General features: G+C 42.2%; 2 protein-coding genes and 1 non-coding gene across 4 annotated transcripts; 1 reads left to right on the top strand and 2 right to left on the bottom strand.

Moving 5' to 3' along the window:
* Positions 1–1,047: 1,047 nt before the first annotated feature.
* Ddx50 (DExD-box helicase 50) lies at positions 1,048–43,330 on the bottom strand. Of its 2 annotated transcripts, none has more exons than XM_090346455.1 (15): positions 43,131–43,330; positions 37,645–37,941; positions 34,359–34,434; positions 33,833–34,011; positions 31,792–31,909; positions 31,489–31,674; positions 30,910–31,055; positions 21,887–22,036; positions 14,401–14,562; positions 13,605–13,724; positions 12,322–12,395; positions 11,944–12,103; positions 6,928–7,062; positions 5,220–5,264; positions 1,048–1,547 (listed from the first exon to the last, which is right to left on the bottom strand). In XM_090346455.1, the coding sequence occupies exons 1-15, from the start codon at positions 43,215–43,217 to the stop codon at positions 1,269–1,271; spliced, it is 2,214 nt and encodes a 737-aa protein (XP_090202581.1). In that variant the 5' UTR covers positions 43,218–43,330; the 3' UTR covers positions 1,048–1,268. The 2 variants fall into 2 exon arrangements, with proteins under 2 accessions (XP_090202581.1, XP_090202582.1); XM_090346456.1 differs by lacking the exon at positions 43,131–43,330 and adding an exon at positions 42,685–42,782.
* An 8,914-nt stretch (positions 43,331–52,244) lies between these two features.
* Stox1 (storkhead box 1) lies at positions 52,245–108,927 on the bottom strand. Its single transcript, XM_090346454.1, has 4 exons — positions 108,618–108,927; positions 62,632–62,784; positions 58,091–60,389; positions 52,245–52,528 (listed from the first exon to the last, which is right to left on the bottom strand). Exons 1-4 carry the CDS (start codon positions 108,925–108,927, stop codon positions 52,381–52,383), a joined length of 2,910 nt encoding a protein of 969 aa, XP_090202580.1. The 3' UTR covers positions 52,245–52,380.
* LOC150054218 (U6 spliceosomal RNA) lies at positions 64,564–64,670 on the top strand. Its single transcript, XR_016537967.1, has one exon. It is a non-coding gene; the product is annotated as a U6 spliceosomal RNA (small nuclear RNA).
* Positions 108,928–121,653: the final 12,726 nt, after the last annotated feature.

Here is a 121,653-nt window from a genome sequence, read left to right as displayed (position 1 = left end):
TTTAGCTCAAGGCCCTATCCCTTGAGTCACAGCATCACTTCCGGTTTCCCAGTGGTTAACTGGAGATAAAGAGTCTCAGTCTCTAGTCTTTACAGGCATGAGCCACTGAACCCAGCTAAATCCTTCTCTTTCTTATTCCTGTCCTCTGCCTATCACATGCAAATTGTAATGACCTAACGGAGTCCTAACTTACTCAGTTCCTGAATAAGCTGCTCTGCCAGCAAGCATTCTAAATTCCTCCTACTATAAATATACACAAGAAAACCAATACTCACACTTTTCTTTCGGCTATGTATCATTTACTTGTTTACTTTAAAAAGCCTTCCGGTTGGGCTCCAGTAGCTCACACCTATAATCCTAGGTATTCAGGAAGTTGAGATCTAAGAATCACGGTTCAAAGTCAGCCTAAGTAGGAAAGTCTATAAGACTCTTATCTCCAATTAAACAGAAAACAGGAAGTAGTACTGTGGCTCAAGTGGTAGAGCACTAGCCTTAAACTGAAAAGCTAAGGGACTGCCCCCCTCAACCCCACCCAGAGTTCAAGCCCCACAGCCACCAAAACAACAAACCAAAAAAAGCCTTCCAATTTGTAAAACCTATGTGATATACACCAAGTAGGTCCTTAGCACTCCACCCCTACCTTTCTTTTAGCTTTTGGTAATCTCTTATCATTGCTGGTTGTACATTTCATGAAAATAGTGACTGTGCCTGTTCACAACTAAATTACTGTGATTAGCAAAGCAATGCACATATAGCAGACAGTATGCTAAATAAATTTAGGACTGTGCAATATTTATACAACTTTTTAACAAAATTTATTTAGAACTTAAAATGCTATATACCTAATTAGCCATGCTACCAGTTTATACAGCCATTTAACATAAAAAGGGTAGCTTATTCTGTCACATAACATATAGAAGGATCTGAATATAAAAATATAAATATACCATATTTTATAGAATGTAGGAAACCTTAAGATAAACTTGACTGCCAAGTCTTAGAACAAATTTTTAGAGTACAGTGAGAAAATTCTCAACACACAGTGAAGAGAGATAATAAAAGATTTTCTTTTTATTATTCAAAGGTATAACTGGATAAGTAGATTTGTTACAACCATTCTGGTGAAATACTTTTTAAAAAAATACGACCAACTTCTTCGTAAACTGCAGACACATACCTCAACTATGATGACCTAATTTTTGGTGGATAATGTACATGATTAGGCAGAAATAGGCAAGCTCACACTGGTAGATTAACTGTCAAAATGCTCAGTCAAAATTCCGTTTGTGGCCCCCACTTCTTGATCGATTTCTGTTCCCACTTCTTCTTCTACCATCTTGTCGACTTCCTGACCTGCTTCCCTGTCGACTCTGTCTACCAGACCGGCCACCAGATCGGCCCCCTGACCGGCCTGACCGGCCCGATCTGCCACTTGACCACCCACTCCTTTGTCTGGAATTAGATGATGTGTTTCCATCATAATATTCTTCAATTTCAGGTAATTTGGCTGGCACTGAGAGTATCCAGTCTGAATCATGCCAGTCTGCCTGTGAAGGGAATTAACAATATTAATATAAATACAAATAGAAACCATAAGCAAGCAGCTGGGCTCCAGTGGCTCATGCCTATAATCCTAGCTACTCAGGAGGCTGAGATATGAGGATCTCAGTTCAAAGCTAGACCAGGCAGGAAAGTCAGTAAGACTACAATATACAATTAACCACCAGAAAACAGGAAGTGGTGCTGTGGCTCAAAAAGTGATAGGACGGTAGCCTTGAGTTGAAGAGCTCAGGGATTATGCCCAGGCCCAGAGTTCAAACCCCACGACCAGCCACCCTCCCCTCCATGCAAGACAAGAAAAGGAAAGGAAAGGAAAGAAACAAACCATAAGCAAGCAGTGAGTAAAGAGGCCTTTTTGGGGGGGGGAGGGGGAAGAGTGGTGGTGAATAGAAGTGTACAGGGGCTTGAACTCAGGGAACTGGCACTGTCCCTGAGTTTTCTATTCAAGACTAGTGCTCTACCACTTGAGCCACAGCTCCACTTCCAGATTTTTGGTGGCTAATTGGCAATTAAGGATCTCATGGACTTTTCCCATGGATTGTGAACTTTGACCCCAGCTTCTATAGTAGCTAGGATTACAGGCATAAGCCACTGGCACCTGGAGATTTTATATCCTTTATCTATTAGCTAAAGAATCCCTTTATTTCTCAATGAAAATGCCTGCAACAAAATGAAAACTAGAAAATAAAACATGTTCAAATTTCATTCAATAAAATTTTACCCTCTAAAGAAGCTATTAGAATTGTTTCAAGATTCTAAATTCATACTCAGTTTGTACATTTCTGTTTGCTTTTTTGGTTTTTGAGACAAGGTCTCACTATGTATATCCTAGACTGGCCTCAAACTCAATCCTGCTTCAGCTTCTTGATTGCTAGAATTGCAGATGTATACTACCATGCCTATTTTATACATTCTAAAAGAGAGCATTTTTAACTTTGTCAGCATAGAGATATGCCACTAATAAGCAGTAATGTATTTTGAAGAAATATATTTTTATTTTTTGCCAATCCTAGGGTTTGAACTCAGGGTCTGTCCTTGACTTTCTCAAGACTAGAGCTCTACCACTTGAGCCACAGCACCACTTTTGGCTTTTTCTATGTATGTGGTACCAAGGAATTGAAGCCTAGTCTGCATGCTAGGCAAGCACTCTACCACTAGGCCAAACTCCTGGACCAGAGGAAGTATATTAAAGAATCAAAAAGTAAACTATGAATCAAAAAAATGCCTACAACAGCCAAGAACTGAAAAAGAGGTGGAAGTTATTTGGAACTGGTATAAATTCAAGAATAAATAATGATGGCTTAGTCTATAATCCTACTTATTCAGAAGACAGAAATCATTGGGTTATGATGTGAGGCCAGTTCAAACAAAAATATACCAAGATATCCTCTCAACGAAGAAACTGAGACTGACAGTGTGCACCTAAGTACTAGCTAAATGGGAGGGGGTATCATGCTGTGAGGCCAGATTTAGACAAAAACATAAGACATCATCTGAAATATAACTTAAAATCAAAACAGGAATGGACGGATAGCTCAAGTAGAGGCCTTGTGTTCAAAACACACACACACACACAAAAGAGAAAGAGAAAAACCATCTTAAAAATAACCATGGCAGAGCTGGGCGCAGTGGCTCACACCTGTAATCCTAGTTGCCTGTAATCCTAGCTACTAAGAGGTTGAGATCTGAGGATCTCGGCTCAAAAGTCAGCCTGGCCACTAAAGAACTTGAGACTCTTATATCCAATTAATCACTATAAATGGGAAGCAAGGCTGTGGTTCCAGATGTAGGGCATCCAGGCTCAGAGTTCAAGCCCCATGACCCACTAAAAAATAATAAACAAACAAACATGGCTGGGCCATGAGTTTGGCCTAATGGTAAAGTTCTTGCCGAGCATAGATAAAGCCCTGGGTTGGATTCCTCAGTACCACATATACAGAAATTTCCCAGGCAAAAAAAAAAAAAGACTAAAAATCATAAAATCCTTTTTTTTTTTCTAGGTGCTAGTCCCCAGGACCAGAGCTCAGGGCCTAATGTTTAAACAGCTTGCTATTCACAACTGGCATTCTACTGCTTGAGTGCCACACCTCCAGACTGGCTTTTTATTGGTTATTTCAGAGGTAAGAGTTTGAGCTGGCTTTGAGCTGATATGGTTGAGACAGCCACAGAGATTTCTCTAATCAGGCTGGCTCTGCTACCCTCTAGATACCAACCTCCTGAGTAGTGTGAGCCATTGGTACCCGACTATAATACTATGCTTATTTTAAAACAAGTCCACAAAAATAAATATGCAGGGGCTGTAAGTTTGGCCTAATGATAGTGCTTACTCAGCATGCACGAAGACTGGAGTTGATTCCTCAATACTACATACATAGAAAAAAGCCAGAAGTGGTACTGTGGCTCAAGTGGTAGAGCTCTAGCCTTGGGAAAGCCCAAGGACACTGCTGAAGCCCTGACCTCAAGCCCCAGGACTGGCAAAAAAAAATTCAATAAATAAATAAATACATATGTAAAGAGATATGTAGACAAATTATTCACTGTAGAAGTTATTGTCTAAAGGGCCGGGAGTTTGGCCTAGTGGTTAAAGTGCTTGCCTAGCACGCACGAAGACCTGGGTTCGATTCCTTGGTACCACATACATAGAAAAAAAAGCCGGAAGTGGTGCTGAGGCTCAAGTGGTAGAGATCTAGCCTTGAGAAAGTTCAAGGGCAGTGCTCAGGCCCTGAGCTCAAGCCCAGGACTGGCAAAAAAAAAAAAAAAGAAAGAAGGAAAGAAAGAAATTATTGTCTGAGTTGGGTGCCAGTGGCTCACATGTCTAATCCTACTCAGACCTCAGGGTCTGAGGATCATTGTTTGTAGCCAGCCCATGCAGAAAAATCCCTGAGACTCTTATCTGTAATTAACTACCAGAAAACTTTAAGTGGAGCAGTGGCTTCAAGTGGTAGAGCACATTAGCCTTGAACAAAATAACTCAGAGACAGGACCCATGCCAGACACTTCCCCCTCCCAATAAAATAAAATCAGGAAACTATGAAATATAAAAAAAAAATTTTCAGGGCTCCATGCATTGTAGGCATGCATGCTACCAATAAGCTACATTCCCAGCCAAATGGTATTTTTTTTTTTTTTTTTGCTAGTCCTCGGGCTTGAACTCAAAGCCTTCGTGCTGTCCCTTAGCTTCTTTGTGCTCAAGATTAGCACTCTATCACTTGATCCTCTGGTTTTAAGTGTAAGTCCATACATGATATTTCTTGTCTCTTTTTATCTATAGGACTGTTCCATTTTTACTTTCTGTGAGTAATTTCCTTCATTTATCTTTTAAAAACTGATGTCCACTGGGTTCAGTGAATAATTCTATGTACATCTTTAGCTGATCAAAAATGAAAATAAGCCGGGCACTGGTGGCTCATACCTGCAATCCTAGCTACTTAGGAAGTTGAGATCTGAGAATCACATTTCAAAGCCAGCCACAATAGGAAAGCCAGCCCCCTGTGTCCAATTAACCACAGAAAAATCCAGAAGTGGCACTATGGCTCAATTGGTAGAATGTTAGCCAAGAGAAAAAGGAGCTCAGGGCGCCCCTGAGCCCAGAGTTCAAGCCTCAGGACCAGCAAAAATAAACAAACAAACAAACAATAAATAAAATTTAATTAAAATACCTGTAATCTTTCTGATTCAGTTGTGGGAACATCAAAACAAACACCCTAAAAGTAAACAAAAATATTCTCATTTAGGTACATAGGTTAATTTTTACTAACAAATGAATATTTGTGATACTCTCATTTTTGCTCAAAGAAAGTTCCATGATTCCTTATATAATCAAGATAGGTAGATAATCCATAGCAGCATAGGGCCAACAGATTTACTAAATCTGAGAAGTAAATATCTTTTCTTATTTACTACGTTATAAAAGGAACCAAGAAGATTTTCTAGAATTTTCGTAGACACCAAAATTCCGTACCCCTTATAAAATGATCTTCTAAACAAATTGCTTAAAAAATTCAGTAAGTAGCTGGGCACAGTGGCTATAATCCTAGCTGCTAAGGAGGCTGAGATCTGACGATCAAGGTTCAAATCCAGTCTGGGATTAATGACCAGAAAACCGGAAGTGGCACTGTGGCTCAAGGTGTAAGGCGGTGGCACCCTTGAGCTGAACAGCTCAGGGACAGAATTCAAGTCCCATGACCAACAAAAAAAAGAAAAATTAGTGAGCAGACACAAATATAAGTCAAAGGTAGAGTGCTTCCCTAACATGTATAAGATAATGGATTCAATGTATAAGCACGACAAAGAATTATTTTAAATAATTAAAATTTACTGTAACAAAGTTTTTCACACAAAATGTGGCAATATTATTACATAATAAGACTAATATAACCTGAGACATTTCCTCTGAAGTTTTGGTCGACTGTAAGTTGAAAGCTAATTTAAGTGGATCTTTTTTTGGCCAGTCCTGGGCTTGAGCTCAGGGCATGAGCACTGTCCTTGGACTTTCTCAAGGCTAGAGCTCTACTACTTGAGCCTCAGCACTGCTTCCAGCTTTTTTTCTATGTTTGTGGAACCAAGGAATCGAACCCAGGTCTTTGTACATGCTAAGCAAGCACTCTACCACTAGGCCAAACTCCCAGCCCCAACCTGTGGATCTTTTTATTTAAGTTTCCCTCTAAATTATTTTGTGAATTATTTTTCTCATTTCACTCAAATCTTTAAATATTATACTTTGAGAGCGTTGATTATTTCCAACAATCTAGCTATTAAATTTTAGGTTAGAATAAACCTGTGTCATATAGCTAGATGAATAAATGAAACAAAACCATTAGAAAAAAATAAGTCACTAAGATGACAACTTTAATTATACCGTATGAAAATGACTGACTTCATTCATGATTGTAACCAACAGTAGTTAAAAATACTGTCAGACTGGGGCATCATGGCTCAGGTGGGAGAGTGGCTGCCTAGCAAGCTGGAGAGGTTAAGTGAGACCTTACTATCCCCAAATAAATGGGGGAGGAAAAAAAAACAGTAACCCAGCAAAAACCAAAATTGCATCTTCTTTAAATTAACAAGTTGTTTAACTATAAAAAGCATAAATCACTAAGATCTAGAAAATAAAGATCCATGACATGTCTACCATAGCAGAAACTTAGATAACTAAAATATTGATTAAACCAGAAGCAGAATAACTGACTACTCTGAATAAAGTATCCTGTAATAATTCTCCAAAAATGTAAATGGATATGAACCAATACTAAGGAAAAAAAAGTATTGTTCATTACCTCAGTCTTCATTAAAAAAAAACTTTGGCAGTCTTTATAAACATTTTTGATATTTAATTAAAAATCTTTATAAGCATTTAGAAAAACTTACCATATTTCCTTTTAGGAGGCACATTCTGGTAATTTGGGATACAGCATTATTACTCAGCTTTCTGTTAAGTTCTTTCCAAGCACAATTGATATCCTGTATTTCTTCTGGGCTTTCTAGAGTCATGGTCACAAACCCCTTAAAGAACAGAAGTCACATTACATTTGCAAAAACAATCAGACGTGGTACTATGGCTCAAGTGGTAGAGTGCTAACCTTGAGAAAGCCCAAGGACAGTGCTCAGGCCCTAAGTTAAAGCTCTAGGACGAGCAAATTAAAAAAAAAAAAAAAAAAGAATTAAGTTTGGCACCAATGGTGAACACCTATAATCCTAGTTACTCAAGAGACTAAGATCTGGAGCCAGCCTAGACTCCATCTTCAAAATAAGCAAAAGCAAAAAAAAGCAAAGCCCTAGGTTCAAACCCTAGTTCTGGGGAAGGTGGGGAGTTATTAAACCACAGTATTTTATTAGATACTAAATTATTATTGAAAAATGGACCATTAACTTTTTATTTTTTGGTCAGTCATGGGGCCTGAACTCGGGACCTGGGCTCTTTTTGCTCAAGGATATTGCTTAGCCACAGTTCCACTTCTTGTTTTATAGTAGTTAATTGGAGATAAGTCTCATGGACTTTCCTGTCTGAGTTGGCTTTCAACTGCAATCCTCAGACCTCAGTGTCCTGAGTAGCTAGGATTACAAGTATGAGCTACCAGCACTCGTGGATGGATCATCATCTTTTCATGTGGGTTGACCTTGAACCTCTCAATGTCAGTATCGCAACTAATGAAGGTAAAGCTACCATGCTGGATTTGTGAATTAAGTTCCATTATCTGATACCAATCTGGAGTTATATGCATACTCTCAGAAACATAGTATCTTCTCCAATATCTACTAGTCCTTATACTATACACTATTGTGTTTTACTACACAGACTCTATTGCTCAGCTGCATGGTTCCATGGCAACTAGAAATTGAAGAGTTCTTTGTTGGTACTTACTAGCCACTACGTTAAAAATGAACTACCCAACTTGTGGATGGGATGGGAGGGAAAACTGAGAGTAAGAGAAGGGTGACATTGTCCAAAAAGAAATGTATTCATTACTTGACTTACTTAACTGAACTGTAATACTTCTGTACATCACTGGGTGTGGTGGCTCATGCCTGTAATCCTAGCTACTCAGGAGGCTGAGATCTGAAGATTGAGGTTCAAAGCCAGCCCCAGCAATACAAAGCCAATAGACTCTTATCTCCAATTAATCACTAGAAAATGGGAAGTGGGGCTGTGGCTCAAGGATAGGACAGTAGCCTTGAGCTGAAGAGTTCAAGGACAGCAACCAGGTTCAGGGGTAGGTTGTAGCCTTAAGTGGAAGAGCTCAGGGACCTCGCCCATGTCAGAGTTCAAACCCCATGACCCCCTTCGAAAAAATAAATAAAAATTAAAAAATAAAAGTTTTGCTGGGTGTGGTAGATCACACACCTGTAATCCTAGCTACTCAAGAGGCTGAGATCTAAAGATTGAGGTTCAAAGCCAGCCCGGGTACTAAAGTCCATGAGACTCTTATCTCCAATTAACCACTAGAAAAGAGCTCAGGGACAACTCCCAGGCCCAGAGTTCAAGCTCCACAACTGATGAAAGAAAGAGAAAGAGAAAGAGAAAGAGAAAGAGAGAGAGAGAGAGAGAGAGAGAGAGAGAGAGAGAGAGAGAGAGAGAGAGAGAGAGAGAAAGGGAGGGAGGGAGGGAGGGAGGGAGGGAGAGGGAGAGAGAGAGAGAGAGAGAGAGAGAGAGAGAGAAGAGAGAGAGAGAGAGAGAGAGGGAGGGAGGGAGGGAGGGAGGGAGGGAGGGAGGGAGGGAGGGAGGGAGGGAGGGAGGGAGGGAGGGAGGGAGAGAGAGAGTGAGAGAGAGAGAGAGAGAGAGAGGGAGGGAGGGAGGGAGGGAGGGAGGGAGAGAGAGAGAGAGAGAAAGGGAGGGAGGGAGAGAGAGAGAGAGAGAGAGAGAGAGAGAGAGAGAGAGAGAGAGAGAGAGAAGAGAGAGAGAGAGAGAGAGATAGGCAGGGAAGGAGGGAGGGAGGGAGGGAAGGATGAATTTACTTGATACTATATTGAAAATGAACTTTACAACTTTTAGGTAGGGATGAGAGGGAGGAACTGGTAAAGAGCGAGGAAAGGGGTGACAGTGCACAAAAGGAAATGTACTCTTTATCTGACCAATATAACTGTAACCCCTCTGTACATGTCCTCTCTAATAGTAATAAAAATTAAATGAATAATTTTTGTGTGGGGGTGTTTTGGGGCTTGAACTCTGGGCCTGGTCGCTGTCCCTGACCTATTCAACTCAAGGCTACCACTGTACTCCTTGAGCCACAGCACCACTTCTGGCTTTCTAGTGGATAATTTGAGATAAGGGTCTCACAGACTTTAGTACCTGGGCTGGCTTTGAATCACGATCCTCAGATCTCAGCCTCCCGAATAGCTAGGATTACAGGCGTGAGCCACCGCGCCCGGCTGAAATATATATATATTTTTAAGAATACTTTGTGGTATGTAATAATCAGCACAGTACTATGCAAGATAAGGGTTTCTTTTATTTTCCTGGAGATAAACAGATAGATGTTTTTAGTAGAATAATTCAAATCTGAACATAGGCTAGATATTAAATGACTTGTATAGAATTCTGTGTGTACATGCTATAACTGGAGTTCAAACTCTCATTCCCTATTTCTCTCTGTGTCTCTCGCAGCTTTTTCACTCACAGCCAGTGTACTACCAGTTAAGTTATACTCTCTCTTTTCACTTTATGTTAGTTAAGTGAAGACAGACTCTTCAAGATTTGTCTGCACATAATGGCTTCAAACAGATTCTCAGACCTCAGCCACCCGAGTAGCGAGGACTACAGGTGTGAGCCAGTGCCTGGCTTGTTTCTTATTCTTATCCTTTTTTATTTTGCATCATACTAGGGAATGAACTCAGGGCCCCGTGCTCTCATTTGGATTTTGGCTCCAAGCTTCTAGGTTAGCACTTGAGCCACACCCCCACTTCCAGCTTTATGCTGGCTAACTGGAAATAAGTCTCTAAGATTTGTCTGACCAGGCTGGCTTCAATCCATGATCCTCAGATCTCAGCCTTCTGAGTAGCTCCAATTTTAAGCATGAACCACTGGTGCCTTGCTTGAATATTCTTTTCTTCCTTGTGTATGCCAGTCCTGGGGCTTGAACTCAAGTCCTGGGATCTGTCCCTGCTTTCTTTTGCCAAATCTAGGACTTGAACTCATGGCATGGGCACTATCCTTGAGCTTTCTCAAGGCTAGCACTGCACCCCTTGAAGCCTTTTCTATATATGTGGTACTGAGGAATCAAACCTAGGGCTTCATGCATGCTAGACAACCACTATTCTACTAGAATACACTTTCAGCCCTGATCCTGAGCTTTTGTGTTCAAGGCTAGCTAGTTTCCTACCACTTGAATTACAGTTTGACTTCTGGCTTTTTAGTGGTTAACTGGAGATAAGAGTCTCATGGACTTTTCCACCTAGGGTTGGATTTAAACCATGATCCTCAAATCTCAGCCTCCTGAGTAGCTAGGACTACAGGCAGGAGCCACTGACATGTGGCCTGAAAATTCTTATTCTTAGAAGATGAAGCTGGGCATTGGTTTCCTCTTTTTTCCTTCACTCCTTTCCTGTCTTCCTTATTTATCCCTCTGTACAGGAAAACAACAAAATGGCAGGAACACATTAAACATAAACAGGCTCAACTCCCCATCTAAAACATGCAGAGCAACAGATTGGATCAAAAAACAAAATCCAGCTATATTTATTGTGTCCAGGAAATAAGTTTCCTAAGTTTCCTGGACACAAATTCTGAGTAAATGTATGAAAAAAGATCTTTCACTTTAATTTATCTTGGCATACTTATATCTGGGTAATATGGACTTCTCATTAAAATTAGCATGAAGGGGCCGGGAGTTTGGCCTAGTGGTTAAAGTGCTTGCCTAGCATGCACGAAGACCCGGGTTCGATTCCTTGGTACCACGTACATAGAAAAAAGAGCCAGAAGTGGTGCTGAGGCTCAAGTGGTAGAGCTCTAGCCTTGAGAAAGTCCAAAGACAATGCTCAGGCCTTGAGCTAAAGCCCAGGACTGGCAAAATAAACAAACAAACAAACAAATAAATAAAATTAGCATGGTGCTCAGGCCCTGAGCTAAAGCCCAGGACTGGCTAAATAAATAAAATAAAATTAGCGTGAAGAGGTAGGGAGTTTGGCCTAGTGGTAGAGTGCTTGCTTAGCATGCACGAAGATCCAGGTTGGGTTCCTCAGTACCACATACATAGGAAAGTCAAAAGTGGTGCTGTGACTCAAATGGTACAGCGCTAATCTTGAGGAAAGCCCAAGGACAGTGCTCAGGCCCTGAGTTCAATAAAATAATTAATTAATTAATTACAATTAGCAGGAAGAGACAAACAAGATCATTACATGTTAATAAAGGGAATGACCCACAAAGAGGAAATCACGTGGTTAATATTTATGCACCAACCAACGGAATACGTAAACACATTAAAAAAACACTCTTAGACTCTCAAAACATTACAAAACTAACTAAACACAATTATAGTGGGAGAGTTTATTTGTTTCTCTGTATTAGTTTTTTGAAACAGGGTCTTAGTATGTACTTCAGCTTAGACTCAAACTTGAGATAGATGAGAAAGCCCATTTCTAACAAATTGTATGTGTGTGTGGGGGGGGGTGTTTCTATGTCTGTGTATGGATGTGTGTGTATTGGTGGTCTTGGAGCTTGAACTTGGGGCCTGGGAGTCCCTGAACTTTTCTGCATGACTAGCACTCTACCAGCTCCACTTCCAAGAAATAGGTTGGTGGGACTTTTTTCCATACTGTTATTTTTTTACTAAACAGGGAAAATAATGTATGGAAGAATTAAATGCAATATTCAGTCATTTGTTACACAATAATTGCTCTAGGCCAGTTTTGACTTTCTACCGACATACTCAAGTTTCTCACTCATTTTACCTTATCAGAGGTGATCAAAGATCGTGGTTCAAAGCTTGATGCTCCAGAAATATGTGCTAATGCTGCTGCCAATGCATCCACTGCCCCTTTCTCTTCAATCAGTCGTTGGGCTGATGGTCGGAAAAAATCAACAGCAGCATAAGAAACAGATGCCAGAGACCTATGGTTTAAAAATGATAAATGTTATTGATCAAGACATAGGGGAAAAAGGAAAGATAAAGAGAATGAAGAGGAAGAATAATATTTTTTTATTTTATTATAACTTAAATGTCTGCTGGGAAAACTGGTGACTAAAATTTTCTGACATTTGACTAGGAGCTTAAAGATGAACAGCCTAATACAAAAGAAAAAATTATTCAGCAAGGTCAGAAAGCATACCTGATGGCATCCATGCTTTTAGATTTAACTAAATCCATTGTAGAAGGAACACCTACACGTTTAAAAGTAATCCCCTGAAAATGAAAGAATTACATTAAAGAAAAATGGAAGTTGTTACACTTTAATTCCTAAATCGATATAATCTGTTGAATTTTCATTGCTTGGAATTAAAGATTTCCAAGCCATAATTGAAAAGATCTGTTTTTTTTTCCTCAAAATATAAACTCCAAAATGAGGGGGAAAAAATTGAATTATTCCCAAGATGTAATCATAGGCATTCATTTTCAAATCAAAGCTGATTGACAAAATAGAAAGACATTGATTAAACCTATTATTTTTCTTGAATAAGAAGTACCATATAAAAATACACATCATAAAGCAGGAGAAGCCAGGTATCAGTGGCTTATACCTATAATCTTAGCTGTTCAGGGGGCTGAGATCTGAGGATTGTGGTTCGAAGTCAGTTTGGGCAGGAAAATCTGCGAGGCTCTTATCTCCACCTAACCAAAAGGCTAGGCATGGAGCTGTGGTTCAAATGATAAAGCACAAGCCTTGAGCACAAAACCTCACTGTACCTAGGCTCTGAGGTTCAAGCCTCAGGAGCAGTACAAAAAGTAAGATAAAAGATTAGTCAATGGGTGGTGGATCACGCCTATAATCCTAGCTACTCAGGAGGCTGAGATCTGAGAATCCGGTTCAAAGCCAGCCTGGACACAAAAGGACCTGAGAATCTTATTACCAATTAACCTGTAGAAAAACAAAAACAGAAAGGGGGCTTGGCTCAAGGGTAGGGCGGTAACCTTGAGCTGAAGAAATCAGGGAGAGCGCTCAGGGCAGCTCAAGACCCATGACCCACCAAAAAATAATAGTAATAATAATTAAAGGAGAGAAAAACGTGAAATGCTACAAAAAAAATCTAAAAGTGTTTTTAAAAAATGGCTGTTGTGCCATTAACAATACCATTTCTTTTTTTAACTACTACACCAAAACAATGTCACAATCACCCATCTACAATGCTGGACTGAGCTAATGAAATCATAATATTCTTCTGGTTTTAGTAATGAGAAAAATTCAAAGGAAAAATTAGAAAGTCAGCTCTTCTGTCTTCACAATAAAAGCTGTATAAAACAAATCCTGCAACTGACATAAATTTAGCTCTCTACATGCTTCACATTGAATTTCAGTTTAAAGTGAGTTAGGTATTTGTGAGAACAAATGTAAAAATAGTAGTCATCTAAGGCATCATTTAGATGATAAGGCTGAGATTATTTAACTTTACTTACTGCCTTCTGTTCCACATATCTTAGTTGACCTCTTTCTCTTGGCTGATAAAAACATACACAAATCCCAGTACGGCCAGCTCTTCCGGTGCGTCCAGAGCGATGAATATAGGATTCAACATCCTAAAAATAAGATGTTTTTTAAAACATCAAGTTCCATAGTCATTATAGCACCCAAATAATAATTATAGTAATTATTCATCCCATTGTACTTTTCTTTCTTTCTTTTTTTGGTGCAAGTTCTGAGACATGAACTCAAGACGTTGCCCTAAGCTTTTTTGCTCAAGACTAGTACTCTACCGCTTGAGCCAAAGCTTCACTTCTGGCCTTTTGTGGGTAGTTTATTGGAGATGAGTTTCATGGACTTTTTTATTACCCAGCTTACTTAGAACCATGATCCTCAGATCTCAGTCTCCTGAGTAACCAGAATTACAGGCATGAGCCACTGATACCCAGGTCCTTTGTACTTACCAATCTTAAATTATGTGCTAGAATTTGAGGTAAAAAATTAAAAACCTTTGAGTTATATTTAACCTATTCCAGAGTTCTTCATCATCAGCTTTTAAAAACTCCTTTGTATGATTTTGTTGGGCCAAACTTTAGATACAAACAGAGAAGTTAGTCATTTATGGGAGGGGTATCATATTCTGGTGCACTTAACACCAGTGTTACAAAAACATAGCTAAAAGCAGGAACAAATGGCCTGTCTTTTTTCACACTCTAAACACTACCACTTTGTCAATAAAACATGAATGTATGAAATCGTCCTTATTTTCCCAGAATCATTCCCATTTCCTACCTGTGGAGGAGAACTTTGAATCACCAGATCAACCTCAGGTATGTCCAAACCACGAGCAGCCACATTAGTTGCAACCAAAACTTTAAAACTACCTTCTCTGAAGCCTTTCAGTGTAATTTCTCTTTGTGATTGTGCAATATCTCCATGTAAACACTGGGCATTCTATTCAACAAAAGAGGGAAATGAAGAATACAGCTTATACTTACAAGTAATACCATAACACACTCAGGTCTAAACTCTTTTAAGTGTGTGTGTGGGTGTGGGTATGTTTATTGACAATAGGGCTAGAACTCAGGGTCGTGGGCTCTAGTTAGACATTTTCTTTCACTGCTGGTACTCAGACTGAGTCATGCCTCGGATGTATGTTCCTTTTAGTTTTGAGCTTTGGCTATTATTTTAGACACAGGGTCTTGAGGCTGCCTCAAATTCAACATTCATGTACCTCAGTTTCCCAAGAATTGCAATTGCTTTTTAATTGTTTTGTGTTAAACAATTGTAACAATGCGTGATTTTCTTAATAAAAACAAAAACAACAAAATCAGACAGAGCTAGAGATATGGCTCAGTGGTAGAGTTCTCACCTAGCATGCATGAAGCCCTAGGTTGGATTCTTCAGTACCCATGAACAGAAAAAGCCAGAAGTCTTGCTGAGACTCAAGTGGTAGAGCTCTAGCCTTGAGCACAGAACAGCTCAAGAACACAGCCTCTGAGTTCAAGGCCTAGGATGGCCCTCCACTCCCCCCCCCAAAAAAATTTAAACATTCCAATGGGCGCAGTGGCTCATGCCTATAATCCTTGCTACTTAGGAGGCTGAGATCTGAGGATCAAGGTTCAAAGCCAGCCTACAGAACTAAAGATGAGAGACTCATCTCCAATTAGCCACTAGAAAACAGGAAATAGGACTGTGGCTCAAGGGGTAGGGCAGGAGCTCAGGGAGAGTGCCCAGGCCCAGAGTCCAAGCCCCACAACCAACCATAAAAACAAAACAACAACAACAACAACAAAAAACATTAAAGAAGCCAGGGCGTGGCGGTTCAAGCCTATAATCCTAACTACTCACGAGGCTGAGATCTGAAGATCAAGGTTCAAAGCCAGCTCAGCATAAAAGGACTTGAGACACTTATCTCAAATTTATCATCTAAAAAACAACAAGTGGGGCTTGGCTCAAGGGTAGGATGGTAGCCCTGAGCTGAAGAGCTCAGAGACAACACAGAGGGGTAGGGTGGTAGCCTTGAGCTGAAGAGCTCAGGATCGTACCCAGGCTGAGTTCAAGCCCCATGACCCACAAAAAAAGAAAAAAATTAAACATTCCACCAAATGTTTGACACACTGTAAATAGAATTTACCACCAATGATTTAGTAGATACTCTGCTAGATTTTTTCTTTCTTACAGTTTTGAAGAACCAGAAATAAAGCTGGAGCCTCATTGGTAGTAGGCAAGCACTCTTCCACTGAGCTATATCACTAGCCTAGATTGTTTCTTACACACACATATATGTACATATTTATACATATATATATATACATATTTCAGTCCAAGAGCTTGAATTCAGAGCCTGGGTACTCTATCTGAGATTTGTTATTGTTGTTTGCTCAAGACTAGTATTCTACCACTAGAGACAGCTTATACCTTTCTGGTAGTTAATTATAGGTAAGAGTCTCATGGACTTTTCTGACTGGGCTGACTTCAAATCATGATCCTCAGATATTGACCACCTGCTTAACTAGGAGTGAAATTTGTTTTGTTATATTTTTAGATAAGGACTCATTTTATAGTCCAGGATGGCCTTGAATTTATGATCCTTCTGCTTCTACCTTATTGCTAGGAATACCGGTGTGTTCCACTATACTCATGAAACTTCTGTCACAAAATTTACATTTACCAACATAAATTATAATTTAAAGTATTTGTTTATAAAAATGAGATCATGCTGAGTGAAAGTGGCTCATGCCTTGTAATCCAGACTACTCAGGAAGCTGAAATCTGAGATCACAGTTCAAAGCCAGCCTGGGCAGCAATGTCCCCAAGATTCTTATCTCCAATTAATCACTCGAAAACCAGAAGTGGTACTGTGGCTTAAGTGGTACAGCACTAGCCTTGAGGCACAAAGAGGCTCAGGGAAAGCACCCGGGTTCTGAGTTCAAGCCCTGAACTGACCAAAACTAAACATTAGATCATACTTTTCAAGTATTATTTGGTAAGCTACCCTACAAATTTATTCCTGTGCTGTGATCATTTTTCATATCTATACTTAATTTTTTTACTGTATAAAATCACTTTTTTTCATTTTTTTATTGTAATTAATAAAAGGGTTACATGATATTTGCCATATAGAAGGTGCATTAATTCACATACATTGATACCCTTTCACATGTCTTGGTATCTTTTACCCCCCCCACACCCTATACTTAATTTTTAAAGTGTATTAATTTTTATTTTTTATTTTGCCAGTCCTGGGCTTAAGCTCAGGGCCGGAGGACTGTCCTTGGATTTTTCTCAAGGCTAGAACTCTACCACTTGAGCCTCAGCACCACTTCTGGCTTTTTCTAAGTATGTGGTACCAAGGAATTGAACCCGAGTCTTTGTGCATGCAAGGCAAGCACTCTACCACTAGGCCAAACTCCCAGCCCATAAAGTGTATTAATTTTTTTTCATATGGATACAGCTGTGCTTATTTGAGTAATGTCTTACTGATAAATATTTGAGTTGCTTTCAAACATTTTTTTGTGTGTGTGGGTCCTGGGATATGAACTCAGGGTCTGGGTGCTGTCCCTGAGCTTTTGTTTGTGCTCAAGGCTAGTGCTCTACTACTTGAGCTGTAGATCCATTTCTGGCTTTTTTTTTTTTCTTTTTTTTTTTTTTTGCAGTTACTTGGAGAGTTTCACAGACTTTCCTGCTCAAGCTAGCTTTAAACCTCAGTCCTACATCTCAGCCTCCTGAATAGCTAGGATTATACCCACTGATGCCTGGCCCAAATTTTTACTTTTAGAAACGATGCTTTGTGATCTCTTGCGAATTCAATTAGCTCATTAACACCATGCAAATATATAACTGCTGTTTTCCAGTTATGAGTCACTCATTTACAAAGGTATTCAATAAATCATTTGAGAAGTATATATGATATTGAAAGAAGTAACATTGATCAAGATGCACTGTATTCATAAACTGCTTTGCTGAATAGCAACTCCTTTGTACAACTATTCAACGATAATAAAAATACATTTTAAAAAAAAAAAAAAAAGGCTGGGCACTGGTGGCTCCCATCTGTAATCTTAACTATTCAGGAGGCTGAGAGCTGAGGATTCTTGTTCAAAGCCAGCCCAGGCAGAAAAGTCCCCATGTCACTCATCTCAAATTAACCACTCAAAAACCCAAAGTGGAGTTGTGCCTAAAAGTGGTAGAGTACTAGCCTTGAGCAAGAGCTCAGGGCCAGCAGTGCAGACCCTGAGTTCAAGCTCAACAGCTAACCAAAAAGAAACAACAAGAAATAATGCTGCAATGAGCAACCTCGTTTTTTTGTCTCTGGGTGCCTTGATAAATGCGTATTTCAATAGACTTACCTAGAAGTTAAATTTTTAGGTCCAAAATGTTAAGTATCCTATGAGTATCCTTTTGAACAACTAATTTACAGTTTAACAAAATGAACCCAGAAAGCTGGAGCATGTGTTGTCAGGAAAGGCATTGAGGAGGTTAAGGGAAAGGAATAGAGAAAGGGAAAGAGAATACAGCCATAATATTCAATATATGTATGTGAATATGAAACTAGGTAAATTGAGGTTGGGAGAGATAGGGAAAATAATGACAAGGATGACAATGATCAAGATGTACTATATTTGTAAACTGATATGTTGAATTAGAAACCCTTTGTACAACCTCTTATGGATAATAAAAAAAATGATAAATATCTGGTGCTAATATCTGGTAGCTGTGGCACTGTGCTTACCTAGTATCTACAAACCCTTGGGTTTAATCCTCAGCACAGAAACAAAATAAGCAAAGCAAAATATTATTAGCACTGTAATAGCCACTACCAACTATTATAAAAATGTTGTTTCCTTTTCAAGTATTTATTTCATCATACCAGGCCTGCCTTGTATATTATCAATCAAAAACATTGTTAATCTAATAAAAACACTTCCTGGGCCAGGAGCACGGCCTAGTGGTAAAGTGCTCGCCTACCATGCATGAAGCCCTCAGTTCCATTTATTGATATCATATCTAAAGAAAAAGCTGGAAGTGGCGCTGTGGCTCAATTGGTAGAATGCTAGCCTTGAGAAAGCCCAAGAACAGTGCCCAGGTTTAGAGGTCAAGCCCTAGGACTGGCACAAAAATAAAAATTAAAAAACTTCCCAATCATTAATTTTTACTTTCGGAATATTTAGGGAAATGTCCTATTTTTTTTTTTTAAGTATGGTGATTTTTTTTTTTTTTTTGCCAGTTCTGGGGCTTGAAGTCAGCGCCTGAGCACTGTTCCTGGGCTTTATTCTCAAGGCTAGTACTCTACCACTTGAGCCACAGCACCACTTCCAGCTTGTCTATGTATGTCGTACCAAGGAATCCAATCCAGGTCTTCTCTACCACTAGGCCAAACTCCTAACCCTATATAGGTATTTTTATACACCATTAACTAAAATAACCTAGGAAAGATGGTAACAATAGTCTTTGACTCTCTGATTTCCAAAAACAAGCAAGCAACTAGTGACCACAGTGCCACTCCTGATTTTCTATTAGTTGATTGGAAATAGGAGTCTCCAGGTCTTTAGCGCCCCGGCTGGCTTTGAACTGTGATCCTCAGATCTCAGCCTCCTAAGTAGCTAGGATTACAGGCATGAGCCACCACACCTGGAGCAGCTAGAATTTTTTTTAAAATCTACATACAACATTTATGACAAAACCCAACAAGATTTTCTAATGACTTCCTACATACAGCAGGCAAGAGCAGGACCTTGTATATGGGGGAATGTGCTAGACTTAAAACAGCTGCTTTTAAGAAAACATTCTCCAGCTGGGCACAGTGGCTCACGCCTGTAATCCTTGCTACCCAGGAAGCAGAGATCTGAGGATGGAGGTTCAAAGCCAGCCCCAAAGCCAGCCCTGGGCACTAATGTCTGTGAGATTCTTATCTGCAATTAACCACCAGAAAACTGTGGCTCAAGGGGTAGGGTGGTAGCCTTGAGTTGAAGAACTCAGGGATAATGCTCAGGCCGAGTTCAAGTCCCACGACTGCCAAAAAAAGAAAAACATTCTCAAGTCAATTTTTTAAAACTGCAGCTGAAGTGGGAAGGGTTCTTACCACTCAAAAAGACTGGGGGGGAGGGAGAAGAGTTTGGCTAGTGGTAGCTTGCCTAGCATGCATGAAGACCCAGGTTCAATTCCTCTGTACCACATACACAGAAAAAAGCCAGAAGTGGTACTGAGGCTCAAGTGGTGTAGAGAGTTCTAGCCTTGAGAAAGTCCAAGGACAGTGCTGAGGCCCTGAGCTCAAGCCCAGGACTGGCAAAAAAAAAAAAAAAAAAAAAAAAGACTGTGGGGTGTCAGAGATAACATCTTCAGGGGCTATAGCAACTCTGATGCTAACTAAGCCAAGTAAAAAAGCAATGCTTCCTTTCCAGAACAAAGCCCTACACTGGAGAGAAACTGCTGAACCTAGAATCCAAATGAAGGATGTCTAGGATAATAAAAGCTAAGAAAAACCAGATAAAGCGAAGGAAGGACCCAGCAGGAATTCATTTGGTGTAATACTTTTTCCCTTTTAAACACTTTTATTGAGATATAATTTGCAAACCATATTTTCAAGCACTAAGAAAGTATCAGAAGCAACCTATACCTGTGAAACTATAAAACTATTTGGCCCATTTCTTTCCGTTTGAAGTTGAGAAATACATACTTTTTCAAAAAAGATTTTATTAACATTGATTTTTACATCACATTTCAAATGTCATGTTTAACAAGTATTCAAGAAGGGAATCTCTGTTAAACTTTTAAAATCTATTCTGACTTCACAGATCCTCAGGGGCTAAATACAAGTTCTTTCTGAATTAGACTCAATTCTGAGAACAACTACCAACTTTGGTCCACAAAGAACAGTATTTTTTTTTGGGGGGGGGGGGCAGTCCTGGAGCTGGAACTCAGGGCCTGGGCACTTTCCATCTAAAATTGACCAAGAAATTGGTCAAACTTTACGTAATGAGGAAATAGTAATATTCCCAGAGATAAAGAGGTGAGCAGGAAAACAATGTTCGCAAAACAGCTGGAAGTATAACACATTGCTGAAAAAGAGAAACCTTAGATAGGTGCTGGTGGCTCCCATCCATAATCCTAGCTACTCAGTCAGGAGGCTGAGATCTGAGGATTGAGGTTCAAAACCAGCCCTCCACCCCGCAGGACTAAAGAACAGAGACTCTTATTTCCAATTAATCACTAGAAAATGGGAAGTGGTGCTGGCTCAAGGGTAGGGCAGTAGCCTTGAGCTGAAGAGCTCAGGGACAACACCCAGGCCCAGAGTTCAAGCCCCACGACAGACCAAAAAATAAAAAAACACCAACAGAATTCTCTTCTAACATCATGTTAAAAACCTCAAAAATACAAACTTTTTTAAAAAAGATTTTATTAACATTGATTTTTACATCACATTTCAAATGTCATGTTTAACAAGTATTCAAGAAGGGAATCTCTGTAAACTTTTAAAATCTATTCTGACTTCACAGATCCTCAGGGGCTGAATACAAGTTCTTTCTGAATTAGACTCAATTCTGAGAACGACTACCAACTTTGGTCCACGAAGAGCAGCATTTTTTTTTTGGGGGGGGGCGCAGTCTTGGGGCTGGAACTCAGGGCCTTTCTTTGGGGTTTCTCAAGGCTAGAATTCTACCACTTGAGCCACAGTACCACTTCTTGCTTTCTTGTCCTGTGTATGTGGTACCAAGGAATTGAACCCAGGGTTTAACACATGCTAGGCAACCATTCTACTACTAGGCCTCCCATCCCCTTATTTTTTTTTTTTTTTGGTCAGTCATGGGGCTTGTACTCAGGGCCTAGGCACTGTCCCTGAGCTTTTTCACACAAGGCTAGTGCTCTACCATTTTTTTTTTTTTTTTTTTTTTTTTTTGCCAGTCCTGGGCTTGAGCTCAGGGCCTGAGCACTGTCCTTGGACTTTCTCAAGGCTAGAGCTCTACCACTTGAGCCTCAGCACCACTTCTGGCATTTTTCTATGTATGTGGTACCGAGGAATCGAACCCGGGTCTTCATGCATGCTAGGCATAGTGCTCTACCATTTTAACCCATCACTTCACACTCCACTTTCAGTTTTTTGGATGTTTAATTGGGGATATGAATCTCACACAGACTTTCCTGACCAAGCTGGTTTTGAACCTCAATCCTCAGCTCTCCACCTCCTAAGTAGTCAGTCATAAGCCACCAGCAAGACTGTGTAATTTGCTTAATAACTGTCTCCAAAGCCTCAAAGAGAAAGCCTGGTAAGACTTACCTGTTTTATGTGCGGATTCATGGCCATTTCAGTTACATTCTTTTTGGTCTCACAGAAGATAATAGCCCTCCCTTCAGATCCACTGTACACTTGAAGGACATCTCCAATAACTGCTGGCCTTTGAGACCAATGGCATTGGATTGCCAAATGCTTGGAAGAAAGAAAAGGTGATATATATTTCATCAAAATTACTGAAAAACAACTTCTTTTGTTCATGTTTCCTATCTGTCAAGAACTGGCCTTCCTGAGAGAGCATAAGAAAAAAGACTATCTCACTGCCATCAAAACATAACAAATAAATCTGAAATGAATGAGACAGAGACATACTGGGACTACCAAAGGATATAACAAAGACTTTCTAGATTGACAGAAATACTCAAAATGTTAAAATATTTGGGTTACTTACATCTGTGAATTTGTCAAACCTGAACAACTACTCTTCAGTGCACATAAATCTTTTTTGTTTCTTCCAGTTTCAGGCATTCATCCCAGTATCAGAAAGCTAACATGCCATACTGACATATTTAAACAAACTGCACATAAATCTTATATTAAAAAACAAAACATGGGGTTCAAGCAACAGAGCACCTCTCTGGCAACCCTGAGGCCCTGTGCTGAAACCCTAGTACTGCTATTAAATAAATTTAAGTTCACAAATACAGAAAAATTAAGCAAAACGAGTTATATATGATATCAAGTTAACAATTAACAATATAAATTGCTTATATCTGTTTGTAGTAAGTGCAAAAACTACACAAGTTATGATTTTTTAAAATAGTAAATAGTTCTATCAGGCAGATATATACAAATATGTACCTTCAGACAGATTATGTGTTGTCAAAAAGTTAATTTTAAAAATTCTGTAAATATTCTATTGACAAAGCTTAAAATATGCTAAGAAAAAGATGCCAGAAGCAAAATTTCATATTGTATAATTTTGTCTTCTTTTTTGTGCCAGTACTAGAGTTGAACTCGGTGCCGAGGCCCTTCTCAAGGCTGAGCCACAACTCCACATCTGGCTTTTTGGTAGTTAATTGGAATTAAGAGTTTCACATAAAGCAGGTGACAGTGGTTCACACCTGTAATCCTAACTATTGTGGAGGCTGAGACCTGAGCCTTGCATGAGCAGGAAAGCTCACGAGACTAGAGTCAACAATTAAGCATTCAAAAAAATGGCAAAAGTAGAACTGTGGCTCAAATGGTAAAGGGCTAACCTTCAGCACAAAAGCTCAAGGACAGCATTCAGGATCAGAGTGCAAGCCCCACAACAGGCAAAATAAAAAAAAAAAAAAAGAGTCACAGACTTTTCCTGCCTGGGCTGGCTTTGAACTGAGTAGCCAAGATTACAAGGATATGCCACCAGTGCCCGGCTTTGCAAAATTACATTTAGATGAAATACCCAGAAAAGATATATATCCATAAGTTCAGAGGAAAACATGTATTTGCCAAGAGTTGAGGAAAGGAAGAAAAGGAGAATACCTCATAAATATTAGGGGGAATACTTTTAGGTGATGGAAAAGTTTAGAAATAAATAGAATTGTGGTTATATGTCATGAATGTGCTAGATAAATTTTTATAGTTTTAGCTATGTGAATTTTATCTCAATTTTAAAAATTGCAATACTATGCTCTAGTCAAAGCTATACATTCTCCTTATATTTATGGGGATGTATGACTTCTAAAAATTTAAATGAATCAAAAACGAGAGGGCTGCGAGTTTGGCCTAGTGGTAGAGTGCTTGGCTAACATGCATGAAGACCTGGGTTTGAGTCCTCAGTACCACACAAACAGAAAAAGCTGGAAGATGACAGGGCTCGGTGGCTCTGGTCTGTAATCCTAGCTACTCAGGAGGCTGAGATCTGAAGATCTCGAGTCAAAGCCAGCCTAGGCACTAAAGACCATGAGACTCTTATCTCCAATTAATCATTAATCACTAGAAAATGGGAAATGGGACTGCAGTTCAAGGGATACTGTGGTAGCCTTGAGCTGAAGAGATCAGGGACAGCGCCCAGACACAGAGTACAAGCCCTATGACTGACAAAAAAAAGGAAAGAAGGAAGGAAGGAAGGATGCATGGATGGAAGCAAGCAAGCAAGCTGGAAGTGGCTCAAATGGTAGAGTGCTAGCCTTGATCTGAAGAGCTCAGGGCCAGCACCCGAGCAGAGAATTCAAGCTCATAACCAACAACAAGTGGGTGGTGAGAGGGGCTGGAAGTACAATGGTAAGGCAAAAGCTTAAGATGTGCCAGGCATTGGGCTCATTCTCTAGCACTTAAATGAATCAAGTAAGAGACAGATAAACATGTGATAAGGGAAAATAAAATATTTAACTGGAGCCTAAGAAAGAAAGGTTACACAGTTCAAGGTCAGCTTAGGCTACACAATAAAAGCAGGGAACAACTATTCAAGAAATGAGGGCTGGGAGTTTGGGCAATGGAATTGGTTCTGAGGCTCAAGTGGTAGAGCTCTACCCTTGAGAAAGTCCAAGGACAGTGGTCAGGCACTGAGCTCAAGCCAGGACAAAAACAACAAAAACAAACTTTGGGCTAGGAGTTTAGCCTAGTGGAAGAGTCTTTCCTAGCATGCAGGATAACCTGGGTTCAATTCCGGGGTACCACATACATAGGAAAAAAAAAATAGAAATGGTGCTGTGGCTCAAGTGGTAGAGCTCTAGCCTTGAGAAAGCCCAAGGACAGTACCTAGGCCCTGAGTTCAGGGCCCAGGACTGGCAAAAAAAAAAAGAAAATGAGTTCAAGCACAAGCCCACCATCTCAACCAATAGTTGGACTCAGTCAAACATGCCTGTCTTCTGTTATGTAGAAGGTTAAGATTCAGAAGACTGTGGTTCTAGGTTAGCCTGGGGGGGAGGGGACTTCTAGAGACCCTATCTCAGCAGAAAAAGGAGTGCACCACAGGGTATGTGGCAATCACGTTAGACACAGCAAGAAGTACCAATAGGACTGAGGTCTAGGCTGGCCCCAGGGAAGAGCAGAGTCCTTAGCTCAAGAATAACCAAAGTAAAGGACTGGAAGCATCCCTCAAGTCTACTAAGCATCGAACCCTGGATTTCAGAACACAGTACGACCAAAACAAAGTATGAGTAGATTCTAGATGTTAGACATATTGATATTCGCTGCAAAATCACGTTTATAATTCTACGCAAGCAGCTGACATCTAGAGGATTGTCTACAGCCAACGTGGAAGGAAGTCTACAAGACTAAAAATATAAACACACCAAAAAGCTGGGCTGGAGATATGGTTCAAGTGGTAGAGTACCAATTAAATAACCAAGCCAAGCAGGTATGATATCCTAAGTTCAGACCTTACTACCATCAAAAACAAACAAACATACACAAACTTTCAACCTAGCTGTGTGCTGAAAAGCTTCACAATATGATGCTGAGAAAAGGTTTATACTTCACATTTTTAAATGGTATTTAAATAAAATTGTTTTAAGAATGTGATGTATTAATTACAGAGTACCTGCAAAAGCAAAGAAAAGCACAAAGCAAACTAAAAGTCATTTATGCCACCTTTGATAATCATGCTTCTCCAACTCAAAAAAAAAAAAAAAAAAGTTAGGCACTGGTAGTTCATGCCTATAACAGCTACTAAAGCTAAGGAAACTAAGATCTAAGGATATAGGCTCAAAGCCAGCCTACACAGGAAAGTCTGAGACTCCTATCTTCAATTAATCATGAAAAAACTAGAAGTAGAGCTGTGGCTCAAAGTGGTAGAGTGCTAGCCTTGAGCACAAAAGCCTAGGGACAGCCAGAAACAGTGGCTCATGCCTTTAATCCTAGCTACTCAGGAGGCTGAGATCTAAGAATCATGGTTCAAAGCCAGCCCAGGTATTAAAGACTCTTATCTCCAATTAACCACCAGAAAACTGGAAGTGGTGCTGTGTCACAAGGGATAGGGTGGTAGCCTTGAGCTGAAGAGCTCAGGAACAGCGCCATTGCCCAGGCCCAGAGTTCAAAGCCCCATGACTGACCAAAAAAAAAAAAAGCACAGGGGGCCAGGAGTTTGGCCTAGTGGTGGAGTGCTTGCCTAGCATGCACAAAGACCTGAGTTCAATTCCTTGGTACCACATATATAGAAAAAAGCCAGAAGTGGTGCTGAGGCTCAAGTGGTAGAGCTCTAGTCTTGACAAAGTCCAAGGACAGTGCCCAGGCCCTGAGCTCAAGCTCCAGGACCAACAAAAAAACAAATCTGCACCACATATAACCATCAACTCTCAGAAAAACGAAGGCAAAGAACATGCTATATGTTACAGACACAAATCAACAAAATTAAGACCGTAGAAATCTAAGACCAATGTTTTTCCCAATAAAAAATACAAAGAAAAGAGACAGAAACCTGTACATTACAAAAAAATTCAAGATCCATATCAGCTAATGACAATGAAAATATATTTGAAAATAGACTGAAACTATATTAAAATTAAGAAGAAAAGTATACTAATGTGAACTTGAAAGTATGAAAAAATTACTGTAGGGTTAAGGATGTAGCTCTTAAAGAGCACACATTTACATATGTGAGAGGCTCTAGGTTTGGTATCAACATCAACCCAACCCCCCACCAAAAAAAATCCAAAATCTATTTTCTTCTATTTTGAGGCCCTACTTATCCTTTAGAAATATATACAATTACCTGGAGGTGATGGTACACACCTATTATCCCAGGTAGTAGAGGCAAGAGGATAGAGTACCAGGCTGGCCCAAGCAAGAGATGCAGTAACAGCAGAAAGATCCTTGTTTTATTTTGTGTGTGTGTGTGTGTGTCGTGTGTGTGTTGATACTGGTGCTTGAACCCTGGATTACAGTGGTGACTTTGAGCTCTTTTGCTCAAGGCTAGTGCTCTACCACTTGAGCTATAGCTCCACTTCTACTTTTTTGGAGGTAAGCGTCACAAGGACTTTCCTATCTAGACTGGCCTCAAACTGTTATCCTTAGGCCTCAGTCTAAGGATCCTAAGTAGCTAGGATTACAGGTGTGAGCCACCAGTGCCCAGCAAAATCCTTGTTAAATAAAATAAAAGTAAAATGGGCCGGGGGATAGCTCAAGTGGTAGAGTATTTTCCTAGTATCTATAAGGTTCCAATACTGGACCTAAAAAAAAAAAAAAGGAAAGGTAGGCTAAGTGCTGGTGGCTCCTATCTGTAATTCTAGCTATTCAAGAGGAGGACTGTTATTCAAAGCTAGCCTGGGTAAGAAAGTCCATAAGACACTCTCTAACTCCCAAAAAGCCAGAGGCTGAACTATGGCTCAAATGGTAGAGCAAAAAAGCTGCTGGGTGTCAGTGGCTCATACCAGTAATCCTTGCTACTCAAGAGGCTGAAATCTAAGTGTCAGGGTTTGAAACTAGCATCCCTGACTGACTCTTAATCTCCAATTAACCACCAGAAAACTGGAAACAGAGCTGTGGCTCAAAGTGCTAGAGTACTAGCTTTGAGGGAAAGAGCTCAGGAACAGTGTCTAGGTCCTAAGTTCAAGTTCCATGACTACCACCACCACCAACAAAATATAATACAACTATTTATACACCATTTATATTGTTTAGCTGTAATTTGTGTATGTGTGTGCCAGTCTTGAGCCCTGAACTACTGGGCTTGCACACTGCCCCCGAGCTTTTGTGCTCCTATAGTCTCCTAGGCAGCCAAGTGTTGGGTTCACACCTGAAATCCTAGTTACTCGAGAGGCTGAGATCTAAGGGACATAGTTTGAAACCAACTCAGGCAGGAAAGAGACTTTTATCACCAATTAACCACCAGAAAACCAAAAGAGGATCTGTGGCCCAAAGTGGTAGAGCACAATAGCCTTAAGCAAAGGAGTTCGGGACAGCTCCCAGGCCTTGAGTTCAAGCCCCTGGACCAACACCAAAAAAAAAAAAAAAAAGAAAAAAGAAAAAGTGAAATGAATAAATGAGGTAGAGGGAGAAAAAGAAGAGAGAAAGGCTAAAACAGAAGAAAAAAGGCAAACAGGCAATTACATCAAGGTGAAATGCTTCAAATGAAGGGGCAAAGAATATATCCCAAGTATAGAAAACAACATTGTTTATTAATAGGTACATCAGGTTCCTTATGTATTCATTTTTTACATGCTTGAAATGTATTTAATAACTTTTTTTACTGGTGTATTTTATAATCTTTTCTTTTTTTCCTTAATGCTGGCAGAGAGGCTTGAAATAAGGGCTTCTAGCTCTTGCTTAACTTTTTCACTAAGGGTTTATGCTCTACAATTTGAACCACTGCTGCAGTTCTGGCTTTTCTTTTCTTTCTTTCTTTTAGCCAGTCCTGGGCTTGAGCTCAGGGCCTGAGCGCTGACCTTGGGCTTTATTAAGGCTAGAACTCTACCACTTGAGCCACAAAACCACTTTCAGCTTTTTTCCTTGTACATGGTACCGAGGAATTAAACCCAGGTCTTCATGCATGCTAGGTGAGTACTCTACCACTAGGTCAAACTCCAAGCCTTAGTTCTGGCTTTTTACTAGTTCACTTATGATCAGTGTCAAATTTTTCTCCCCACACTGGCTTCAAACCTTAGTCCTTAGATTTCTGCCAGGCTCAATAGCTCACACCTGTAATCTACCTACTTAGGAGGCCAAGATCTGAGGATCGCTGTTCAAAGCCAGCTCAGGCATTAAAGACCATGAGGCTCTTATCTCCAATTAGTCACTAGGAAAGGGGAAGTAGGGGAAGTAGGGCTGTGGCTCAAGGAGTAGGGCAGTAGCCTTGAGCTGAAGAGCTCAGGGACAGTTTCCAGGCCCACAGTTCAAGTCCAATGACTCACCAAAAAAAACCCACAAAACAAAAAACACCTTAGATTTCAACCTCCTGAATAGCTAGTATTATAGACACAAGTTACCAGTGCATGTCTATTTTGCTATTTTTATATTCCTATTATGAAACTTTTTTTTCCTTTTTCCCAGTCCTAGGGCTTGAACTCAGGGCCTGAGCACTGTCCTTGGGATTTCTCAAGGCTAGAGCTCTACCACTGAGCCACAGCACCACTTCTGGCTTTTTCTATGTATGTGGTACCAAGGAATCAAACCTGCGTCTCCATGCATGCTAGACAAGCACTCTACCAGTAAGCCAATCTCCCAGCCATTATGAAATTTTTAACCATTATAAAATATACAAAGCTTTGCCAGGCACCAAGTGGCTCACACCTATAATTCTAGCTACTCAGGAGGCTGAGATCTAAGATTCAAAACAAGCCTGGAGAACGCAAGTCCATGAGATTCTCAGCTCTAATTAACCACCAAAAAACCAGAAGTGGCACTGTGGCTCAAGTGGTAAAGTGCTAAACTTGAGCTGAAGAGCCGAGGGACAGTGCTTAGGCCCAGAGTTCAAGCCCCACAGCCAACCAAAAAAAAAAAAAAAAGAGAAAGAAAATATACAAAGCTTCTTGTGACAAACAGACACTGCAGCTATCCCTTTGTTCAGTTTCACATCATTATTTGATATTTAGCTTTCTTTCTTTTCTTTTTTGTCAGTCCTGGGGCTTTAACTCAGGGACTGAGCACTATCCTTGGGCTTTTTCCTCAAGGCTAGCATTCTGGCACTTGAGCTACAGCACCATTCCTGGCTTTTGCTATATATGTAGTATGTGTGTCTTCATGCATGCTAGTCAAGCACTCTACCACTAGGCCAAACTCCCAGCCCTGATATTTATCTTTCTTTGGATCCATTTTCTCCATTCACATACATATGAAGAACATATTTGGCATAAAATGTGTATTTTTGGTTTGTTGCAGTGCTAAGAAATATTTTTTTTCTTTTCTTTTTTTTTTTTGGGCCAGTACCTGGTTTGAGCTCAGGGCCTAAGCACTGTCCTTAGGCTTTCTCAAGGCTAGAGCTCTACCACTTGAGTCACAACACCACTTTCAGCTTTTTCTATGTATGTCGCATCAAGAAATCGAACCTGGGTCTTCATGCATGCTAGGCAAGCAAGCACTCACCACTAGGCCAAAAATTTTTTTTTTATTTTTTGGAGTCAGTCTTGGGGCTTTAAAACTCAAGGACCTAGGTGCTGTCCCTAAGCATATTTTTTGTTGATGTTATTTCACCTTGTTATCTGATATATTGTACATATGTTCATTTGGTTATTTGAAGTCAGATAGGGAAGGGGGGAAAACAAGATGAGCATCGGGGGTGGAAGGAGGGAAATGGGAACCAAGACATGAGAAAGGGTATCAATGTATGTGAAGTAATGCACCTTCTATCTGGTGAATATAATGTAACCCTTCTATTAATTACAATAAAAATATATGAAAAAAAAACTGTGATTCCACATAAATCATTCTGTACTTTTTTGTCATGATGCTAGCAATCAAACTCCTGTGATTTGATTTTTTTTATCCCATATTCAAATTCATTCTTTTTAACCACCACATGTAGATAATATAGATAATATATTATTTTTCATTTAGCCTCCTAGCTTTTCCTATGTAAAATAAATATACATCTATTAAATACTAAAAGAGACATACAACATACCCAGCAATCATAAACACTATAAATATTATCTCTAATTTAGCTTTTTTTAAAAAATAAAACATACTCTTGGCTTCACTGCATGGAGTCACATAATCAACCTGTTCCTTAATGGCTTCCTCTTCTGACTTTTGTATTTGAAAACACATTTCCTTTCCTGAGATCCAATAACCATTAAAATATTTTTTAAAAACAGTTCAAGATATGTTTTGGGATAGGCTGTAACATGAGGATTTACTTTTCAGCTAGGCTTTAACAAGTTATTTCAGCACTATTTTTCTAAATAATTTCTAAATAATGTCTAGGGCTGCTCACAGGTCCTTATCTTGGGACTTGCCTGTTTATATGCTACTTTTTTCTGTTTATTCTATTCCGCTCCTCAGTCTTTTTGTATCTTTCTGACTAAGGAAAAAAAAAAAGAGCTTAAGTCTGATTGGGTATCCAGAACTCAAGTTTAACTTCAAAAATGTCAAAAATAAATAAAATACCAACTAAAAACTAGTATCTATCATGCTGGGGAGCTACTTACTTCAACAGTAGTTGCAGCCTTTTGAGTCATTTTTCCAACAAGGTCAACCTGTTCATATCTGGATTTCATGTATTTTTTTGCAACTTTGTATACCCACTGTGGGCAAGTTGCAGAAAAAAGTAAAGTCTGAGGATTGTCTTCAGAATCTTAAATAAACAAAAAAAAATTCAAATGTTTTTTAAAATATCCCATGATATAATCAGCTCTTAAAAATTCACCCCCAGCTTCAAAGAAATGAAAAATTCCAAACATGGTGTCAATTTTTAACACATAAGACTTCGCAACTACTAAAACTTTCATGTTTCAGAACTAGGGCAAATGAATTCTAAAGAAAAAAGTGAGAATTTAAGGATGCACAAAAAAAAAAAACCCAGCAAAGTTAGTAAATCTCATAATCATAAAAGATATACAGAAAAAAGCATAAAAAGCTAAACAAAGTACCCAACTGTACTTTTTTAGGCAAAGAATAACTTTAGTTTGGTTAGAATACCAGAGAACAATGTAATTAAAAAAATAGGAAGTAAAAAATAAGCTTTTAAGATAATAAATGCTAATATGCTTATTGCAATTAGAATATACCAGTTTTGTAGGATTCGTGGATAATATCTTCAACTTGTTCAGCAAAACCTAAGTCTAACATTTGATCCACTTCATCAAGCACAACGTGGCGCAATTTAGAAAGATCCAAACGGCCGCTTTGCAGATGGTCTTTGATACGACCAGGGGTTCCAACCAAGATGTCAATGCCATTTCGAATATGATTAACTATGAGAGAGAAATGCCAGGAATATGTAAAAAAAAAAATCAACTACACACTTTTACATTATTTGCTTAGATTTAAATAAGAAACACATCTTTGTACCATCAGATATATGTACTTACTTTGGCTTTGATATGATGTCCCGCCATAAAAACACGCCACACTAAGTTTTCTAGTTATATCTTTGAAATCTTTGGCTACCTGGTTTGCCAGTTCCCTTGTTGGAGCCAAAACAAGTACCTAAGAGGTTTTAAAAACAAAAGATACTTTTCTAAAGACTTATGTAAAGTCAACCTAAGAGGATTTTTTTTCATTAAGGTACTTACAGATTACAGGGCTGGGAGTGCAGCTGAGTGTTAAAGCAACTGTCTAGAATACCTAAGACACTGGGATCAATCCCCAGCACTGCAAAAACAAAACAACAGCAGCAGCAACAACAAAAATAGCCATACCAAGAACAATAGCTTGTATTTATTATATCCCTCTTCTCAGACGCCTCATCCAAAATCAGTTTGTCAGTGAAATTCCCAGATCTCTTTTTATATACTCCCCACACTTGACTGCTTCTCCCCACACTTAGCCCATCTAAAATAAGTATTTATTCATTGACAAAGCGTAGTGGTGAGATACACAATATAAAGGCCAGGACTTGAGCCAAGTGGGACACTATTTCTTGCACTTCAAATGAGTCTGTACAGAACCAATACTTAAAAAGTATTTAAGTGAACCAAAACAGGTTCATTCTGCGTTAGACACTAGTACTTCATATGAAGTATTAAATTTGATTCTCACAGAAACAGTTTAAGATGGCATTATCCCAGTTTTAAAGATAAGTAACTTGAATCTTAGAGAATTTACAAGTCTAGGCCAAGATTAAATAGAAGTGTTAAAGATAGAATCTCTAGTTACATCTTTTCAACATAAAAGCTTTTAAAAATACTTTTGGAAGTGTTTCCTATTTCTGTTTCTTTCCTAATTCCACCCAAGAAACAGAAATATGCAAAAAATTTGTCCTGAATGCAAACATAGCCAGTGTCACGTGGGATAGCTGATCTAAGAGCATTATGATTTAATTTGACTGAGATTCATGTGAATGCACTTTTACACTATAATATCATTTAAGAGTTTTTCAAAAAACAAACATACCTGTTCAAATTATGATGCAGTAATTTTTCTTCATCACTTTAACAAACCTTAAAGTGCACACAGGTTCTAAAAAAGTCAAATTTTAGGCTAAAATACTACTAGTACCCTTTTGTTAGTTGATTTTACTATTTGTAAGTTAAGACATATCTCCACTATTCAAATATTATACAAGATAGCAATATCCTTTAACAATATTTTTCATAAAAAGTCAGCCAGTGAAAAAAGCAATGCTACATATTTACCAAACAAGTGAACAGCTTCTTAGAAAATTGTTTAAAACCAAAGGTCAAAATCAAGCACAGTGATTCATGCCTGTAATCCTAGCTTCTTGGAGGCCAAATTCAAGAGGATCCAGATTCAAGGACATTATGAGTAAAAACTTTCCAAATTGCCCATTCAGCCAAAAAAGCTGGGCATGGTAGCAGGTGCCTGTTAGTCCAATTACATGGCTAAGTAAATAGGGATAAAAAGGAAGATTACAATCCAAATCAGCCCAGGCAAAAAGTAAAACCTGGCTTAAAAAATAACTAGTAAATAAAAATTCTGGAGGCATGACTCATACAGTAGAGCACCTACATAGCAAGTTCAGGGCTGGGTGCAACACCAGCACCTTACCTGAAAAATAAAACCAAAAACTAAAACTAAGTGTAAATGCTACTATAAGAAGATATACTACTTTAAATATATATTTATCAAAGACATTTTTATAAACATATATAATACATTAGTATGCAATAACAATTACATTTAGCTTTGCTTGAAATTTCCTCACGTGAAATCAACAAATTCTTGCTTCATGACCCAAATTTTTACTTTAAGCCACAGATCTAACTTTTCTCTCTTGGGAGTACTTGAATTAAAGTCTAGTGTACTGTAGTATAGTCTTCCAGGGCATGAATATGTGTGAGACCCTGGGCTCTATCCCCAGCACCAAAAAAGAAAAAGAAAAAAGTGTAGTATACTCTCTCTGTCCTTTTCCATTAGAGTTTACAGCTTTTACTCCCTTAGAACCGTTACCTTTGGTGAGCGGCTTTTTTTAATTGTTTCTTGATTTCTTTGGAGCCTTTCAATCAAGGGTATGGCAAAAGAGAATGTCTTTCCTGTTCCTGTCCGTGCTTGAGCAATTAAATCTTTTCCTTCATATACAGGACCAAAGGTTTTAACTTGAATAGGAAAGAGATATGTTACCCCTCGACCTGTAAAATGAGATTTCATTAAAATATTTCTTTAGACTAGCATTAGGAAAAAATATATTCATTTGAAAATGACAATCTTGCTTCCTCCATACCTGCCTGAAGATGCACTACCTCATGACATTTAGTTATTCCTACCCCAAACACAAATTATAAAAAAAAAAATTAGTTTTAACTTTTGAGATATATATATAAAACAGAATACTGAGAAGGATGATGTAGAAACAACTGCAATTAAAGAGTTATTTCTTTTTCTCTCATATTTTCCTTTTGGTCAAAAAAGGCAGAAGAGTTTTATTAAAAAACCAACAGTAGATTTCCAATTGTATATCCATTAAAATTCACAGTACCTTTCAGAAGCTTTATAGTCTCTTCAGAAATAGAGAAATTAGAGAAGGCACCTTCTTTCTGTTCACGTGTTAGGGACTGGCAAAATGAAATAAAAACTTTATGTAGTATAGTTTATTTTCAATTTTATTCATTTACCATTTTTTATTTTACTAAACTTGCTAAATAACAACTTTACTCTTACAAAAAATGTATACATTAGCCAGATAATGGTGGCTTACACCTGTAATCCCACTCAGGACGCTGAGCTCTAAGGATCATGGTCCAAAGCCAGCCCAGGCAAAAAAGTCCACATGATATTCTTCCCAGAGTTAACCACTCAAAAACCAGAAGTGGAGCTGCTTTTTTGAGCTGTGACTCAAAAAAGTAGAGTGCTAGCCTTGAGCAAAAGACCTCAGGGACATCACCCAGGCTGTAAGTTCAAGCCTCACAACAAAAAACTAAAAAAATTAAATTTACATTTAAAAATAAGTTCTTTTTTTTTTGGCCTGGAGCATGGCTTAGTGGAGGAATGCTTGCTTAGCATGCAACAAGCCCTGGGTTCGATTCCTTGGTACCATATACACAGAAAAAAAAAGCTGGAAGTGGTGCTATGGCTCAGACGGATAGAGCTCTGGCCTTGAGAAAGACCAAAGAGAGTGGCCAGGCCAGGCTCTGAGTTCAAGTCCCAGGACTGACAAAAAAAAAAAGGAAAAAAAAAACAAAAAACAAAACCTACAAGCTATGGGATAACCCTAAGATACCACCTTACCCCAACAAGAATGGCCAAGATCTTGAACTCAGACAATGACAGTTGCTGGCAGGGTTGTGAAGAAAAAGGAACCCTACTACACTGCTGGTGGGAATGTAGACTAGTTCAGCCACTCTGGAAAACAGTGTGGAGGTTTCTTAAAGAACTGAAAATAGGGCCGGGAGTTTGGCCTAGTGGTTAAAGTGCTTGCCTAGCATGCATGAAGACCCGGGTTCGATTCCTTGGTACCACATACATAGAAAAAAGCTGGAAATGGTGCTGAGACTCAAGTGGTAGAGCTCTAGCCTTGAAAAAGTCCAAGGACATTGCTCAGGCCCTGAGCTCAAGCCCAGGACTGGCAAAAAAAAAAAAAAAAAAAAAAAAAAGAACTGAAAATAGACCTTCCCTATGATCCCGCCATACCACTTCTGGGCATCTATCCTGAACAGCATGACCCAGGATATTATAAAGACACCTGCTCAGCTATGTTCATCTCTGCACTATTCACAATAGCCAGGCGATGGAAACAATCCAGATGCCCTACTGCAGATGAACGGATACAGAAAATGTGGTATATATACACAATGGAATTCTACATAGCCAACAGACAAGATAAAATAATGACATTCGCAGGGAAGTGGATGAATCTAGAGTGAATCATGTTGAGTGAGACAAGTCAAGACCTAAGGAACAAAAGGTGCATGGTATCCTTAATATGTGGCTATTAAATCCAAAGAGTACAAGAGCGAGGACTCAATAACTGCATACCTAAAGCTACGGACATGGTAATGGAAATACAAACATAACTATATAGACATAAAAACCTATGACTTTGGGGCTGGGAGTTTGGCCTAATGGTTAAAGTGCTTGCCTAGCATGCATGAAGACCCGGGTTCGATTCCTTGGTACCACATACATAGAAAAAAGCCGGAAGTGGTGCTGAGGCTCAAGTGGTAGAGCTCTAGCCTTGAGAAAGTCCAAGGACATTGATCAGGCACTGAGCTCAAGCCCAGGACTGGCACAAAAAAAAAAAAAAAAACCTATGACTCTATAGACATGTTTTATTTTATAAATTGATATGTTTCTATGACATACAAACCCTTAGCCTAATTTTGATTATGTTCTAAATACTAAGTCCCAGAGATTGTAATTAGAGATTCCCTCTTTGAACATTCGTTTGTTAAACTTGTCATTTAAAATATGATGTAAACATAAGCCATATAATGAATGTTGTTCTTAAGGTACTATGTTATCTCTCATCACTTTGGCTGTCCCTTGGTTATCTCATATTGTTACACTATCTCACTTTGTTACCTGATATATCGGATATATTTGTATTTGGTTATCTGACATTGGATAGGGAACGGGGGAAAACAAGATGAGGGGTGGGGGTGGAGGGGTGAGGGAAATGGGGACCAAGACTTGTGAAAGGGTATCAATGTATGGGAATTAATGCACCATCTATGTGGCAAATATCATGTAACCCTTCTATTACAATAAAAAATATATGAAAAAAAATTTAGTTCATACACCTGAGTTCTACTCTAGACCATATTCGTGAAGTCAGAACATGTAATATATACGCATACACACATATACATGTACACACATAGATGCACACATAGCTACATATTTTACACGCACACATACAAACAAACAAACAAACAAACAAACAAACAAACAAAAAACAAAAACCTACAAGCTATGGGATAGTGAGTACTCAGGGTTCAAGTTCACGCCCCTGTACTGGCACATATGTACATATACAGATACATATATCCATGCATACATATTTAATGAGTACATAGATGACCATCAATAAATTAAAGAGCTGAGCCGAACTCGGTGGCTCACCCCTGTAATCCTAGCTACTCGGGAGCCTGAGATCTGAGGATCCCTGTTCAAAGACAGTCTGGGCTGGCTTTTAAAGTCTGTGAGTCTCATCTCCACTAGAAAACAGGAAAACAGGGTTGTGGCTCAAGGGGTAAGGCAGTATCCTTGAGCTGAAGAGCTCAGGGGACAGCATCCAGGCCCAGAGTTCAAGCCCCACGACCTATCCCGCCCCCCCCCCCCCCAAAAAAATTAAGAGCTGGGTGCCAGTGGCTCAAGCCTGTAACAATAGTTACTCAGGAAGCTGAGATCTGAGGATGGATTGAGGTTTGAAGGCAGGCTGGGCAGGAAAATCCATGAGACTCTTATCTCCAGTTAATCACAGAAAACGCTAGAAGTGGTGCTGTGGCTACTATTGTGCAGGGCTAGCCCTGAGCAAAAGGAGCTCAGGGAACAGCACACATGCCCCGAGTTCAAGCCCTAGGAGTATTGGGCAGGTGGGCAAAGGTACAAATAAGTCTCAGGCTGACTATATCTACACCAAGAGAAAAAGTCTTACGATGAAAGAAACAAGAGTCAAAACCAAAAGGCGCAGATTTCATTTGTGCTGACATGCTAGTCCAATTGAATATTGAACATTAAGCAGGAAATGCTAGGGAATCAATTCTAGTTTGCCTAAAATATCAAATCAGCCTATACGTCAAATATAATATAAAAAACATCCATACCTCCTCTAGTTTATTTTCACTTGTTTTATGAGTAGAACTTTCTAAAGAAGACACTCGCTTTGATTTTTTTTCATATTCATCAATATCTCCATTTGGTAAGTCTTTTCTTCTTGACTTACGGGAGGTAGAGAATTCATCTGAAAGTCTATTGCATCCTTCTTCAGTGTCTCCATTTAACTTCTCTTTCATTTTGGATTTTTTGGGCTTGGGAGCATCCAGGTCATCTGTAACACCATTTTCTCTTGTTTCTGTTTTCTCATCTGATTCATAATGATGCCTTGATTTCCTTCTATCACTCTGTGGACAAAGAAACAATGACAAGAGGGTCATAGATCTGCTCTTAAGACTTCAGAAGTCAGAGCAGACTCTACGACCAGTTAAACACAATCTAGGTAGGTTGAAAACCAATCTGGTAGAACCCAGATTATTGATAAGTTTTATGCTTTATATCTGTTATTGTCTTTGTTATCTCATTTCTTACATTAGGAAGAATCAGCCTCCTATCCACCTCTAATCCCATCACAGAACTTTTAGGGAAATTAAATATCTCCTCAGGAAGAGAATGTAAGTACAGAATTATAAATTAAAACAAAAAAAAAAATCATCTCCAAGAGAAATGTGTATGTGTGTGTGTGTGTATACATATAACATTTATTGAGTACCTAACCCAGTACTGTACAATGCGTTTTCAGTTTATCTTGTTTAAATCTTCATAACAACCCTATAAGGGAAGTACATGTCCATAATCCCTTGTCTAAAATTCTGATATCCATGAAGTTCTAGTAACTGAAAGTCTTTTTGTGACTTATTTGTAGGCAAAACCTTACCTGACCTGAACTCATTTGATGGCAAAATTAAACCCGAAATAATGTGAAGCTATTTTTAATTTCTATTTTTCCATTTAGTATGACTTATTAATATTGAGGTGTTTAACTGTAGGCTCTGGGTTCCTGATGGGATGTTGTAACCCTTCTATAAACCCCAAGAATTTTGAATTCAAACACATCTAATTCCAAGTATTTTGGATAAGGGATAGTGAACTTGTATTACTTTTGTTATATTACAGATGAGCAAACCAAATTTCCCAAAGGTTAAGTACTTGTCAGAGATACCCTTGTGGGATTTCCTGCAGGTCAAATGCTAGAAATTGAATCTAGCCCAATCTGACTTGAAAGTCTGTTCTCTTTTCATATCATGCTTTCTCTCTTAATTTTGATAATGAGCAGGTTAAAGAAAAATAGCTGGACCCTTGAGACCCATGCCTGTATTCCTAGCTACTCAGGAAGCTAACATCTGAAGATCACAGTTTTAAGTCAGCTCTGTCAAACCTTGGAGACTCTTAACTCCAATTAACCTGCCAAAGAACAGAAGTAGAGTTGTGGCTCAAGTGAGATACCATCCTTGAGTGAAAAAGCTAAGGAAGAGCACAAAGCCTTGAGTTCAAGCCCCAGAACTGCCCCCCCCACACAAAAAAAGAAGAAAGAAAGAAAAAGAAAAGAGAAAACTATGTAATTAATATAAAACCTCAGGGGGTAGGGGATAGGCCTGGTGGTAGAGTGCTTGCCTAGAAGACATGATTTCCTTGGTACCACATACACAGAAAAAGCCAATGTGGTGCTGTGGCTCACTCAAGTAGGAGAGCGATAGTCTTGAGAAAGCCCAAGGCAGTACCCAGGCCCTGTCTCTGAGCTCTTTCACTCAATGTAGTGCTATACTACTTTGAGCTCCACTCTTACCTCTGAAGAGTCTCACAGACTTTCTTGCCTGAGCTGGCTCTAAACCTTTCCTCAGCTATGAAGATTATAGGCATGAGCTACCAAAAGCACTGGCAAACCTTTTTCTTTTTCCATTGTAAGGCAGTAACCCTGGAAATCTTCTAAATTTGTATTTTAATTTAATCAACATAACTCTAAAAAGGCATATTCTGCAAGTTCAATTTTAAGTATCAGATTGGTGACAATTTTATTAACTACAAAAATGATTTGAATTTAGCATGAAAGAATTATTTGGCCAAATATGCAAAGTAAATCACATGGTAGCCATTAGTAATAGTAAAACATATATCAACACCAAAATTTTCACCATTACATGCAATATTTAGAGGGCTTCAGCCATAACACATAGGGAAATGCTCTGCAGTTACATTTGATTTTTAGTTAACTGGACTACCCTACATCTCCCCAAACCAGTAAATTCTACAGAAAGCCAAGATTATTTATAGAGTTAGCCCTGGGTTTGAACTGTTCCTAGGTTCAGCACTTCTGGGAGAAAATAGAGCAAGCCAAAGTGAGATCTCTAAATTTAAGCCCTGCAACATCCCAAAGTGATGAAATACATTATTCTATATCAGATCCACAGTACTTGAGATTCTGCATCTCCCAGGTTTTCATTACACTCTGCATGCCCTACTTATCCTCTATGTCTACCATATTTGAATAGTTCCTCTTTCCCTTCTGTGAATGCTCATTATAAGTTTCTGCTCTCCATCTACACTTTTATACCAGTTCCATATCTTTGATGCGCCCACTTTCTCACTGGGTATATATTTTAGTTACACATCTCAACATAATCAAACTGAAATTCTCCTCAAAAATTACGTCAATGGGGGCTGGGAGTTTGGCCTAGTGGTTAAAGTGCTTGCCTAGCATGCACGAAGACCCGGGTTCAATTCCTTGGTACCACATACATAGAAAAAAGTCGGAAGTGGTGCTGAGGCTCAAGTGGTAGAGCTCTAGCCTTGAGAAAGTCCAAGGACAGTGCTCAGGCCCTGAGCTCAAGCCCAGGACTGGCAAAAAAAAAAAAAAAAATTACGTCAATGTCAGAAATAGCCTGATGGTCTATTTCTATTAATTGGTGTTCCAATCCATTTCAAATCTCTGTCTTTCATAAAGAGCACTCAACAAATATTTATGGAGAATTTACAATGGGAAAGCTGCTAAGTTACAAAAATACAGTGAAAGCTAAAGGTACATGAAGTTGGGGTAATTTTTCTTAAGACCAGGGGCTTTGGGAGCCAGGGCTGGTGGCTAACACCTGTAAATCCTAGCTACTCTTGAAGCTGAGATCTGAAGATGGAGGTTCAAAGCCAGCTCAGGAAGACTCTTTTTTTTTTTTTTTTTTGCCAGTCCTGGGCTTGAGCTCAGGGCCTGAGCACTGTCCTTGGACTTTCTCAAGGCTAGAGCTCTACCACTTGAGCCTCAGCACCACTTCCGGCTTTTTTTCTATGTATGTGGTACCCAGGAATCCAACCCGGGTCTTCATGCATGCTAGGCAAGCACTTTAACTATTAGGCCAAACTCCCGGCCCTCAAGGAGACTCTTATCTCCCATTTATCACCAGAAAACCAGAAGTGGTGCTGAAGTGCTTTGAGCAAAAAAAGCTCAAGGACGTTGCCTAAGCCCTAAGTTCAAACCCCACAACTGGGGAAAAACAATGAATAAAGAATCCTTGGGAAAATATATAGGAAAGATACACAAAGCAAAAAAAAAACTTCACAAGAGAGCACATAATAAACATTAAACACATGATAAAGACAATACTGCAGCTCAGTGGCAAAGCACTGGCCTAGCAAGTGCAATGTCCTAGGTTTGATCTCCAGTACCAAAACAAAAAACCCTGCCAGGTGTCACTGGCTCATGCTTGTAAACCTAGCTACTCAGGAGGCTGAGATCTAAAGAACATGGTTCAAAGCCAGATCTGGCAGGAAAATCTGTGACACTCTTATCTCTATCACCAGAAAACCAGAAGTGGTGGTGTGGCTCAAAGTAGTAGAGCACTAAACTTGAACAAAAAAGATCAGGGACAATGCCCAAGGCCTCAGTTCAAGCCCCATGACCCATAAAAATAAAATAATAATAATGACAATACTGGGTACCTGTGAGCATAGGTTAGTTGTAGAGCAAAGAGGACTGAGATTATTGTATAAGGGAGTAATTCAAAAAAGTATAAACCAAAAATCAGTGTTAATGAATTCTTTAATTAAAAAAATATATATAAACCAGGCCTTGGCAACTTGACAATAGAGGATTTGGATGCACTAGGAAAAACAAGACTTTCAAAAGGAGCTAAAATTAACTGCTTGAGGATTCCATTTAGTTTACCATAGGTACTTGTGGCTGAATTCAGAGGGTCAGAAAGCAGAATAGTGGTTTCTGGGCTGAGAGGAAAGAAAAATAAAGGAATCAATGTTAAACAGGCACAGAGTTCCAGTTTGGGAAGATGAAGGTTTGGAGATGGATGGCAATGTGGCTGAAAATGTGCATAATGCAACAGAAATATATATTTAGAATGAAAGTGAAAATATAAATTTAAAGTTCTGTATATTCACCATAATAAAACCAACTGTAGGTTGGGGATATTGCTTTGTGAGAAAAGCACTTGCATGGCACACAGGTTAGTCCAAACATCAAAAAGGGGGGTAAAGCTGGGCGTGGTAGCTCATGCCTGTAAGCCTAGCTGAGATCTGAGGATCATGGTTCAAAGCTAGTCCAGGCACTAAAGTCCCTGTACTGGCATACATATCAAAAACAAAGGGGGAGAGGGGGACTGGGAGTATGGCTTAGTGGTAGAGTGCTTGTCTAGCATGCACAAAGCCCTGGGTTCGATTCACCAGTACCATATGACCAGGGGAAAAAAAAAAAAGCCAAAAATGGCTGTGGCTCAAGTGGTAGAGTGGTAACCGCCTTGAGCAAAAGCAGCTCAGGGAACAGTATTCAGGCACTGAGTTTAAGCCCCAGAAATGAAAGAAAAAAAAGGAAAAGAAAAAAAAAAACCTACTGGTGCATTTTTCAGCACTTTATCCTGTTTTCTTTGATTTGTACCTTTCCTTCCAGTCTTCTACTCCTCTACAGGCTTCTAGAGAGCAGAGACCATTTTACATATCTAAATCAACAGAGTCTGGAACAAATTAGGCTCATTAAATACTTGTGGACTGAAAACACTGTCAGTTAGGGCTATTAATAATACAGCCCACCATCGCAGCCAAATCCAGGCAACGCCGGCTGTGACACCCTATTCCTTGAGCCTGCATCAAGGACTTACCGAGGTTTGCAAGCCTAAGATCGCTTTCCTCAAGATTCTTACACACAGGGCAGGGTGACTGAGAAGCAACACACACTCAAGGCCATCAGTTTTCCTAATTATCTTCTAAGATGGCCCGGGAAAACCAAATGACAGGCCTCGCTGCTAAAGAAAGACAAGCCAATAAAACACACGATTCCGCGGAGGTGGGAGCTTGAGCCTACCCATCTCTTGAGGGAGATTCGGGCGCCAACGCGAAGGGCTGAAGGGCCACAGGACGCAGGGGCCCAAGGCCTAGAACCGCATTTCTCCAGGTCGGAACTGTGGCGACCTCCCGGGGGGCCGAGGGTGGTACCAGGAGAAACCAGCGGAGGCTCCCGCCCGGTCCTGACAGGCCTTCATCAGTTCCCCTCCCCGCCCAACTAGGCGCAGCCCAAAAAAGGAGGCGCGGCCCAGCGTGTGCGCACCTTTTGCCTCTCCTTCTTCAGGTTCTCGGACTCTTCCAGGGGTGCTTCCAGCTCCATAATGTCCCCCCACAGGAGTTTCCCAGGCATTACGGGGTGCCACCTGCCTCCCACCCGGCGCGGTGGGCACAACCACCCACCGGCGGCGACAGCGTGAAAGGAAGCGGGGGTAGGGCGGCCGCCCAGCGAGGGTCGTGCGTCACTTCCGGGAAACGCGCCGTAGGGCGGGAGAAAATAATCACGATACTTTCGGTTTACGCTCGACCCAGCGTCGCAACCTCCCAACCAATGAGTTGTGAGAGAACGCCAATGCCCCGCCCTCATTCTGAAGTGATTGGCTTCTAGAATAAAACGGTGGCCAATCGCCATAAAGGACGGGCTCACTGATTAGAATGAAGGATTCGGTTTCTCTCCCTTCTTTTCTCCTCCCCTCCCTCCCGCCCCCCACCACCACCCTGCACACCCTCCGAACAGTTTTCTTCGGCGTTCCGAGGGAACGCTCCGAGGTTTCCCAGCATGCACCGCACAGGCTGAGCAGCCATCTCCCCCTCCGCTCCCCCCAGTGGGGGGAGGGGGAGGGGCGACCCGGCGCCTGGCACGTGGGTCCTGAGGTGGGTGGAAACGCCACGCGCTACCTCGCCCTTCGCGGCCGGAAGCGGCAGCCTCCGCCCCGCCCACTTGCGAGGGGCGGGGGAGGAGGCGTTAACGCTCAACGGCTTGCGCGCGTGGCCGACGGCCTGGCGTTGAGGCTTGGTGGGGTTGGAAGCGGGTCCGGCGGGCGTGAGATGGCGGCGAGGAGCGCCCGGGCCACGGGTGGAGGATTTGGGCGTCGGAGTGAGATCCCTGCCTCTCATTTGACGTACCCGGAACCCCGGCCGAAGTGACACGGCCACCGACCGTCGGGACTGGACCTCAGCCGTGCTGGCCTGAAAGCTTTTTGAGTTTGCCCCGAGCGTTTGCAGGAAGGTGTTGTCACGGAACCATGGGTAGGAAAAGAGCCCAAGGCACCCAGAGAAAGACCGCGGAAGCCTCGAGTCTTTGGCACAATCTGTGATGGCAATGAGTTTGTCTTGGTTGTGTTTTTGTTTTTCCTGCAGACAGCTAGGCACTGCTGGACCACATGATGGGGATGAACTTGCCCCGGAACGGCACGAATCCAAAAGCGAGCAGCAGAAGGGATAACTTGCTTAGAATTTCCTTTTTCTTAGCACTTGCTTTTGCCGTGATAGCTCCTAGGATCTTCTAAGAAGCACTCTTCCTTCACTTCAAAAATATCTTGAGCGGGGCCCAGAGTTTGGCCTGGGGGTAGAGTGCCTGCCTAGCGTGCATGAGGACCCGGGTTCGATTCCTCGGTACCACATACCTAGAAAAAGCCGGAAGCGGCACTGTGGCCCAAGCGGTAGAGCTCTAGCCTTGAGAAAGTCCAAGGACAGTGCTCAGGCCCTGAGCTCAAGCCCAGGACTGGCAAAAAAAATAAATAAAAATATGCACAAAAGCCCTGGGTTCAATTCCTCGGTACTACATAGAAGTGGCGCTGTGGATCAAGTGGCAGAGTGCTAACGTTGAGCAAAATGTGTCCAAGGACAGTGCCCTGGCCCTGAGTTCAAACCTCAGGACTGGCAAAAATAAAAAAATAAAAGTCTTCCTCCCAGCTACTCTACTCCTGAGTAAAGAACGAGAACAGTGCCTGCCTCTCAAAACTTGCAAAATTACAGTTTCCAATGAATTCTGAGTGACTAAAACCACCTTATATTAAATATGTGAATACTTCAGGCTTTCTGCATAATTAAACTTTGACACTCTGAACAAAGGGAGTGTTCAGGTAATAACTTAAAAAAAACACAAAAAAAACTCCCAAGATTGAGAGTAGTGCTTCTCTACATGTCTGCTGTTCTTCTAAATCCTTTTGCCTCATTGCCCTTTCTGAGTCTAGCATGTTGTTGCCCTACGAGAAGATAGGATGCTGTCCACAGAAACATGGAATAAATGTGGCTGAGAATGCCACACACACAAATGGGATAAAAGAAACCTGCTTGCTTCTGTTAAAAGTGGATAGAGTTGAATTTTTGCTCCTTGGGACTCTTTTTGGTATCTACATGTATTCTAAAGCTAACAGCAAGTCTGAAAAAGGAAAGGACTGCCTTACAAGTGTAGTATCTCCTGAAAAAACACTGACTAGCTACACTGGAACAAATTCCTCCTATCTGAGCCCTTGGCCTCCATGCTAGGTAGAAAACCTATGCATGGAAACCTATGCAGGAAGGATTTGCCCAAGGGAGTGGCTTACTTGGAAAATACTTACTGCTATACTATGTTCTCAATAGATAACTTGACCAGTCATTTAGAAAATATAAAAACTGGGATTTAAAAACAAACAAAAAACTGCCTACAAGCAGGAAGTTGCCCAGAGCAGCTCAGGAAGAAACAAGGGAGGACCTGCACATGGGAATTTAAGAAGCAGAACACATTCACAGGAAGCAGCCCATAAAAACACAAGTCTAGAAGGAAGAATATGGCTCCAGTGTCCATGCCTAGACTCATAGCTAGTCACAAGACTGAAATCTGTGATGATCCAGATTCCAGGAAGGAGCTGGAAATGGAGCAGGTCTGTCTCGAATGGAAGAGTGCCAGACAAGTGGGAAAAAGCTAAGGGACAGGCCCCAGCCTGTCCAAGCTGAGTCCCAGCTCAAATTCGTCTCTCTCTCTCTCCCTGTCTTTCTCTCTTACACACACACACACACACACACACACATACAATGAGAATATTTGATAAAGGGCCTTGCGTATTTAAAAAAAAAAAAAAAGGTCTGGGAGTGTGGTCTAGTGGTAAAGTACTTGCCTAGCATGCATGAAGCCCTGTGTCTGATTCCTTGGTAACACACACACACACAAAAAGTGGTACTGTGGCTCAAATGGTAGAACACTAGCCTTGAGAAAGCCCAAGGACAGGACAGTGCTCAGGCCCTGAGCTCAAGCCCCAGGACTGGCAAAAAAAAAAAAAAAGGAAAAAAATGGGACAAAGGAAAAGAAATATCATGGTATTTAAAAAGACAAAGTATTAGCTTCCCGAGCATTCCATGCATGTACCACAGTGCCAAGCTCCAAATTATAACAGTTTTTGTTTTTTGGCTATCTTCAAAAAGCCACTGATGTAATTTCTTTGACCTATAATCCTATTTATTCAGGAGGTTGAAATCTGAGGATCATGGTTCAAAGCCAGCCTGGACAGGAAATTCGGAGACTCTTAAGTTCAATTAGCACACAAGTCAAAAGTGGAGCTGTGGTTCAGCTGGTAGAGCACTAGCCTTGAGCAAACAAAAGCATGCTCAGACAGCTCCCAGGCCTTGATGAGTTCAATTCCCAAGATCAGCACCAAAATAAAAACAGGTTTAAAAATAAGCCATTTTGTGATAAGGAACTGAACAAATTTGAAATGTTATGATAGGGAAATAATCCAAAGGGCAGCTATAAATTGAGACATTGGAAATAAGACTGAGAATTCAAGGGCTGGGAGCGACGCCTAGTGGTAGAGTGCTTGCCTTCGATGCATGAGGACAGTGTTCATGCCCTGAATTCAAGCCCTAGGACTGGCAAAAAAAAGAGAAATGAAGGGAAGGAGAGTTATCACTGCCACTGTTTGCTAGGTAACCTTGGCCAATTCCACTTTAAAATCTGTTAGGAGAGGAATAATGCCAATGGTACAGAAAATTAGGAAGATGATCTGATAGCACAGAATTACAGAAACGAGTATGGAGATGTTCCCACCAGCTGGAGACATTTTTAAAAATTTATCACGTATCCCTTTATGTATGCAGCTCCAAATTCAAAACATTTTTGGTGGTATAAGGTTTGAACTCAGGGCCTTGCTCTTGTTAGGTTTGTTCTCTATTCCTTCTGCTACATGTTCCACCCTGTTATTCCTTTAGTTAAGTCCTGTTTTGAATCCAGCTGTAGGAGTAAAAGCTTCAGTCACATCGGTCATCCCAGAAGAGGGCACTATTACCCAGGAAAGCTATGGAAACTGTGTCTGAAGGGAAAATGTCCAAAGCCTTCAAAAGGAAGAAAGCCATGTGAGAGGCTAGTGGGGTGTGAGTTGGAAACTCCCATTCTTGCTGTCTTTCTCTGCTATCCCAAGCATCCATCTATCTGGTTTCACGTAATTGTTCATACTTCGTGTTGTCAAAGCACAGTGCTTTACCGTCTTTTTCATAATTTTTGTTCCTTGTAGATGTGACATTTTGAAACATTTTGTCTGCTAAATTGCATTTAGTGATAAGTGTGTTATGATCATCCTCTATGAATAAAATACACATGGAGACATACAGTGATACATGAGCACAGGATTACTTTTTTGAATTGGTATATTTTCAGTGACTGGCAAAATATTTTAACCAGGAGTTGGGTAATTGCACAGTTGGTGAACTACTGTAGAGAGCACTGTTTTCTGAGGATTCCTACAGTATGAGATCACACATGACTGAGGGTGAAGGGTACCTTAACATGAATGATACAATGTCTAAGCCCACATTTGTCATACTGTATTGTTTTTATACAGAAAAAACAATTAGCTAAATAGCTGTTAGTTAAAGACAACACTTTTCCCAGACGTATCTGAATTTTTATGGAAAATACTTTCTTTAATCACACCTAAAGACTAAATCTGTAATAGAATGATTCCAGATAACATAACAAAAATTGGACTGGGGGGGCTGGAAGTTTGGTCTAGTGGTAGAGTGCTTGCACAGCATGCACAGAACCCTAGGTTCGATTCCTCAGTACCACATGCATACAAAAAAGCTGGAAGTGGTGCTGTGGCTCAAATGGTAGAGCTCTAACCTTGAGAAAGCCCAAGGAGAGTGTTCAGGCCCTGAGTTCAAGCCCCAGGACTGGCCATAACAAAACAAAAACAAGGGTGGGGGGAGACTGTGGATTTAGTTATATACCTATCAGGCAAGTTTTGTGACAATATATCAAAAAATATACATACAACTTTTGATAGATTATCCCTAAACTTTACACCATAGTCAAGCTGACATTACTATTTCCCTTTTACATGCGAGAATAAAAATCATAGAAGTTTGGTAACGTTTCATCATACAGCTACTAAAAGCAGAAATGAGATAGAAATTTGTCTCTGAAGCTCCCATCTACTGCCTTGAGATTACAGTTTGCATAAGAGAACAGACAATAGACCTAGATGATCAAAAGGCTGATATCTGAAAACTGTAAAAAAAAAAAAAAGTGTGATTAACAGGGCACTGTTGGCTTGCTCCTGTAATCCTAGCTACTCAGAAGGCTGAGATCTGAGGATTGTGGTTCAAAGCCTGCCTGAGCAGAAAAGTCCTCCTGAGACTTATCTCTAATAAACTACTCAAAAAGCCAGAAGTGGCCCTGTGGCTCAAGTGGTAGAGTGCTAGCCTTGAATATGCAGAGGCTCAGGGACAGCACCCAGGCCCTAAGTTCAAGCCCCAGGGCCAAGCAAAAAGCCAAAGCCAAAGTGGAGGTGTGGTTCAAGTGGCGAGAGTACAAGCCTTGAGAGAAAAAGTTTAAGCCCCAGTACCAGTAGAAATATAGAGACACAGAAAGGAAATAAAATAGGAAAAAAAAAATAGGCTGCAATGGAAAAGAGAAAAATTTGATGGGCCAGAGTTTGGCCTAGTGGTTAAAGTGCTTGCCTAGCATGCATGAAGACCCGGGTTCGATTCCTTGGTACCACATACATAGAAAAAAGCCGGAAGTGGTGCTGAGGCTCAAGTGGTAGAGCTCTAGCCTTGAGAAAGTCCAAGGACATTGCTCAGGCCCTGAGCTCAAGCCCAGGACTGTCAAAAAAGAAAAATTTGAGATTGGAGGCTTAGTTGTACCTAACCTTTGTTGTACACTTCTAGGGAGGTGGAGGGAAAAGAATGGAGAGTTCAAGCCCAGCCTAGCCTAAATAGCAGAACTAATATTCTATTAGCTGAGTTCTGGTGGCTCATGCCTGTAATCCTAGCTACTCAGGAGGCTGAGATCTGAGAATCTCAGTTTGAAGCCGGCCTGGACAGCAAAGTCCAAGAGACTCTTATCTCCAATTAACCACCAAAAAGCCAGAAGTGGAACTGTGGCTCAAGTGATTGATTGCTGACCTTGAGCACAACAGCAGCTCCCATGACCTAAGTTCAAACTCCAGGACTGGTACAAAAAAAAAAAAAAAAGCCAAGTGAGAACACAAGACTGAGTTTTAACCCAGTACTAAACACATACACACACGCGTGCGCACGCACGCACGCACACACACACACACACACACATACACAGAGTTCATACCAGACTTCGAACTCAGCACAGAAAAAAAGCATTGCTGGAGATATGGCTAAAGTAATAGAACACCAGTCTATGAAATTCAAGATCTTAAGTTCAAGTTTTAGTAAAACAAAAAGCATCAAGAACTAAGTTTCCTGGGAACACTAAGTGGCTGGGGTGGGGAAGGGGGAGGGAGTATAAACCACCTAGTTTATATGATAATCTCTGAAACAACTTAGTAGGATCTATATCCATTAATATATGTGATTATATGAATTTTTCAGGAGTCAAATCTGTTGATTTCATAATACGTTTCATTTAATACATCTAAATGCAGAGTGCCAAAATGCACTCAGTATGTTTCTTTAGTACCTAGATGTGGGTAGAGCCAGAAATAACTTTGGATTTCTTGCTTATGAAGAGACTTGTTCCAGTTCAAAATCTGAAGATGAAACACAGCTGTTGTTGCTTTCTTTTTCAAAGACATGATGGGTGAAGAACTGGAAAACTGGTAGTAAAAATTGGACTCTTACATGAGTTAAATACTCCACAAGAGGGCCAGGAGTGTTGCCTAGTGGTACCATGCTCACCTAGCATGCATGAGGCCCTAGGTTCGATTCCTCAGAACCACATACACAGAAGAAGCCTGAAGTGGCGCTGTGGCTCAAGTGGTAGAGTGCTAACCTTGTGAAAAAAGTGTCCAAAGACAGTGCCCAGACCCCAGAACTGGCAAATAAAACAAAAACAAAAACAAAAACAAACAAAAAAACTCCACAAAAGCCTCACTTAGAAACATAAAAGTTTAAGAACTTAGAGCTTGGGTACCTACAATCCTAGCTACTCAGGAAGGTGAGACCTGAGGATCTTTGTTTGAAACCAGCAGACAAATCTGAGATCTTACCTACAATTAACCAGCAAAAAGCTGGAAGCAGAGGTATGGCTCAAGTGGTAGAGCAGCAGCCTTAAGCACTAAAAAGGTAAGGGACAATGTCCAAACTGAGTTCAAACCCTAGTTCTGACACCAAACACACACACACACACACACACACACACACACACACACACACACACACACACAGAATTCTTCAAAATAATTAGCCATTCTGTTTATGTAGAAAAAAAAAACCTGTAAGATATAAAAGAATCACCAAACATCTGCTTGAGTGCCCTTAATAATGAGAAACTCATTTTACTAAACTGTTTCATCTTCAGATACTGTTCCATCAAACAGCAAGTTCGTCATACAGGGTTGAAATCTTTCTCCAAACATCCATTCACTGATGCTGATTCTGTAAGACCCTCTAAAATAATGTGTCTGCCTTTACCTTCCCACAAATTCTTTCTATGCCACACCACTCCTCTTGGTACCTTGAGTAGGGCTGCAATTGTTCTTATGACCATAAATTTAGAAGGCCATGATAGACTGATACAGGTACCATTGAAATCCAGTAGTGGAGAGAATGGTCTGACCAGTGCTAAACAGAAGGGCAAATCTGACTTGCCTTTGCCTTCTTATGTATACCCAGTGTTAGGCTTCACTGTGGCCTCCATTGTAATTAAGATGGGAAGAGTTGGAAAGACTCTTATTCAGTTATTCAATCATCCTTGAGATCTAAGACTTCAAAAGCCCATAGGAAAAAAAATCCCCTCAACCATAAGTGAGCACCACCAACCTGACATCCTGAAATCAGTGTTGGCTCCACATGCAATCAAATTTGGGAGAACTTACCATTCCGCTTGATCTGAAAAGGCTGCCAGGAAAGATTCTCAGAAAGCTCTATTATGTAGCTTTATGAGCAGAAATGAATGAAAATGTAAATGACTTGTTAAATATTTTTCTGCTGTCTTAAATCTTTTCTCTAAATCTCTTTAATTCTAAACTCCCTATCACAGGTCATCAGCAGCTATTCTGTTTTCCTTTTTTAAGTAGGTTTGTTTTTTTTTTTTGCCAGTCATGGGGCATGAACTCAGGGCCTGAGCACTGACCTTGGACTTTTCTCAAGTCTAGTGCTCTACCACTTGAGCCACAGCACCACTTCCAGCCTTTTTCTATGTATGTGGTACTGAGGAATTGAACCCGGGTCTTCAAGCATGCTAGGCAAGCACTCTACCACTAGGCCAAACTCCCAGCCCAAAACAATTTTTTTTTTTTTTTTGCCAGTCTTGGGCTTGGGCTCAGGGCCTGAGCGCTGTCCTTGGACTTTCTCAAGGCTAGAGCTCTACCACTTGAGCCTCAGCACCACTTCCAGCTTTTTTCTATGTATGTGGTACCGAGGAATCGAACCTGGGTCTTCGTGCATGCTAGGCAAGCACTCTACCACTAAGCCAAACTCCCGGCCCCTCTGCTGTCCTTTTGTCTCCATTATTTGATGTTTCACTGAAAGTCAGGCTATAGGAAGAACCTAAAATGGAGGAGGAACCAAACATCTATTGTAGCAGGTGTTGTTAACACTTCCCAATCTATCACATTTGTGGCCACTTGGTTCACTTTCAAGTTGGCTGAAGAGAAGATCTGGAAGCAATGATTGGAAAAAGTAGGCAACATATATATTCTTGTTGATGTTTAAGATAAAGTATCTGCTCAATCCATAAAACACAGTTTTTCAGAATTTTATGCTTGTATCTGGTAAAATTCCAATAACTTACAGATTCAGTATTAGGGTAGATAGTTACTTACTCCTGAGTAGTAAATTTACATACTATGCATTTGAGAAACGAATAAAAATTGAAGACATTTAATTGGGAAAAGACCAATGAATTCATTTTTTATTGCAAACAATCTATATGCTCCTGATAAATTCCTAGTAAATACAAAAAACTGCTTTAAAACATCATAAAGGAAAAAAGTCAATAATTAGAATGTAATAAGGTTAATAGACTATATGTGTGGCTTTAGAGAATTATTATGTAGTCTTTTAATCAAAAGGCCTCATAGTAACACTGTACATTTTTATAAAAAGTTTCCAAAATGTAATTAAACATTTATGACTGGAGTTAGTTGTAGTAAGGAATTAGATGTGCGTATCTGACTGTTCCTTGTGCCTTCAAATTTCTTCTGAAAATTCTGTCGTCTTTTAAATTCATCCAAACTGACTGAAATATTAGATGTCAGACTCTGTGTCCTATAGATATTAAAAATGAAAGAATTATCGTCTTCAAAAGGTATATGGGATACTATTCAAACTATGATAATTTTATTTACACTGTAGGTACTGGGAATTGAACTCATGAACACACACTTGCTAGGCAAGTACTCTACCACTTGAGGCAGGCACCAGTCCTCTTTCATTTACTCTGAAGGTTAATTTAAATGATAAATGTACTAACGTACATATGGAGGTCAAACTCCATTAACCTTAAGTGACATTTACCAATTGTACTAAGGTACAATTTATCAAATAAGTTAAAACTTTGGAAATGTAAAGTGCTCTTCACATTGTAAAGGCTACCCTATAGCATCTCAATATTTGACATCTTTCAAAGAAGTTTTCAGGGCCGGGAGTTTGGCCTAGTGGTTAAAGTGCTTGCCTAGCATGCATGAAGACCCGGGTTCGATTCCTCGGTACCACATACATAGAAAAAAAAAAAAAGCCTGAAGTGGTGCTGAGGCTCAAGTGGTAGAGCTCTAACCTTGAGGAAGTCCAAGGACAGTGCTCAGGCCCTGAGCTCAAGCCCATGATCGGCAAAAAAAAAAAAAAAAAAGTTTTCAGATTCAATATCAAGTATACTCTAGTCAGGAAAAGTGAATTCTCTGAAAAACTCTTCTATACATGCAAAGTGGCCATTAGGGATATCTTACTATTTTAACTTACTATTCTGAGAAGAGGAAAATGCAAACTATTGCATTTTTCACATTGATAATGTTCTTTTCACAGGAGCTGTAAACTCTGTTCCCTAGCTACCCACATAGGCCTTGCTTCAACCTCTTCACGAAGCACGCACTCCACCACTGAGTCACATCCCAACCCTGTTATTTATTTCATATAGTGGTACTAGGATTTGAACTCAGGGCTTTGAGCCCCACACCTACTCCCTTCTGCTTTGGTTGTTTTTCAAGGTAGCCTGGACTGAAATCCAGTTATATATTCACTTGATCAAAGGGCTCCATAGAAATGCTGTACATTTTTATTAAAAGTTTCCAAAACGTAATTAAACATTTAGGAGTCGAGTTAGTTGTAGTAGGGAATTACAAGTTGGAACCCCTGGGGCTAACTGGCTTGTTGAGAGAGTAGGGATGATGCTATTAGTAACGCTCAGACCGTCCTGAACTCTCTTGAACCCCACCTCCTAAGTAGTTGGAGCTACAAGCATGAGAATGTGCACAGCCTTTACCCATCGCACTTATTTCCACATATGTTTGACAGTTATAAAGAATTTACACTTTTTCTCAAGACTGGTACTTGAACTCTGTACCTTACACTTTGCTCCTTGGCTGGCACTCTACCAACAGAGCCCTGCCTCTAACCCCAATCCAAACAATTTTTAAAAAGGATTTTGCTAATTAAAATTTTCAATTGTCCATAAAGGAGTAATTTCCCTAATCTGTGGTTTGGTTTGCTTTTATAATACTGAAAGAATTACTGTATGCTGTCACTTTTACTTTAGAGCGATGTTTTAAAGGCCAGGCACTGGAGGCTCAGGCCTATAAACCTAGCTACTCAGGAGGCTGAGATCTGGGGATCAAGCCAGAAAAGTTCCCAGGAGATTCTTAAATTAACGACTTAAAATCCAGAAGTGGTGCTGTGACTCAAGGTAGAACAACACTAGCCTTCAGCAAAAGAGCTCAGAGATAGTGCCCAGGTTCTGAGTTCATGACCCATGATCAAAAAAGAAAAAAAAGTTTAGTATGAGCCAGGTACCAGTGGGTCACATCTGTAATCCTAGCTATGCAAGAGGCTGTGATCTGAAAATCCAGGCTTGAAGTGAAGGAAACATCTGTGAGACCCTGATCTCCAATTAACCAGTAAAAAGCTGGAAATGGAACTGTGTCTCACATGGTAGAGCATCGGCCTTGATTGAAAAAGCTAAGTGAGAGAGCCCAGGCCCTGAGTTCATCCCCCAGTACAGTACCATGCCCATCCCCATCACACACACACACACACACACACACACACACACACACACACACACACACTAAAGGGGGCAGAGGAAGTAAGGGAATAAGGTGTGGCTCAGTGGTAGAGTGCTTGCCTGAGATGTGCAAGGCCTTGGATTCCATCTCCTTTATTGTACACAACAATAATAACAAACAGGAGAAAGCAATGTATTGAAAAATACAGAGGGCCGGGAGTTTGGCCTAGTGGTAGAGTTGCTTGCCTAGCATGCAGGAAGATATGGGTTCGATTCCTCAGTACCACAAACATAGAAAACCACTGGAAGTGGTGCTGTGGCTCAAGTGGTAGAGCTCTAGCCTTGAGAAAGCTTAGGACAATGCTCAGGCCTTGAGTTCAAGGCCTAGAACTGGCAAAAAAAAAAATTAAAAAAATAAAAAATAGGGCCGGGAGTTTGGCCTAGTGGTTAAAGTGCTTGCCTAGCATGCATGAAGAGCAGGGTTCGATTCCTCGGTACCACATACATAGAAAAAAGCCGGAAGTGGTGCTGAGGCTCAAGTGGTAGAGCTCTAGCCTTGAGAAAGTCCAAGGACAGTGCTCAGGCCCTGAGCTCAAGCCCAGGACTGGCAAAAAAATAAATAAATAAAAAATAGAGTAACCGCAAGTTTGTCACATTTATATGCAAAAATAGTTGACTATAGTTGGTGGTGTCAGACTGGGCAGAAAAATACACAAGATTCTTACCTCCAATTCACCAGCAAAAAGCTGGACTGGAGACACAACTGATAAGAGTACCAGTTATAATGCCCTGAGTTCAAGTCGCAGTACTGGCACACACATAGACAAAAAACTCTAGGTTTATAATATCAAAAAATTAGAAATCTGGGGCCGGGAGTTTGGCCTAGTGGTAGAGTGCTTGCCTAGCATGCACGAAGACCCAGGTTCGATTCCTCAGTACCACATATATAGAAAAAAGCCGGGAGTGGTGCTGAGGCTCATGTGGTAGAGCTCTAGCCTTGAGAAAGCCCAAGGACAGCGCTCAGGCCCTGAGCTCAAGTCCAGGACTTGCAGAAAAAAAAAATCCGTAAATGTTAGACAGAAAACATAATAGATTCCAGGGGCCTGTCACTCAAACCTATAATCCTAGCTACTCAGGAAGCTGAAACCTGGAGAATCTGTGTTTGAAGCCAGCCTAGCAGAAAAGCCCAACACTATTACCTCCAATTAAACATAGAACGCTGGACTGGAGGCATGACTCAAGTGGTAGACAGCCATGAGCAAAAAAGAGCACAAGGCCCTGAGTTCAAACCCCGGTACCAGCACAAAAGTATATAAATCAATAAAACTGGAACCACAATAGCAAAATCCCAATTTTTCATAAAAGGAGAGAAACCAGGACATTCAGCATTTGTGAGGCCAAGACAGGCTGGTTTCACATGCTTGAGACCAGCGTGAGTTCCAGAGTAAATTCCTATCTCCGAAAAAGTTAACTAAGGACCGGGAGCATGTGGCTCAAGTGGTAGAGGGCTAGCCTTGAAAAAATCCAAGGGCAGTTCCTAGGCCCTGAGTTGAAGCCCCAGGACTGATTAAAAACAAAACAAGGGGGCTGGGAGTTTGGCCTAGTGGTAGCATGCTTGCCTAGCATGCACAAAGACCCGGGTTCGATTCCTTGGTACCACATACATAGAAAAAAGCCGGAAATGGTCCTGAGGCTCAAGTGGTAGAGCTCTAGCCTTGAGAAAGTCCAAGGACAGTGCTCAGACCCTGAGCTCAAGCCCAGGACTGGCAAAAAAAAAACAAAACAAAACAAGGGGCCAGGAGCTCAGCCTAGTTGTAGAGTGTTTGCCTAGCATACATGAAAGTCCTAGGTTCCATTCCTTGGTACCACATACACAGAGAAAGCCGAAAATGGCACTGTGGCTCAAGTGGCAGAGCGCTAGCTTTGAGCAAAAAGTGTCTGAAGGCAGTATCCAGGCCCTGAGTTCAAGCCCCAGGACTGGCAAAACAAATAACAAAAGTTAACCATGACAAGTCAAAAAAGCAAAAACAAGAAAGACAGGCATAGCTGTGAATGTGAGTGTGTGTGTGTGTGTGTGTATTTTTGTCATAAATGCATGGGAAAAAGTTATACAAGCTAACAGAATTTTCATTTGTCAATTCATTGAAAAGGGTTAGGGAATGTTGACTCTAGCCCTGGTTTTGCTTTTTTTGTTTCATATACAGTAATTTTATATAATAAAAAATTAATAAGCACCTACACCAAATCTTACCATGTCTATTTTTTAAAACTAATAACTAATTCCATGATGAACTATTAATTGGAAAAAATGCAAATTTGTAATAATGAGCCCAATAGACAAAATATGCATATTTATATATTTAGACTGAAGTGTTATAAATGAATCAAAGAAGAAAGGATTTTTTTACTTTTTGGTCAGTTGTGGGGCTTGAACTCTGGGCCTGGGCGCTATCTCTGAGCTCTTCAGCTCAAGGCTACCACCCTACCGCTGGGCCTGGGTGCTATCCCCTGGAGCCACAGTATGACTTCCTGTTTTGTAGTGATTAATTGGAGATGAGTCTCACAGACTTTAGTGCCCAGGCTGGCTTTGAACCAGGATCGTCGGATCTCAGCGGCCTGAACAGCTAGGATTACAGATGTGAGCCACAATGCCTGGCGAGAAAGGATTTTTTCAAGTAGCAGAATCCTTAAAGGCATTTTTTAAAAAAAATTTGGTAGAGCCTCATTCCTACTAAGCATGTACTCTACCACCGAGCTTATACCCTAGCCCTCAGTACTTCTTAAATGTCCTGTTATGAATATATTGCTCTTATAAATCTGAACAATGTTATTTAAGCAAATTGAAGGGGAAAACATTAGTGGAAAATAGTCATAACTCTTTTTCAGCCTGTATAGAGTCAGGAATGCAAGTAGAAAATTTCCAACCTTAATTCACAAAGTTCTTGGTAAATTTGTAATTTAGAAATAATTCAAGATTTGCCTATGGGGCGGGGAGTTTGGCCTAGTGGTTAAAGTGCTTGCCTAGCTTGCATGAAGACCCGGGTTCGATTCCTCAGTACCACATACATAGAAAAAAGCCGGAAGTGGTGCTGAGGTCAAGTGGTAGAGCTCTAGCCTTGAGAAAGTCCAAGGACAGTGCTCAGGCCCTGAGCTCAAGCCCAGGACTGGCAAAAAAAAAAAAAAAAGATTTGCCTAGCATGCACAAAGACAAAGACCTGGGTTCAATTCCTTGGTACCACATACATAGGAAAAAGGCTGGAAATGGTGCTGAGGCTCAAGTGGTAGAGTTCTAGCCTTGAGAAAGTCCAAGGGCAGGGTTCAGGCCCTGATCTCAAGCCCAGGACTGACAAAAAAAAAAAAAAAAAGAAAGAAAAGAAAAAGAAAGAATTCAAGATTTTGGACCAACAAAACTTGGTTAACATTAAAAACGAACTCTATCCTATTAGCTGCGATCTGATTGTAACTTTAAATTATTCAAAAAAGGATGGCTTTTTTTTTTTTAACCAGTATAGCAGTATATTCCCCAGTCTCTCACTAGGCAATTCACTATATACCCTTGAGTTTAACAGCTCCCTGGAGAAAGTGGCCAATTAGACACTTTTATGTGCACTTACCTTGGAGAATCTATTCCACTATCTCCTGCCATGCTGTGGTTTTCTGTGCCTTCCGAGTGATTAAGTTCCTGCTGGATATTCCGAGCCAGCACTGGCATATTGAAAAGTTCTAACTTTTGTGTGAAATGTTTTCTCAATTCCTGATTCCTCAGGCTCTGACTCCAGCTAACTGGTTTCTTTCCGGTGTCAGCAACAGAGTCCTGTAGTGTTTTAATGTCAGAACTAGTTTTCCTAGTGCTATAATAATCTAAGAAACTATCCGTAGGTGCTGAGGACTGTATACATTTAGCAATGTTAGATTCTTCTTCATAGTTAAAACTAATCTGCCTCCCTAAATTTAGGACACAACTTTCCTCAGAGAGATTAAGATCGGGGCTTTCACCTGGGTTTATAAACAGCCCTGTGGGTGTGTAACATTCATTTCTTTTAAGCACCTCATGCTCAATCCTACCCATTTTGATAGTATACTCAGTCAGAGGTCTCTCAGCCATTTTTGGCTTTCCTGAATGATTCCACTTGCTTCCACCTGCAAAGGTATACTGAGTATGTTCAGGCAGCATTTGATGCAAGTCGTCCTCAGAGAAGTCGTCGTCCTCTAGGTATAATGAACTGCAGGCCCCATCATCATCCTCCACTTTATCAGGATATAAGACATGACCAGCATCAGAAAGCCCTTCATTTTCTAGACTCACAGTCTCTGCCTCTGGGATAAATGCCTTTCTCATTAGCTCCTCCGAGTCTCTGCCCCGTCTCAAAGGGCTCTCACCAACTGGGTAGTCTAAAAAGCCAAGGTTTTGAAATTGATGTGTTGTTTTGTCAATTAATCTACAAGTGGAGGGTGTCAGGTCTAAAGAGGAACCTTGTGATGGGAGCATATGCTGTGTTTCTTTCACCTCTCCTAAGTTGTCCAAGTGGCTTTTCCTCAAGACTTCAGGCATTTCCTTGTTTCCTCCGCTAGAGATATCACATCTCAATATGCTCTCTCTAACAGAACAGCAATGACTGTCCTTTTGTGAAGCACCATCTTGAGGGTAATTTAACGGACCACCTCTGAAGTCATCCGCACCAGTCTGAACAGTAGAGTCAGTCATATAAATGGATTCTGCTTTCTGTTTATCATAGCATTGCTCAGCAGATGGCTGCTGGACTTCATGAGCAAAGATTCCTGAGGAATCCAAAGACCTGGTCCTTTGGAAAGGCTTTTCCTTTAGTCCAGTCTGAGTAGGTTTTAGATCACTCGTCTTGTGAATGTTGTGCCTGGTGGTTACTGGGCTCCCTCTGCGAGACAAGCCTTGGAAAGGATTACTGATTCGCTTTTTGTAAATCAAGTGGGATCCCAGCACCTCTGAGTTCTCAGCAGGCTGTTTCTGAACCTCTCCTTCATTGGGACTTTTAATCCTGGAGGGGGGCTGGGCAGCAGGATCCCTGGGGTGCTTCTCCAGTCTAATGCTTCCCTGGTTCAGGGCTTTGTGTCTGTCCCTACGAGAATGTCCCTGCCTACGAGGCTTTGCTGACCGACCATGCCTTCTTGTTACTCCCTCTTTCGAAGGACATTTAGGCCTGGCGGTCAGCCTATCCGTGGAAGTGCCCTGGCTATTATATTTTTTCTGCTCCTCATGTTTTTGCATTAGGAGGGTGTGTTTGATTAAGTTGTCAACAGTCAGCACAGGGTTAATTCTTTTGATTATCTCATGTTCAACATCTCGGGGAAGATTGTCCAAGTTATCTTCATCCCGGACAGGCCATTCCTTGGGAGGGAACTGTGCCGAGAAGCTGCTATGCTCTGTTTTGGGCTTCTCCTTTCGGGATATACTGCGCCATAAGACACTAAAGCCAAATTTTCTGCCTTTTTCTTTGTCTTTCGTGTGTGGTAAAGGTTTGGGGCTCTCACACATGTGAGTGTCTTCAGATGCTGAAACTGCCTGGTTCTGAACTAAAAGTACAGATTCCCCTAGACTTTTCTGGCCTTTGCTAGTCACTTCTGCAGCACTTGTTGGATTTTCGATAACTTGAAAGCACATGTCAGAAAAACACTGGCAAGAAGGACAATGGGAGATGGGGGCAGCCTGGGCCAACTCTACACAGTTCCCCATGTTTACCAGACAGGTCACAGAAGTAGGCACCAGGCAACCTTCTTCTGACAGAAGTGTTCTCTTATTTTCCTGGTAATTTGTATTTGTGATGAAATAAGTCTGAGGTGTAACTATGAAGTATCCTTCTCCGGTGTGGTAAATCTTCCTTTCTTGAATCAGAGATCCTAGAGTGGTGTATAGAATATCCTGGGATGGAAGTGCAATTCCTAAAACAGACAAGTATGTAACATCAGCAGATGTTTGAATAAGAAACATTTTAAGAAGTACCTGGTGTTAGCGAGGCACGGTGGCTCACGCCTGTAATCCTAGCTACTCAAGAGGCTGAGATCTGAAGATAGAGATTCAAAGTCAGATTGGGTACTAAAGTCAGTGAGACTCTTATTTCCAATTAACCACTAGAAAACAGGAAGTCACTCTTTGGCTCAAGGGGTAGAGCAATAGCCTTGAGCTAAAGAGCTCGGGACAATGCCTAGGCCCAGAGTTCAAGTCCTATGACCAAACCAAAAAAAAAAAAAAAAAAGGTACCTGGTGCTAAGGGCTCACGCCTGTAATCCTAGCTACTCAGGAGGATAAGATCTGAGGATAACAGTTTGAAGTGGAGGTGTGGCTCAAGTGGTAAAACACCATCCATGGACAAAAAAAAAAAAAAAAGCAGAGTGAGAAAGTTGAGATCAAGCCATTGGTTTGATTGCAACATAAAGTGCCAAAAAATAAGATTCGTAATTTACTTAAACAATAGCTATATAAGTTTTTCCTAAAAAGACATATGAAGGGATATCAATGTGTGAAAACTAATGCACCTATTACCTGACGAATGTAACTGTAACCCCTCTATACATTATCCCGAACAACAACAACAACAAAAAAGGCATATGATTAGGTTAGTGTTTAAAGAAAAAAAAAAATCACTCAACTACAAATCCATTTTGAACTTGAGGAATAAAGATGTGACCAATGTTAGAGTGCATGCCTCACAAGCATGAAGTCCGAGGTTCAAACCTTAGTACTCAAAAGTAAATTGTTGAAATGTTCTTTTTATCCCCAATACTGAGCTTTGAGCTCAGGGACTCATATTTGCTAACATAGTACTTAACTACTACAGCCATACACCCCTCCCCTTTTCACTTTAGTTATTTTTCAGGTAGGGTATTGTGTTTTTATCCAGGTCAGCCTGTATCTTACTTCTCCTATTCTTGTGTAGCTGAGATTATAAAGAAAACAAGTGTGAGCCACCTCTCTGGCTTTTCGTTTGTTGAGATGGATTTTATTAAACTCTAGTCAGGCTTCCTGCATTGCACCATGACCCTTCTGAGTAGGTGGGAATGCAGCTTAAGGAAGCATTGTTTGTTTATTCATCAGTGCTAGGATTTGAACTTAGGATTCTGAGGTTACAAATCAGGCACTACCCCAGCTTTCCTATGCCAGACCAGGTGCTTCAACTCAGGGCCTGGGGACTATCCTTGAGCTTCTTTTTATTCAAGGCTTCTACCACTTGAGCTCATACTCCACAGCTCCACTTCCAACTCTTGGGTAGTTTATTGGAGATGAATCTCAGCCTTTTCTGCCCAGATTGGCTTCAAACCTGGAGCCCCAGATCTCAACCTTCTGAGTAGCTATGATTATAAGTCTGAACCCATAGTGCCTGATATCCTCCAGACCCTTTTGCCTTATTTTTCAAATAGTGTGGGACCACGATTCTATTTATACTTTTTTATGTAGTTAGGATGACAGGCATATACCCACCACCGTTGATTAAAACTGGGTATTGCAAACTTTTCGCCTAAGGTGGCCTCAAACCTGCACCCTTCTCATCTCAGCCTTCTAAGTAGCTAAGGTTACAGGATTTAGCCACCTCACCTGGTTGGAAACCACTCTAGATAAGCAAATATGGAAAAAATTAAAAGGCACTGTCTCATGACTTCAATTTTTCTAAGGAAAAGCACAATATACAGAATGATTCAATTTGTTATAAAAGGGATATGTATAAATTAACATTTTATATATTCAGATACAATATATTGGTGTTGAAAAGTGATTCAAGTGGTACAGTGCCTGACTAACAATCTTTAAGCCCTATATTTAAACCTTAGCACTGCCCTTCCCACAAAAAAAAAATACAATTTATAATAGCATAAATAAGAACTACAAAAAATACAACTGCCACATCTAAGAAGTGGCAGTATAAAAATGGGAATTAGGAAGAGAAGAACTTTTTTTCTTCATTCCACTTTTAAAGTCTTAGTTCCATAAGCACTTATTTACTTTTGAGTTTATTTGGAAAGTAAAGGAAACATCTTTATGGAATCTGTTGAGGCAGGACTTTTTTCTGGCAAAGTTCTGACAAGGCTCTATAGAATAAAATATGGATACCACCCAGTGTATCTGTGTCTAAGATTATAAACAGAAACCAAGTACATATACTACAAAGAGAAAAATAAAACTGCTTACCTGGATAATGCCTCCTCAAATGCTCCAAAAGTGATTCCTGTGATACTACAATCTGAGCTGCATTCATATCAGATATAGCACAGCAAACAACTTCAGCCAAGGGCACAAACTGAGACTGATCTATGGGGGTCATTTGCACTGGAAAAACATCACCTAAATAGAGATTTTAAAAAGTGTAGGTGATAAATCTGACAATAGGAAATGTCGAAAACTAGGAAACCAAAAATAGTTATACAGAATAGAAGGTGGAATTGCTCTTCTTTCATCAGTCTTTACTCAGTCTGTTGAGATGACATGTACAATAGAAGAAAAGGTTTACATTATGGTCTATACTTTTGTTAAATGTGTAGGATCTTTTACTACTCTCCAAGCAAGACAGTAAATTTCCATATGAAAGAATTCAGGAGATCAAACATAGTTACACAGCAGTTCAGGTCACTCAAAATATACACATTTTCATGGTAGCTATCTGAGAAAAGAGGTGGCAATACTACCCCCTTAAGATACGTAAAGTTATGAAACATTCAAGTAATTGTTTTAAGTTTAAAAGCAAAATAACCAGGCACTGATAGTTCACACCTATAATCCTAGCTACTAAGGAGGCTGAGATCTGAGGATTCAGTTTGAAGCCATCTCAGGTAAAAGTCCATGGGACTCTGTCTCCAATTAATCAGCAAAAATACGGGAAGGGGGGTGTGGCTCAAGTGGTAGAGCATCAGCCTCGAGCAAATGAAAAACAACTGAGCAACAGTGTGAGATCCTGAGTTCAAGCGTCAGTATAGCACAAAAATATAAACAAAGATTGGATGGATGGATGGATGAATAGATAGACGGATCTTCAACTCCTAGTCCAATATTCTCACCATTATACTCCTTATCATGGGGAGTTTTATAGGTAAGGTGGAAATAAGGCTGGGAATGTAAGCCAGGTCATATTGTCTATATTTAAAAGGAAGGGAGGGGACAACTAGGGGTATAACTCAGAAGTAGAGAGCTTCCCTAGCATGTACCAGGCCCTGGGTTTCACACACGTGCGCAGGCTTGCACACACACACTACAATGAATGGCAAGTCAATGCTTGGAAGAATCAGAAAGGTTATTGTATTTCTTGAATGGAAAGAAATCATTAACTTCCAGTAAAAAAAAAAAAAACTAGAAACTAAAGGTCACATTGAAGGAGAAGGGAGTTGGCGAGAAGTGAAGATATTAGATCCTCCTTTTAGAGCAAGGTTATTCAACATGACATTTGGAACCAGCAATTGAGTAGCCAAAAGTTCCAACCAACACTTGAGGGTTTTCTTGGGACACAGGACTTTCAGTGCTATTACAGGGAAAGATGGATGAATTGAGTGTCTGATCATACTGGCCAGGTAATTCTTCTTTGCCAAGGCTGTCCTAACAGCATCCCTGGGCTCTGGGCTCTGCCCACCACACCTACAGCAATCAAGAGGAGGAGGAGGAAGAAGAGGACAAGGACGAGGAAGAGGACGAGGAGGATGAGGAGGAGAAGGAGGAAGAGGAGGAGGAGAATGAAGAGGAGGAGAAAGAGGAGGGGGAGGAGGAGGAGGGCATGTGAGGATAAGGAAGCAGTACACAGGAAATCATTCCCATGGAAAAACACCAGTCTTTCTATGGCCCAAGTCATAGAGTGCTTACCTAGCAAGAGTGAGGCCCTGAATTTAATTGGCTTTACTGCCAAAAAGGAAAAATATAAAACTAGACCATTTGTATAAGACACCTGATTGTGAAATCAGTTACAAACCAGGAAAGAGCAGGAACAAGTAAGTGTGTGTGTGTGTGTGTGTGTGTGTGTGTGTGTGTGTGTGCTTATGTTTGTTTTTGTTTTTAAATTATTATAAAGGTGATGTATGGAGGGGTTATAGTTACATAAGTCAGGTAATGAATACAATTTATGTTTCAAGAAGATGTCTGGTGCTTGCTTCAGTACCACATATACTAAACTTGAAATGATACAGAAAAGATTATCATGGTCCCTGTGCAAGGATGACATGCAAATTCATGAAGCGTTCCATATTTCTAGGTATCATAGCGAACAATAAAAGGGAGATGAAAGGTTCTGCCATCACAGGACCTGTTGCAAAGGAATGTGCAGACCTGTGACCTAAGATTGCATCTAATGCAGGCAGCATTGCATGATCCTTCAATGCATTTGTTCTCAGAAAAAAAAAAAAAGAACAATATCTGCACCTTTGAATAGAAGGAAAGACTAGTAGAGATGATACAATTCTGAAAGAAGAAAACAAAAGTCAGTAAGAATGCAAGACCCTGCAGACAGGGAAAAGGAGATAGTAGCAAAGGTTCAGGTAGAGTAATTTGCTTTATTTTGTGTGTATGTACCAGTACTGGGGCTTGATCTCAGGACCTGGGCACTATCTGCCACCTTTTTTACTCACCATTGGCACTCTACCATTTGACTCACAGCTCCACTTCCAACTTTCTGGTGGTGAATTAGAGATAAGGGTATCACGTGGGCTTCCTGCCCAGGATGGCTTCCAACTGTAATCCTCAGATCTCAACTTCCTGAGTGGCTAGTATTATAGGTATGAGCCACCAGTACCAGCTTTAAAATGGGAAAGTACTTATCTGAGACTTGAACACAAGAACAGTGGGGGTATATATACAGCAATGTCATCTGATCTCTGTAAAGTTGGGGAAAGGGCAAGTGAGGGAGGAGAAAATGAAAGGGAAAGGGCTTTAGGAAGCTATTCTTGAGGTGTATACTAGAAAATAGAAAAGGAAGAGAAAGTTAGGGACTCTGGACCAATGAGGTATTTCTCAGCCCTTACTTTGGGATTTGCAACCTCCACCCAAGTGCTTTGGCTCCTCAGAAGCAGACAACTGGAACAGCTAAGACCAACTCACTATGGAAGCTCACTTCGTTCTTAGGGACTTCATGAAATGCCAAGTACAAATCCAGGAAACTGATTCAGACATGCAGACCCTCCTCAAGGGGTTAGACCACTTGTATGGCATTTAGACCTTATAGCTCCTCAAGGCACTACCAGAGATAAACTGGCTGACCACTTGGCCCTTGGAAGAAACAAACAGACCTTTGAAAGAGGCCTCAAAATCTGTCATAGATATCACAGAAATAAATTGACAGCAGAAGCTATTCAGATGGCTTCTAAAATTTCCTAAAAAGAAAAGGTGATATAGATGGTTAAAATAATAGAGGACAAAGACAAGCATTAAAAACTTTCAAACTACAGGAGTTAAAACATGCCCTCTATCCCACAAGAGAACCCAATGTATACAAGCAAAAGGCCATGTCATGACCATATTGCAGCCCCAGTTTTGAGCACAGCTGTCTAGGTTAAAATCAACCCTCGGACTGACACCCAAGCTTGATTCCAGAATTCTAAAATTCTGCCAGCCAGTTGCATAAAAGCATTGACTATTTTGAACCTTGTAATTCCCTCACCCAAATACCTTCCAACTAGAGAGGTAGAGATACAAACACAAAAGCTACCTGCAAACCAGATTTTGGTCTTTGATAACCAGGGATAAATGCAAGGCAATGTTCCACAAGTCAGCTTGACAAAAACTAAGTATCGCCAGAAAAAAAATCCTGAGGTCCTACTTTAGCACCCGTATGTCAGAGAAGAAGGAAGTGGAGGACCATGCATATTCTGCTGTGTTCCCATTTGTGAGTCATATGCTGCTGTGGATTTGAATGAGATAGCTCAAGACTTGGAAGCAGTCAGCAGTGAGCTCTTTGTACTGCAACTTAAACAATCATGTTTCGGGAATGTGGGAACCAGCATTTGGAAACTGTGGCCTTCCTCCCCCAACACTCTGCGTCCCTCCCCTCTATGTCAGGAAACAGCTTTCTTGACTATGACTTTTTGCCATCTTCTGTATTACCAATTCAATCCTATACCCGCTGAGGCTGAATTGTTTTCAAGTTTTTATTTTTTGAGACCAGGTCTCATCGTAACCCAGGCTGGTCTCAAATTTGCAATCCTGCCTCACTGAGATGCTGGAGTGATGGGGCCAGGCATGCACCACCACACCAGCATATTCTTTTTCATGAGTATTGCTTTCCTGAGTAATTACTTGTTCTGATCAGATGTACTCAAAGATTTCTGGTTTCAGCCAAGGTTTTGTTTTTTGATTTAAAAAGAAATAGGAAAAGGCAGACCTGAAGGAAATAGGAGTGTGGAGATGATTTGAACCTTGCTTTCAGAGGGCAGAGGACAATGTGGAATGGAAGAACATGGCCAGCACATGCTTCTAGAACTTTAATGTGCATAGGAGAATCACCAGGGGCTCTTGCTACTGTAATGTAGATTCTGCTTCAGAGCCTGTGATGCTGCATTTCTAACAACTTCCCAGGGGATGTCCGAGACCACCTGTCTATAGAGTACTCTGTGTGGTAGATGATAGCAATGTTAAAACGTGGAGAAAATGTGGCTGTGCCCTGCATTTAACCCTCCTTGGCTGTGGAGAATAAATGGTTGTGGGAAGAGGAAGGTGGGGATTGGGTGAGGTATGTAAAGAGCTATTATTGCCAAAGCTGTCAAGTGACCCAACAGTACTGTTTGTATCTCTGTGACTAGGACATTGATAAGCAGACATTATACATCAGTGTTTTGTCCCCTTGTTTACTTAAGCTTCTTCATCCAGCATACTAGGGAATCTGTGGCCTTGGAAGGATGTACTTCTGCAGCCAGGTGCAGGCTGACTATTCCACTGGATAAACTCTTCACCTGGCTTACACAAGTTAGGGTGCCTGGCTATTCAGTTAATTAGCATTTCATTAGATGATAAGTGGTGACTGGGCTAATCCCATTCTCAAACTCCACTTTAAAATCCCACCTCTGAGCTAAGGGTAATTAGTAAGCCTTGCTTTCACTCCCCATCTCTGCCTTTCTTTTTTACCTCCGCAACAGACATTTACTTAAACAAGCAAAAGTAAAAAATCGAGCAGAATTTTAAATACTATGCTTCTGTAGTATTTTATGTGCTTAAAATGAATGATTCTTTTAAAAAAAAACTTTTCTCTTTTTCTTATCTCCCCAAGAACTTTTTTCCTTGCATGGGATCTTGATTGCCCATCTCCATGGCAGAGGGACAAGTACTTCAGTTAATAAGAGGGGGGAGAAGGTCCCAAGCTTTAAATGAGGAGCTTGCCTTCGAGTACTGGGGAAGAAGTGAAGGGCTGAGCCTATGACTGACCATAGAGAAGATGAGTACACTACCATGTGCACCTGTCATGGCACCATATTTCTGTATCAGTGAAACAGAAGCCAGCACTGGTTTCCATTTTACTTCTGAGCCAGAACTAAAACAACCCATATTTTTCTTCAACCCTTTAGTTTGTTTCCTTGTTTCAGGGGAAAAAAAAAGTCAAATTTGTCATGGGGCTGAGAGAGAGGTCTATATTCACCTTATGAACCTCTTTAAACATTTCAATATGGAAGTGGGCTTTTATTCTCAAAAGCACAGCCTTTGGTTAAAAATGTGTGAAAAAAAATTAATAAATTTTAAGCCCAAAATAACCAGAAATTTAAGGGGGGGGGGGAAATAAACCAGAAAATTTTCAGCCCAAGCAACTTAAAAAAAATCCAAGACCAAATTCTTACCATCTTGCAAGGATGTATCTTTCTAAGATACTGCCAGCAAGGAAGAGCAATTACCTTTTCATTCCTCCTTAAAATTAATACAAATTATATTGTAAATAAATGCAAATTGTACTGTAGAAAATGGGCTAAATTGCTTTATCTCTTCTGTAAAGTTTTAGCTCAACAAAGCTAGAGTTTCTAAGTACACATCCTTCACCTCTGTTTCTAAGATACATCCTTCAGGTGCCTAAATCATCAAGTTTTCTTTGTGCAAGAAAGCAGACTCCATGAACAAGGGAACCTTTGTGACCACGGTGGGGAACATCTCAAAGTAACAGCAAGTCTGTTTCAGTTGTGCTCCTTTGTGCTATGCTCCTTCACTTACTGCGATGCAAAATCAACTTGCTGTTCTGAAGAGATGCACTGAAAATTATAGACATAAATGTATTTCACAAGAGAATGGCAGCTTCTTGACTTTATCCTCAATTGAGAAGCAGTAAGTAAAGAGCTCCCTTACCAGGGCTGCTCTGGTTCTTTGACCCTGGAACTAAGGTAGGGATCAGAAGGTTACAAAGAAACTGTGGATGGACCATCGAGTGAATGGAAGATAGCAATATTCCCTCAGTTTACACAGTTCTCTTGATTACCTTAGGAACAGAAAAGAAATAGAAAGTACAAACATATACCAACAAAATAGAGACAGTTGAGGACATTGTGATGATACATTTTGTTTTCTTTTGCCACTCTTAGGGCTTGAACTCAAAGTCTGAGCACTGTCCTTGGGTTTTCTTGAGGCTATAGCTCTACCACTTGAGACACAGCACCACTTCCGGATTTTTTATTTTTATTTTTTGGTCAGTCATGGGTTTGAACTCCGGGCCTGAGCACTGTCCTTGGGATTTCTCAAGGCTAGAATCCTATCACATGAGCCACAGCACAACTTCTGGCTTTTTCTATATATGTAGTATACCGAGGAATCAAACCCGGGTCTTCAGGCATGCTAGGCAAGCATTCTACCACTAGGCCAAACTCCCAGCCCTGTGTCTGATATACTTTCTGCAACAGATTTTTATTTTTTATTTTTTTGCCAGTCCTGGACGTGAGCTCAGGGCCTGAGCACTGTCCTTGGACTTTCTCAAGGCTAGAGCTCTACCACTTGAGCCTCAGCATCACTTCTGGCTTTTTTCTATGTATGTGGTACTGAGGAATTGAACCTGGATCTTCGTGCATGCTAAGCAAGCACTCTACCACTAGGCCAAACTCCCAGCCCTCTACAACAGATTTTTTTGCCAAAGATTTTTGGATCATTTTATTTCTTCCTGTAGTCTAAAAGGATTTTATTTACTAATTTCCAAATTATAATGACAGAAATTATTAGATTAGATATACTCTTTGAAAGTATGCTTTTGGGAGGGGGGAAATTTTAAAAATACTACAAAGAAAATTAAATATGTTTAGCACATGGGCAAATTCTAATTGGCAAGTAAGAATATTAAAACCTCTTCAACAGAAAAAGCTGGCGTATGTATTAACTCCAGGACAGGCCCTGCAGCTGGCAATCAAAAACAGTAACTAGAATCACTGTGATGGCCACAGATTAGTCTTATCCTAAGCAACCAGTCCTCACCCCCTGTTGTCTAATGACAACAGCCTTCAATACCCCTGAACTACCAAAGCAGACAGACAACCAGGACTGGGAGACTTGTTCTTATGTAATCCAAGATATCACCAAAGTTCTGAGGAAAAAGGTGGTTTCTTTAGAAGAGAACCTATGAGCCTCCTAAGTCAGACGAAGGCCTCTAGAAAAATTAAAAACACCTATGTTGGCAGTTAGCTTTCTTTTTTAGTCAAATGGTGCCAGCATTTTCCTTCACTGTTACCATACCCAACCATTTCCTTCCTTGTACTTTAGGCTTCCTTCTGCCCTTGGGCTCCTGTTAGTTACATCTTGCTGAGATAAACAGAGCACCTGAGTCTTACTGTGATACTCTTCTGTGGCCCACAGCCTCTTTGACCCAGAAAGGTCTGGGATTCTTCTGACCATGGGATCTTCTTTGTCATAGAATATCCTACGGCCAGAGTCTTTCCTGGTTCTAGTGGCTTCTTTAATGCTTTGCTCCTTTATTTTATAAGTTTCTTCAATTACTATTTCTTATTTTAAGACTGTCATAACAGTCATATCAACCAATTTTCTTTTATATTTGCTTGTTCCTCTCATTGTAATATCATCTGTGGATCTATGAAGTATGACTGGCACTTTGTACCAGTGGCAATAAATTGAACCCAGACAACTTAGGGCATGATTTCTCTGACCACAGGAACTTCTTCTCCATTATCCCTGAGAATGCCCAGGAAAAAAAAGGAGGAATCTGTGCTCACTCAAGTGTCTTTCTCTTTCTGATTAACTTCAATTACTTTAGTCACAAACATTCTTAATGTACAACATGGGAAAGGGCACAAAAGAGAGACACAGAAAATAAAAAGTTCCTGCTCAAAATGGTAATACAAACATGTGATCCAAACTGCACAGAGAAAAGCAAAGGAGAGTTGGGACCAACCAGGGATAAAAGCAAAAAAATCTGCTTTTTTTTTTTAACTATCAAAATGGAAACTGGAAATCTTACAAGTCGCTGGGTGTGGAAACAGAACAAGCCTCAGTGTGGAGGTCCAAATTCTTGCCTAAGCACAAAAGGGAAAGGAAGAGTCTCCAGGACAAAGCACAATGTTAGGACACTGACCTTGATCAAAATCAGCCTTTCAGTTGGCTAATGAGTTAAGATACCCCATCTTAACTCATTCTGTCACTGTCAGGTAAAGATTTGCTTTAATATCCTTCCACATTGGCATGAGAAGGGGGCAGCTATCCCCTTCTACACAATATAATGGAAGGAAAAGTTTCTGGCACTTGGGGGACAGTGATAGGGGAAGGCTTGGATTCAAGAGCTGCCCTGTTGCAGGGTACATGAATGCCAGTGGGGGTTTCTGTTCTGCCAAGCTGAAATCAGATGGTGGGCCCTGCTCAGGGAGCAAAAAGGACTCATATTTTGCATTGTGGGAAGACACCCTCTTTATGGGGATGAAGGCTGCAGAAATAATAAATCAGAGAAGGTGGGGACTTGTCCACAACACACCCAGATGGCCAGGGAATGGGAGTTCTCTGAGGGTCACTGATGACTGTGCCAGATGGGATTTCTAGATAAATGAGTGAGCTAAGAAAGGTGGAATCACAAGGGGGCCCAGTCACCACCCCCAGAGATGGAGTCAGATGAGACTCTGGGCCTCCTCACTATCTGCAGGTTCCTGTTTGGCCTCTCTGGCTAGCACAGTCTTAAAATTGGTGTTTTCTGGATCTCACAGAGCCATTCACTCATCAGCTGCTACTGTGTCTCCAAGCCCTCACACCTTCCTTCCTGCCTCCAGGAAGGCACCTGACTCTTCAGAGCAGCTGTCAGTACACACAGCCTCACTGGGTCAGGATCAGGACAAGAAGGGCAGGGCTGGCAAAGGGAAGGGGAAAGGGAACAGAGGTCGACTGCAAAGACTTTTAAACTCAGAATTCCACCCAGATAATTCTCCTGGACACCACATACCTCTCTCTCTCTCTCTCTCCTCTCCTAACTGTAAACCCAAATCAGTTCCTCAAAAGGGACTTGAGAGACCTGAGTCACTTTAAATTCTGAGAAAATGCCTTCCTGTGAGCAGCCTGGCATGATGTGTGAAAATGGCTCACTCATTCACCTGACCCACAAAACCCCGTGCAACCTTACAAACACAGAGGTTGAAATCTTTTCACTTCAACAGCCCAGGCGGGTGTGCCCAGCTCCAGGAGACGTGTAGCCCCCACACCACCACGCCTCTGAAAGCTGTCACTTTACAGAAGCACTGTGGCCACCTGGCATCACATGGTGGAGCTGATAGGCCTGCCCAGGACACACATTGACATGGCAGTGTCCCAAGTGCTCAAAGGTGGCTGCACACCCTCCCTCCACAGGGCAGACAGTAATAACCACCCAGATTCTCTGTCTTTGAGGGCAGGCCAATGAACCAAGGCCCCATTCCTACAGAGCTCAAGTTCAGATTAACCTGGACTCCAGCTCACCTGCCACACTGAGATGACCCTCACATAAAAGGACCAAAATCTCCCTAAACCCAAAGAAGGGGGTTGCACACACACACACACACACACACACACACACACACACACACACACACACACACACACAAAGAGAAACCAGCACAAAAGGAAGAAAAACTATGCAGCAGATCACGCAGCAAATAAAAGTCTGCTTTAAATGTGGGAATATGTCCCAAGAAGCTGCTTACCCAAACCTTCTAGACAAAAGGTCTGGGTGAGAGGAGAAGATAGTGACTGAGCACAGCCTGTGAACTGGAAAGAAGGGGACTCACACATCTGGTAGCAAGGGAGAGAAAGCATGGGGCAAGTGTCCTTCCAACCAAGCAAACTTCAGACTCTGAGGGATGGGGTGACAGGATTACTGAGTTGGGAATTTCAGACTCTGCAACCTGGAACCCTCTGCCCCAGTAGGAAAACACTTCCTTGCTCTGCCAAGCCCCTCCCTGCAGGAACCCTGCTTCCAAACTACTCTGTGTGTGAGAGTGCTTGAATGGAAACTGCTATCTGACAGCTGACCACACACAGGAAAGACTGCATTCTCCACTAACAAGAAGTTCACACTGCAGCCAGGGGTGCTAGGAGCAGTGGGGGTGGCCTGAAAAGGATCTCAAGAGAACCAAAACCAAATCAGCCTGCATTACTTGGTCTGAAGGTGAAGGGCCCCAAAACTTACCCATGAATGTAATGTAAAGTAAGGGGTCTCATTCAGAGTCCTGTGGCTCTGTGTAACAGGATCTGCTCCTAAGCATGTGGGCCTGAGGGTGGTGCTGGGGGTGGGGGTGAGGAGAGTGCTATCGCCTTGCAGAGCTGCTTCAACTCCCTTTCCCTGGCATTGCCCAGTGTGTAGTGGGGTGGGGGTGGTGGGGGTGGTGATGGTGAAAGGGAGTGGTCTGAGGATCCTGCCAAAAGCCTAGGCAAGTGTTCCACCTCTGAGCCCTAGCCCCAGCCCAGCAGTCCACATTGTAAAGAGAAGCCATATCTAAATGGTTAAAATGCTAAATGCTAAGTCACCTTTCTTTACAGAACCCAGGACACCTGGTGACCTTCAGGTTATACCAGGATAAAGAATGCCTCCCTTTATGCTTTAATCCTGTGCATCAGCTGACACAAAGCATGTAAACTGCTATGAAGGTTACTGGTGGGGAAGCAGTATGTTTCTACCTAGGCCCAGGAGGCCAAGGTTGATACTGAGAAGCTCCTGTCCAGGGGGAGATGGGATGGGGGCGGGCCGGGGGGGGGGCAGAATTGGGCAGGGAAAACTAAAGCCTGAAAACTAGATGGAGACCACCTCCAGGTAGCAGGTTGTGAGCCTTGTGCTCTATAAGGTTACATTTTTGGAGAGGTAAGAGTGAGTAGAGAGTCAGTGGCTCCATCACCTCCCAGGATGCCTAGCCTTAATGGGCTTGACTTCCTTCCCAGCAACTCCTCTGCTATGGAGCATTAAGCACATGGACCCAAGGCCATCACGTGGTAACACTTGAGCAGCCTCACCTCTAACTCAGAGGCTCTCAAAAGTGATGTGTCTTCTTTCCTGGGTGTCGTGTGTTCCTTCTGGTACCATTTGTAGTCATTAACTGATCTCCAGACACTAGACAGTTATCAAAGACTTGAGGAAATGCATAGTAGAGCAAACAGAACAGAGTTTCTTCCTTGTAGGCTAGCACAGAGGCCTACTGTAAGTCATGCATGCCTGGCTCTACCTGGGCATATGACTTGAACCAGTTCACCTTGGAGAAGCTACAGGCTTTTCTTGTGGGGAAGCACTTTGTTCAACTCACTAAAGCCAGAGCCTTGGAAGGTGAGGGTGAAACCTATGCAATGGGATTGACCTCTTCCTGCCCTAGGACTCCAGGAGTTCTATGGACAAAAGCTGGCCAAGTCTGATTGAGAGAAACTGAGTGGCTTAGGTCTTTGCACCTACGGATCTGATTAAAACTAGATGGCCAATGCAGTGGCATATTATGGAAAATTTACTAGTAGCTCCCTATGGAGAAACCCAGGAGAAGCATAGAAGGCAGGCAGCAGAAATTATGCTGAAACCTGGGTGCACATAACCTTAAAACTATACCTGTAAGGGTATAGATAGACTTGCCCAACTCTAGACCTATGTGCTTATATTTTCAGAAAATAGGAGCCTCAGGACCTTGGGGTCATCTCTGAGTCACAAAGCTGGTGTCTGACCCCTGCAGAGATGTGCTGATATTCCAAAAGGGTAGAGAAAGAACCCAGACCTTTGTCATCCCCTGTCCAAACAGCAAAGGGTTTCCCCCCTTGGTTTGACAAGGACACAAAGAGGCAATCATTTGAACCTGTGCATAAGCAGAGAAGATTGATGTTGGTCAGTCCTGTGCCTGCAGGACACCCATCCTCTGATCCAAAGGGTTGTTTGGTGTTTTGTCCATCTGCTCTTCTCCTAGGCTCATGGGGGTCAGTAATATCTCAGCTGGGTGCTCTGCAGAATGGCAGGATAGGAATCTCCATGAACCAACCCACTCCTCAGCAAAACAAAGCCGGTACATACTACACAAAGCACCAGTTCAAGTTTCTAGGAGTATAGACCAAATGAGGAAATAGTCAAGAATTGCTACCCAATCTTGGTAAGACGAAAAGGAAAAAGAGTGAATCTGTGTCAAGTGCCGCACACAGACTGCAGCCTGACATCAGACTCTCTGCGCAGTGACCCAAGAGCCAGGGCTCCCCTCCCTCAGTTCTCCACCAGGCTCATCCCAGGGATTTCACTGGGAAAGGCAAGCCACCAAGTGTTTTCAGTCCTCCTTTTCTGTCTTCTCCAACTGTACCTGAGCAGGCCAAGTATCTGGTGAGTGCTGCTGGTGGTGAGGGCTGGGAAGGTCTCAAGGTAGAGGGACCACACTGAGACCTCTGGTTTTTGTTCCAGGTTCTTGTGACTGTCACAGAAGGAATCCATAGATAACACAAAGTAAGGAAGTGGAAATGTTACTACAGAGCAAAAGTCCATACATACAGAGTAAAGCGTGGGTTTCATAAGATACAGACCATCCTCTTTTATGCAACAGTTTTCCATTGGAAGATCGATCATAATGTGGTCTTGTAAGAGTTGTTGGGAATTCGAGGAATGACATTTCCTAGGAATTAGGTTCACTAATGTGTCAAATGCATGAGGAGGACAGCCAAGTTTGTAAGACCAATGATAGTGTGGTGCCATTAGCAGTATGTCAGCTGGTCATGTTGACTACTTGCTAGTTTTAGTTGGTCTTGGATTTTTTTTTTCCATTTTTGTCGGTTTGTGGGGTCTGAACTCCAGGCCTGGGTGCTGTGACTGAGCTCTTCTCTCAAGGCTACTGTCCTATCCTCCTTGAGCTTCAGTACCACTTTTCCATTTTCTAGTGATTGATTGGAGATAAGATTCTCATGACTTTTGTGCCCAAACCTGGCTTTGAACATTGATCCTCAGATATCAGCCTTCTGAGTAGCTAGGATGACAAGTGAGAGCCACCTCACCCAACTTGTCTTGCATTTTCCTGTATGGATAATCACATAGTTTGCTCTAGTACAAATAACACACAGTTTGTGTTCACTTATACCCTCTGGTTCTCGTGAAGTATAGCTCAGAAATTAAGTTCTCTCTTACTCAACTAAATCCCTACCTATATTTTATCATAAGAGCAGGAGGCCAAAAATTGCCGAGCCCCATTTGTCTTCATATTACCTTATTTTTACAGTATGGCCTCCATCCTGGCAGTAGCAAGCCAAGAAGACAAAAGACCAACTTCTCCTCAGTGTGCAAAGCAGTTGTTTACTGTCCCCAGAGAGCAAGTGGCAGCTCCCAAGCAAGGGTCAAAGTGCACTCCTCTAGGAATTGACTTTTCTTGAAACTGTCCCAACGGTGTTAAGGTCAAGCCAAAGAGAATTCTTAAAAACAACAGTATAAACCACTTAGATTAGTAGAGAGGACCCAAAATACAGTTAGGAAGAGCTTTCCAGGGGTCAGAACCCACCTAAAAGACTGAAATAAAAACTAACCCTTTGAGGAGAACTGCGAATTCAGTACATGTTGTGCTACATAGTAACATCATGACTCAAACACAAAAACAATAAAATTGCCCCAGCCCAATGAAACTGAATTAAACTACTGAGAAATTTGCCCACAGGCCTTGTTGAAAATAATGGATCGGGCAGGCCCACCACTGGTGGCTCACACCTATAATCCTAGCTACTCAGGAGGCTGAGATCCGAGAATCACAATTCAAAGCCAGCCTGGGCAGAAAAGTTCCTGTGAGACTCCAATTCCCAATTTCCCCCTCCAGAAAAATGGATTTGGCACTGTGGCTCAAAGTGGTAGAGTGCTAGCCTTGAATAAAAGAGCTCAGAGACAGTCCCTGAGTTTAAACCCCGTAACCAACAACAATAAACTCAGAAAAAAGAAAACAATGCTATTAGTTGGTTAGTAGTCAACATAGGGAGTGTGGTATAATACCACCGTAAGCAGCATTTTTTTCCTTCCTTGCTTTCTTCCTTTTTTGCTTCCTTCTGCCTGCTTCCTTTCCTTCCCTATCCCTTTTTAAAAAAATCTTTTGGTCTGGGACCAGAACTCAAATTTAGTGCCTGATAGTTTCACTCACTGGCTAGTACTCTTCCACCTGAGCCATGCCTCCAACCCCCTTCCTTCTTTTCTTTGAGGCCATGTGTTGCCTTCTTTGCCCACATTTGCCTCAAACCCATGATCTCCTGTCTCCATATTCTGGGACTACAGATGAATGTCACCATTGCTTGAAGCAACCACCTTAACAGAGATCAGGGAAATAGACTGCTAAATCTACTGTTGGCTCCAGTAACAGTGGACATAGCCTTGGATATAAGGAACAACATTAGAGGTTTTACTTGCAGGCACATAGATTTCAGTGCAACAGCCTCATGCAATGAAGCTAACCAATACAAACCACAAGGAAAGCAAGAAGAAACAATATTCATACTTGCTATGAAATACTACCTAAAACATCCTGTTTTCAACAAATGACAACAGTAAACATGTAAAGAATCAGGAACACATAATCCATATGCAGAGGAAAAAATGAAGACCGTAAAAACGAGGTGGTTGCAGGGGTAGCTCAGTAGAGTGCTAGCCAATAAAAGCATCATGCCCATTTAAATCCCTATCTTGGACAAAAACAAAATAAAACTAAACTAAATAAAAAGCTGTGAAAGGGACCAGATATAAGATTTAAAGCCTTCAAAGTACCCATTATATGTTCAAAGAACTAAAAGAAACTACTTTTTTAAAAAAAAATGAAAAGCTGGATGCCAGTGGCTCACATCTGAAATCCTATCTACCAAAGGCTGAGATCTTAGGATGATAGTTTGATGCCAGCCCAGGCAGGAAAGAGGACTCTTATCTCCCATTAATCACCAAAAAGCTGTTAGTGGAGCTACAGCTCAAGTGGTAACATGTTAGCCTTGAGCTTAGGGACAGCACCCAGGCCATGTTCAACCCCCAGGATCAGCAAATACACACACACACACACAGAGGAAACTTGCATTTTTGCCTCAGCTTACCTTGTATCATGATCCTCCAACCAATACCTCCTTGGGTAGCTTGTATTACAGCTATGCACCACCATGCCTGGCTTATTTGTGGGGATGTAGGCCTCATTTTGGGGGCAGGCTGACCTTGAACCTCATCAATCCTCCCAATATTCACCTTCTAAGTGACTGGAATTAGTCATTTAACTGTAACTATGCTGGCTATTTTCTATCGCAAAAAGAAGTGGTTCAGAGTCATTTCCTGGCCAATCTGGCCAATGTAAATATCAGGAGGGTCAAATCATGACACTTTCTGCAAGATTGTCTTTTACCTGGGGAAGAACAAGTATAGTTAAGCAAGCAGACACTGCCAAGAAATGAAAAGAACCTAGTTGGAAACCCTGAATCAGTATGCACCTAAAATTCACCAGTGGGAAACTTTAGTAAAATTAAAGGAAGTGTAAACCAAAATCTGGTGGCTCATGCCTGTAATCTTAGTTACTCAGGAAGCTGAGATCTGAGAATCATGGTTCAAAGCCGGCCCAGGAAGTAAAGTCCCCATGACACTAGTCCCAAATTAACCACTCAAGAACTGGAAGCAGGGCTGTGGATTAAAGTGGTAGAGTGCTAGCCTTGAACAAAAGAGCTTAGGGACAGTGTCCAGGCCCTGAGTTAAAGCCCCACAACTGACAAAAAAAAAAATCAATTTTTTAATTTTGATATCTAAAAACTGTAACAAGGTGTTAGGGGAAAATTAAATATGTACATTAAAAAATCTGCCTTTACAAGAAAAAATACCAATTATACATTTTTTATCTTGATACCAGTGTTGGTTGGGGCTTGAATTTGGGGCCTCAAGTTCTTCCTTGTGTTGGTGTGTGTGTGTGTATGTGTGTGAGACCATCCTTGAGGCTTGAACTCAGGGGCTGGGCACTGTCCTTGAGCATTTTTTTTTTCCTCAAGGCTAGCATTCTGCAAATTGACCCACTTAATTTAATTGGAATTCTCTCATGGACTTTCTTGCCTAAGCTAGCTTTGAATCAAGATCCTCAGATCCCAGCCTCTGAAGTAGCTAGGATTATAGCCATTGAGCCATTAACGCACAGTTACATTTATGTTTTATTTATTTATATTAGTTTACATTAGTTTGGGAGATTTTTACATTTCTACAGTTTTACAATATTTTCTACTTCTTACCCTATCACTCGTCCTCCTTCCTTCCCCCTTCCTAAAACAATTCCAACAGGTTCCTGGTTCATGGTGGCAAATAATCCATTTTGACTGTATGCATCCTTCTTGTTAGTCCCACCATTTATCTTGTTTTTAAGGCACCTAAACAAATTCTAAGAGGATATGCTTTTGGGAACTTAACAAAATATTTAAGTTTGGGGCATTTTAAGCTTCATTCTAAAGTTCACACAAGGCTATGTTAACAAGAAGTACAGTACAGCCAGGTACCAGTAAGCACACCTGTAATCCTAGCCCCTTAGGCGGCTGGGATCTACAAATCATGGTTCAAAACCATCCCAGACAGGAAAGCCCATGAGACTCTTATCTCTAATAGACTACTCAGAAAAAGCTGGAAGTGGTACTGTGGCTCACATGGTAGAGTACAGAGAGGCTCAGGGACAGAGCCCAGGCCTGTGAGAAACAAAAATTTATTTGTGGGGATGGAAGGGAGGGAAATGCGTACCAAGACATGTGAAAGGGTATCAATGCATGGGAATTAATGCACCATCTATCTGGCAAATATCATGTAACCCTTCTATTAATTACAATAAAAAAATATATGAAAAAAAATTTATATGGTAGGGGGCCAGGAGTTTGGCCTACTGCTAGAGTGCTTGCCTAGCATGCATGAAGACCCGAGTTCAATTCCTCAGTACTACATACATAGAAAGAGCTGGAAGTAGTGTTGTGGCTCAAGTGATAGAGCTCTAGCCTTGAGAAAGCCTAAGGACAGTGAGTTCAAGCACCAGGACTAGCAAAAAAAAAAAAAATATATATATATATATATATATATAAAATTTTGGAAAGCATTCACAATCAAACATTTTAGCGTTATATAGCATAAAATCTGAAGCAAGAGGGGAGGAGTAGAGGGGTGGGAGATGGGTAGAGGAGGAGAACTTGCCTATAATCCCAGCACTAAGGAGGACAGCTTGGGCTACATACACTCACACAAGAATTTGTTGTACCAATATATTCTGGTAAAATTAATCCTAATATTTCATAACTAAAACACAAACTCTTCTCTACTACTGACACATTTAATCCCTATACAAATGACTAAGTGAAAGCAATCTGCATTATTGACCTTTAAATGGTTTAACTGAGCCTTTAGAACTAGGCTAATTACCTGGATGTGTGAAATCTAAGACCATCTTTTTGGGAAGCCAGTATTAAATCTCACTGTGGGAAAGGTATTCTCTGCATTCACTTGAGATGACAACAGAATACAAATTAAAAAAAAAAAAAAGACTCTTTGTTCAAAGTAACTCTAGACGCTTCCCTGATTTTAAATTGGTCTTTATCCGGTACAGAATTTCCACTGAATCCTGAACTTGTAAAAATGAAAGTATTTCATAACAGCATGTTTTGCATTAGATATAAGAGCCAGTGCTAAAACCTGGATAGGGCTAATCAAATAGGTCCATTGTGTTAAATAGCTTCAGAAAATCAACCAAAATGGAAATAAGGGTTTTAAAGTAAAAGAATGCAAACACTTTCAACCACATGTAGAAACAAAACAGTGCCAGGACTCCGGAGTTGGCTATAGATCTGAGGGTAACTGGGTTATCTCTCTTAGAAGTTAAAATTCTTTCTCAAACACGGTGATGTTTATTTTGGACTCCCAGACAAATGGTCCCCCTCTGGGAAATGACTTTTACTGAAACCTAATGCTTCTCTTAGAAGACTGGGCTGTTAACAGCTGGAGTCCTTAGTGATATGTTCTTTTATACTCACACTTCAACCAGTCTGGATTAGAAAGCTGACCACCTCTTCTTTTCAAGGGATACATCCCCTAATATAAAATAGCTGTTGAGTTACAGAAGCCCTAGGCCAATCCTGACAGACCCCAAGATTTGGTTACCAGATAACATATGGATAGAGGAAGAAGAAAGGTGGCCCTACTTGGGGATGCCCTTTAAGGCTATGGCATGGTTCCTCCATGACCATCCACCCTCATTTTAGATAGAGATACAGATTGACCTCTGTTGGGGGTAGGGGGAGTAAATGACTCCAATAGGTGTGTGTGTGTGTCCATCCTGGGGCTTGAACTCAGGGCCTGGACATTGTCCCTGAGCTTTTCTGTTCAAAGCTAGTACTCTAACCCTTGAGCTATAATTCTGGCTTATTGGTGGCTAATTGGAGATAAGAGTCTCACAGGCGTTCCTGTTCAGGCTGGCTTTGAATCTCGATTCTCAGATCTCACTTTCCTGGATAGCTAGGATTACAGGCATGAGCCACTGGCAACCAGCAACCAATTGGCTGTTACAAAGCATTCCAACAGAGTCACACTCAGGTTCATGCTTCCTTAATCTCTTTATCCTTCAGTTTTTCAATCTGGATATCTTAATGATACGACACAGGTTATGTTGTTTTCTCCAGCTGTCAAAACCAATCACTACAGAATTAGTAACTTAGCACAAACTATCAATCTACCAATTAAAAGTGTAGGCAGGGCCAGGAGCGTGGTCTAGTGGTAGAGTGCTTACCTACCATGCACGAAGCCCTGGGTTCAACTCCTTGGTACGACATACACAGAAAAAGCTGGGAAGTGGTGTTATGGCTCAAGTGGAAGAAAGCTCAAGGACAGTGCTCAGGCCTTGAGTTCAAGCCCCCAGATTGGCAAAAAAAAAAGTATGGATCCAGGTGTGGTGGCTCACACCTGTAATCCTACCTACTCAGGAAGCTAAGATCTGAGGATCACTGTTCAGTCAGCCCGGGCATTAAAGAACATGAGACTCATCTCTTAATTAACCTCTAGAAACCAGGAAGTGGGGCTGTGGCTCCAGGGGTAGGGTGGTAGCCTGGAACTGAAGAGCTCAGGTACAGTGCCTGGGCCCAGGGTTCAAGACCCATGACCCATTTAAATATATATGTGTGTATTTATTTATGGGAAGCTTGACTAGTGCCCTCTTTGGAGCCTCAAAGTTGGTCAGCCTGGACATTTACCTACAGATTCTGGAGCAGATCTGTTTCCAGGTTTTTGTCAGAATTCCATTCCTTATGGTTGTAGGACTGAGGACTAAGGTCCCTATTTCCTTAATGGCTGCCAGATACACACGTCCCTCTGAAACTCAAAACCACCTTGTCATGTTTCCCCTTCATTTCCAGAGACTAGCAAAAAGCTTTCTCACACCTCAGTGCTCCCTGGTTACTCCTGCCTCTAGGAGGGAAACTTGTTTTTAAGGACTCGTGTGATTACATTGAATCCATCACAACAATCCAGAATAATGTCTCTAATTTAAAACTGATTACATCTCTAAAGTCCCTTCTTCTATGTAAGGAAACATATTCACGGATCTCAGGATTGGGATATGGGCATTGTTAGTGGACCACTGTACCAGCACACCAGGTGGTGACAGGGACAAGGAATAACAATGGAGAGGGACAGAAGTCATGAGCTCTCCTGGTTCCTGTTTGGCTGTGTAGAATCAGCGTTTCTTTGTCCTTCAAAGTTGGGTGGTAGTTTTGAGGAGAATCTTCTAAGATTCTGGAGGCCAAGCAGGCACTGACATCACCATCAGCTCTCACTTCTGTCAGTTACGGTGATGAATATAAAATACCACTGTACAAAGCCAAGGAAGAAAACCTAGCATGAAGGTTGTTGTTTGTAATATACATATGTTTCCTATAACTTAAAAAAAAAAAAGTTGTCTTTTAGCTTTAGTCCTCTCAGTATAAATGAGTCCTATACCGGGAGTTCAGCAATGTAACAAAAGAATTAGGGGCTCTGATCCAGATTCTGCTATGTGGCCCTGAATAAGCCAAGGATCTGGGGTGTGTGTGTGTGTGTGTGTGTGTGTGTGTGTGTGTGTGTGTGATCTAGATCAGCATTTCCAAAAATGTGCTGTGTGAAATAGTCATTGCACTAAATACTCTGCAAGAGTCCTGAGGCTAAATGTTTGAGAAATGTTTGGTGGTGCAGTGGCATGGCTGAAGGTTCTTGAGAACTTCTGTAATGAACACTATTTCCTGACTGTATCTGACAACAAATTACTTTATACTAGGTGATGCCTATTGACTGCCCTTCAGTTCTAACCTTTGTTCACATCGGCCTATCTGTCCTCATCCCCATGTCCCCTCCCTACTCCTTTCTGTCCTTTAAGACTAGCTCAAAAGCTGAATGACTGTCACAGAATGTTCTCTGATCCTGGCAGGTGTAACTGTGAGAAACAATGGGAGGCTAATGTGGGGTAGCATTGAGTGCTCAGAATTCATTGATACCATACTGTAATGCCAATGCCCAAGTCTCAGCAAAGAGACCACTGAGAGTCAGAAGACAGATGTTCCGAAACGCAAAAGCAAGGCTTTATTCAGGCAAGCTGCAGCTCGGGCTCCCTCACATAGCAGAGCTTAGGAGGAAGCCCTGAGCTGAAATTTTACAGGGCTTTTTAAGGCAAAGACCACAGATTTACATCAACACAGCAATCAGCTATTTGAGATGAGGTGGAGGTTAGGGACATTTCAGGGCAATGGAAGCTAACGAGAGGTTCCCATGCCAGTAGAGTCCTAATTAGCTGTCTGGGGGTAGTTTTATGGCTTGGAAAACAAATGCCATCCCTTGAATTTACACGAGTTCTGATTAATTTTAACACAGACAGGTCAGTTCCTGGGACTTAATGGTACCACAATTCTGTTTCTTTAATTTATGTACACTTTTGGGTCACTCACCGTTTATACAAACAAGATAGGTACTGCCTCAGAATGGGGGCGCTTTTTAGCTCCTCAATATGAGCATAGTCTCTGGATCAGATTATTCTTTATCCAGCAAATATTTATTGAGTACCTACTGTATGCCAGTTGTCAGGGAAACAATAGTGAACAAGATACAATCTTCACCTTCAAGGAGCTTTGATGCCAGTGAAGAGCAGTGATTGGTGGCAATTGATCTAACATAGCATTCCCCACCTGCGCATTCCTCTCAGATAGTTTTGAGAGTATAGGCAGGCCCGTCGTGAGAAAGAAAAAGCCAGACTTGTCCTTGTGTGGTCTTCAAGTCCTAGCTTCAAGTCCTTCACTTCCACTATTATGAGCTGAGTAATAGTGACTGGCCTCAACTATTTAATGTAAGGAACAATACCTGCTCAAAAGCTGTTGCAAGAACACATTTGAAAGAATAAGAATCGGCATGCATCAGTTCTATTGATATCACCACTGTTTCGCTCCCCCGCGCCCCCCCCCACTTAAGGGATACACACTTCATCACCTTGTTCTATGTCATTATTAGTACTGCAAGTTTTTCTTAAACAATACTGTCAGGCAAATGAATGGATTTCTTGATCTTATCTAACCTCATTTCACCTGGGAGGAAACAACTTACGTTGGTGAAGTTGTACCTTGATATACAGCGAAGTCCCTTATAGTCCATCCTTAACTAGCAATAGTTTATGGTAAGTCCATGTGGCAGATAATGTAGGATGGCTCACTCAACACAGTCCCAATCAACTTTTCTGTTTTGGAATTCTAGTATAGAGGACAAAAAGCATAATACTCAATTCCAGGTCTTACTCAATACCAGCAGATATATGACACAATTGTGGCCAACGCATAGCTGTTACCCTTATACATCCTTGATTCTTTCTTCCTGCTTGGGTCCTGAGGAGAAAGCATATGAAGTAAAAGACCAGTCACAAAGGAAGGCTAGCCCAGGTCTCTTGACAGCCTTGCTGAGCTGTGCTCAGGACACATTTACCTACCTCCAAGCCTCTTTATTATACGAGATAAATTTACCTCCTTGTCATTTTTAGAGAACTTTCTATAATCGGCATCAAAGCACATCTGTGGCTAAAATTCCTAACTTAAGGATGGTTGATCTTTGTTGCCTTTTCTCATTTTCCACTGTGAGCAAAGGCTTGACCAGTGCTTCTGGTTTAGTGTGATAACCACAACCACAAGATGGTTTTTGTTTTTTGTTTTTTAACAGCACCTTCATTACTGTAAAGCACGAATACCACACACGTGGCTATTTACAGAAAATGTGCCAGGCCCCTGATGTTCTACATATAACATATCAAGATTGTAGAAGCTTTGAGAGGCAGAGACTTCAGCTTTTAGCAATGCTAGTTTTTAACTGCTTGGGAGAAATCTGTACTGCAAATCTCTCTGCAAAGAGAACTTCCTTACTGCTTATGCAACTCACATGCATGTGCTCTTGATTGAGCATCTAGAGTTATAGCTGTGAGAACCAGAGGCACTTCAATCTTCCCTGAAAAGACTTGTGAAATGGAGACCACAAGCCAATAATATTAGTAGTAGCAATGTATTAACTCAGCAAATATGGATAAACCCACTTGTATTTCAGGAGTGGACTAATCCCTGCTATTTGTTAAAGAAAGCTGTCTTGGGTTCTCAAAGAATCTGGGTTCATCCACACTCTTCTTCGTAGCTGAATCTGTTTAGAGACAGGCTAAGTCCAGGAGAGTCTTCCTGCTCTAACAAGAGCTGGGTTCTGTGGTAATAGCACCATGAGATACACACAACGCTCCTATCTCTTATCCAGATTACACTGAGACTATACATAACACTCTACCAAAAGAAAGAATCCCAGGAATCACGTCTTTCTTACTGACATGGTGGGATGCGGGGGGAGGGAGCAGAGAGGGTGACTCAGAGCAATGAACAGGATCTGCTCCAGAATTTGATGAGGCTGTCCACAGCCACAGTGCTTCCCCGTGCTGTGCCAACTCCCTAAGCAGGACGGCCTGCCAATCACACTGTCTCCTGGCCTCAGCACCACAGTGGCCCAATCTGAAAAGCCTCACTGAGTTTTCACATCAATGGCCTCTTTTATGGGCCCCAGGCTGCCTAGATCCAGTCATTTTCAGGCTGATTATAGACTCTTCTGACCCCTGAAATATTAAATTTGAAAGATAAAACACACTTCAGGAAATCATTTATGCAAATATATTTTATTGAGAAGCATTTCTAGGCCTATAAAAAATTTAAAGACACAGTGGGTTTTTTTGTTTTGTTTTTTTCTTTGCCAGTCCTGAGCTTGAGCTCAGGGCCTGAGCACTGTCCTTGGACTTTCTCAAGGCTAGAGCTGTACCACTTGAGCCTCAGCACCACTTCCGGCTTTTTTCTATGTATGTGGTACCGAGGAATCGAACCCGGGTCTTCGTGCATGCTAGGCAAGCATTCTACCACTAGGCCAAACTCCCGGCCTCAACTTTTTTTTTTCTTTAAATGCATTTGCTTCCTAGCTTATTGTTTCTTTGGCTTCCCTCTTCTCTTCAGATATCTAAGCTCCAAATTTTCCATACATTCACAAACAATTCTCTCCCAAGGGCTCCACACAAAAGTCCTCCCATTCCCTACACTCTGAAGCTATTCTCAGCTCTGGCTCATATTACCAACCCTGCACCAGTCCACCTGAGGCTTCAGACCAGTGCAGAGCACAGGTGCTCCACTACTGGATCAAACTCAGGACTGCTTAGTACCAGCAGCATGCACTGCTGGATCATTACTTTGGCTTCTTCCTCCCTGTCCCTCCTACCCACGCCACCCCTGGCCAACATGACCCACTGGGATGGAGCCACTGGCAGCAAGTACCTCCTAATCTTTGTCTTGAAATGTTATGGCTTTGGGGGAAAATGGTGGTAAAATCATAGACCCCTTGGCTAACTGATTTTACAGCTGTCTAATGAGAGACTCCAGAGAGCTCTTCCTAACTGGGAAGGTATGTTTATATTTCCAGGAAAATATATTTCAAGGCCTACCACAGCAGATCCAACTTCTGGGGAGATGTACTTATATTCCAAAAGGGGGAGAAGCCAGGATTCTCTTTGTTCTCTTTCCAAGCAATACAGGTTTTCCCATCTTCCTCTTAGAAAAGGAAGCAGCTGCCTCTTTTTCCTGTCTGTAGACCAACATTTCGTTTTGTCTAAGTACCCAAACATTGGAAAGTCTTCTCAGGTTTTTATCCAAACACCCTGAGGTAAGCACTGGAGCAAGGGGTCACCACCTAGTTATAATAGTTTTACCACATTGTATAAATAATAATCTGTCCCAAGTCTAGAATAACTCCTGGGTGCTTTCAGAACAGATGATTATTAGCTAGGTGCCAGTGGGTCACATCTGTAATCCTAGCTACACAGGAGGCTGAAATCTGAGGATCACGATTCAAAGCCACCCTGGGCAGAAAATCCCCATGAGACTCTTTCTTTCTTCCTTCCTTCCTTCCTTTGAGTGTGTGTGTGTGTGTGTGTGTGTGTGTGTGTGTGTGTGTGTGTGTGTGTGTGTGTGTGTGTGTGTGATGGAGCTTCAACTTGCCCTGGGTGCTGTCCCTGTCACCTCAAGGCTACAGCCCTACCCTTGAGCCATAGCCCCACTTCCCATTTTCCAGAGATTAATTGGAGATAAGAGTCTCAGATCCTTTTGTGCCTAGGCTGGCTTTGACCCTTGATCCTCAGATCTCAGCCTCTTATCTCCAATTAACCACCAAAACAACAACAACAAAAGTGGAGCTGTGGCTCAACTGGTAGACCCTTCAGTGAAAAAGCTCAGAGATGGCACTCAGGCCCTGAATTCAAAAACAAAACAAAAAAAATCCCAAACAGGTGACTATTAAGAAGTTATAGAAGTGATGATGATGGGATGTGGTGTCACGTGGTTTAAGAAAATAGACAATGAGCTCTCAGCCACTGACCCGAACCTTGCGGATCTCGAGGTCAAGTGTACCTGGGAGCCCGAGCATGCCGGAATAAAGCTCGCTCTTGATTTTGCATGAAAAAAAAAAGAAAAGAAAAAGAAAATAGACAATGAGATTCCTATGGGTAGGTAGCAACTTTAATACCTATGGGAACTGGCACAAACCTGCTGAAGGACTGGGAGTTCAGTTAACCTGAGTTTACAATACAGGCTTGGAAAATACAGCCTCAATGGCACTTCCAAACTCTCTCATCTCTGCCAGGTGGTTGGGGAAGTGACCTAGAAATTACTATTTTTTTGTTGGTGGTGGTCTTAGGGCTTGAACTCTGGGCCTGGGCTACTGTCCCTGAGCTCTTCAATTCAAGGTTATAGCCACACTTCCCATTTTCTAGTGATTAATTGGAAAAAAGAGTCTCACTATCATAAGTGCCCAGGTTGGTTTTGAACTGTGATCCTCAGATCTTAGCCGCCTGAGTAGCTAGGATTACAGTCCAGCGCCACCATGCCCAGAGTGACCCAGACATTCATAAAGAGAATTAGTGGCTGGGCCAGGAGTTAGGCCTAGTGGTAGAGTGCTTGTCTAGCAGGCATGAAGCCCTGGGTTCTATTCCCCCTTACCACACACAAAAAAAGATGCCGGAGCAGGGAGAGGTGGCTCACGCCTGTAATCCTAGCTACTCAGGAGGCTGAGATCTGAGGATCAAGGTTCAAAGCCAGCTCGGGCACAAAAGGACCTGAGATTCTTATCTCCAAATTAACCCTAAAAAATGGGAAGTGGGGCTTGGCTCTAGGGTAGGGTGGTAGCCTTGAGCTGAAGAGCTCAGTGACAGCGTTCAGGCTGTCAAACCTCATGACCCACAAAACAAAACAAAAAAAAAAGAAAGAAAAGAAGAAGAAAAAGCCGGAAGTGGTATTGAGCCTCTAGTAGTAGAATACTAGCCTTGAGAAAGCCCAAGGACAATGCTGAAGCCCTTAGTTCAAAGCCCCAGGACAGAGGGAGGTTAGAGAGAAAGGGAGAGAGGCAACAAACTCACTAAATTCAAGATTGTAGAGTCAAACTGTCTGGACAACAACTCTCTATTTTGAGGAAGTTTCTTGCCTCGCCTGCACCTTTATCTGTATCTACATTAGCTAATCGCCCTGAGTCTCTCAGTAGTTTCCCTACACGGGGGAACTATGTGGAGGAGCTCCCAATTCATGATGAAGGGACTAGGACATGGCACAAGTGGAAAAACTGAAGAATAAAGGGGAAAATTCCCAGGAAGATGAGCATAGGCGTGGTATCAGGGGTGGACAGACCATGATACTGCCTGCACAAGCTTAACTTGTGTACCTCCTACTGGGAAGGAAACAAGATCTCTATAGGGTGTGATTATATGGGTATAAATGATGAGTTTAAGTAGGGAATCATGAAGAAAAAAAGTTTTAAAAACTGCTTTTTATTGCTTTCTCTGCTATGTGTCTCAATGGATGGCAAAAAAGAGACTTGGATGTTAATCTTAAAGTGCTGGAGAGGGAGTATTGGATATAGTAAAGGAAAAAGAGACTGTTAAAGTAAAATAAAAATATTTTCTTTGGTACCCTTGCTTGTCATTCTCCATGGATAACAAAGATGCCTCTGAATCCTGGGGTCTGCAAAAGTTGAAAATTGATGGTTTCTTAAGCATCCAAAACGAACACTGAAATGTTGTAAGTCTCTTAAGTGTAGAAACAGAGTAAGACTCAGTGTGGGGGTCAATATTCTTCCCTAAGGAAAGGTGGAACACAGCACAACAGGGAAAGGAAGAGTCTCCAGGACAAAGCACAATGTTAGGACACTGACCTTGATCAAAATCAGCCTTTCAGTTGGCTAATGAGTTAAGATACCCCATCTTAACTCATTCTGTCACTGTCAGGTAAAGATTTGCTTTAATATCCTTCCACATTGGCATGAGAAGGGGGGCAGCTATCCCCTTCTACACAATATAATGGAAGGAAAAGTTTCTGGCACTTGGGGGACAGTGATAGGGGAAGACTTGGATTCAAGAGCTGCCCTGTTGCAGGGTACATGAATGCCAGTGGGGGTTTCTGTTCTGCCAAGCTGAAATCAGATGGTGGGCCCCTGCTCAGGGAGCAGAAAGGACTCATATTTCGCACTGTGGGAAGACACCTCCTTTATGGGGATGAAGGCTGCAGAAATAATAAATCAAAAAAGGTGGGGACTGGGGCTGGGAGTTTGGCCTAGTGGTTAAAGTGCTTGCCTAGCATGCATGAAGACCCGGGTTCGATTCCTCGGTACCACATACATAGAAAAAAGCCGGAAGTGGTGCTGAGGCTCAAGTGGTAGAGCTCTAGCCTTGAGAAAGTCCAAGGACAGTGCTCAGGCCCTGAGCTCAAGCCCAGGACTGGTAAAAAAAAAAAAAAAGGTGGGGACTTGTCCACAACACACCCAGATGGCCAGGGAATGGGAGTTCTCTGAGGGTCACTGATGACTGTGCCAGATGGGATTTCTAGATAAATGAGTGAGCTAAGAAAGGTGGAATCACAAGGGGGCCCAGTCACCACCTCCAGAGATGGACTCAGATGAGACTCTGGGCCTCCTCACTATCTGCAGGTTCCTGTTTGGCCTCTCTGGCTAGCACAGTCTTAAAATTGGTGTTTTCTGGATCTCACAGAGCCATTCACTCATCAGCTGCTACTGTGTCTCCAAGCCCTCACACCTTCCTTCCTGCCTCCAGGAAGGCACCTGACTCTTCAGAGCAGCTGTCAGTACACACAGCCTCACTGGGTCAGGATCAGGACAAGAAGGGCAGGGCTGGCAAAGGGAAGGGGAAAGGGAACAGAGGTCAACTGCAAAGACTTTTAAACTCAGAATTCCACCCAGATAATTCTCCTGGACACCACATACCTCTCTCTCTCTCTCCCCTCCTAACTGTAAACCCAAATCAGTTCCTCAAAAGGGACTTGAGAGACCTGAGTCACTTTAAATTCTGAGAAAATGCCTTCCTGTGAGCAGCCTGGCATGATGTGTGAAAATGGCTCACTCATTCACCTGACCCACAAAACCCCGTGCAACCTTACAAACACAGAGGTTGAAATCTTTTCACTTCAACAGCCCAGGCGGGTGTGCCCAGCTCCAGGAGACGTGTAGCCCCCACACCACCACGCCTCTGAAAGCTGTCACTTTACAGAAGCACTGTGGCCACCTGGCATCACATGGTGGAGCTGATAGGCCTGCCCAGGACACACATTGACATGGCAGTGTCCCAAGTGCTCAAAGGTGGCTGCACACCCTCCCTCCACAGGGCAGACAGTAATAACCACCCAGATTCTCTGTCTTTGAGGGCAGGCCAATGAACCAAGGCCCCATTCCTACAGAGCTCAAGTTCAGATTAACCTGGACTCCAGCTCACCTGCCACACTGAGATGACCCTCACATAAAAGGACCAAAATCTCCCTAAACCCAAAGAAGGGGGTTGCACACACACACACACACACACACACACACACACACACACACACACACACACACACACACAAAGAGAAACCAGCACAAAAGGAAGAAAAACTATGCAGCAGATCACGCAGCAAATAAAAGTCTGCTTTAAATGTGGGAATATGTCCCAAGAAGCTGCTTACCCAAACCTTCTAGACAAAAGGTCTGGGTGAGAGGAGAAGATAGTGACTGAGCACAGCCTGTGAACTGGAAAGAAGGGGACTCACACATCTGGTAGCAAGGGAGAGAAAGCATGGGGCAAGTGTCCTTCCAACCAAGCAAACTTCAGACTCTGAGGGATGGGGTGACAGGATTACTGAGTTGGGAATTTCAGACTCTGCAACCTGGAACCCTCTGCCCCAGTAGGAAAACACTTCCTTGCTCTGCCAAGCCCCTCCCTGCAGGAACCCTGCTTCCAAACTACTCTGTGTGTGAGAGTGCTTGAATGGAAACTGCTATCTGACAGCTGACCACACACAGGAAAGACTGCATTCTCCACTAACAAGAAGTTCACACTGCAGCCAGGGGTGCTAGGAGCAGTGGGGGTGGCCTGAAAAGGATCTCAAGAGAACCAAAACCAAATCAGCCTGCATTACTTGGTCTGAAGGTGAAGGGCCCCAAAACTTACCCATGAATGTAATGTAAAGTAAGGGGTCTCATTCAGAGTCCTGTGGCTCTGTGTAACAGGATCTGCTCCTAAGCATGTGGGCCTGAGGGTGGTGCTGGGGGTGGGGGTGAGGAGAGTGCTATCGCCTTGCAGAGCTGCTTCAACTCCCTTTCCCTGGCATTGCCCAGTGTGTAGTGGGGTGGGGGTGGTGGGGGTGGTGATGGTGAAAGGGAGTGGTCTGAGGATCCTGCCAAAAGCCTAGGCAAGTGTTCCACCTCTGAGCCCTAGCCCCAGCCCAGCAGTCCACATTGTAAAGAGAAGCCATATCTAAATGGTTAAAATGCTAAATGCTAAGTCACCTTTCTTTACAGAACCCAGGACACCTGGTGACCTTCAGGTTATACCAGGATAAAGAATGCCTCCCTTTATGCTTTAATCCTGTGCATCAGCTGACACAAAGCATGTAAACTGCTATGAAGGTTACTGGTGGGGAAGCAGTATGTTTCTACCTAGGCCCAGGAGGCCAAGGTTGATACTGAGAAGCTCCTGCCCAGGGGGAGATGGGATGGGGGCGGGCCGGGGGGGGGGGGGGCAGAATTGGGCAGGGAAAACTAAAGCCTGAAAACTAGATGGAGACCACCTCCAGGTAGCAGGTTGTGAGCCTTGTGCTCTATAAGGTTACATTTTTGGAGAGGTAAGAGTGGAGTGAGTAGAGAGTCAGTGGCTCCATCACCTCCCAGGATGCCTAGCCTTAATGGGCTTGACTTCCTTCCCAGCAACTCCTCTGCTATGGAGCATTAAGCACATGGACCCAAGGCCATCACGTGGTAACACTTGAGCAGCCTCACCTCTAACTCAGAGGCTCTCAAAAGTGATGTGTCTTCTTTCCTGGGTGTCGTGTGTTCCTTCTGGTACCATTTGTAGCCATTAACTGATCTCCAGACACTGGACAGTTATCAAAGACTTGAGGAAATGCATAGTAGAGCAAACAGAACAGAGTTTCTTCCTTGTAGGCTAGCACAGAGGCCTACTGTAAGTCATGCATGCCTGGCTCTACCTGGGCATATGACTTGAACCAGTTCACCTTGGAGAAGCTACAGGCTTTTCTTGTGGGGAAGCACTTTGTTCAACTCACTAAAGCCAGAGCCTTGGAAGGTGAGGGTGAAACCTATGCAATGGGATTGACCTCTTCCTGCCCTAGGACTCCAGGAGTTCTATGGACAAAAGCTGGCCAAGTCTGATTGAGAGAAACTGAGTGGCTTAGGTCTTTGCACCTACGGATCTGAGTAAAACTAGATGGCCAATACAGTGGCATATTATGGAAAATTTACTAGTAGCTCCCTATGGAGAAACCCAGGAGAAGCATAGAAGGCAGGCAGCAGAAATTATGCTGAAACCTGGGTGCACATAACCTTAAAACTATACCTGTAAGGGTATAGATAGACTTGCCCAACTCTAGACCTATGTGCTTATATTTTCAGAAAATAGGAACCTCAGGACCTTGGGGTCATCCGAGTCACAAAGCTGGTGTCTGACCCCTGCAGAGATGTGCTGATATTCCAAAAGGGTAGAGAAAGAACCCAGACCTTTGTCATCCCCTGTCCAAACAGCAAAGGGTTCCCCCCCTTGGTTTGACAAGGACACAAAGAGGCAATCATTTGAACCTGTGCATAAGCAGAGAAGATTGATGTTGGTCAGTCCTGTGCCTGCAGGACACCCATGCTCTGATCCAAAGGGTTGTTTGGTGTTTTGTCCATCTGCTCTTCTCCTAGGCTCATGGGGGTCAGTAATACCTCAGCTGGGTGCTCTGCAGAATGGCAGGATAGGAATCTCCATGAACCAACCCACTCCTCAGCAAAACAAAGCCGGTACATACTACACAAAGCACCAGTTCAAGTTTCTAGGAGTATAGACCAAATGAGGAAATAGTCAAGAATTGCTACCCAATCTTGGTAAGACGAAAAGGAAAAAGAGTGAATCTGTGTCAAGTGCCGCACACAGACTGCAGCCTGACATCAGACTCTCTGCGCAGTGACCCAAGAGCCAGGGCTCCCCTCCCTCAGTTCTCCACCAGGCTCATCCCAGGGATTTCACTGGGAAAGGCAAGCCACCAAGTGTTTTCAGTCCTCCTTTTCTGTCTTCTCCAACTGTACCTGAGCAGGCCAAGTATCTGGTGAGTGCTGCTGGTGGTGAGGGCTGGGAAGGTCTCAAGGTAGAGGGACCACACTGAGACCTCTGGTTTTTGTTCCAGGTTCTTGTGACTGTCACAGAAGGAATCCATAGATAACACAAAGTAAGGAAGTGGAAATGTTACTACAGAGCAAAAGTCCATACATACAGAGTAAAGCGTGGGTTTCATAAGAGACAGACCATCTTTTTGTGTGCAAATGTTAAAGTTTGAATTACCTTTCATGGGTATAGATATTGTTTTGTTTGATTCCTTTTAGAAAGAATGTTTATGTATAAGATACATTAACCCTGATGATGTCACGATTTTCTTGCATCAACTTTATGAGTGCTTAGGGAGTGAGACATATTCAAGGTTATTTATTAATCTTAGAGGTGAAAATCATTCATTAGTGAACCACTGTGAAATACTCTTGAGCCACTGTTAGTACTTAGTCCAATTTTGAGCATTTTTTTGCATTCAATATTTCTGCTATTCATGTAGGCACCCCGTCATGCCCTTTTTTCTGCCCAAGTACGGTGTTCAAATCATATTATGAATTAGGCAAGAGGCACCTTAGTCTGCTGCTCCAGAGAAGAAACAACAAGGACTAAACTAATACAGAAGGCCTGCAAATTACGGAATATGACAAACTACAGGTCCAATTCACTGGAAATGTTCTAGGGTGCTGCCAAGCATTCAAGGCCAGAGGTCACAGATGACTGGAGCAGGAGAACTATAACCTAACCTGCTTTCAAAGGCTGGTGATCCTCACCCCTTAGGCCAGCACTATAACACTGGATGGCAGTTCATATTGTCCACTCCCACCACTCACTGCTGCTAGAAGCCAGGGATGGCAATTGGTGCAAATTGCCAGACTGAGAGTAGTCAAAGCTCAGAACAATGGCCCTCATGCTGAATGTGTGCGCACCACAAGTCTTCATCTTCTAAAAGATGGAGTAATAGGCCACTAGTTCTCAATTTTGAAGCTGCAATCTTCTGAGTCCAGTTCTTAGGGCTTAACCTCTGAAAGGCCCAGAACAGCCAGCCAGCACCGGATGTTCTCATCACCTACCACAATTTCTATCTGGATAATGCAGAAAGACCTCAGACAGCCAATTGCTTAGCAGGACTACAGGCATGTATCACAACCCCAAGAGTCGCAAAGAAAATTATCATTACTTGTAGTATTAAGGTTACAGATTTCAGGGCCTCAGGCTTGCTAGGCAGATAGTCTATCAGTTGAGGTACAACACCAGACTTCTGATTTCTTTTTTAGACTGACATGTGGCAATCAAACCCAAGGTCTTAGGCCAAGCACTGTATCATTGGGCTCACAAACAGAATATTAAAGCAAAGAAACTAGAACAAGTATTTGACTTTCTAGAACTAAAAATATAATAATGGAAAAGAAACGATTGTTAGAGAGAGGCACACAGGAGTGGAGTTGAACTGACAGAAGAATCAGTAAGCTTTAAAACAGATTGGGCATTGAAATCCCTTTGTACAACTACTTTAATATATACAAATACATGAGAGAGAAAAATAAGACCTTGGTTCTGTTAAGAATCCAAAGAACACAGAGAAAACAGAACAACGGATAGATGCTCAGGGAAAAAGTGGATTCCTTTCAGCATACCAATGTACATACAATGGAGAATAATGGAGAGGAGAAATGGACTACAGACAAAATTGGAAGAAATAATAGTAAAGTTTTCCAAGTTGGTTGCAAATCCCTATACCCAAGAAGCTCAGGAAGTTCAGTTGGCATACTGCTCCACACACCTAAGTTAAAAGGATAAAATACAAAGCTGAGAATCTTGAAGAGAAAAAAGTTATCATATACAAAGAATATCAGAAAGCTCAACAGCTGACTTCTCAGTGACAACAGAATGATTTGTTTGTTTGAGATGAAGTTAATAAAGATGCTGGGTGTCAGTGGCTTGTGTCTGTAATCCTAGCTACTCAGAAGGCCTGAGATCCGAGAATCATAGATTAATGCAGGGTTGGCAGGTAAGTCTATAAGACACTTATCTCCAATTAATCACCATAAACCAGAATTGTGGTTCAATTGGTAGAATGCCAACCTTTAGTGAAAAAGCTAAAGGACAGGGGCCAGGCTGAGTTCGAGCCCTACCACCAGCACATACACACAAAATACTGGAGGACAATGGACACTGTCCTAACTCCATTTTGTTCTCAGCCACTTTAACCTGTTTTGGTTATGGGTGTCTCTGAATCTCTCTGCTCTCCCCTACAGTCACCTTGGGACTCTAGGACTCTTAAGATTAATAAGTAAAGATGTTATGACAAAAGCTAAAACTTTCCCTCAGACAGCGAAGCCTTATTATCCCGATGGATACGTGTATGGACACGTGTACACATCCTGGGATAATGACCACTTGGAATCCATATCTGACCAGTGCCACATAACTATACATAGCTCTCATCCCTTTCTCCAATAGTTTCCTCTCCTTTAACCTAAAATGTAGAATTTTGGAGTCACTGAACCCCCTTGTCTTCCTGATAAGGCCATTTGATCCTACTGTCTTTCTTAGACATTCACCAGTGCTAGTCTCCACAACTGGCTTCCAGGGACAAATGGCTAAGCCTGGTCCAGCTGGGAGCTGAGGTGCCAGGATTTTTATCCTAGTGTCAGCTCAGGTGGGCTAGCTAGGAAGAAATGAAGCTTCTAGGTGTTAGCTACTAGCAGCAAGTAACTTCAGACTTAGGAAAAATCAAATCCAGAAAGTTGTTGGAACCACCTTTATTTCTGATCTAATCTTTCCACTCTGACTGGTATCTATAGCTCCCCTTCCCCCGCCCCCCCGCCCCGCCCTACCCACAATGAAGCAGAGAAACAAGTGAATTTTAAGGCCTTCTGAGTAGGAACCTTGATAAGTCTTCTCCACTAGTATATGTTAAGCTTTGCTGAACATTTGCTTTGACAAGAAAATTTTAATTCTGAGATAACTGTCTCTTCTTTAATTTGAGCTCTTTAGGGTTATTCTGGGAACACACCATTTTTTAAACATGGAAGGTTGAAATTCCATAGAATTAAATAGTATAGGAAAAATACAGGTACAGGAACCAGGGTGCTTATATTGTAATTGAGAGAACCATGGGAAATATTGAGCCTGAAATACTATCAGGGAGCTCCTTAGGATTTTAGATGACTGGCCTAATTATACCTATAAACAAAAAAACAAAAAAATATGAAGTATTGTAACATACTATATGGCCTAAGTTTATACTAGATGAAAAGGAAAGGTAAGACTCCAAATGAGTCATTGAATTCCCACACTATTTTACAGTTGGAATTGTTTTGTCAAAAATGAGGAAAGTCAGGGCCGGGAGTTTAGCCTAGTGGTAGAGTGCTTGCCTTGCATGCACGAAGGACCTGGGTTCAACTCCTTGGTACCACATACATAGAAAAAAGCCAGAAGTGGGGCCAGGAGTTTGGCCTAGTGGTTAAAGTGCTTGCCTACCATGCATGAAGACCCGGGTTCGATTCCTTGGTACCACATATATAGAAAAAAAAGCCGGAAGTGGTGCTGAGGCTCAAGTGGTAGAGCTCTAGCCTTGAGAAAGTCCAAGGACAGTGCTCAGGCCCTGAGCTCAAGCCCAGGACTGGCAAAAAGAAAAAAGCCAGAAGTGGTGCTCAGGCTCAAGTGGTAGAACTCTAGCCTTGAGAAAGTTCAAGGACAGTGCTCAGGCCCTGAGCTCAAGCCCAGGACTGGCAAAAAAAAAAAGGAAAAAAAGGGCCGGGAGTTTGGCCTAGTGGTTAAAGTGCTTGCCTAGCATGCACGAAGACCTGGGTTCGATTCCTTGGTACCACATACATAGAAAAAAGCCGGAAGTGGTGCTGAGGCTCAAGTGGTAGAGCTCTAGCCTTGAGAAAGTCCAAGGACAGTGCTCAGGCCCTGAGCTCAAGCCCAGGACTGGCAAAAAAATAAAAAAATAAAAAATAAAAAAAAAAGAGGGCCCGGGAGTTTGGCGTAGCGGTTAAAGTGCTTGCCTAGCATGCACAAAGACCCGGGTTCGATTCCTCGGTATCCCACATGCACAACCAAGCTGGAAGTGGCAGAGACGAGACACAACCAAACCGGAAAAGTGGCAGAGACAAGACTGCGACGGCGACAGAGAGCGAAAGAAGCGAGCTGAGCTGAAGTGAACAGAGCCCAACCGAGTGGTGGCCGGAGCGAGCGGGGCCGGAGCGAGCGGGGCCAGAAGGAGAAAGGGGCCAAAAAAAAGAAAAAAGAAAAAAAAATGAGGAAAGTGGGTCCAGGACTGTGACCTATTGGCAGAGTGTGTGCCTAGCATGCATGAAGACCTGGTTCAATTCCTCAGTTCCACATACACAGAAAAAGCCAGAAGTGGTGCTGGGGCTCAAGTGGTCCTGAGAAAGCTCAAAGACAGTGCCCAGGTCTGAGTTCAAGCCTCAGGACTGGCAAAAAAAAAAAAAAAAGAAAAGTCAAAAGTAAGAGTTGTGGCCCAAGCGGCAGAATACCAGTCTTGAGTGAAAAAGTTCAGGGACAGAGCCCAGGCCTTGCATTCAAACCTCAATTCTGACAGAAAAAAAAAAAATTAAGATGGATGGTGGCCAAGGAGGTAGGTGATGACAGGGACCAGGACCGACGGTAAATGTTCACTTCATTGGGGTGAAGTTATATAACTGTCAAATCTTTCTGCATGCAAATTATGCCACACTAAACTTAAAAAGCCCACATTTTAGAATTTGGACTTAAATTTTTAAAAATACAATGGGGAGCAGGAACCTGAAGGTATAAGCACAGTGATAGAGTGCTTGTCAAATATGCATAAAGCCCTGGGTTTGCTCACCAGCAGCACACAGAAAATTCAAAAATAGAAATTGTACATAATTGCAATTTTATGAGAGCAGTAAGACAAGGGAGGAAAACATCAATGTTTCCTCAATGGCTCCTCCTTTCTATTGAGTGAATAGTTACTACTGATAATTTTAGACTTGGGGAGTCAAAGACTGGTTTTCACAAGAATTCCACCAGAGGCCTCCAAATCCTTAATTAACTGCTACAGAAATGTTGCAGAGCTATGGAGAGGTACCTTGTTCCAACAAGGACTCCTTTGTACATTTTCCCCAATAGATTAAAAAGTCAGGACTGGCAGTTTGGCCTAGTGGTTCAGTGCTCACCTAGCATGCACGAAGCTATAGGTTTGATTCCTCAATAGCATATACTCAGAAAAAGCTGGAAGTGGTGCTGTGGCTCAAGTGGTAAAGGGCTAACCTTGAGCAAAAAGTGTCTAAGGACAGTGCCTGAGTTCAAGCCCCAGGACTGGCAAAAAGAAAAAAAGTCAATTATTAATTATTATAGTATTAATACTGCAAATGGTCTTGGCAGTTTCTATCTGTAAAAAATATGCAATGTTTAAAAAAAAAAGTTCCTGGGGCCGGGAGTTTGGCCAAGTGGTTAAAGTGCTTGCCTAGCATGCATGAAGATCTGGGTTCGATTCCTTGGTACCACATACATAGAAAAAAGCCAGAAGTGGTGCTGAGGCTCAAGGGGTAGAGCTCTAGCCTTGAGAAAGTCCAAGGACAGTACTCAGACCCTGAGCTCAAGCCCAGGACTGGCAAAAAAAATAAAAAATAAAAAAAATCACCTAAAGTGCTTTAAAAAATTACTAAAAAAAAAAAAGTTCCTTCCTCTACTAGCAGGGCATGTAGTTGTACCAACAGGGGGCTTTAGAAACCTGTCAACCCTGGGGATATCAAACTGCTCCTTCTTGGAGCCTTCACTATAGGATAGTAGGAGAGGGACTAACATCCATTATTAGGCCTTTCCATACCCCTGTAACACATCAACTTTGGAGCAGGGCATTTGTGATGACTGCCATTTATGGATGGAGGCCTACTCTGCCCTAGGTCACAAGGTTAATATTTATCCTGTGTCCAGTGATCTTTCTGTGGCCCTGTTACGCGCGCACACACACACACACACACACACACACACACACACACACACACCTGCTTACAGTTTCCTATAGGCTACAGAACTGGAACATATACCCTCCTGCTCTACTTAACATGTGCTTCTCCTTAAGCTAGTATCTGCTCATCCTTTACAAAGTGGTACCACTTCTCGAAAGCCTTCCCTGAAACATATTGAAACACACACAGACTGCATCACATATTCACCCATCTGGCACCTCATCTCTAAGGTCCTTGAAGTTAAAGTAGAATTCTTTTGTCCCTCTGTAGTGACTGACTACCAACAGACAAGTTCTGTGAGCAAAGTAGGCCCAGTATTGTGTGGCTGCCTCAATAACTGAATTGTTCCAGATGCTTCACAAAGGGGACACAGCACTAAAGAGTTCAAGTGTGTAGGTGGACCCAGGGGAAAAGCACAGCCATCTTGTGGTGGAAATACCTGAAGCAACTTCAATGTGGTTTTTACCTGTTCTTCCCTAGAAAAGACAGCAGAGTCCTGGAGGCAAGAGAAGACTGGCATGGTATCCCACCACTGAACAGCAGGGCTGTTTCCAAAGTTAGGCACTAGGATCATAGTGCTGAGCTCCTTGTATAGCTCCAACACAGGATAACAGTGGGCTGTGTAGCTGGCCAGCACCAAGGAGTCCATGAGAGACAACAATAAAAGAGCAAAGAGGTTGTGTATGTAGCAAGTACCAGGCTAACAGTAAGTAGCCTGCTAGCTCCCATAGAAATGGGTTGTTTGGAGACCAAGAATCCTGAGATGAATTCTCTTAAACCTCCATGCTAGGAGCTGATGAGTTCTCCTGACTCTAACTACACCAGCCACAGGATGGTAACTCACACAATGACCTGCCAGGCAACTAATCTCACTGGTACCCGTGCAGACATCATGGCTAAGAGAAGTTAAGTTACTACTTCAAGGTCACACAGCTACCATGGCAAGGAAGAATCTGAACCTCAGTTTGTTTTTTTTCCCCGTGGCCAGTCCTGGGACTTGAACTCAGGGACTGGGCACTGTCCTTGAGCTTTCTCAAGGCTAGAGCCCCGACATCATTTCTGGCTTTTTCTGTGTATGTGGTACCAAGGAATTGAGCCTAGGGCTTCATGCATGCTACGCAAGCACTCCCACATGCACTAGGCCACACTCCCAAACCCTGGACCTCAGTTTTCTTGAGTAAAGTGATTCTCAGTGAGCTGAAAAATTTAATTGATACCAGTCCATGACTTCTAAAGTATTGATTTGCTGCTTGTAATAGAAAATATTATTCCTGTTTGCGAATTTAGCCTAGTGGTAGAATGCTTGCCTAGCATTCACAAAGACCTAGATTTGATTCCTCGGTACCACATACATAGAAAAAAGCCAGAAGGGGCCGGGAGTTTGGCCTAGTGGTTAAAGTGCTTGCCTAGCATGCATGAAGACCCAGGTTCGATTCCTCGGTACCACATACATAGAAAAAAAGCCGGAAGTGGTGCTGAGGCTCAAGTGGTACAGCTCTAGCCTTGAGAAAATCCAAGGACAGTGCTCAGGCCCTGAGCACAAGCCCAGGACTGGCAAAAAAAAAAGAAAAAAGCCAGAAGTGGTACTGTGGCTCAAGTGGTAGAGCTCTAGCCTTGAGAAAGCCCAAGGACAGTGCTCAGGCCCTGAACCCAAGCCCAAGACTGGCAAAAAAAAATTAATAATATTCCTTGGTGTTCTTCAATAGTATTATTATACATGAAGTTCACAAAGACATCAAAAAGGTTAGTTCATTATACAATGAGAAAAGAACGATGACAAACATGTTTAACTGCCAAAAAAAAAAAAGGCTTTACCTGGATAAACAAACGGTGGTGTGTGTGTGTGTGTGTGTGTGTGTGTGTGTGTGTGTGTGTGTGTATGTGTGTACTATGAAATATCATTCAGCTTTAAAAAGAAAGGATAAGCCAGGTGTTGGTGACACACACCTGTAACCCTAGCTTCTCAAGAGGCTGAGATCTGAGGTTCTTAGTTCAAAGCCAGAATGGGAAGGAACATCCATAAGGCTCTTATCTCTAACCACTGAAAATCTGAAAGTGGAGCTGTGGCTCAAGTGGTAGCACACAAGCCTTAAGCATAAAAGCTCAGAGACATTGCTTAGACTGGCATAAGCTAATATTATTAATAATATTAATAATAGTGCCAGAAGTGTGCCCTAGTTGTAGACTGCTTGCCTAGCATGCATGAAGGCCCGGGTTGGATTCCTTGGTACCACATACACAGAAAAAGCCATAAGTGGTGCTGTGGCTCAAGTAGTAGAGTGCTAGTCTTAAGTTCAAGCCCCAGGACTGACTGATAAAAAAATAAATAAAAGTAAAGTCCATGAGAATCAATCTCCAAAATAACTAGGAAAACACTGGCTGTCAGTGTGGCTAAAGTGATGGTGTATCAGTTAAGAAAGCAAGTTGAGTGAGCATTGAGTTCAAACCCCAGTACCCGTTTTTAAAATGGGGGAAAAAATCAGCTGAATGTGTTCAGTCACTCCTGGCTAAGGCAAAATGTTGACAAGTTCAAGCCTAGCCTGGGTAATGTAGCAATACCCCATCTCAAAAAAAAATTAGATAAGACTCAAAGCAGTAACCTAGCAAGATTAAAGTCTCCGGCATTAACTACCAAATACTTAATATTGGTACCTTTGAGAAAGCAAGACATTAATTTTGCTTTTCAGAAGGGAAAACTAGTTGGGTTTCCAGTAGCTCATGCTAACATCCTAGCTATGCAGAAGACTAAGATCTGAGGATTGCAGTTTGAAGTCAGCGTGGACAGAAAAGTCCCCATGAGACACTTATGTTCAATTAACCACTCAAAAATTGGAAGTGCCACTGTGCCTCTAGGTAGAGAGCTGGCCTTGAGCAAAAGACCTCAGGGACAATGTTCAGGCCCAGAGTTCAAGCCCTGAAACTGATGAAAAGAAAATTATAATGTAGAGAAGCTGATATACTCTCATTAGGACATTAGGAATAAGTAGAGATAAAATCCAGGTACTTAGACTTCTTCCTGAGGAGAAAGGGAAGGCTGACGCCAGGACTAGACTAGAGAGCATTGCAGTGTATGTTAAAGTCCCTGTCCTTTTTTTTTTTTTTTTTTAATTTTTTTTTTTTTTGCCAGTCCTGGGCTTGAGCTCAGGGCCTGAGCACTGTCCTTGGACTTTCTCAAGGGTAGAGCTCTACCACTTGAGCCTCAGCACCACTTCCGGCTTTTTTCTATGTATGTGGTACTGAGGAATCGAACCCGGGTCTTCATGCATGCTAGGCAAGCACTTTAACCACTAGGCCAAACTCCCGGCCAAAGTCCCTGTCCTTAAACTGAGTGCTGTGTGAGGCTTTAGTCCCAGCTACTGGAGTGGCTGAGGCAGAGGGATCACTTAAGCCCAGGAGTCTGGGGCCAGCCTAGGCAACACTAATGAGACTTATCTACTAAAAAAAAGTTCTGTAGCCAGGTGCAGTGGCTCACATTTATAATCTAACTACTCAGGAGACTGAGATCTGAGGATCAAGGTTCAAAGCCAGCCCCAGCACTCATCTCTAATTAGCCACTAGAAAACCATAAGTGGCATTGTGGCTCAAGGGGTAGGGCAGTAGCCTTGAGCTGAAGAGCTCAGGGATAGCACCCAGGTCCAGAGTTCAAGCCCCATGACCAACAAAAGAAAACAAAAAGTTCTGAAGTTTTCCCAGAAAGCTAATGAATCAGAAGGAAGGATTTGAGCCAGTGAAGGGCAGAATAAAATTTGCATTGTAGAAGCCATAAGTATTTACGCTACAGAATGAATGGGAATGTGCAGGGCCAGCCAGGAGAAAGCACCACTGATAGGGGAATCTGGAATAGTAATTCAGGTAGCAAAATGGTGAACAAAAGCCTAGCAGTGGAGAAGGTAACACTGTTAGGCAAGAACCTTACTCATTTCTTTTTTTTTTTTTTTTTTTTTTTGCCAGTCCTGGGCTTGAGCTCAGGGCCTGAGCACTGTCCTTGGACTTTTCTCAAGGCTAGAGCTTTACCACTTGAGCCTCAGCACCATTTCTGGCTTTTTTCTATGTATATGGTACTGAGGAATCGAACCCGGGTCTTCATGCATGCTAGGCAAGCACTCTACCACTAGGCCAAATTCCCAGCCCAACTTACTCATTTCTGTACATCACCTTTAAACAATAACAACAAAACACGCCCAGCCACGGTAATGGAAAGGAAAGCAGTATGCCTCTTTGTACTTAATGACCTCTGGCCTAGGGCATTAAGGGGAGGGAAATGGAATTTCAGCTGGTTTTCAGATTACTGGCTCTTCTCCCATTGAATCTCAGTGCTATGTGTCAGCAACTGTAAGTGTCTTCTATGATTCACTAGTTTCTAAATCAAAATGTGAGCTAGAGGGCATGGCTCAAGTGTGGAGCACTTACCCAGCAAGTGCTCAGAGTACTACCCAATAAAACAAAACAAAAATGCTGCATACTGGTCATCAGGTCATCAGTTTAAGGACAAGAACATGCTTGGGAGACATCCTGCTGTGGGCCCTGCAGCTACCCCCAGCCGAATACAGTAAAAGGCAAAATCTGGCAGAACAGAACTAGAAAAACAAAGCTGAAGATCTTGGGTGAAAAGGAGGGAGGGGAGAACAGAGCATAGCCCAGGCAGCTGTTTCTGCCATTTCCCAGGCGTTGGAGGGAATATGACGACCCTCTGGGGAGTGTGGCAGCCAGTGAGAAACACCAGGGCTTTCATAGGATGGGGGAGTGAAGTAGGCAAGAAACTCCTGCAGAATCAGGCACTTCACAGTCAATTCAGCTTCCTGTTTGCAAAAGGGAGCAGGTTATTCTAGCTTACTATCTGACAAAAGAAAGGACACTCAAACCAGAGAATGCCAAGATCTGTCTGGAAGGAGGGAAACATAAAAACAAGGTATTTGTTTCTGGTGACTGCCTACACAATCTCCATTCAGCCATTTTCTCTATGGCTAGTCAATTTTCACCAAAGAAAAGACATCTTTAAGCCAGGCGCTGGTGGCTCACACTGGAATCCTAGCTGTGCAGATGACTGAGATCTGAGGATCACAACTGGAAGCCTGGCAGGGAAATCTGGGGAGACTCATAATCACCAAAAAGCCAGAAGTGGAGCTATGGCCAAGTGGTAGAGTGCTAGCTAGCCTTGAATAAAAGAATCTCAGGGACAGTGCCCAGGCCCTGTGTTTAAGCCCCAGGACCAAATAAAACAAACAGAAAAGCCTAAAAAATGGAAGAAGACAAATTAAGGTATTCATTTACAGTGTAACATTGTATGCCTAATATACATGATATTCTAGGTTAGAACTCCAATACCCAGAAACATATATATATATATATATATATATATATATACATACGTATACACATATATACATGGATGCATGCATGCATTCATTCACTCATTCATGGGATATTTGTGTATGAACAGTCCCTGAGCTTTTTTAGCTCAAGGTTAGCACAACAAATAGGTCAGATTGCGCCTTTGTGTCCTTTTCGAGCAATTTTCTCTTCCCCACAAAGAGCAAGAACCTGCAACATTCCCCCAGAAACAATTCCCTCATCTCCTAGAGTTTTGTTTTGGTTCTACAGACACTCCCCATGCCAGACTCCAAAGAACAAGTGACTGACCTCAGCAGAAAGGACTCACCTCCCTCTGGAACTCCATAGTAGCCCTGATGACTCCTCTGTTGACATGGCCCCGGAACCCTAAGTTAGAAGGCACCTAACAATACCATTCCAAACAAAAACATCACCAGGAACTGGCAGCGTACACCTGTAATCCCAGCTACTCAGAAGGCAGGAAAATCAAGATTTAAGGCCAGCACAGGCAAAATTAGTACTAGACTCTATCAGAAAAGTAAACTAAAAAAGCAGCAAGGAGTTGCGTGCAGGTTCCTGCCTCTAATCCTAAATGCTGAGGAGGCTGAAATTGGAGGACCAAGGTTCAAAGCCAGCCTGAGCAGGGAAGTGTATAAGACTCTTATTTCCAATTGCTAATCAAAAGCCAGAAATAGAAGCATGGGACAGCACTCAGGCCCTGAGTTCAAGCCCCAGTAATAACACAAATAAATAAATAAATAAATAAATAAATAAATAAATAACCTGGCGCTGTAGCTCACACCTGTAATCCCAGCTACTCAGGAGGCTGAGATCTGAGGATCAAGGTTCTAAGCCAGCCCAGTCACAAAAGGACCCGAGACTCTTATCTTCAGTTAACCTCTAAAAAAAACGGGAAGTGGGGCTTAGTTTAAGGATAGGTCAGTAGCTTTGAACTGAAGAGCTAAGGGACAGCACCCAGGATGAGTTCAAGCCCCATAACCCACAAATAAGTAGAAAAAGAAACTACAACACCTATCCTCCAAAGACAAACATAAAGTCTAGAAATATAATTTTTTTTTTGCCAGTTCTGGGGCTTGAACTCAGCCTGGGCACTGCCCTTAGACACTTTTTGCTCAAGGCTAGCACTCTGCCACTTAAGTCACAATGCCACTTGCAGCTTTTTCTGAGTATGTGGTTCTGGGGAATGGAACCCAGGGCTTCGTGGATGCTAGGCAAACACATTACCACTAGTCCAAGTTCCTGGCCCCTAGAAATATATTCTAACCTCTCTTTGTCTTTCTGTGAAAGAGCTGTCTATAAATAAAGCTCTTTTACATTGCTGGTCTGATAGTAAATTTGCAGACCCTCATTCCAGTGCCGTCATGTCCTAGAAAGACAGAGAAGGAAAACCACACAGAGAAGCCAAGAAGAGATTCCTGCTTGTCTATTGCCTCTAGGTCACAAGCATTCTGTCTGATCCTAGTTCTACATGGTTACCCATTCTTCATTGGCTCTAGGTCTAGGTTTTTTTTATGATTCTAAGAAAATATGTTATGCTTTTCTCTTACTAATCTGTCTTTTGTTACAGGCATATCAGTCATGTCCTTAATGAAAGGGAGGCATTTTTCACTGCTCCCTGGACCCAGACAGTGGCACTATGGCTGCCTCGGACTTAGCAGAAGCCTTCTCTTATTTCAGTCCCAGGACTAGACCTTCTGCAACCCACTCACTCTGGGTAACATAGTCTGTGCTCACCCTTTGCAAGGGGGTGGGGGAACCAGAGAGAATGTATAACCACTAATTCAAACCAGAAAAACCCTGGATACAGAACTGAAGAGTTTTTCATCTAACCTGTCTGAAAACCCCCTTTCTCAGTGAGAATTCTGGCTTGGCAACTTGGCTCTGTGTTCTCCGAGCCAGAAACATTTCTTCGTTCAAATCTGCATGTAAACAGAGACAGATGCCTTTGTGGTTTTGCAATGAGTAGGGTTTTGTTGTTGTTGTTGGTTAAGAAAAGTTGAGGTGGCAGAAAGGGCAGACAGCATGCAAGGGAGGCTGAGATTTAGCTGCATTGACTTGGGCTACCTGGGATGTGGGGATATCCTTAGATACTAAGTCACACAGCATCAGGGACTGGGAATATGGCTTAGTGGTAGAGTGTTTGCTTGTCTAGCATGCATGAAGCCCTGGGTTTGATTCCTCGATACCACATAAACAGAAAAGGTGGGAAATGGTGCTGCAGTTCAAGTGATAGAGTGCTAGCCTTGAGCACAGAGAGGTTCAGGAACAGTGCTCAGGCCCCAGACTGAAGGAAAAAAAAAAAAAAAGATACACAGTATCTGGTGCCTCTAGATGCCCTGATCCCTTGTCTCCAGGGACTAAATGTTTATTTGAGCTAGTGACTCTCACTAGTTGCACCAGTAGTTCATGCTATTTGTGCCAGTGATTCACGAGGCTGAAATCTGAGGATCTCCATTCAAAGCCAGTCTAGGGAAGGAAAAGTCCCTTGGACTCTTATCTCTAACCAGTAAAAAGCTGAAAGTGGAGTTGTGGCTAAAATGGTGAAGTGCCATCCCTGAGTGAAAAACTAAGGGCCAGCACCTAGGTCCAAGTTCAAGTCCCAGTACCAGCATCCTTGTTCCAAGGAAGAGAGAAAGAAAGGTTTATGAACTAAGGTAGAGTGCTCCCTAGACAGGAGTCAAACTGAGGGCTAGGGGCCAACAACACAACATCAAATGGTACAGATAACCCCACTTAAATGCATAGACAGAACTAGACTGTTGCTGGGGGATTTAGCGGCCAGTGTAGGTGATCACTCATTGGTTCACTAGCTTAGCGTCCAAATGAGTAGCTAGCTAGCTACCTTATGCCAACGGAATGCAGCTGTTTTCTAGCAAAGGTATTGAGTTGGTCAAATCTGTGCTCAGCAGTGATGTATATGGAGCACAGCAGCCAGGGCTAGGGAAGCAGCCCAGCGGCAGAGCGCTTGTTCAGCGCCTAGGTTCCATCCCCAGCAATGCCCAGAGAACAGAAAACAAAACAACAAATCCGTATCGCTATTTCCCCCAGAAATTACCCTTTCCGAGTCTGTAACTTTAAACGAATAAGTGCAGCTGCCCGATTCGGCGCACTCCGGCTGCCCTTTCCAAAGTGCCCAGGCAAAGCCTCCCCTCCCGGAGCATCAAGTGGGAGTTGGTGAAGGAGGCATCCGGGAGCCAGAGCTTCAAGTGCCCAGCAGGAGGGAAGTTCTCCGGGGTGTCTCATCCCCCTCGTGGGACGCGGGTCGCGCCCAGCCCCTGGGCCTCCCCTCACCCCCTCCTCCCCCGCGCTGGGCACTCACCCACCGCGCTGATTCGGAAGCCGCGCGGGGGTCGCAGCGCGCGGAGCCGCCAGGCGTCGCGCAGCACCTGCAGGCAGGTGTGGGGCGCGTGCACCAGCAGCACCCCGCGCCGCAGCCAGCCCTGGAAGGCCAGCCGCGAGGCGGCGCGCGCCAGCCGCGCGTTCCAGAAGCAGCGCGCGTTGGCGCGACGGAAAGCGCGGAACACCGCACGGCCCCCGGGCTCCGCCGCGGCCCCCGGCGCCTCCCGCGCGTCCAGCCGACACAACACCAGCGCCAGAGAGTCCGGCGTCAGCTGTACCGAACGGGCCATGCTCCGGCGGGAGAGTATCTGGAGCCCTCAGCCTAGCTCTGGGCCGGAGGCACTGGCGCTCAGGACCCTCTCGCGGGCCAGAGGGGAGGCAGACTGCGCGCAGCCCCGGCTGCCAGGGGAACGGATGCAGGGGTGGGGGCTGTGGGCGGGGCCTGTGGGAGGGGCGGGGCTTCCAGTCCCAGAACTTTGGCCCACACAGCCCGCCCCCTCTGTACTGTCCCAGGCCACGCCCCCGCCACGCCCCCCACTTAACAGCTCCCAGCAGTTCTCCCAGCGCCACTGGCAGAACCCAACCAACTCCTGCCTACTGCAAGGCCCCTTTCCCCTCCCCTTGAAAGCCTGAGAATGTTCCTGGACACCACAAGTTTGAGTCTAGCTTCTGTTCCTGAACTTGATGTCCTCTCTCAGGCCTTAAAGAGGCTGAAGTTGTAAGAATGCCGTGCGGTGATGCCAGGGGTGGGGTTCCATGGATTTATCTTCCCTTGGCTGGTTTCAAATCTCAGCCTCTTGAGTAGCTAGGATTACAATTGTGAGCCACCAGCACTTGGCCTGAGAGACTTTTTTTTTGTTGTTTTGTTTTTGTTTTTGTTTTGCCAGTCCTGGGCTTGAGCTCAGGGCCTGAGCACTGTCCTTGGACTTTCTCAAGGCTAGAACTCTACCACTTGAGCCTCAGCACCACTTCTGGCTTTTTTCTATGTATGTGGTACCAGGGAATCGAACCTGGGTCTTCATGCATGCTAGGCAAGCACTTTAACCACTAGGCCAAACTCCCGGCCCCTGAGAGACTTTTATCTTGAATTAACCACCCAAAAGTCTAAAAGTGGAGCTGTAGCTCAAATGGTTGAACATTAGCATTGAGTGAAAAAGCCAATCAAGGGGCTGGGAGTTTGGCCTAGTGGTTAAAGTGCTTGCCTTGCATGCACGAAGACCCAGGTTCGATTCCTGGGTACCACATACATAGAAAAAACTAGAAGTGGTGCTGAGGCTCAAGTGGTAGAGCTCTAGCCTTGAGAAAGCCCAAGGACAGTGCTCAGACCCTGAGCTGAAGCCCAAGACTGGCAAAAAAAAAAAAAAAAGAAAAGAAAAGAAAAGAAAAAGCCAATCAAGAGCTCAAGGTCCTGAGTTCAAGCCCCAATGAGAGAGAGAGAGAGAGAGAGAGAGAGAGAGAGAGAGAGAGAGAGAGAGAGAGAGAGAGCCATATAACCAAAGGGAAAGAGATAAAACACAAAAGAAAACAAACTCATCTGCTTATACTATGTAGGACATTCAGAATTCTTCACACTCTGATCCCAATCTGTTTTCATCATTCCCATCCAATCACACATTATTTAGCTTCCAAATACAAATGCTCCTGCTTTTGCTTACAGTTCTACCTAGAAAACCTTTCATTGTCTACCCCTTGGCAGCCTACAAAACCTAGATTATAAGATCAGTGACACACCTAGGAAATTTTCATCTACTCTCAAATACATTGTTAACCCTTTTACAACACTTGTTTGTTGAGAGTTTTAATACTCAGTTATGTGTGTAATCAGTCAACCTGAGATTTATTTCATCAGAATCAGACTCCTGATTCATCTCTATGTCTGAGTACCTTCCCAATGTCTGCCACACAAGATTCATTCAAACAGAATCATGTAATTAGTACTTGATGCCAGATATCACTGTTCCTATGGCCTCCTCAATACCTGTTGCCACCATACACAGCATTTCTGATTTGGAAGAGGAATCTCTTGGTTATCTAATGGCCAATACAAAGATGCAAAGTCTAGTCTCTCCATATAATATACCCAGGTTCCAGTAGTTTCTCACTTTACAACACACATATGTAATGTTACAGCAAAGATAAGCTTTGAATTACTTCTCTCAATTTTTTTTTTTTTTTGCCAGACCCAGGGCGTGAACTCAGGACCTGAGCAATGTCCTTGGGCTTTCTCAAGGCTAGAGCTCTACCACTTGAGCCACAGCACCATTTCCAGCTTTCTTTCTATGTATGTGGTACAGAGGAATCAAACCCCAATTTTCATGCATGCTAGGCAAGCACTCTACCACTAGGCCAAACTCCCAGCCCCTCAATTTTGTTTTCATATGAAGTTCATATGCCATTAGTCAAGCATGGTGGTATACATCTATAACCCTATAATCTCTATACTGGGGACACTGAGGGGACAGGGATGAGAATTTACGATGTAGCTCAAGTAGTAGAGTGCCAGCCTTGGGACACACACACACACACACACACACACACACACACACACACACAAATACACACAACGGAGTTTGAGGACTTCATAACAAGACCTTGTATTAAATAAATAGCAATAAGTTTTGTTAATGTCTTATTGAACAGCAATAAGTTTATAGAGCTGGGAATTGGTGGCTCAGCTCTGTAATACTAACTACTCAGGAGATCAGAGGATCGTCATGTTTTGAAGCCAGTCTGGGCAAGAAAGTCTTCAAGAATCTTACATCCAGTTAAACATCAAAAATCCAGAAATGGAACTGTGGCTCAAGTGGCAGAGTGATAGTTGAGCAAAAAACCCCCAAGGAACAGTGCTCATGCTCTGAGTGCAAGACACAAGACCAGCAATAAAATAAAAATCATAAGGTTGGGAGTTTGGCCTAGTGGTAGAGTGTTTGCCTAGCATGCATGAAGACCCAGGTTCGATTCCTCGGTACCACATATATAGAAAAAAGCTGGAAGTGGTGCTGTGGTTCTCGTGGTAGAGCACTAGCCTTGAGAAAACCTAAGGATAGTGTTCAGGCCCTGAGTTCAAGCACAAGGACAAGCCAAAAAAATTATAGACTAGGCTGTTTGGGGATTTTTGTTGTTGTTGTTGTTTTGTTTTTAATCTCTTCTACTTAAGAGACAAAGATAGAAGACCTGGGTTCAATTCCTCGGTACCACCTACTTGGAAAAAGCCTAAGTGGTGCCGAGGCTCAAGTGGTAGAGCTCTAGCCTTGAGAAAGTCCAAGGACAGTGCTCAGGCCCTGAGCTCAAGCCCAGGACTGGCAAAAAAAAAAAAAAAAGTCTCACAGACTTTCTTGCTTGGGCTGGTTTTAAACCACAATCCTCAGACAATCCTCAAAGCTCAGTCTCATGAGTAGCTAGGATTAGAGGTGTGAGCCACCAGTGTTCAAATGGATAGTTTGTAAAAGGAAATGTAAGGCTTTAATAACTTTGTAACTGTGTTGAAACAAAGGGAAGAGAAGGACATTAGGAAGAGGGGATGCTAAAGAGAATAACAGCTGGGCACTGGTGACACATGCCTATAATCCTTGTTGAAGATGGTAATAAAAACTATTCTGGGGGCCATGGAAGTGGGTCTAAGGCCCATTGCAATGGAGGGAAAAGAACTGTGCTCAACTCTGATTCCAGCAAGAACAAGTGGAGAAGAAAGATGGCTGGCCCTTCGGGAGCAGGGGGGGAGATTTTATCATTCCACCACCCCATTGAACAGGGTCAGAGGGTATGTCTTAGCCCTAAAAATACTACTTCCTGTGAACAACAACCTATCAAAAGTTCAGAAGCCAATTACCCTGAAGTCTAAGTCTGCAAAGTTCTCATGTGAAACAGAAAATTAGACTACACACACACACACACACACACACACACACACACACACACACACAAACACTGTGGAGGCCTGAGACAAGTTTCCAAATCCAGCTTCAGGATTTTAAGGGAGCAACTGCTGTTGTTTTCAGTTTCATTGCAGCAGAGTATGTAAACCTCAGCCTCCTATCCACTGTTCACATGCAAAGCCCACCAAAAGTGAGCTGGCCACATTCCAAGTGCCCAGATTTCAGTGAAACCCAGATTTCAGTGAAACCCTTGCCTCTTCATCTTTTATGGAGAGGAAAAAAAAAACCTAAGATATCGAGTCTTTGCACCCTGTTTTTGGTTGTTGTTGTTTCTTGCCAGTCCTGGGCTTGAGCTTAGGGACTGAGCACTGCCTTTGGGTTTTCTCAAGGCCAGAACCCTACCACTTGAGCCACAGCACCACTTCCGTTTTTGTTTTTTTTTTTGCCAGTCCTGGGCTTGAGCTCAGGGCCTGAGCACTGTCCTTGGACTTTCTCAAGGCTAGAGCTCTACCACTTGAGCCTCAGCACCACTTCCGACTTTTTGCTATGTATGTGGTACCGAGGAATCGAACCAGGGTCTTCGTGCATGCTAGGCAAGCACTCTACCACTAGGCCAAACTCCCGGCCCCACTTCAGCTTTTTCTATGTATGCGGTACTGAGGAATCAAACGCGGGTCTTCATGCATGCTAGGCAAGCACTCTACCAAACTCCTGGCCCCTGATTATTATTTTCTTTAAATTGGGAAACATGCTTTCCCCTTACTCTCACCTTCCAGGGGTGTGTGTGTGTGTGTGTGTGTGTGTGTGTGTGTGTGTGTGTGTTTTCTGTTGGTGCTGGCCCTGGGGCTCAAACTCAAGGCTTAGGTACTGTCTCTGAGCTTTTCTGCTCATGGCTAGAGTTCTACCACTTGAGTCACGGCTCCACTTTGGCTTCTTTGGTGTTTAATTGGAGATGAGTCTGTTTCGTGTACTGACAGGACTGGTTTTGAACACTGATCCTCAGATCTCTGCCTCCTGAGTAATTAGGATACAGGTATAAGCCACTACTGACTTTCTACTCTTTTTCTCCTTTAAAAAAATATTATAAAGATGACATACAGGATGGGGGGGAGGGAAAGGGGACAAAAATATGAAAAGGGGTATCAAAGCTCAAGAAGTAATGCACCCATTACCTGATGAATATAACTGTAACCCCTTTATATATTATCCCAATAAAATACGATTAAAAAAAAAAGATGACAGAGGAGTTACAGTTACATAAGTCAAAAAATATATTTCTTAACAAAAGGCGCATGGTATCCTTAATATGTGGCTATTAAATCCAAAGAGTACAAGAGCGAGGACTCAATATTTGCATACCCAATGCTATGGACATGGTAATGGAAATATAAACATAACTATATAGACATAAAAACCTATGACTCTATAGACATGTTTTATTTCATAAATTAACGTTTCTTTTTTCTTTTTTCTGCCAGTCCTGGGCTTGGGCTCAGGGCTTGAGCACTGTCCTTGGACTTTCTCAAGGCTAGAGCTCTACCACTTGAGGCTCAGCACCACTTCCGGCTTTTTGCTATGTATGTGGTACCAAGGAATCAAACCCGGGTCTTTGTGTATGCTAGGCAAGCACTCTACCACTAGGCCAAATTCCTGGCCAAATTAACATGTTTCTACGACATACAAACCCTTAGTCTAATTTGGATTAAATCCTAAAAACTAAGTCCCAGTGATTGTATATAGAGATTCCCTTCTTGAACACTTGTTTGTTAAACTTGTCATTTGAAATATGATATAAAAATCAATGTTAAGGGGCCGGGAGTTTGGCCTAGTGGTTAAAGTGCTTGCCTAGCATGCATGAGGACCCGGGTTCGATTCCTCGGTACCACATACCTAGAAAAAAGCCGGAAGTGGTGCTGAGGCTCAAGTGGTAGAGCTCTAGCCTTGAGAAAGCCCAAGGACAGTGCTCAGGCTCTGAGCCCAAGCCCAGGACTGGCAAAAAAAAAAAATCAATGTTAATAAATTCTTTAATAAAAAAATAAAAAAATATGTATTTCTTGATGAGTGCCAGGGGTTCATGCCTGTAATCCTAGTTACTCAGGAGGTTGAGACCTAGGATTATGTTCCAAGTCATTCCAGGAAAGAAAAATCTAGAGGCATGTATCTCCAGTTAAACACCAAAAATAAGGAAATGGAGGTTGGCTTAGGTAGTACAATGTCAAGCCTTGAGCAAAAAAGCCAAGCAGGAGTATGAGGATTAGGCGTCATTGGAGTTTAAGCTCCAATATGGCACACAGACACAGATATAAACCTACACACACGTTTATGCAGCAGGAGCCCAAGATTCCTCTTATTCATTCTTCTGCCTATCTTCTAGAACACCTACTCGGTACTGTCCCAAATCTCAAAGTTAGTTACTGAAGAAAACAGTGAAGTACAAAAGCGTCACAAGCAGGATGGCTACATGAAGTAGTTACCAACTCAAGCTGGGGACTAACTAATGAAACAAGACAAGGATAGGGACATGGTGTTGAGTGGTAGAATGTTAGCAAGCTTTAAGACCCTGGGAATAAGTGCAAAAACAAAAAGAAGCTCAAGTCCACAACAGATAAGAAAATACTCAGGGTCCAATTTATTGGTGTCTAAGCCAGGAAAAGAAAAATCCCCAACAAAATCTAGATTCTGCAAACTATTTTCTGAATGTGGAATACTGCCTTCTTTTGTATGACCAGAAAACTAGGAACAATTTTTTTTTTGTCAGTCATAGGACTTGAACTCTGGGCCTGGGCATTGTCCCTGAGCTCTTCAGCTCAAGGTTACCGCCCTACTCCTTGAGCCATACACCATATGATTTTGTTTAATTTACTTTTATTGTCAAGGTGATGTACAGAGGAATCAGTTACATATGTAACATAATGCGTACATTTCCTGTTGAACATTGTTACCTCTTTACCTCTCCCTTGTTTTTCTCCCATTTTCCCCTCCTCCTAGGAATGATATTTTTACTTTTTTAAGAAAACATTTTTGAATAAGGAAAAGAGAAGAATAGCACTTTCTTATTTAATTTTTGGAGACAGGTCTTCCTTTTTTGTGTGTTTGGGTATTGGGGCTTGAACTCAGCCTTGGGCACTGTCCCTGAGCTCTTCATCTCAAGGCTACCGCCCTACCCCTGGGCCTGGGCATTGTCCCTGAGCTCTTCAAGGCTACCGTCCTACCCTTGAGCCAAGCCCCCTTCTCATTTTCTAGAGATTAACTGAAGGTAAGAGTCTCAGGTCCTTTTGTGCCAGGGCTGGCTTTGAACCTTGATCCTCAGATCTGAGCCTCCTGAGTAGCTAGGATTACAGGGGTGAGCCACCGTGTCCAGCTCAAATTCATGATTCTGAAACAGGTGCAAAGCTACTTTTCCTGAAAAAAACCCTACTTACCTGGGACCAAATATTAACAAAAAGCAGGCAAAAAGCTTGCCACCTAGGCCAGAAGTGTGGCTTAGTGGTAGAGTGCTTGCCTAGGATGCACAAAGGTTTGATTCCTCAGTACCACATACACAGAAAAGGCCAAAGTGGTGCTGTGGCTTAAGTGGCAGAGTGCTAGCCTTGAGTAAAGTGTCCAAGGATAGCGCCCAAGCCCTGAGGTCAAGTCCCAGGACTGGCAAAAAAAAAAAAAGAATCTCCATTTAGCATCTGTCCTTGTTCTATCTAAGCCATTCACTTTGCCGTCACCCAAGAAAGGACTAATGATAACATCTTTATTACAAGCGACTAAAATTCCAAAGGAAGAGCAGAGCCTTGCAGGACAGACTACCCCCCAAACAAGGACATTTACCTGTAATGATGAGGTTGCACCCCGGAGCAGGAATCAGCAAACCAACTCTATATTTTTCCCCTTGAGTGATGACAGTGTGATATTGCTAGAAGCTGGGAGAACCAGCACTGAGATGATGACCAGGCAGGCTGCCCTGTGACTGTTTCTTCCTATCTTTCCAACCTCTGCCGCCAGTTGTCTGTTTAAGTATGGCTTTGTGTTTGTATCCTGAAAATGTCAGGAGGGCTCTTTTGCTACAGCTACCTGTGCTGTCATAAACCCTGTCTTCCCCTGACCAGCGCCCTCATCATCTCTCTAGGGTAGAGATGAGAGGACAGTTGCCATTTGGAATTCCACTTTGAATTCTCCTGCTTAGTCACTGCTGGAATCACAGGTATGTTTCACCATGCAAAATCTTACTATTCCCTGACAGGAAAAAATAGTACATAAATGCCAATTTATTCCTGCCTGGGCTGGCTCTGAACCATAGTCCTCAGATCTTAACCTCCTGAGTAGTTTGGATTATAGTTGCCTGGTACAGTGCTTTTTTTTTTTTGGTGAGTCATGGGTCTTGAACTTGGTCTGGGCACCTTCCCTGAGCTCTTCTTCTCAAGGCTACCATCCTACCCTTGAGCCAAGCCCCACTTCCCATTTTCTAGAGTTTAATTGGAGATAAGAGTCTTGGGTCCTTTTGTGTCTGGGCTGGCTTTAAACCTTGATCCTCCCTCCTGAGTGGCTAGGATTACAGGTGTGAGCCACTGGACTAGGGTGCTTTCTTCTGAGATGGAGTTTCCCTGTGTAGCCCAGCATGGCCTGGAATTTGATGAGGGCTTGCACAACAGGTCATGTGCACCACAATCTCCTGCTTCAGTGTTTTGTTTTCTGGTCCTGGGGTTTGAACTCAGGGTCTATCCCTGAGCTTCTTTTGCTCAAGACAATGCTCTACTACTTGAGCCACAGCTCCATTTCTGGCTTTTTCTGAGTCATTTATTAGATGTAAGAGTCTATGGACAGGCCAGGAGTTTGGCCTAGTGCTTGCCTAGCATGCACAAAGACCTGGGTTCGATTCCTTGGTACCACATACATAGAAAAAAAACAGAAACAGTGAAGTGGTTCAAGTAGCAGAGTGCTCTGGCAAAAAAAAAAAAAAAGAGTCTATGAACTTCCTTGCCGCGACTGGCTTTGAACTAAGATCCTCAGATCTCAGCCTCTTGAATACCTAGAATTACAGGTGAGCCACCATCATCCAGTGAATTTTTCACTTTGGTGATATTTCTTACACTTTTGCTTCAGCTGGGCTTAAGTATGCTCCTACCTATTCTCCCCATTAGCTGGGATTACAGATGTATATCATCACACTTGGCTTGTCTTACTGAGATGAGATCTTGCTCTTTTCTTTACTGGCCTGGAACCTCAATCTTCTGGATCATTACCTCCCAAGTAGCTGGCACATGTGAAATACTGTGCCTGGCTTCCTCTATGGCCCTTTGCAAAAAAAGTTTGCAGATAAATATCTGGAGCTCTATCCATAGAGAGCCAGACATATGAAAATTATTATGCACAAATAGGGAGTGTCTTAGGCCAACCCAGCTGCATTACATGTCAAGAGTGGCAGGGAGCATGGGGAACTGTTGTTCATTCCGTATCGTCTGGGCAACACGTGGAGCTGAAGTGCAGTAATTTAGTTTCTGCTCTCAACATCCATTCAATGAGCTCTTGTCCAGGCCCATCAACAGGGAGACCAATTAATGCCAACTTCAATGTGAAGTATGTTTCCTTAGGACAGGGCTGAGATCATCATCTTAGTTTACAGTAACAACTCCTCAGGGTCATAGAATGCCCTGGATTAGATCTTTTTTTTTTGTTGGTGAGGGGGGGGGTGGGGTTTGAACTCTAGGCCTGGGTGTTGTCCCTGAGCTCTTCAGCTCAAGGCTACCATCTTACCCCTTGAGTCACAGCCCTACCTCCTGTTTTCTAGTGCTTAATTGGAGATAAGTGACTCCCCTTGTTTAGTGCCCAGGCTGGCTTTGAACCTTGATCCTCAGATCTCAGCCTCTGAGTAGCTAGGATTACAGGCAAGAGCCACTGCACCTGGCTGGGTTAGATTTTAAAAAACAAAACAAAAACAAAAACAGGGCTTAAGAAGTGAAAGGGAGAGCTAGGGCCTGGTGGTGGCCTTGAGCTGAAGAAGAGCTCGGGGACAGCACTCAGGCCCAGAGTTCAAGTCCCATAACCGACACAAAACAAAACAGTTCTTACCAGTGAAAAATTCTTTTGCTTGAGGGAGTAAAGGAGATACATTTACAGGCAACCTCATTTTATATCAAGTTGCCTAAAACACTTTTTTTTCTGCTTCTGGAGCTTGAACTCAGGGCCTATGGGATCAGGGCTAGTGCTCTACCACATTTGTCACTTCTGGCCTTTTGTATTTTGTTGAGAATCTGCCCAGACTTTCCTGCCCAGGCTGGCTTAGAACCACGATCCTCAGATCTCAGGTTCCTGAGTAGTTAGGATTATAGGCATGAGCCACTGGAACCCAGCTGAAATTCAGATTTTTATAGTGATAATTGGTTGCCTTCTGGAAACAACTCAGAGGCTATATATTCACCTTTTTCTGGGGGGTAGGGGTGAGGTTGGTTGTGGGGCCTGAACTCAGGGCCTGGGCACTGTCCTTGAGCTCTTTCACTCAAGGCCACTTTGAGCCACAGCTTTACTTCCAGTTTTCTGGTGCCCAGGCTGGCTTTAGACTGCACAACCCTCAAATCTCAGCCTCTTATGAAGCTAGGATTATGGGTGTGAACCACCAATACCAGGCTATGTATTCACTTTATAGAAACTTTGTGTGTGTGTGTCCCATCCGGCGGGACGTCAACTAGGGCCAAGAACCTAGAGGGAGGAATGAAAGGGATAGGAGACACGAAGAAGGCAGCAAGACAAGCGTTCTGATCAAGCTGCAAATTGTATTTTTCACACAGGGGTTTATATGCCTCTTCAGGAGAGGCAGGAGGGGGTTGGGGTGTAGGAACCGCTAGGGGCAGGGGGTCCAGTAGTAGGATGTTTGCTCCTGCTCCGGGTAGAGGCCAGGTGGTAGGATGTTTGCATATCAATGCGAGCAGGCATGCAGGCACATTCTTACACTAAGAATTCAGTGAAGGGGAGAATGTCTCCGACATGTGTGTGTGTGTGTAGGTGCGTGTGTGCGCTAGAGTTCAGAGTCTCAGTTCTCTGGTATTTCACAGCTTGAACCACAGCTCCACTTCTGGCTTTTTGCTGGTTAGCTAGAAATAAGAGGCTTACAGAGGGCTAGGAGTTTGGCCTAGTGATAGAGTGCTTGGCCTACCATGCATGAAGACTTGGGTTCAATTCCTCAGAAAAAGCTGGAAGTGGTGCTGTGGCTCAAGTGGTAGAGCTCTGGCCTTGAGAAAGCCCAAGGGCAGTGCCCAGGCCCTGAGTACAAGTCCCTGGACTAATAAAAAAAAAAAAGGCTTGCAGATAGTCTACTCAAGCAGACTTGCAGACTTCAAACCCAGAACCTTCTACCTCATCTTCCTGAGTAGTTAGGGGTTAGGCATAAACCACTGCCACCAGGCAAAGTGAATACATCCTGAGTTCCTAAAACATTTTTTCCTCCTAAAAAAACCTCACTGGGATAAACAACAGATGGTTTTGGAAAGTGGCTTAAGTATAGCCCAAGGCTAAAGTTCTATATGCTTTATGGAAGAAGAGTTCAAAGTAGGTTTTCCTTTAATTAAACATTTATGTTATAGCCAAAAACAGCAAATGGTCTTTGTACAGCCAGAGCCTGAATCTAAGAAAGAAAATGAATGGCCATTAAATATTAATCTTATCTTGGAAGCAGATTCTATTCTTTCCCTGCCTAAAGGAAAATAAAAAGGCTAGGCTAGAAATAACTGGCAATGTACACCTGGCAGCCAACATTATAAATAGACTAGAAAGCCAGTTTCAACTATGAAATGAATTTGCAGTTTTACTGAGGCCAGATGATAGGAAATATTGAATCCTTTACCATTTGTCTGCGGACTGTGAAGAAAGAAAACTTTTTAGGGACTCCATTTTCTTACCTTTAGAATAGGAACTATAACATGACAATTTCCCCCGAAGCTAAGATTACTGCTATATCAAATTTTGAAACTCCAACATAATCTTCCAACGAATTTGTATTACAGACTGATTTGTTTCTGGTTAATCTCGAAGCAGAAAGTTTAGCATGATAATGAGCCACCATATCAAATTCTTCCTATGTAGTCTATTTTATTTTGAGGTGCTGGGGAAGTAACACCACCAGGACCTTGCCCATGTGAGGGAAGCATTCTACCATTTAGATTCCCAGCCACTTTAGTCTTTTTATATTTATTTTAAAAATTTTAACTCCAAGGTCAGTGTTTTAATAAACTCTTGAGTTTAAATAAACCTTGGGATCTTTTTCCTTTTGTCCCTTTGCCCTTCCCTTCCTTTGTTAATTCTGGGGTTTGAATTCTAGGCCTCACATCTGCTAGGCATACCACTTAAGCTATGCTTTCACCCCTGTTATAAACTGACATGTTAAACTGAAACCCCTTTTCAACTACTTAAAGCTTAAAAAGAAAAAATGGCCTTTTACAGATCACATTTAAAATTATTCTCTGTACTTTACATAGTGTCATTTGTCAGCAACACTAAGATATCAATTTACTCTGCTTAGAATCAAAAAAGTAGCCAAAGGCAAAATTTGCATCTGATTTTGGAACTCAACTTTTAAAGAAGTGTGTTGGAAAAAGACCAGCTCTAAAGCTAAATCAAACATATAAATTTAAAAATTAAACCACATGCAGTGGTTCACACCTGTAATCCTAACTACTCAGGAGGCTGAGATCTGAGGATCAAGGGTCAAAGCCAGCCCAGGCACAAAACACCATAAGACTTTTAACTCCAATTAATCACGAGAAAATGGAGAGTGGGGCTGTGGTTCAGGGATAGGGCAGTAGCCTTAAGCTGAAGAGCTCAGGGATAGCACTTTGAGAACCCAGAGTTCAAGCCCCATGACCCACAAAAAAAAATTAAGACAAACTTCATATAAATGCTCACCCTCTTTTAATTATGTTATTGAAACTGTGGTGCTAATGCAATAAGGCAAAAATCTTAAATGATTATATGATATTCTTTGATATTCCCTTTAGGGCATGTAGGACTCTAAAGCTGGTGAGAGGGAAAGCCATTTACTCTCAAAGACATGGAAACAATGTCAAGAGCAAAAAGGAATTCATAAAACTTAACATGTATAATTTTTTGGTACTAGAGTTCAAATCCAAAGCTAGACAGCTAAGTAAAGGCACATGCTACTCA

This window comes from Megascapheus bottae, chromosome 15, assembly GCF_031878675.1.
Source record: "Megascapheus bottae isolate mThoBot1 chromosome 15, mThoBot2.hap1, whole genome shotgun sequence".
Classification (NCBI taxonomy): Eukaryota; Metazoa; Chordata; class Mammalia; order Rodentia; family Geomyidae; genus Megascapheus; species Megascapheus bottae.
Note: the sequence above shows the minus strand (reverse complement) of the source record. Positions and strands in the feature narration are given on the sequence as shown.

Bases quoted from the DNA above. Each gene is read 5' to 3' on its own strand.
- Ddx50 (XM_090346455.1), bottom strand. From the start codon at position 43,217: ATGCCTGGGAAACTCCTGTGGGGGGACATTATGGAGCTGGAAGCACCC. The intron at 34,435-37,644 runs GTATGGATGTTT...TCATTTTGCCAG, and splicing joins GTGAAAATAAACTAGAGGAG to TCCCTAACACGTGAACAGAA. The intron at 31,910-33,832 runs GTAACGGTTCTA...AAAACCTCTTAG, and splicing joins AAAAAAGCCGCTCACCAAAG to GTACTTGTTTTGGCTCCAAC.
- Stox1 (XM_090346454.1), bottom strand. From the start codon at position 108,927: ATGGCCCGTTCGGTACAGCTGACGCCGGACTCTCTGGCGCTGGTGTTG. The intron at 60,390-62,631 runs GTAAGCAGTTTT...TGTCTGTTTTAG, and splicing joins TTTGAGGAGGCATTATCCAG to GAATTGCACTTCCATCCCAG. The intron at 52,529-58,090 runs GTAAGTGCACAT...TAATATCTATAG, and splicing joins AGTGGAATAGATTCTCCAAG to GACACAGAGTCTGACATCTA.